Source organism: Acomys minous (genome assembly GCF_964271855.1).
Source record: "Acomys minous genome assembly, chromosome: 12".
Classification (NCBI taxonomy): Eukaryota; Metazoa; Chordata; class Mammalia; order Rodentia; family Muridae; genus Acomys; species Acomys minous.
In genome coordinates this window covers 23,857,768-23,979,663 of record NC_140493.1, presented here as the reverse complement: position 1 = coordinate 23,979,663, position 121,896 = coordinate 23,857,768, and the positions used below count along the sequence as shown (strand labels likewise).

At 53.1% G+C, this 121,896-nt stretch overlaps 5 protein-coding genes across 21 annotated transcripts in view; 1 reads left to right on the top strand and 4 right to left on the bottom strand.

The window, feature by feature from the left end:
* Positions 1-921: 921 nt before the first annotated feature.
* On the top strand, positions 922-12,127 carry KCTD17 (potassium channel tetramerization domain containing 17). Of its 9 annotated transcripts, none has more exons than XM_084750859.1 (9): positions 922-1,431; positions 2,489-2,597; positions 5,480-5,571; positions 6,319-6,414; positions 8,355-8,480; positions 9,658-9,751; positions 9,915-10,070; positions 10,341-10,428; positions 11,299-12,127. In XM_084750859.1, the coding sequence occupies exons 1-9, from the start codon at positions 1,096-1,098 to the stop codon at positions 11,366-11,368; spliced, it is 1,167 nt and encodes a 388-aa protein (XP_084606985.1). In that variant the 5' UTR covers positions 922-1,095; the 3' UTR covers positions 11,369-12,127. The 9 variants fall into 9 exon arrangements, 8 of the variants coding, with proteins under 8 accessions (XP_084606985.1, XP_084606984.1, XP_084606986.1 ...); XM_084750860.1 differs by having other exon boundaries at positions 924-1,431; positions 9,915-9,989; XR_014773283.1 differs by having other exon boundaries at positions 9,915-10,428; positions 11,299-11,359.
* Positions 12,128-13,131: 1,004 nt separating this feature from the next.
* TMPRSS6 (transmembrane serine protease 6) lies at positions 13,132-45,209 on the bottom strand. The gene is made up of 18 exons (XM_084749829.1): positions 45,049-45,209; positions 40,336-40,570; positions 36,806-36,939; positions 36,037-36,104; positions 35,274-35,452; positions 34,973-35,014; positions 29,654-29,858; positions 28,909-29,045; positions 26,735-26,847; positions 26,424-26,533; positions 20,339-20,484; positions 19,895-19,993; positions 18,792-18,905; positions 17,744-17,860; positions 17,317-17,485; positions 16,074-16,345; positions 14,357-14,493; positions 13,132-14,108 (listed from the first exon to the last, which is right to left on the bottom strand). The coding sequence occupies exons 2-18, from the start codon at positions 40,568-40,570 to the stop codon at positions 13,950-13,952; spliced, it is 2,436 nt and encodes an 811-aa protein (XP_084605955.1). The 5' UTR covers positions 45,049-45,209; the 3' UTR covers positions 13,132-13,949.
* Positions 45,210-57,022: 11,813 nt separating this feature from the next.
* On the bottom strand, positions 57,023-100,381 carry IL2RB (interleukin 2 receptor subunit beta). Of its 7 annotated transcripts, XM_084749128.1 has the most exons (12): positions 73,538-73,639; positions 72,737-72,763; positions 72,408-72,500; positions 69,900-70,026; positions 68,390-68,513; positions 67,671-67,749; positions 65,635-65,740; positions 63,599-63,747; positions 62,943-63,108; positions 62,187-62,307; positions 60,891-60,975; positions 57,023-59,764 (listed from the first exon to the last, which is right to left on the bottom strand). In XM_084749128.1, the coding sequence occupies exons 3-12, from the start codon at positions 72,468-72,470 to the stop codon at positions 59,057-59,059; spliced, it is 1,728 nt and encodes a 575-aa protein (XP_084605254.1). In that variant the 5' UTR covers positions 72,471-72,500; positions 72,737-72,763; positions 73,538-73,639; the 3' UTR covers positions 57,023-59,056. The 7 variants fall into 7 exon arrangements, with proteins under 7 accessions (XP_084605254.1, XP_084605256.1, XP_084605257.1 ...); XM_084749130.1 differs by lacking the exon at positions 72,408-72,500 and having other exon boundaries at positions 72,737-72,854; XM_084749131.1 differs by lacking the exon at positions 72,408-72,500.
* A 2,846-nt stretch (positions 100,382-103,227) lies between these two features.
* On the bottom strand, positions 103,228-108,933 carry C1QTNF6 (C1q and TNF related 6). The gene is made up of 3 exons (XM_084803231.1): positions 108,783-108,933; positions 106,402-106,651; positions 103,228-104,768 (listed from the first exon to the last, which is right to left on the bottom strand). The coding sequence occupies exons 1-3, from the start codon at positions 108,786-108,788 to the stop codon at positions 104,221-104,223; spliced, it is 804 nt and encodes a 267-aa protein (XP_084659357.1). The 5' UTR covers positions 108,789-108,933; the 3' UTR covers positions 103,228-104,220.
* An 8,370-nt stretch (positions 108,934-117,303) lies between these two features.
* SSTR3 (somatostatin receptor 3) overlaps positions 117,304-121,896 on the bottom strand; it is a 6,242-nt gene continuing 1,649 nt past the window's right edge. For 2 of the 3 annotated variants that reach the window (XM_084749827.1, XM_084749826.1), the window contains one exon: positions 117,304-119,140. In XM_084749827.1, coding sequence (XP_084605953.1) covers positions 117,812-119,101 — 1,290 coding nt within the window. In that variant the 5' untranslated portion in view covers positions 119,102-119,140 and the 3' untranslated portion in view covers positions 117,304-117,811. Of the gene's footprint in view, positions 119,141-121,531; positions 121,709-121,896 lie in introns of those variants that run through there. The other variant, XM_084749828.1, reaches the window with a different exon arrangement.

Sequence of the window (121,896 nt, the reverse complement as noted above, 5' to 3'; positions counted from 1 at the left end):
TCTAGCTTATTTGTGGAAACAGGAGACATCAGGGAAGCCTGTTACCTGAACTTCATCTTCTGGACAGTCACTCCTTAAGCAGATTCTGTTTAATTCATACTAGCCCAAGTGTAGTGAGTGTCCTGAGCACTTTGACTCCTGTCCCTCCAGACTTCCCTCTCTTCTCGACCCCCATCCGTGCAGACCAGTGGCCCTTGGGACCTGTCCCACAAGCCCTACAGGCCAGGGCTGCCTTCATACCCCCCGTGTCCCCCTAAGCTTTGCTGTCCAGAAGGGACTCCAGCATTAGGAGAGGAGTTGAGGTGTTCCCTTCGGCTTGCTCCTTGGGTGTGGGCAGCTGAGAGATGTGGGGAGCTGGGAGGGGGAGGAGGAGGAGGAGGAGGAGGAGGAGGAGGAGGAAGAGGAAGAGGAGATCTGACCTCACTGTGCAAATCCTGGCCTGATCCTTGACAACCCTGAGAAAAGCACAGGAAATGAACCCTAGTACGGAAATGCACCACTGTCCCTTTACTTCTAGGGCCCCATCTGTGCTGCTGTTTTGGTGGTACACAGCAGGGCTGCAGGAAGCTTAAATGCATAATATGTATGTCCACAGCGCTTCTGGCACACAGAAATGTTCAGCCAGCCCTAAATCCAGCTACATGTCCTCAGAGAATTTAGGAGGACGTAGAGGTGACCCACCCTCATTCCTATGGTCTTCACTAGACACAGGACAGAAAGAAATACTGCTGTGTCTCTCTGTTTTAGCATACCAGAGGCTGTGGGTTCCATCCCTAGCAACACACACACACACACACACACACACACACACACACACACACACACACACACACACACACACTCACTCACTCACTCACTCACAGCCAGTCGCTTGAGCCTATTAAAGAGTAGGTACAGGCTCAAATAGAAATCTCAGGGGGAAGAAAGTTCTTCTCAGGTCAGGCGTTCCTCAGCAGGGTCCCCCGCACAAAGGAGAACAAATGGGAGGAATAGCCGATTGGGGGACCGCTGTTTTCCTAGGGTGCTGACCTTCTGCAAACCAAACAGTGTGGCCAAAAGGAGATACCAAGTAACTGACCCCGGTCAAGAAAGGTAATGAGGGGCGGGACCTGCTGTCCGAGCTGCACCAGGACAAGCACAGCGCGTCCCAGCCCTGGCTCCAGACTACAGCTCCCGGCATGCTCCGTGCCTGGTACCCGCCCGGGGAGCGCGGAGGGAAGGATGCAGACACCGCGGCCGGCGATGAGGATGGAGGCCGGGGAGGCAGCGCCACCGGCGGGGGTGGGCGGCCGCGCCGGGGGCGGCTGGGGCAAGTGGGTGAGGCTGAACGTGGGGGGCACGGTGTTCCTGACCACCCGCCAGACGCTGTGCCGGGAGCAGAAGTCCTTCCTTAGCCGCCTGTGTCAGGGCGAAGAGCTGCAGTCCGACAGGGTGAGCCCGCTGACCGCGGCGTCCCGGCTCCGCGTTCCGGGGCTTTCCCACCAACGCGTCCTCCGGCCTGGGTGGCGTAGCTTTTCTAGGATCCCAAGGCGGGGAGCCCGGGCAGGAGGAAGGGGAGGAAGGGGAGGAAGCGGAACAGAGAGGGATCGCTGTGCCTATTGCCGTGGCAACGGGACAGCACAGGCCGCGGCCTTTTGGAGCCTTGGAGCACTGCCCTGGATCCCGGACGCTTCCTCGCTGTGGAGCCCTGGGGAGGGACCGAGAAGCCGGGCCTGCCTAACTGCCTCGGCTGGCTCCAGCGGCTGCTTCTCCCCGCCCTTGGGGTGTGGGCAGCTGAAGGGTGCAAGGATCTGGGTGAAGGAGGCCTGGGGGTCTTGGAGATGGGATTAATGTGGGGAAGAGCCCTGGCCTTACAGATGCCACTTGTAGGCTCACCCTACTCTCCTGCCAACTCCCAGAATGACCTAGGAGGAGTCCGGGGTAACGGGGTGGGAAAGACTTCCTTGCTCTCTGACTTTGGCCTTCTCATGTGCAAGGCCTCTGGAGTTGGCTTGTCAAAGTCCCCTGGCTCCCATTCTGTGGCCCTCTCACAGTTTGTCCTTGGATGAGTCCCTCGCTTCTTGATGTCTTGCTGGGTTGTACCAGCGCCAGCTCTGCCTCCCTGCAGGCTGCCAATGTCCAATCAGAAAGCAGCTTCTTTGGAAACTTGCAAACATCTGGTGGCTAGTGGAGTTGGTTTGAGGGACAGCCTCTCCAAGAGGGAAACTTTTGCAGGAGGGAACTTCACTGGGTCCTGTGCAGAGGTAGGGTCACACTCTGTGCTCACACTTAGTCCTCTGATTATGGGGGAGAGAAGAGATGCTCCAAGAGGCCAGATGATTGCCTCAAGGTCACACAGCCAGAAAAAGGCAAAGGTGGGGCTCGAACCCAGAGCCTTGCTGCTCTGTCACTCCCCATTTCCAGCCTGTGGTGAGTTGAGCTTATGTGTGGGGGCAGGGCTTGGGGAAGCTTGCATACCTCTCACTGCCTATGGTCATCTCCTCCACAGGATGAGACCGGGGCCTACCTCATTGACCGTGACCCCACCTACTTCGGGCCCATATTGAACTTCCTCAGGCATGGCAAACTGGTGCTGGACAAGGACATGGCTGAGGAGGGTGAGTTTGGTCCATTGTGCTGGTCTGGGGCTCTCTGCAGCCTGTCAGAGCCTTCAGGGGAGGCCTGAAATCATTCCTGTAGCCAGGGGCATGTACTTTCCCCTGTTATTTTCTGCCCATCCTAGAGTGGGCGGGGGTGGGGGGGTCCCATTCACCAGTCTCTGCCAAGCTGAGAGACCCAAGCTGCTACTGGGTGCTATTAGGGGAAGTGATGTGGAAACAGGAAGAGGAAAAAAGCCAGTGAGGCCCCAAGGAGGCTTCTGTTGCCTTTGGGAATGAATGACTTTTCTCCTTGGCCTTTTGGCAAGCCAGGTGTGGTCTGTGAGGCCCTAGGCTGGATGGGGGGAAGGGTTGGGTCTTCTTTCTCTGCCTTATTCTGGGATCCCAAGCAGGGGCTTATCATCAGCCACTGTCCTAAGCTGGTGACTCTCCCCAAAGTGGCCAGCCTCACACTGTGCCTAGTATAAGTTTAGCCCTTCCCAGGCCAATGGAGACTCTTATCTCAGCCCCGCTGACGTGGAAGCCATGTGGAGAATGGATCAGAGTCAGGGACTAACTGAGTCATCCCCAAACCAGCTCTCCTCTGTACCCTTGAGTGTGGCTCTGGACAAGGCCAGGCCACCTTGGACATGCCAGGCTTATTTGAGTCTCCACTGGGGTCTACAGAACAGGCATCATGGCTCACATTCTGAAGAGTGCCTGTTGGGACTGCACATGGGTCCTGTGCACCTGTGGGTGTCTCACCCAGGCCTGGCTGACCCTGATGGGGTCCTGAAGGCTCCCCAAAAGGACAGAGAGAGAAAGGGAGAGCATCATGTTCTGAGCTTACTGTAGGTAGCCGGCGCTGCCCCTGCCTACCGAAGGCTGCCTAGCGGTCCAGAGGGAACAGATCACGTGGATAGGGCCTGGGCTCAGGATCAGGTCCCTCCAGGGAGGCTCATACTCCAGCTGCAGCACAGCCAACACCTGTTTACAGGTTCTGGCTCTTCCAAGCTCTGGTGCGCTCACCTCTTCAGCCGTGGTGGGGGAGCAGCTAGAGAGATGGGATTCAGGAGGAGGCAGTATGGCGGTGGTAGGTGTTAGTTAGCCTCTCTGGGTGTGTGACGTGTAGTAACAATTGCACCCGCCTCAGTCAGCAGTAGGAAGGTAGAAGGAAGCTTTTCCACAGCACGGAGCTGCCTAGCCTGAGATTTCTGTCACTCGGGCAGTGGTCTTTGCTGACTGTCCCTTCAGGCAGGGACTAGTTAAGCAGTAATAGTGATCAGGATGCACCCCCCACCCTCACCCCCACACATGCACCCAGTTCCAGCTGCTGTAAGGAAGTACCAGAGGCCAGGGGACTATAACAACAGCCACTGACCCCTCCCAGCTCCTCAGGCTGTGATTCAGGGTCAGTGTGCTAGCATGGGGGCTTCTGGCCTGACCCTTTCCCCTGTTGCCAGTTGCCCATGCAGCCATGGAGTCATTGGCTAGTCAGCCTCTTCTGTCAGAGCACTTCCTTGGGCTTCTACCTTCATGACTCTTCACCTCCCATTGGCCAGAGTTCCTCCATCACCTGGCAGTTAGGCTGCAAAGGCTACATACAGCACTTCAAAGGTTATGGGTTTGTTGTTGTTGCTTGTTTGTTTGTGTTTTGGTTTTTTGTTTTTGTTTTCTTGTTTTTTCGAGACAGGGTTTCTCTGTGTAGCCCCGACTGTCCTGGATTCGCTTTGTAGACCAGGCTGGCCTCAAACTCAACAGAGATCCACCTGCCTCTGCCTCCTAAGTGCTGGCTCAAAGGTTATGCACTGAGAGGACGGTTATGCTCAGTCTGTGATGGTCCCTGTCCCCAAAGAGCCCAGCAGCCCCATGCCCTGCAGAGACTTCCTGCAGTTCAGGCTCCTGAGAGCTCTTAACATGTCATGTCAGTGAGCGAGAGGAGAGCTGGCTTGATCTCTCAGATCAGTCTATAACACACAGACCTCAGTTAGTTCCTGACCCTGACCCATTCTCCACACCTGCTTCCCCTGCGTCCCAGGACCTCTGATACACCCACGGGAGCTCTACAAACACAGTTTTTTAGCTAGAAGTGTATACATGTTTATTTACTTCCAGGGAAGGGGGGCAGGGGCGGCAGGGCTCTGAAGGTGGAGGTTGCCTTGGCTCTGCGGCTTACAGGCCATGTGACCTTGGACAAGCTGTTTCTCTCTCATAGCCTCAGTTTCCCCAATTGTTCAGTAGACATAATGAAAGTACTCGTTTCTAGTTCTGACGAGTGCCATAAAGAATATGATGTTCCCAGCACAGGCCTGGCACTTAGTGTGAGTTTGATAAACGAGGGCACACAGTGGGTGGCCTAGGCACTCCCTGTAGTATTCTAGGACACAGTCACAATGAGCCTTCTCTCTTGATGCCCCAAACAGCCCCAAGCTGTGAACTAGCAGGAACTCCTGAGTCACAAGCTCATTACAGCTCCAGAGATGGGGCTGGCCTGAGAAGCGACATCTCAGCCTCTTATGTGGGGCCAAGGGGAAAAAAAATTGTTCCCTTTTGTTTGCATTGGACTAGGTCTCATATAGCCCAGGCTGGCCTCAAAACTTGTTATGTAGCCAAGGGTGTCCTTGAACTTTTGATCTTCCTGCCTCTGCCTCCCGAGTGCTAGGATTACAAGTGTTATCACCATTCGCAGTTTGGGCAGTGCTAGGGATCGAACCCAGGGCTTGATGTGTGCTAGTCGGCTACTCTACCAATTGAGCAAATCTCTAGACCTGAAATGTTCCCTCTTTCTTGACTCTTGACTCATGGACCCTATCTAGGATGTGACCAGAGCAGGAAGCGGGTCTGGGGACAAAGAGAATGGGGCATGGAGACAGTAGAGGTGACTGGGCTGTTCTGTGTCCCAGGAGTCCTGGAGGAAGCTGAGTTCTACAACATCGGCCCTCTGATCCGAATCATCAAGGACAGGATGGAGGAGAAAGACTACACAGTGACCCAGGTTTGGAGAGAGAGCAAGCAGGGCCAGTGGAGGGAGAGGGTTAGAAGCCTGGTCAGGGGAGGCCTACCAGGCTGCCCAGCACTGCCCCAGCCTGGATATACACTGATAATGTTCTGCCCCCGCCTGGGCTTCTGCTGTGTGTGACCGAGGGTTATCGTGTCCTTTGTTTTCCTCTGTGGAAAGCAGAGATGCTCAAATGTTGCCTAGCTACCCTCGCTCACAGAGAATGTCAGTAGCAGCCCACTCCCCCACCCGCCAGCCAGGAAGGATGGGTAAATGTCCACTTGATGGAGTCAGGCAGTCCCCAAGTAGGTACACATGAGCCATTGGGACTGGCATTTCAGAGCTTAGATCCCAGGGTGACAGGGTGAGTCATCACCTCCCAGCTATAGAGACTAAAGAGGTAAGGGCTTGACTCTACAGGTGATGCTAACCATCTCCCCAAATCCTGCCTTGCTTTCCTCTTGTATTACCCATATTCTACACATGGCTCTGTCACCCTTGAGCTGGTGGCCCTGGGCAAGTAACTAAAGCTCCCTGAGAGCCTCAGTATAAAAATCCCATAATGTGTAAGGGTCTCAGAAGGGACACAGATGGCACACAGGAGGTATTCAGAGTATGGCTTCCTCCTCCCTCCTCTAGCTTTCCTGCCCCCCCCCCCCCACCTATGGTTACACAGTTGTGGAAGGAGCAGCTAGGTGCCTGGTGCCCTTCGAGGTATCCTCCATGTAAACCTTTTACCCACAGGTGCCACCCAAGCACGTGTACCGAGTGCTACAGTGCCAGGAGGAGGAGCTGACACAGATGGTCTCCACCATGTCTGATGGCTGGCGCTTTGAGCAGGTGGGCTGGGCACAAGGGACACCTTAAACCTGTCCTTTCTAAAGCCTCCAGTCCCCCACTCACCCCTACACCCACCCCCTACGCCCACCCCCAGCCCAAATCCATAGTCGTTGTCTTCTTCTTCTTCTTCTTCTTCTTCTCCTTCTTCTTCTTCTCCTTCTTCTTCTTCTTCTTCTTCTTGTTCAGTTTGGTTTTTCAAGACAAGTTTTCTCTGTGTAGCCTTAGCTAACCTAGACTCACATTGTAGACCAGGCTGGCCTTGAACTCACAGCCATCCGCCTGCCTCTGCCTCCCGAGTGCTGGGCGTAAAGGTGTGTGCCACCACCGCCGGCCCATAGTCTTCTTGAATAGAACAAAGTACAACTAGGAAAGCGCCTGCTGGGTACAGGTGGACTGAGAAGGAGTGAGGCAGGGAACCCTTATCACTGGGCATCCTAGTCCCTGGGGATCTGTATAGCTTCCAGTCTCTGGTCCTCAGCGCTGGCTCAGGTATAGGAGGCCAGAACCACAGAGTTGAGCAGAATCCCTGCCAAGCCCCAGACCTGACCTCTGGGGTCTCATGACAGACAAGCACAGTGAAAAGCAGCCCCCTTTCCTGGAAGTCCCCATATGATGGCTTCCCAGGGTACTAGTGTGTGACCTGCCATGCCTCCAGGCCATATGTGGGTCGCCCCGGGAGACTCCTGTTATCAGCTACACAGCAAGCTGCATAATGCTTCTCAGGTTCCTAGAGACACAGAGTACCAAAATGAACCCAAGGTTGAGTCTTGCCCTAAGAGCAAGAGAGGAGTTAAGCTAGTTCCCTGTGCACCTAGCCCACCAACTATCTCCCACATGGGAATGGGAGGAGAAGGCTTGCCTTCCAGGAGATAGCCGTTATGAAGAAGACCGACCAAGCAGTTGGTACAGGAGGATGCCCTGTCTTCCACCTCTGCCCTATGTGACTCCTCCTACTCGAGCTAGCCAGCTCTTTCTCAGCCTCTGCATGCTGGGATGTGAGCCCATGACACCTCCGTCACAAGGCCTTTGTAAAACCAAGACGAGACATCAGGAAAGATTCTAGTCTGGGGCAGGACTCCATTCATTGGTACCAGTTCATAGCCAGTATCAAAAGAGCCACATCTACACTCGGGGGTGGGGTGGAGGGGGTGGGGTGTAGGCAGGAAGTCAAGGTCACTGTCAACTGCCTAGTGAGTTGGAGGCCCTGTCTAAACAAACAAACAACAACAAAAAAAAAACCAAACAACAACAACATCAAAAAACTCTAGAAATGGTATGAGTAAATCTGTAGGACTCCAAGGAGGACAGGGAGGGCTCCTGGGCTGGTCCTTGGCCTGCAGGCACAGTTCTCTAGTAGCCTACTGTCTGCCTTGCCCTCTGCTGGCCGAGATGGGTGATGGGTTTTTGTTTTTGTTTTTGCCTGCTGTGTGGGTCCCAAGAGCTCAGAGCCCTTCACATATTTTTGTCAGAAGGGCCACCTAGGTGTGGCTCTCAGGACCTCAGAGCAAGGGAGGCCACTCTGAGAACCCAAGAAGACACTGATCAGTTGCCTGAGCTCTCAAAGACTAAAGCCAGCGTGTGGGTCAGGGGTCACCAGCCTGGGCCCTGAAGCCTTAGGAGTTGCTGGCCTCTTCTGGGAATGAAAGGAATATTCCATAGGCTCTGCTCTGCCAACCCTACCCTGCAAACCTAGTCCTGAGGTGAGGTGGACGCCGTTTGCTTCAACCTGGTTGTAGGATGGGGCGAGGGTATCACTATCCTCTCTTTCCGGGTCAGGTCTGGCCATGCTTGGAGAGGGGCTGATGAGGAACAAGTACACTGCCTTCCTATTGGCTGTGCCTCTGGAAGACCAGGAGCTGCCTGCACAGGCTATGGCCTGTGTCTCTCCTGGCCTCCAGCTCCCCCTTCATCACTGTCCTTTTGGTGTCCCACCCTTCCAGCTGGTGAACATCGGTTCCTCCTACAACTATGGCAGTGAGGACCAGGCTGAGTTCCTGTGTGTGGTGTCTAAGGAGCTCCACAGCTCCCCACATGGCGTAAGCTCAGAATCCAGCCGTAAAACCAAGGTGAGCCCCTGCCCTGTGTGAAGACGGCAACCCCTCCCCCCTTCGCTGCTTCCTCCTCCCTCCTGCTGCACCCACATAACACTCATGGTCATCCATCCCATGCCACTACAGTCCAGTCAGCTCACACCCTTGGCCCAGGCTGGGGAGCAGTCAGGAGGACCATTGCAAGGGCACAGACAGGGTGGGCTCCACGAGGCATCGGAAAGGGGCCACATGAGCAGGTACTGAGGGGCAAGGCAGAGCACACTGAAGTAGGGCCCCCCCCCCCCGGGTGTGGCGAGCTGCTCTATGTGACTTTGGGCAAGTCTCTCTTCTCACACCGTTGCTGGGTGAGCTCTGGTGACTGCAGGCTGGAACTCGTGGGTTCCAATCTGCTGATTTAATTCCCAGAAATTAGTGACAACCTGGTGTCAGCCTAGGTCAGGACGGGGAAATCCCAAAGTCTTACCCTTCCCTGGGCCTTTTGGGTTAGTCTGCCTGAAGGGTGTCCGGAGCCCTATGGGCTCTGGGCTAGGCAGCAAGTTCCCAAGAGCACAGTTGACAGCTGGCCTGCAGGGAGGAATGGAGTAAAGTCCTTGGGCCCTTGGGCCCTTGGGTCTGCCATAGGTCCCACACAATAGGCATGATCCACGTGGGGAAGGCAGGAGCTGTGCCCATGTGCTGGAGTCTTAGGAACTCTGGCTTCTTGTGTGTTTGACACCCAGCCCTGCTGTGATCCCCCTGCCAGCCCCTCTCCCACGCCAGTGGCTGGCTCCTCCCTGCAAGAGTGCAGGGTGCCCTGCTGCTCTGATTTCCCTGTGTCACCAACCTGGCCCAGGCTGCCAGACACTGTTGCTGGCATCTAGATCTGGCTGGTGACTGCCCTGGGACAACCTTGGCTTCCTGCTCTGGATCCATCCTCCCAAAGTAAGGCCTTCCCAGGAGCCCAGTGGCTCCTCTTCCAGCCTTCCCCATAGCCCAGCTTTGTAACAGCAGCCTGGCTGGTCTCTGAGCATCCCCTCTGGGCTAGGGAAGACCCACCAGCTGCTTTGGCTGCAGCCCTCCCTTTCCCAGAGGTCCCTTTCATCCCGCCCGCCCCTCTGTCCTGAGGTCGGGGTCCCTGCGGACGTCTGCCCGCAGCCCCGCCCCCTCGTCAGTGTCTCCACTCTCTCTTCCCTGGTCGGCGGCGGGTGCGCAGAGCACGGACGAGCAGCTGGAGGAGCAGCGGCGGCAGGAGGTGGAGGAGGTGGAGGTGGCCCAGGTGCAGGTGGAGGCGGATGCCCAGGAGAAAGGTGCAGCCCGCCCCCAAGAGGACGATTGCTAATGACAGCCCGGGCCTCCCGCCCTCTCCCTGCTGGAGCAGCTGCCGCCGGGAACTGAGGGGGCGGGCCACCAGGGTTAGCTCAGCGCCTGGCGCCTTGCCCATAACCATCCCTCTCTCACTTTCTCTTGCAGCCCTGTCATCTCAGGATCCCGCTAACCTTTTCTCCCTCCCACCACCGCCTCCTCCTCCTCCGCTTCCTGCTGGAGGTCCTGCTTCATCTTCATCCACCTCCTCTTCCTCCTGGATTTCATCTGCACCCTGCCTCTTCCCTCTCTGCCCCTGCCCAGGTTTCCTCTCCGCCTGCTCCCGTCTCCACCCTGGGGCTGCCCTCGTCCCAGTCTCCCGTGCCCTCTCCCCGGGCCCCCTGGCCCTGCATCCTCAAGCATCTTGCCTGCCGCCTCCTTCACCCCTTCCGGCCCCTTCCGCCTCCTGGCCTGGGGAGGATGGGCGCGGCCACATCCGCTCTGTGTCCTCCAACCCAGCAGAGCACCTCTGAGGCTGGCCTTGGCCACAGGTCCCACTCTTCCCGCTTGCCTCCTCACGTTTCCTCCTTGCAGGTCCCTGTTCGCACCCTCCCAGACCCAAGCCTGAGCTTGCCGTGAGAGCTCCTCGGTCCCGCGCCCGCCCCCAGAGCTGCCGCCCCTGGTTTGTAGCCTGGCAGAGCTGGAGGGAGGGGCGGAAGCAAGGAGGGTGCTCATAATCTTGTCCCTGGACTTCAGCTGAGCTTTTGGCTGATTCTCTCCACCTACCAAAGTCTCTCAATTTATCTGGTTCTTGGGGTGAGGCTCTGAGAACTGAATCAGAGGTGGAGACTCCCCTGTCGGCCTGCCTGTAGTCAGTCGGGCACTGGAGCCAGGCTGGGGAGGGGAGGACTAACCGTGTGCCTCTGCCCCATCCCGCATGTTCCGACAAGCTCGTGCAGCACTGCATGTGGGTACTGTGTCCCCTAGTTCTGTGGAGTGGGTGGCCAGGCCATATGTGGTATCCCGTGCCTGATGAGTTGGCAAGGGCCTGCTAAGGATCGGAGTGTGGCAGAAAAAAAAAAAAAACCAACCAAAAACCCAACCTGCTCTCTGACTGGGTGACGTAGCGTCCAGTCAGCCTTATCTCCCTGAATGACCTTGGGCATGTCACTGCCTCTCTGGGCCACAGTTGGGTTCTAAGATGGGGCGGACAGCTGTTTCCACTGGCCCCTTTTTGCCTGGGAAGGCAGTGATCTGCCTCCTCTCGCATCCCTGCCCTACCACCAGGCTGCCACCACCAGCCCATGACGTCAGCTTCTCCCGGTCCTCGGTTCTGACTCCGCCTCCTTTGGGCCTCAGCCCCACCCCTCCTCCAGAGCCAGCCTGGGACTCACTTGCATTTCTCTCTCCCTCTCTCCCTCTCTCCCTCCCTCCCCTGATTGTCCCCGACTTTCCTGTCCTGGCATCACCCTGTCCTCACCTCCCCACCCTGGTTTTCTGACCCCCTTTCCTCTTCCTTCTGTCCCTCCCCGCCCCCTCTCTTATTTTCTAGCTATTACAAGCCAGAGGCACCCGGATGTGAGCCCCCAGATCACCTCCAGGGACTTGGGGTTCCGATCTGAAATCCTTTATTTTTGTACCACGGGGTGGGCCCCTGGCCCGAGGAGGAAGACTTGCCCTGTCCCTTGTCACTGCTGCCTGCATCTGCTGGGCTGAGACTCACTCCTGCCTCCAGGCCCCGGGCCTATGGCCCTCTGGGACCTTGGAAGGCCTGAGGTCGGCCCTGGAGTCTCCAGGCGGAGTCACCTGTCATGGCCAAAGTGTGGCAGTGCCCACCCATATCTCCCAGGCCCCTCTGTCCCCTCGCCTGGGTCCCCTTGCTGCATGGTGGATACACTCCCTCCCAGCCCAGTCCTAGCACCTCCTTGAGCCTCAGTCTCCATGGCACCTTGGGGTCACCCTTCCTCCCACCTACCTCACAGGGTTGTTGTGAGAATCAGGGAAGGATCATGGGGTTCCTGGATGCCCTAAGTGTGTGGGCTGCAATCATTACCTTCTTGGGGGGGGGGGTGAGAACTCTAGCCTATCCTCCAAATGGGACCCTGTGGCCTCAGATGCTGGTGGGGGACAGTGCGAGGACTTAGCCAAGCAGGAAGGAAGATCTTGGCATCACCTTGGCTGCCCTCCCGTCCCCTGTGCCAGCATGTGTTGGGCAGCAGAGTGAACTGTCAATCATCAGGCTGCCCAGGAACTTGTGATGGGGAAGGGGACAGGTGTGACAGGGGCTGAGCTGCGCCTCCTGTGTCTTGACCCCCTGGGGTGGGCACACATCTATCAGGTGTATCCCACCCACCATGAAATAAACCTGAACAAATAGGCTGGCCTGGCTGTCTGTCTGTCTCTCTCTCTCTCTCTCTCTCTCTCTCTCTCTCTCTCTCTCTCTCTCTGGGCCACTTTTGGGGACAGGACTTAAACTCAGGCAAAATAGACTCACTCAAAGGAATGGGGCTTTTCTATGAGTCCTCTCTTTCCCAGGTGTTGGGGGAAGAGGTCAGGCTGTGCCCAAGTCCTGTACCTAGGAGTCAGAGTTGAGGGTACCTGCTCTGCCAGCAGCCCTGCTGTAGCCTAAGTGCTGGGACACCCCTCCACTTCCTGCTGGGACACCTGGCCACCTCACCTTCTTGCTCCCATGCCTCCTACTCCCCTTCTCTGTCAAGTCCCTAAAGGTAAGCTCACATTTCCAGCCAGCTTTTCAGGAGCCAGCTGGAGGCTTGTTAAAAGATGTGGTCTTCTTTCCCCCACCTGTTTTCAGATTAATAGCAAATAGGTGTTATCTCTGTATTTTTTTTAGCAGAACTCTCTAGGGCTAGGAATTCAGGTGGAGACTGCCATATGACATTTTTGGGTCTTACCCACAGGTGCCAGAGGCCCCGATGTCCATGTCCAGCTGGCCCCTCCCCTTCCTAGCAGGATCTAGTGCCTTCTACTGCTTCCTGGTCAGCCTTCCCCCCCTTTTCCCCCTGCCCCCCCCCCTCCTTCCCACCTCTTGTCAGTTCTGGAGCTCAAGGCACTTGACATTTATCACCACTGCCTCCAGGGGGCGCTGTTGTGTGCTAAATCTTCCAGCTCATCCCCATTGCTTGCTCTCAACGGTCTGACCTCTCCTCCCTGGACTTCATCTCCCTTCACCTGCCCCAGGCTCCCCCAACATGGCATGGGTGCTGATTGTAAAATGTGAAAAGCCACTCCATTCTCCAGCCTGCCATGGCTCCCGTCCCCCGATCCCCCACCTCCACCTCTCCAACCCCCCCTCAAATCCTCTGCTCATTCTTGGGTTTCACCTCTCTGCAGCCCCCTGTGTTGCTCCTCTTTTTCCTGTGTTCTGGCTGTACCCCACTTTATGGTTCCTTATGTGCCCTGTCTCTGGAACTATATGCCCTTTGCCCTCTCCTTTCCTCCAGAAAGCCCTTATTTGCCTCTGAGTCCCGGCTCCCACTACCCTCCACACTGGCCTCTGCACATGTCACAAGGGGCTGAACCGGGAGCAGGTCTGTCCAGCGACAAGCTTGAGATGTGTTGGGGCCACTCAGATACCAGCATCAGGGCTTGGTGAAGCAGTTTATTTTTTCAGAACAGACGGCGGGCCTCCAGTGAATGGCAGGGAGGGCCCCGCAGCAGGTAGAGCCGCGAAAGCAGGCACCCGCAGCTGGGGCTACCCCATGTTTTGGCTTACACTGTGGCCCACTTGGCAGTCTTGAGGGGTCTGGAGGTTTCACCTTGATAGAGGCACCTTCTTTCTAGGTACACGGTGGTGGTGTCGGGTGAGAGGTCTCCCAGGCTGGAATGTGCTCTCTGAGCCAGTTCCCCCCAAGAGGCTTTTGCAAGGCAAAGAGATCTACTTTTCTTCAGGGACCTGGGAGCCAGTGCCATTGCCACCAGATCCCACCCCAAGGAGACGGTAGGAGGGGAAAGAGGAAATGACTAGAATGGAAAAGGGTTGGAAGTGAAGCCAAGCTGAGGCTGGCCCCTGAACCTCGGGAGACGTCCTAGCCAGCAGTGACATTCCTTCCCTGTGCTGTCTCTGGGGTAGGCCTGAGGAGACAGGCCTCAGCAGGGCCACTTGCCCCCAAAATACTTGTGCCCTGGCTGGGTGGGCGCCCTGAGCTTGGGCTGGAGGCAGGTCCAGCTCTGTAGAACAGCCACTCAGGTCAGCACCTGCTGGATCCAGCTGATCACGCGTGTGATGCGAGTGTAGACACCAAAGAAATTGGGTCGGCCACAGCCCAGGCCCCAGCTAACCAATCCTGCCAGGAACCAGCGGCCACTGGGCTCCTTGCAAACCAGTGGGCCGCCAGAGTCACCCTAAAAGAGAGACGTGGAGAGATGTATCTGGCTCAGGGGGGAGGGTCTCCTCTCAGTCTCCCCTGTGTGCCTCTAGGCCCAAGGTCTCAGGATAGCAAGGAGCAGAACCAAAGACCTTCCTTGCCAAGGGTCTGCTGTGTGCCTCTGCAGCCGTAAGCAGGCGCCTCAGCGTCTGAAGGCCTCAGACTCCCCATCTGCAAAGTGGGAGCAGTCATCTTTCCTTCATCCCACACCCCACAGGTAGTTACCTGGCAGGCATCCTTCTTGCCCTTGCGGTAGCCAGCACAGAGCATGCGCGGGGTCACCTGGTAGCGATAGGCCTCACTGCATAGGTCCTGAGGGACCAGCTGTACATCCACTTTCTGCAGAGTGCTGCTACCGGGACCTGGACAAGCAAAACTGAGTGTCTAGGAACCTGCTCCCCACTGTGGTCATCCCGACCTCTCAGGAGCCTTTCCTACTTGCCCTGTCACTTGTGACTCCTCTGTACCACTTGTGACAGCAGACCCCCACCCCCACCCCCCGCCTTCATGCCTGGAAAGCCTGTTAGAGCATTCTCTTTCCTCATTCCTCTCAAGGGCTTTCAGGCTCAGGCAGACTCCCCATGTTCTGTTGTGGCCGCTGGAGGATCCCATCAAAGAGTACGGCCCTTCCCTGTCCTTTTAACTCCTTAATGGCCCCTGCTGTTCAGCCCAGATCTTGTCCCAGCTCTTGTGGGATTGTATCCACCAGTCTAGTGCTGGGCCAGACATTGGGGTTTTGAAGCCTCTTTGGTTCTGAGGTGTAGGTGGAAAGGACTCCCCACTCAAGATTCCCTGTGGTGGCCCTCAAGGTTCACCTGTCCTCCGAGGCCTTCCTCTAGCCACACCTGTCCTAGCCCCCCCTCCAGCTGGCTGCTGGTCATATTCTTAGATCTTTCTATGTGACGCCTATGCCTTCACCATGGACACTTGGTTACCAGCCATTTCAGCCTTGATGTAGATCCTTCCTGCCGCCATGCAGGGCAGGTGTCTTCTCTGAGCTGTTTCCTGTGCCTGTCTGTGGTATCTCATACCATTGTCTTCCTGCCCCAAGAGAGTCCTCCTCTTCATGCCCCCTGTAGGCCTCAATGCTTGACACATTGTAGGTGCTCACATGTGTGTGTGTGTTGCTGAGCGAGGGGTCATGCGAGCAACCCTTGCTTTGCCACTGCCATCCTGGCCATGTCACCTTTCTGAGGCTCAGAGTCCCCATCTTTAGGGTATCTCTGTCAAGATCAGGGTGTGGCCGGGTGGCGGAGCATTTGTCTCGGCACTCAAGAGCCCCTTCCTCAACCCCCAGCACCACAACACACCTGCCCTCTACTTCAGGGTGGTCAGTCACCACGGGCCAAAGTCGCAGTCAAGACTGCAGGTAAGCCAGCCGCGCCTACCTTTGCAGAACAGAAAGGAAGCCTCCGGAGAGGGCAGCTCCCATCAATTAAGGCCAGGAAGAAGCTGCAGGAGCAGAAAACACTGGGCCCCAGAAGGAGGTCAGCCCGCAATCCACGTCCCTGTGCAGCTATCTTGACTGGGTGGTTTCAGTAACTAAGGGACTGGGCGTTAGTTTTCTCACCAACAAAATGGGGCCATAGTTCCCACCCCTAAGCCGAGAGTAGCTTATATGACATCTTCCCCTCAGTGCAGGCTACAGTAATGTAGAGCCTCACCTGACCCCGGCCCCCCCCCCCGACTTCCCCCACAAGGTTCACACAGCCAAACTTTGGCATCCCTACCCGTCATTAAGCCCATACGCATGCCCCCTGCTTAAGTTCTTCAGTGCCATACAAGGCAAAAGAGAGCCAGGAGGGTGGTAGGACCCACAGGCCGTGTTACAGACTTTTCTCAAGTCCAGTTCCGTTCAAAGCCGGAGGGCCTGGCCACCCTGACAGCCCTCCTCCAAGCCTGCCCCCTTGTGTCCCAGATCCCGCCACCTGCCCCTGCTCACCACCCTCGCGCAGGGCTCCCCAGCCTGTGATCCAGCAGTGCTGGCCTGGCTCGAAGAAGTGAGAGCTCGCAGGCAGGCAGATGGGGCGCACAGTGGCCGAGTACACCACAGGGTGGTCCAGCTGCAGCAGGGCCACGTCGTAGTCATGGCTGTCCTCCTCGTGATATGGGTGCAGGAACAGGCGGTTCACCTTGAAGGACACCTCGCCTGGCCAACGTGAGTTCTGCCGCATCTTGCCCAGGTACACGGTCCACAGCCTCGGGGAGGCCATGCTGGGTGGGAGGCAGGAGGAGGCGTCACAGCTGAGCTGCTTAATTTCCAGGGGCGGGGTAATAGCCAGCCTTCCCAGTGGGGTGGGAGATCCTGTCTCCCTCTATGGTCTTTCCTCTCTTCTCTCAAGCCCTTGCCTAATGTACAGGGTTGACTGAGCACATGCCTGGCCTCCACCCCCCCCCCACACCCCCTGCAAGCCTCATCTCTAGCTAAGCATGGCCTCTTCTAGGCCTCAGCCGCGTCATCTATGAAATGGGCACATTCTCTACTTCCAATTTTGAAAGAGACTCCAATGAGACAGGGAAGAAGAGCCCAGTGCTAGGCCTGCAGCAGTGTTTCCCTGTTTGTAGCCCATTTTGCAGACTCAGCAAGGTGGGTGGGTGGGGGGCTTAGTGAAGAAATTGTCAGAGAGCTAAGAGCAGGTGGGCAGCGCACCCTGTGCCTGGGGAAGACAAACAGGTGCCCAGAAAAGCCAATAGAGGTCACAGGAGAGCCGGCTTCCATGGGAGGAGCCTGAGGGGTTTGGAGCTCAGATCTGGTTAGGACTGGAAGTGGGGGTTTCATCTCTCCAGGAAAAGAGGTTTGGGGTGCCAGTGAGATGTCCCCTGAGAGCTTCCCTAGGCCACCCCGCACCCTGTCACTGTTCCGATTTTGTTAAGGGTTATGGCATCTGAGCAGCTTGGGCAGTTGCCTCGTGCTCTCTCTCCTGACGCCCAGCATAGCGCCTGGCACGCAGGAGGCGCACAGTTGTTGGATTAATGGACTAAGCGAAAGATAGTTAAACTAAAGCAAGAAGAGGACACAGAACGGTTGAACAACCAGCCGAGTGACACACAGCATGTTTGCATGTCTCGGCAGCCAGCCTGGGGCTCTTCTCTACCCTTTCCTTTGTCTGAGTACAGGCTGCACACACTGTACCTCTCTGTGGCCTTCCCTGTGCCCACCTCCAGGCCCTGTGTTATCCCCTCACCTGTCCTCCTGGAAGCAGTGGGCAGCTGTTATGACCCAGCGGTCAGCGATGAGAGCCCCTCCACAGATGTGTCGGCCCCGAATCTGGAGGCTGGCCTGCCATGGCCATTCACCCTCGGAGGACATGGCCCCGCCCACAATGCGGCTGGAGGGGCCCTGGAGGCCACAGTCTGGGGGTGGGAGAGGGCCAAGGGTGGACAGAGAAGAGGGAAGAGGGGAAGAAAGGCTAGTGAGAAATGGAGACAGAAAACAAAGGAAAGTAGTGGAGAGAGACAGGGAAAAGGAGAGACAGGCCAGGAAAAGGCTGTAAAGACGGACAGGCACAGACCATTCATACCGTGGCACGCCCCCTCCGGCCTCCCCATGAGGGCCCTGCCCCGCTCCCCCAAAGCCTGGTCTTCTTGTACAGCCACAGCTGGCAGGCTCACCGCAGTGTTGCTCATCTGAACCGTCCCTGCAGTCCAACTGCCCGTCACACTCTGGGTTGGGCTTCTTCACACAGCTCCGGTCCTCACACTGGAAGGTGAATGTCCCACAGGGCACTCCTGGGATGGAGGGGACCGGGCAGGCCACCAGAGGTGGGTCTCTGAACCACCAAGGTGGGCCTTCCAAAGTGAGACCCGGAAAAATGGCACCAGGAGAGGCGGGGGTGGGACTAAAGATGGGGGGTTCAGTCATACCAAAGGGTTCCCCAAACTTCCTCTAGGGTCTCCTCCCACCCCACATTTAGCCAGGCCCATTGACAGGGAGGCTGTGTTCCCTCTCAGACTAGATAGAACTGCTGACTTCAAACTCCCATCAGGCTCCTGAGGGTGAAGGCCTCTCCTTATCAGGCTAGAGACCCAAGAGCAAGGCCACCTTCCCCCAGCAGTCAAAGCCCCCACTCTGCTCTTTACTGGAATGGACATCCCACCCACACTGCGCATGCTCTCCTCTCTTCCTTCCCTCCAGTCTGTTTAAACCCAGCTCTCTGAATGGCCCAGCAAAAAGCATACTTCCTCTAAAAAGTCTCCCGTGCTCCCTGCCTTCCCACACCACTGTACATGGTGTCCCAAAGGCTTTTGGCAACCCATCATTTCCTCTGATTACCTTGAGGGCAGGTACCACATCCCTGTTGTCTTATTTCTACCCGCTCACTGCACCTGACTCATCACTGGGTAGCCTACCAGTGTGGGTTGGTTTGTCAGCTGGACCAGTGGGTGGATGACTCGATGGGAGGGAACAATACAGAGAGATGACTGCTAGGTCGGTGGATCGATGGAGGAACAGTGAATGTGTGAAACAGTGGACAGGAAGGGTGGATGATGAGTGGGTGGGTGGGTGGATAGATAGACAGACAGACCTCCAAGCAGACAGCTGAACATGTTGGCATAGGCACAGCGGGTTTGATGGTATTTGGACAGAGACCTTTATAGCAGTAGGTGTTGCTGTGACCCCATTTGATTTGCCCGGAGACCCTGGGCAGGGACCGCCTACCTTCTTGGCACTGCTCTTCGTCGCTGCCATTGAGACAGTCAGGCTGCCGGTCACAGACCCTAGGCAGTGAGATACACGTGCTGTCCTCTTGGCACTGGAACGTGGCCCTGCAGACTGTGGGCACAGAGGACCAGGTTGAGGCTTTACAGTGGCAGCAGATGCTCCCTGTATCAAGTGTTCACCATCACAGACCCTTCTCACTTCTATTTTTTGGTTTGGGTTTTGTTTTTGTTTTTGTTTGTTTGTTTTTCCTTTCTTTCTTTCTTTTTCTTTTTTTTTTTTTTTTTTTTTTTTTAGACAGGGTTTCTCTGTATAGCCTTGGCTGTCCTAGACTCGCTTTGTAGACCAGCCTGGCCTCGAACACACAGGCCTGCCTCTGCCTCCCATGCACTGGAATTAAAGACGTGCACCACCACGCCCGGCCCTTCTCACTTCTGAACAAAGCAGTCCTGGAAAGCCCCAATTCATTGGTGGGAACAGACATGAGTGATGTGTCCAAGGTCCCCAGACATCCAGGGCCAAATATGAAACATCTCCCCCTCTTTCTCTACCCTCAGATTGAGAATCGACAAGGCAGGTGCAGAGCACCACTACCCAGAACCATGATCCTCTGATGCCTGGATGGTGGTTCTAGGGGCCGGAAGCTGGCGTTTGCTCAGAATTGTTCCTGAGAGCCCTAGTCTGGGGACCACCTGCCTCACGCTAGAGGGATGAGGGCCCGCTCCATTCAAGGAGAGAGATTCCTACCCTGGATCCCAGTCACAGACAGTCTCAGCCCAACAGCCATCCCTGCCTGGTTCTGCCCTCCTCTCTTGGTTATCTTTCAGAAGACTGGCCAGGACAGATAACTGGCATATTTGCCTATGATGGAAAGAGAAATCTCAGCTGAGGGTCACAGCTTGTCCCAGCCATTGCCTCAGGTGGTGGTGGGCAAGGGAGGTTGGCTCTGGGGAAGCCACTTTTCCATGCTGACTCCATCTTGTCATTCTGACACAGTACAAGAGCCCTGGGTTCCTCGGTGCTCATAAGGGACCACACGGGGCAGGGGGGAGTAGTCTCAAATCAGTGCAGGGAGAGAGGAGGGAAGATGGCCGGCTGCTCACCACAGTTTCTCTCATCCAGGCCATTGGGGCAGTCCTTGATCCCGTCGCAGGCAGGGACACACAGTCCATTCACAGAGCAGAGGAACTCTCCCGGGCAGGCTGGGGACCCACAGGAGGCCGTGGAAGCAGAAGGGCACCGTTAGGATACATGGCATGAGATGTATGCACCTGTATCCTTACATACGCATCATCAGGTGCCCACGCACCTGCTCCAGTGCCTGTGTCCGTGGCCTGTGCAAAGCCACATCCAGTCAGCACACACACAGGGATACATGTGACAGCCTGCCCAGCGCACTACACACATACATGCACACAGGCACAGCACCCTCACTGTGGCCTAGCCCCATAAATGTCTGTGTACATCTAGGGACAGCAAAGGGATAGGATGAGTGCACACACACACACAGACACACACACACACACACACATACACACTGTACTCACGGTCTGACTGGTTGTACAAACTGTAGTACACTTGCACACCCGGGCCTGTCAGGGAAATCTGGGAAGTGAAGTTGATAGTGACACCAGCGGAAGCCATCATGGGGATCCTCTCAGCATATGGCTGCAGGGTGCGGAAGCCACACAGCCTAGGAGCGACCAGAGATGGCTCAGATGCAGGGACTGGTTTCCCAGCCAAGGGAACAAACAGCCTCGGTCCATAGACACCAATGGGGTAAGGAACAGGCAACCGGAAGCAATGGCGCCGCCCCCCACACTCCCGCCATCTTGATTTCTCCTGTGGGTGGCTGCTCAGTCACCTAGAACGGAGCTTGTTTATGTCTTCTCTCTGCTCAAAAGCCTGCAGTGGCTCCCCATTGCCGGCGGCGGGGAGGTAAAATTCAGTCCAGATTCTAGCCCTAGTCACCCATGGGCTCTGAGATTCTGGCAAGGCAAGAACCTGCTTTGAGTCTTACTTTCCCTCTTTGTTCCGTAAAGGGGCCGGGGGGAATCATTTCTGCCAACTTTGCATCTACAAAAAGCTTCCATGCGTCTGCAGAGGCAGGGGACCTCAGCCTGTCAACCACCTATAGATTGCTGTCCCTCATCCCACACCAAGCACAGGGGCGTGGCTTTCTTGTCTACAGATAGCTGGCCATCGACCAACCAGGCAGGCACACTCAACCCATGGACAGAGACGACTGAAAAGCTGTGCAGGCCCCTCCAACTTAGTTCACTGCAGGGGACACCCTGGAGATCTAGCCGTACCCCAAACCCCTGGGGCTCACCGTCAGGATTCTAGCCAGACTCTGGCTTCAAGTGCAGTTCAGAGAGAGAGACCCCTTGAAGCCTAAAAGTCACCTTTATAGTGATACTTTAATGCCATTTAATCCTCCCTCCTTCCCTCCCTCCCTCACAGCAACAAAGCAGAATTTTCCAGATAGGTGGCTGGTACCCCATTAAGTGATGGCAGATGGAGGTGTGTGAGGGTGCCAGTCCTGGACTATTAAGCCAGTTAATAAAGAGTCTACAAGTGAGCTGGGTATGGTGGGGCACGCCATTAATCCCAGCACTCAGGAGGCAGAGGCTGGTGGATTGCTGTGCCTTTGAGGCCAGCCTGGTCTACAAAGTGAGTCCAGGACAGCCAGGGCTACACAGAGAAACCCTGTCTCGAAAAACAAAACAAAACAACAACAACAACAAAAAGAATCTGCAAACGATTTGAATGGTTGATATTTGTGTCACTAGATGTTGGGGTACTCCATTGTTTCAAGGCAAATTAAGGGGTCCTGAAAAGGAGTTGTTTTTAAGAGCCCCTATATCCCCACAGCCTAGCTGCCTGTCATAGAAAGGATCGCCACCAGGGGGTGGTGCAGAGCAAGCCTGGCCTTTACCCGCACTCCTCCCGCTTCTTTTTTTTTTACAGGTTAAGGAAACACAGGTTCTTGTGGATAAAACGATATAATCCTGGATTGTTATCCTCAGAGGATGGCTCAGGAAGTGGGCAGGGCTATGGGAAAAGCGATGTTTGCTTGTTCGTTCGTTCGTTTGTTTGTTTGTTTCAAGACAGGGTTTCTCTGTGTAACAGCCCTGCTGTCCTGGACACACCTTGTAGACCAGGCTGGCCTTGTACTCACAGAGATCCGCCTGCCTCTGCCTCCCCAGTGCTGGGTCTAAAGGCCTGTGCCACCACACCGGGTGGAAAAAGTGATTTAAAAATATATATATTATTTACATTAAAGCATGCATTTAAAAGAAATCATGGTAGTTTCCCCTGAGACACTCCCAGACACCCCCCTGGACACCAGCAATCCCAAGCAGTGCCACAGACTACCTGTACTGTGCTCTGCCTATACACATATGTCAGTGTTAAGTCTCTTTGTAAATCAGGCTCTAAAAGAGGCCAAGTAGCTAATGAAACAGATTCACTTCTGGAATTTTCCACTTAAGTATTTTTCCGGCCACAGATTACCGCAAGTAACTGAGAGGAACTGATGAAACACACATTTATGAGCTTCTCAGGTTTAACTCCTGACATGGGCATTTAACCTGTGTCAGCAAGGGTAGGAAAGTAAAGAGAGAGGCGGCAGAGCCCAGCCGCTGTTGATAGAGACACGCACCACCAGGGGGCGCCCTGGGGCAAGCACAGCCCTTTTCAAGATAAGGGAAACCCGATTGTTTCATTGAGTGTATATATATATATATACACATACTCATGTTATAGTTACGATAACTTATAGTTATCATGGGCTGCTACCCTAGGAAGGGCCCCAGGAAGCAGACAGGGCAGCCGGGAGCATCCTGGAGCAAATTTAAGATTCACTCATGTGGGCCATGTGTGGTCCTTTGAGCTTCTGGCCTTCCATTCCTCCTCTCCACCAGACCCTCTAACCTCAGAAGCTAAATGCTGGAGTCAGAAGGTGCTGCGGCACCCTGTGGCCTGCCTTGCTCCCGTGAGTTTGGAGAGAATCTTTCCCTCTGGCCTCATCCAGATGCTAAGCGAGTACCCGTCAACCTGACACATCAGCAGCTCCCCACAGAGGAAAGAGATGCTGGGTGGATGGGCAGAAGCACAGCGGGAGAGAAGGAGTGGGGAAGGGCCAGGCCTCACATCCTACATGCCTTTTCCTAAAGGACAAGCTGAAGGGAGGAGGGCAGAAAGACAGCACTGAGGAAGGGACAGTGCCAGAGTATTTGCCTAGTCCTGTAGAGCTGAGTTTATCTTAACGTTGCCACCTGACAAGCTGTGTGACCTTGGGGGCAGGCTTCCGGACCTCAGCAAACTTCAGGCCTCAGTAAGTGTGGTGGCAGCACTGTAGTTAGGTGAGAACCCTCTGCTGCCCCTCACCTCTTCGCAGACATTTCAGAGAGGACCTGGGGAAAGTGGCACCTGACACAAGGTGGCTGCAGGTGGCACTGGCCACAGGGCCTTGGGGAAACAGAGGGACCACCTAGAGCAAGGCCAAGCCACAGAGGGCTGCCATGGGCCACTGAAACCTGTCCTTCCACCTTATCTCAGGGCTGGAAGCTAAGGGAAAGGGTCAGGCCAGTCACAGGAGAGTGACGTCACAGGAGAGGAAATGAGGGCAGGTTCCTGGAACGGGGGAAGCTATCGCTGTGGTAGCGCCCAGTGAGGAGGTTCTGGGAAACCCAGCAGCCAGCAGTCAGATCTTACAAAGACAAGAGTCTCAACTGTTTTGCAGGCCACTGGAGGGCAAGAGGACCCTGCTGGGCCATAAGGACAGCAGGAAGAACCAGAGAGAAAACAAGGAGGGCGGCATAGGGGCTAAGGATGCCCAACCAGTGGAAAGGGCCCCTTGTCATTAGACTGGTACCTGGGGGCAGGGGTTCAGCCACCTCTCCCCTGTACCCCTCAATGGCTGGACCAAAGGACCTTGTCTCTCTCTCTCTCTCCCCCCTCCTCCATCTCTCAAGCCCCAGCAAATTTTCCAATTCACGCTCTTCAGAGAATTTCCCAGCAATGATGTATCTTTATCAGCCCACAGTAACCAGAGACAGGGCCCCAGACTTCTGTTGTGTCGCTCCTTCCCATCATGCCTTGCCTTTCATTAGGCATTGCATGGGACAAGGAAATCGTTCCCACTGGGGACCCTGCATCCCAAATGAAGGGCTGCGATGAGGTGGGACTTAACCAGCTGCTCTCAGAGGAACAGGTGAGAGCCACAGGCAGGTGTCCTGGCTGGGATTAGCTCTACTGAGAAATGACAGCTACTCAGGCTGCTTGGAGCCTTTGAGGGGAAACCACCTAAGTAAGCATTCTTGAATGCATACGTGGACAGACACAGCTGGGCAGTCATGCCCCGGGGCTCCCCCGAGCTCAGTGATGATGTCACAAGCTACAGGGGCTTCTAGCAAATGACTCAGTCCCTGTGCCTCAGCGTCCCCACTGCCATGAGGCTTCCGGCAAGTCCCTGAAATACGTGGTAGCCAGAGCTCCGAAGTCTTATGCTAACAGCGTTTGGAGGAAGGACATTTTCAGGAAGTGATTGAGTCAGGGGCTACACTTGGTAAATGTATTAATCTACCCCAGACTTATCGGAAAAAGGAATAGGAGCATTCAAGGTGGTCTCAACTGGCCGTGTCATGCAAGCCAGTTTGGCCCAGCATCATCACATGACACCTTCTGCCATGTTGTGACTCAGCAGAAAGCCAGAGCCTGGTGCCATGCTCTTAGACCTCCAGCCTTCGTGACCGTGAGCTAAGCAAAACCCTATTCTTTATAAACTACCCTGCCTTGGGGATTTTGTTATAGCCACAGAAACAAGTGGGGACATGATTTGAATATGACTTCCTTGCTAGACTGTGGGAAGCACACACTCCATTTCCATGGCTGCCTGGCACCGAGTGAGAGCCAGTCAGCAATTGCGGTTGGTGCACTCGCCACCCACCACCATGTTTAGTCTTAAGCAGAAGGGAAGGGCCTGGTCTCTTTCATGCTCTTTGTTTTGTTCGTTTGTTTCTGTGGTAGAAAGGCACTTCAGTTTGCCATAGCAGGTCTGTGGAGATCCAAGAATGACTTTTGGGAGTCAGTTCTCTCCTTCCACCATGTTGGTTCCAGGGATTGAACTCAGGTCCTCTGACTTGGCAGCAAGTGCCTTTACCCACTGAGCCATCTTGCAGGCCCATGCACTTTGTTTGTTTCTTTCTTTCTTATGACTGTTACTGGGGTAGAACCCAGGAATTGCTAGGCTATATGCTAGGTGAGCACGTCATCCTCAGGAGCCCATCCAAGCCTCAGTATACTGAGATGAGTTCCCAAGGCTGGGAGAGGTTAAGTCTTGTCCAAGAAGGAAGCAGAGTAGCCAGAGTTTGTGACCATTGGGAGGGGCCTTACTGTGCCCCATCTGGGTTTCCCCAGGGAAGCTGGTGCTTATGCTGGGCATTGAGCTCAGGTGCTCACAGCACTTGGTACAGGGCCAGCCTAAACTAATGGGATAGCCATGGGCACAGGCTGCAAGAAGGTGCCAGACCCAAGGCTGTTCCCACTCCCTCTGGCCTCTCAGAGATAGCGGCTTCACTCAGGGAGGGGTCATGGCTGAAAGCACGGCACCTTCATTCACAGAACCCAGTCACAGGCCAATGCCAGGGTTACCTGGGCTCTGATGTGGAAACAAGAAACCAGCTACTCTCAGTGCAGGCAGGTGGCCAAGGGAGCTCTCTGAAGGAGAAGGGCACCTATGATAGCACCCTTCTCCATGCAGACAGCTTCTGTTCCCTAGATATCACAGGCATATGTCACACAAGTGAGTGGGCCTGTCACCCCAACAGCATGGGCCCATATCACACGATGGTCATTTTAACCCCACCCCCACCCCACCCCCACTTTGTCACTGTCCCTGATGAATTGGAAAAAGTAAGCATTGTCACTCCCTGCCATCCTCTCTCTAGAATAAGATCAACCAATGGGTAAGTGGGGCCTAGCAGTGTCCTCAGTCGCTGGCCCTAGGGGACTGTCCATCCATATCTTCCTGGCCAGCTCCCCAACCCCCTACATGTCTCACTTCACAGCTCCCTCTATCCCCTGCGAACTCATAAGAGGATATGCTTAGCTAGTAACTTTCGTGCAAGGAGGCCAAGTGACCACTGCAGGGAACACACGTGCACAGGGCAACCCTGAGAACTGCAGTCCCTATGGAAGCCAACAGCACCAATATCCTCTAGCTGTAGGGGAGTGAAATAACTGTGAGCAGTGCCTCCATGTGCTCTCAAGTGCCCTGGGCCTTGTCCCCACTGTCCCATCCCTACAGTTGGTAGAGTCATGATGGTGTGTCCTACACCCTACCCCACAACTGGTGAGGTCATCATAAGGTGTCGGATATATGGTTACAGAAGCCAAGGCAGCTCCACTGTTACCCACCTGGGATGGACAGGATGATGAGATGTGCACCTCAGGCCTACTGTGGGGGAGGGGGGGCATCTGGAGAATGGAGGGGGGCTGGAATGGGAGTGGTCAGGACAGTGGGAATAGTCACAGCAGACTTTGCCAGCTTCAGCCTCTACTACCTTCTAGGCTGGGGTAGGAGGGCTTGGGGTCCCTGTGAGGGATTGGGGGGGGCGGGGGAGCTACCTCCTGTTCTGGATCATCCACTGGCCTTGAGTACATAGTAGGTTGTACTTCTGCCTCCTCAGTGCATAGGCATCAAACCAGAGTGCCAAGCCATAGTCCAGAGAGGGTACCTGGGAAGGGAGGACAGGTAAACATGTGTCACATAGGGTACAGTCAAGCTGGGGTACCTACCTCCTCAGAGAAGCAAGCGACAGTCGCCACCCTCCCGCACTGTACTTAGCCTGTTGGATGTTGCCCCCTCCCCTCCCAGGTGCTGAAGCCCTGTGAATTGCTCTGGGCAGAGGACAGGCTGCAGGTGGGGTAGAACTCACAGTGAGATGCCAGGAGCAGTGGGTACTGGGTGAATAGTAACTGGGGTAGTAGGGTGTGCGGAGGAAGCCCTGTGGGTCCAGCCGGCCCTCCAGTGTCAGGTTCACCTGGCAGTCTGAATCCAAGAAAAGCTATCAGGTTAGGTCTGTTGGCCCTCCCCCACTTTGCCTCACTGCACCCCACTACTTCTAACAGCAAAGCTTGGGGCCAAACACGGCTATGTAAATGTGCCCCAGTTTCCTCATCCATAAATTGGGCGGGGGCAGGGCCTGGGAGAGTGCACAGCTCACCCAGTGGTGAGCAGGTGCAATGAATATAGCATGTTCCGTCTGCCGGCCAGGTGACTCGCTGAGGGACCTGAACACTGCACTTAACAGAATGCAAAATATGCTCACAGCAAGCCTCACTGTACAGCTTTGCAGAGAGGTTTGGAGGGGTTCAGGGCATGCCCCCATGCTAGAGCATTTGCTTAACCTTGTGTGAAAGCCCTGGAGTACATCCCACCAACGCCCCCCCCCCCCCACAGACCTCACACACACACAACACATAGCGCGCACGCGCACACACCACTGTAACCAGACTTTTGGCTACTTTGTTGGGTTCTTTTTCCTACCTCCTGACACCATCCCTATCCCTTTCAACCACCCAGTACAAGGTTAGAGGGGAAAGGAGCTGTCAATATCATTAGACTACTTCCTGCTGATTAGGGGCATTGAGTTCCTTGGGGTGGGTTTGATCTCCAACCAGCAATCCAGCAAACAGCGACAAACAGCAACCAGCAGCAGGAGCAAACAACAACCACCACCACCAGCACCAGCAGGGGCCCTTCTCTCGGGCTCTAGCATTTATGTATTATCTGAAGAGTCCCCAGAATTCCAAACACGAACTATCCCCAGCTGGCAAAACTATGCCCCTGCTAGAGCATGAGGCAAATCGTAGTCAGCTGCTGTAGACAATCTGAAGCCACCCATGTCCCACACCTTGGATTAAACAAAAACATATTCCCAACATACCTGTTGTTTTTTTTAAGAAACCAAATTTTCACACACACACACACACACACACACACACACACACACACACACACACTGACGAGTTTTAGATGAGAGAAGAGAGACTTGGCCGAGTTACTCAGGAAGGACTCAGGGCTTGGAAGCAGCAATGTAGTGACCTTGGGTTCCCAAGTCACCTCTTCTTAGAGCCCAGAGCCCCAATCCCTTCCTTGGTTTTTCCTGTAGACTATGGTGCCTGAGAACCCAAGAGAAGGCCAGCTGTAACACCCTGCAGGGCCAGCTGGAGATATGGGCCCCTGGAGGAAAGGCCGGGGAGAATCCAGGAGACTAAGAAGGAACAATCACACAGGCAGGGAAACGCAGCAAGAGTCCCTAACGAGACCCCTAACCCTAGCTTAGGCAGGGTCCTCAAGTTTAGTTCTGACAACCCAGAGGATAGCCAGAGGGGGGAGAGGGGTAGGACAGGAAGTGGGAGGCAGAAAGAGTGTGGGTGAGGCTAGAAAAGAGCCAAGGGAGGTCTCTTGAGGGTGCCCTGCCAGGACCAAGTACCTACAATTTTTTTGAACATTCATTTATTATGTATACAGTGTTCTACCTGCATATACTCCTGCATAACAGAAGAGGGCATCAGATCACATTATAGATGGTTGTGAGCCACCATGTGGTTGCTGGGAATTGAACTCAGGACCTTTGGAAGAGCAGCCAGTGCTCTTAACCTCTGAGCCATCTCTCCAGTCCAAATCTTTCTTTCTTTCTTTCTTTCTTTCTTTCTTTCTTTCTTTCTTTCTTTCTTTCTTTTGAGACAGGGTTTCTCTCTGTAGCCTTGACTGTCCTGGACTCACTTTGTAGACCAGGCTGGCCTTGAACTAACAGAGATCCATCTACCTCTGCCTCCCAAGTGCTGGGATTAAAGGTGTGTGCCATGACCGCCCACTCCCTACAATCTTAAACTTGCTAAAAGCTGGGTTGGTCCTGGGAGGGATGTGAAGGAGAAAAGGGGAGAGAGGTAAGAGAGGAGAGAAGGGGGTGGGTGGGGCAGAAACTACTGCACAGTGGATGACTCCAGACCCATTCCATCACCGATAGGGCGGAGACAACATAGCACATGCCACCAGAGACCAGGGCTCCTGCCCATGTTCCCCTCTGTCCTTGGAGACCCTCACCTTGAAAGGCCACAGACCTCACTGAGAGCAGGAAGGGGTCATAGTAGCTATGCAAACCCTTCTTCCACACCACAGCCATGACAGAGCCTGACGACAGCACCTCCATGACAGGCTCCTGGCGGCTGCACCCGTAGACCCTGATGGAGCAGAGAAGAGTGCAAGATGGCATGACCCAGGAGATGCAGAGATGACACCGCCTTGTCCCCTGGCACAAAGTAAGTTCTCAGCAGACAATGGCACAACTCAGCCCTGCCTACCCCACTTCTTGCAGAACCTTACAGGGCCAGCACCCCTCTGCTCATCCTGGAGGAGATGCCCAGGGCCCTAGAGGCCCCCAGTTACCCAGTATAGGATGAGGACCACAATGGCCACATTTCTTGGCTATTTTCTATGTCACCAGACGGTGAGCAAGAGTAGACACCCATTTTATAGATGAGAAAAACCGAGGTTCAAAAGAGTAAACTCCTTGACTTAAGGCACACACCTAGGATACAGCAGAGTGGTGGTTGAAATACCAGACTGCGGGCCAGATTCTAGAATGTCCTAACAAGCCATGTGCCCTCCCAGAGCAGACCTTAGGGACCCCCCAAAATAACTGGTTAGTTACATCCAGATGGAAAAACTGAGGCTCTGAGAAAGGATTGGGGACCGCGGCTTGCTACATGGGCCTGAGGCTGCAGCACCTGGTTAGTATGTGGAGCATGACCTTTAACCCTGGGTCTCCCCCAGCCCTCCGGGGACTCACGAGGTAATAAGTCTCTTCTCCAGTGGCCCAGCTGCGTCGTACATCGCTACCCTGTCCCTGCAGTCAACCCGGGTCCATTCGAGCTGCACTTTGAGCATGAGGTCCTCAGGGCCCTGCAGGTGCCACAGACAGCTAGTGGCCTGCTGGTCGGGTCCCCTCAATCGGAGGACCTGGCCCGGCTTCACATAGCTGTAACGGTAACAACCTGGAGGTGGAGAGGGACAGAGCCCTTAGCCAGAAAGAGAGACAGGGGAGTGGCCACAAGGCTTTCCTCAGCCATGGTGGAGGGCAGAGAGGAGAGGGCCTGGGGCTGGGGCAGGCTTGGGCACCCACCTAGCTTCCCTGTTCAGCCCCTGACTAATGCACTCATTCGTTCATTCATTCATTTATTCACTCAACAAACTGACTAAGGCCTGAGTGCCAGGAGGAATGCCAGGCACAGCTAGCACGGAAATGGAAGACCTTGGGCCCAAAACAGGGTGCCTGGATAGAAGGAAGGTCACAGGCCTGAAGGGAGCACTTCAGAATCTGATCACAGAGCAGGCATTACAAGAGAACAAGGTAGGACAAGGAGGCAGACCCGGAAATACATAGGACCAGCACGGGAGCCATAGAAGGTGAGGCAAGGCTAGGCTATACAATCTAACATCGATTCCCCTGGAGTGACACTGAGCAGGCTGAAAGACCACTGCCTCATCCTCCCAGGAGAGTTAAATGGCTGATGCCAAACATGCAGGGAAGCTGCCAGGCCCCAGGTGTAGCACCTCACACCCACCACCCTGTTCCCTGCCCCTAGCAGCTCTCTGGGTACTTTCCACACCATGGCTGGCTTTCCCTTCTGTACAGTGAGGCCAGGGGCACATGCGAACGGTGCTGCCACGGGCTGAGGCCAGTACACACCAGGGTACTCAACATGGAGCCAGAAATGCCATAGGCACTAAGGAAAAGCAATGGCTGTTCTTGTGCCTGTGAGGAGAGGGAGAAAGGTCTGTGGCCTGTCGCCCCACAGCTGTTCCCATTGGAGCCTCAGCTCCAGCCAACCTCACGGCCACCTTCACTTCACACCTCCTCCTGCATCTCACCAGACCCCACACCCCAGGATAGCCTCCCCCATTAAATTCAACTTAATTTAGTACACTTAGTTTCCTTATTAAGGACAATAAATTAAATGCAGTTATAAAATTGAATTTGCTGAAAGCTCATTTAATCCATGAGCTTGGATGCCATGCCAGAGCTAGCAAAGCTGTGCCTTCCGGAGTAAACCACTAAGCCTGGCCCTAAGCTTCATGAAACGTGGAGGCCCGGGCACTCTGCCAGCAGGCTCTGGGAATCTAGGACTGAACCCGAGACCCGGGAGGTACCCACTACCATCCTGGCACCAGCATGCCTCACGTGTGTGACCCTGGCCAATAGCTTGGCCACTCTGCTTTCTGGCGTATATAAACATAATCCATGTCCTCTCTTCTGCTTGGTGCTCAGAGCCAGGAAAGGCTGGGGCTACCACCTGTCGTTCAGCTCCCTCTCCTGCCCTGGCCAGCCACACTCCAGTGGGACACAGATCTCCCGGATACAGAGGCTGCCCAGGCATTTGCCTGGGGAATAGAGAGACTGGTTTTTCATAGGGGTCTCTGCTCATTAAGCCTTGCTGCAAGCCCATGCCTTACACTGGCAATAGTAATAACAGCAACAACAACAGTAATAATAATAATGGTATATATATTTGGAAAGTAACTAGACAGGGGTGTGTCCCCCTGTCTACTGTTAACCATAAACATGGCTGAGAGTCTTGCCCCGCTGCTGGCTGGAGGCATTTCCATAAGCATATCTGGATTTGGCCTTTCCTAGGCTTTATTCATGGCCTGAAGGGCCATGTCTCCCCTGGCCAAGGTGCTTTTCCCTCTAGATCCCAGCTTTGGGCCTGATACTCAGCCTGCACCTGAAGCCCAACGTACACCTGACGCAGGGCCCCTAGGAAGGCTTTCGATGCTGAATCAAGAGCTCCTCCGTCCTTTGTGCCTGAACTCCCTCACCTGGCTCCTTCCTCTGCCTTGCAGCCCTGTCCACCTCTGTCTCTTGCACAGAACCATTCTTTCCCTCACAGCCCATCCCTGTCCTAGCATTGGCACCCAGCCTGTGATACTCTGTGTGTGTCTGTCTCTCTATGGGGATCAGAGCTCCTGTGTGTGTGTGTGTGTGTGTGTGTGTGTGTGTGTGTGTGTGTGTGTGTGATCAGTCTCACCCAGTGCACAGTGGCCACAGTGCAAGCAAGCAGGGGCCTGGCATGGGGGGTCTCGGTCTACTGGAAGGGTTCCAGCAGGTTGGGTGTGGTTCTGTGGAGTCTCCTGGCTGGCATGCATGCTCACTGAGTTCGATCCCAGTACTTCAAAAAAAGAGGGTTTGAATGCTCCTCTGTCTTTTGACCTCTGTGTCCTGGGAAGCAGGAGTTCTGGGCACCCACACTAGCAGAAACACAACTCCTCCACCAGGTGTGCAAGGCTTTATATGAGAGCAGATCTGGAATGGAGCAAAGCCTGCATGTGGACAGTGCACGGAGGCTCAGCACTGTCTATCTTGGGGCACTCAAGGTGACCAAGCTGACACTGACACCTTGCTGACCATGACCTTTCAAAGGATCCCCACAAAGCAGATAAGATGAGGGTGGTGGTTTATTTGGGCTGTTATTTTTGTTTTGACAGGGTCTAACTAAGCAGCCCAGGCTAATAATTCTCAGGGTCCTGTGATTCTGCCTCAGCCTCCCGAGGTCTGGGGTCAACATATGTGCCGTGCCACCATACTCAGCTGTGTGATATAAAAGCCATCTTCTGTGATGAAAAAAATAAAACTACCCAAGGTGGAATAAAGCAAAGAGAGGGCTATACAAAGAGCCTTTCTGACCACACACAGAGTTCTCAATGTGACACCCCTGAGCCCTGAGGAGTCAAGGTCAGTTTCTTTTTTCATATTAGCACTAAGACTCTTATGTCTTTGGCCTTCTGGAGAACACAGCAGAGCATGCCAGAGCTCTGTGGCCTGTGATGTTTCAGAAAACCAAATACAGAAACTCACAAGTGCAGCTACCACAGACATCGACAGACAGGTGTCACAATGCCTTTCCTCAAGGCAAATTGGTTTTAGGGAAAACTGCCACTTCATATAAAAATATGTTCTTGATATGAATGGACTTGTTATTTTTAAAATAAAGTCCAGTATGGTGGCCCACACTTGAAATCCTATCACTTGAAAGACTAGGGCAGGAAGATTAAGAGTTTGGGGCCAGCCTGGGCTACACAGGGATTCATTTTCTTAAAAATAAAATTTAAGCCTGCATGATGGTGCACACCTTTAATCACAGCACTCAGGAGGGAAAGGCAGGTAGATCTCTGTGAGTTCAAGGGCAGCTGGTCTACAGAGCAAGTTTCACGACAGCCAGAACTCTATAGAGAGACCCTGTCTTAAAACAAAAACAAAGATTGCATAATAAATATAAAAATTTCAATGTTTTGATGTTCAGTGGGTCGATAAATGTTTTTTCCATGTTGCAGTTCCAATCAGTAAATATGCCTACAGCTCATGACAATGAGCTCTTCAAGGTCCCCAGCAACTACTGGTGTGGTCAAGAAGTCTGTGGCTTGGACAGGAAAGGGCCAGAAAGAAATGTCAAAGGCTTTTCAAGATAAGAGTCAACATCGGGGCTACTATGAGAGAGCTTCTAGAAGGAAAAAAAACCCCTACATTTGCACAAGTAATTTTCCCATCATTTAAAAGTGAAATCACTGCCAGTTGTGGTGGCACACATCTTTAATCCTAGCACTCAGCGGAGGAAGAGGCGGGCAGATTGATGTGAGTTCAAGGCCAGCCTGGTCTACAAAGAGAGTCCAGGACAGCTAGAGATGTTACACAGAGAAACCCTGTCTCTGGGCGGGGGAGGGGGAATCACTGCCATCTCATAGAGCCCCCGAGCTGGCTGGCACTTACAGAGTGGGCTTGCAGGTGCAGCTCGCTCACCTGTCCCCAAGCCACAGATTCATTGTGACTTCTGGGGACAGGCTCTTGAGGTTTCGTTTTAACTAAGAGATCTTGACTCACTAGAAAAGTCACCCCAAGGTCAGCGCCTCACCTCCTGGTTGTGTCTAACACCAGCCAGATTGTGACTAACTTTGCAATGTCATTGTAGATTGACTTGCCACGGATGACAGACAGGTGCAGAGAGAAAATATACATAGGTGACAGGTACACACAAAAAGAGTGAATATACAGATAAAGGTAGGCACATAGATGATAGATAGGTCGATAGATAGATAGATAGATAGATAGATAGGTAGATAGATAGATAGATAGATAGATAGATAGATGGATGAAAATAGGACCTGTGTCATCAAGGCAGTTATATTTGGCCCCGCTCAGCATAACTCTGTATGAGAATTGTGGCTTTAAATTTTAAACTGTGCTTTGAGGTCAGCGCTTCCATCCACCTGGGGCAGGTAGAAACACAATCAGAACAGGTGTAACTAGGATTTTAAGCCACCTTCCCCTCTGAAAGGGGTTGAGGCACTCACCCGTCCTTCAGCTCTGGGTGGAAACTAGCTTGTTTAGGAGGAATCTGAGCTCTAGGATTTGTGTCAGAGTCACAGGGTACACTAGCCCAGATAGCACGTGCACAATCCCAGGAGTCAGCAGTCCACAGACTACAGCATGCACGGTATTCCTAGCCTTGCACAACAGGGGAAGCCAGCTTGCACCTGGCTTCCCGGGACTGAACACCAAGCCAGCGGGGCCTCCAGGAGAAAAGCGAAATGATTCTAGCAGTGTGGTGGTATCAGGCAGAGAGGAGGGCAGGTCAGCCCAGCTGAGGAGGGAAAGGTTAAAGAGAGATTTCTTGAATGTGCCAGAAACATCCCCTCCAACAGAGCAGTTTAAATTGTGAGTGACCCAGGGACCAAGCATGGATTGGCAAGGCAAGACTGTTTCTACCTTCAGAAAGAAAAAGGGTGGGTGGGCAGATCGAGTTGAATGGTGGCCAGCAGGGTAGGTTTCCAGGTAACTGACCTACAGCCCTTCCCCCGCCCCCATAGCGCCTGACTCACACTCACATCCAAGACACACACTTCTACCTGAGGCCCCCACTCTTTAGCCTTGCTCAGAATCCTTACCCGGGCCCTCCCCCACCCCGGGACATCCCCAGTGTCTCTAGGTCGGAGCTCCCTGCCCCCAGAGCAGAAGCCTGAGGCACCCACCCACCCCCGCCTCCCAACAGTGGACCAGACAAGAAGACCTAGGATTCAAAAGGAAAGGGGCCAAAGCAAGGACACAGCAGCGTACCCAGCGTGGAATTCAGTACGACTATGTCGTTCACGCTGGCTTCTGTCAAAAGGAAATGAACAAACAAATAAACAAGGGCAAAGCCAAATAAATAGGACACTGAAAATAAAAACAGGCAAGAGGAGGCGAGCCAGGTTTATCCAAGGTCAGCCGCCCACCACCACCATCCGCCCCTTGCCCCTCTGTCGTCCTGGTTCCAGGGTCACAGGGGGTCACCTGAGCATCCCGCCCCTGAGGACAGGGCAGCCTCCCCCATCCCTGCCGGTCTAACCACCATCACCATTCCCTTCCCAGTACTGACCCAAGATCACCAGGCCTTCAGGGTCCACCTCATATTCGGTCCTATAGGAAGCCAGGGTCGAGCTGTTGGACAGCAGCTCAGCCACCAGGAGCTCGCGCACCATCTCCGGGCTCAGCGTCTGCCGTTGGTACTCAGGGATGTCAAGGACAAACCAGAAGAAGCACATGAGGGATCCCTCCCTATGCAGACAGAAGTGAGAGGAGCCTGAAGTCCCTGCCTGGTCCTCCACTGGGCACCTGCTCTGCTTTCTTCTCATTCTCACCCATAGGAGGAGAGACAGAGTCACGGGGGGGGGGGGGGGGGTCATAGGCAGAACTGGAAGAATCAGATATGATCAGGCAAGCCAAGTCCTGAAGTGGGTCCTGGGTCCTGGGCTTTCAAGCATGTCTTCAATCTGGACACACACACCCCCGCCACACACACACACCCCCGCCACACACACACACCCCCGCCACACACACACACCCCCGCCACACACACACACATACATACCAGGCATCCCCAGTCATGGTGTGGTGTGAACCCTATCACAACACATCACGGTCTGTAGATGACAAGACCAAGCTCAATAAAGGGGAACCACAGATAGGAGAGTAAGTTCCTGCTTCCTGCCTCAGTTGCCCCGTGTTCTTTGCTTTCTTTATATTAGAGTTTTGAGAAAGAGTATGGTTAGGGCATCGTGTCAGACACCTACAGAGCCCGAACCCTCCTGCCCATAGATCTGTGCCTTTCACAGGGGTCCATTCGGGCTGGGACAACTCACCCAAAGGAATAGATGGAACTGGAGTTGTAGTATAAACCCAGGCGGGTGCTGGCAACCAGCTCTTTGAGCTGTGAGAAGGGAGATAAGGTACTGGTTACCCTCCAGGGTGGCAGCGGGGTAGGCTTCCCAAGTCCCCTTCCTGGCCATCAAGTCATCACACCTGTGCTTGCCACCACCACAAACACAAGGTTAAGCCAGGCACAGTCTTCACACCTTGTCTCCCCACCCCCACCCCCACAGGCTCTGGTATAGCCAGTCCACTCTGGGTGGTTTAGCTGGCCTGCTGTCAATGGGCAAGAAACAGCTGAGGGCAATGGAGGCACACCTGGCACAGTATAAAGAGCCCTGAGGGTGTCCCCTAGGAGGCCAAGATGCTGGGGTGCATAATATTCAGCTCTCGTGGCTAAGGGATGCCTCCGGCATTTCTACCTGCCCCCTGAATAACAATCCTGTCCTGGTTAAGTGCGGAAGGGGCTAGCAGCCCACTGTCCCCAGTGCAATGTTCATGAGATGAGCAGGGTCCTGGCAGTCTCAGCTGCACAGTTCCAACTTCCTTGCTGCAAGAGGCAAAATTAAGGTCTCTTTCTAATCACTTGGAGCCTGTGTATAACCCACCGCCTTCAGAACAGCGCCTTCCCATGGTACCCAGGACAGATTCTACTCCAGTGAGCACTCCCAGCAAAGTGGTGGACAAACCTACCAGACTCCCCCACATCTGCCTTTGCCCTCTCACATTTGCCCCTCCTGCCCTCCCACCCCGCCTCCCTACCATCTTCTGGGCTTTGGCAGCTTCACTGCGGAAAAAAATGGACTCCCGTCGGGCCAGGTCCTGGGAGTAATGACGGTTGAGCACCCGGAGGCTGCCAGAGTACACTTGGCTAACAGTCGCTTCTGCCCTGTATCCTGATCAGAAAAGAGTGGGTTACCAAGGGTGCATGTCCAGAAATCTCTTTGCCTCTCTCACCTCCTGTCACTCCAACTTTCAGCACATCCCCAAAGTCTCTGAGACAGCACTGTACACACTACTTTTCTGTATTCCCATCCATCAAGTTAAACAAGGATCCCCAAAGTGCATGCTAAGCATCCGCTGTGTTGGGTAGTTTGGAAATGGGGGTGGGGGGTAGGTATAGGAAGCAGCTGCAAGGCTCAAATGGATGCCTGCAAGCGCGTAAGCAAATTTGGGAGTCTCCATGGATGAAGGACATTGACCACTAAGGATGCCAAAGAAAAATGGGTGGAGACAAAAGCGAGATTCTTCCCTGGCAGAAGGTGCAGAGGAAGTGAGAGCTGAGGTGGAAGGCAGGGGCATGGTCCTGGCAAGGAAGACCGTGTGCTCCTGGCCCAATACAAAAAGGGACACCTGGCCCCAAGATTCAACAATGGCCATGATGAAAGCTAAGGGAGCTGGGGCTGCCAGTGGAGCAGAGCCTGGCCCGACGGGGGTATATAAGAGTAGTTCACTGGAGGCCTCCATGCTACATAACACCTTCTAGGAGTGCTGCAGTAAGAAAAGAGGCTAAGAGGGGTCCTTGGGAGTGCATGAGGGATGAAAGGGGGTCCTCTTGTGTAAGGTGGGAGGGATTGGAATCTAGCTCTAGAGGGTTTGTTGTCAGAGCCCTCATAGTGGGAGGGCTGGTGTCTGGTGTCTTGAGGCCTCTTTTCTGCGAGGCTTTATTTCATGGAGCAGAAGGGCACGGGGCTACTCTGGAGCTGTAGGGAGACTGGAAGAGTGAGGGACTTAGCTACTGGACCCCACAAAGCAGCCAGGAAGCCAGGAACACCTCCCAGATTCATGTCGCTCCTTGCCCAGGCATCAGCCCCACTTGGAGCTGCCCATTTTCCTTCCAAGATGGACTAGGCATGTTTCCCATCCATGGCCTCACTCACTGCCAGCCTGTGTGGGGAGGGATCATCCTAGCTGCTCCCTCAAGGGGCTTCTTCAACCCCGAGTCCTTTTAAGGGGTGGCATTTTCTCGTAAGTTTTAGAGCTCTTGTCCCCCAACCTGGGTCTTCGGCACAGGAGGAAGGGTTAGAAAAATGACTGCCAGTTGAGTGCCTCCCTTGTCAGCCCTGAGGATGAATTAGCTAGCAGCTTAATGAGACCGTCCTCCAGCCTGCACTATCTGGGGCGCTGACTTCCTGCTTGGTGGTGAAGGGTTGCTTTCTGCCTGTGTCACTCAGCTCTGAGAAGAGCTATGAGTCACCATGAGCCAGTCCCCATTTGGACATGGGGACCGTGCTGGTTACTTTTATGTCAACTTGACACAAGCTAACGTCAGTAGGAAGAGGAAACCTCAATTGACAAAATGTTCTCACCAGATTGCCCTTTGGGCAAGCATATAGGACATGTTCTTGCTGTGGGAGGGCCCAGCTTACTGTGGGAGGTGCCACCTCTGCACTAGTGGTCCTGAGTGATATAAGAAAGCAGGCTGGGGGCTAGAGAGATGGTTCAGTGGATAAGAGCACTGTCTGTTCTTCCAAAGGACCTGGTTTCAATTCTCAGCACCCACATGACAGCTCACAATTGTCTGTAACTCCAGTACCAAAGTATCTGACACATTCATACTAATGCATGTAAAAAAAAGAAAGAAAGAAAGAAAGAAAGAAAGAAAGAAAGAAAGAAAAGACAAATAAGAAAGCATGCTGGTCAAGCCATGGGGAACAAGCTGGTAAGTAGTGTTCCTCCCTGGCATTGGCTTCAGCTCCTGCTTCCAGGTCCCTATCCTGGCATGCCCGGTAATAGACTGTTACCTAGAAGTGTAAGGTGAAATAAACCCTTTCTCCCCAAGTTGCTTTTTGTCGTGGTGTTTTATCACAGCCATAGAAACCCTAAGACGGGGATCTTCAACATGTCACCTTTTTCTCCTCTGAGGTGGACTAGGTGGATCTGTCTCCCTAGTGCTGCTCCAACTGAGTTTAGCCTCCCAGGTCCTGTCAGTGGGCCTGAAATTGTTCTGGTGGCTACGGACAGAAAGAATTCTATGCAACTGTTTAATGGAAAGACTCTAATGGTGTAATTAAGTTTAGCTTTCCTTTCTGGGTTCCCAACCCTCTTAGTTTTCATGGTCATGATGGGTATGTTATGATTGCATTCGACACCATGGTGAAATCAGGAGGACAGGAGTCATCACCAGAGTTGAGCACAAAGCCCCGTGTCTGTCCCTGGATGGATGTGTGGATGGATGGATGGATGTTTAGATTATGGATGGATGGATTTATGGATGGATGGATGGATGATTGGCAGATTGATGACAGATGAATAGTTGAATGGTTGGATGGTTGAGTTGTTGATGGATAGATGGATGGGTAGATGATTGATGGGTGGATGAGTGGATAGTGGATAGATGGATGGTTGATGAATGGATGACAGATGATTGGATGGACAATGGATGAGTAGTTGAGCAGATGATAAATGGATAAATGGATGAATGGATGGTCAATGGACAGGTGGATGGATGATAATAGATAGAATGTTGGATAAAATGGATGGCCGAGGTATAGATGGATGAATAGATGTTGGATGGATGCATGGGTAGATGGTAGATATTGGCTGGATGGATAGATGGATGGATGGGTGAATGATGCTTGGATGAATAAACAGGCAAATAAATGAGTCTTCTATACCATATGGGAAATGTTTTCACAGGCACAGACTAATCTTATTAATCCACTTCCTTCTACCACCAAGGGTTGGAGGTGAGCTACCCCCATCCAACACTCTGGGTTCAGAGCATGGGGCTCCATGGGATTGCTTGAGGGCCATGACTTCAGGGCCAAAGGGCCAAAGTCAGATATGAGGAAGAGGTTCCCAAGCTTGGGTGCTCTCTAACGGTCCTCTTGATTCTCCATGCTGAGCACTGGAGATGTAGAGATGACAAGTCTGTGGTCCTCTCTCCAGAGGAGCACCTGGGGCTCAAATGAGCAGAGGCACTAATTGGTATCAGGTCCCATGGGTGCCTATGGGCCTCCTGAAGCAGAGAAGGTTGGCTTTGAGCCCAAGGATAGCTCAGGAGGGCTGTAAACAAAAGATAGCATGCTCACACACCCTGGCTTGTTCAGACCCAAGAATTGGGTGCTGAAGAGTCCTTCCTTCCTGGCTGAAGCAAGCAAGGAGCAGACTAAGCCATGAGACTCAACAGAGGTCCAGCAGTATACGTACCTTGAGGGACATGGATGAGCACCATAGAACCTGGAATCCTGGTTAATCCCACTGTGCCCCCACAGCCATGACAGTCCACTCTACATCCACCCTGAACCATTCCAGGGTGTCACTCCAATTGGACCCTCATTTTCCATTACCTAGGAAATACCAAAGCGTGGCTCCTGCCGAGGCCAACGCGGCCAAGACCAGCAACAGTGGTGTGAAGCGAACGTAGTCCCGGTTTTTTCTTTTGATGTTTTTGGGGCCCTTGAACATCCCCTCTGGCTCGGCAACTTCCTCTCCATCACCTCCATTGCCCTGCCCACCAGCTACTTGAGGAGCCTCAGCGGTGGGCATCCTTGTAGAACAGGAGAGCCGGAAACATCTTGGCATCTGCAAGGGAGCCTTTGCTGAAACCCAGTGGTGCCCAGAAGCAAGGCAGCACCCTGCCCTTTGCATGGAAAGGCAGGGACCCAGGAAGTAGTGACTAAGGGTGGCTGCTGAGCAGCTCACAGAAAGCCTCAGGAGACATCCCAGAAGGCAGGTGGCAGGGCAGAATGGTTTGTCTCCTTGTGGGTCCTGAGGTAGTGCCCACAATCGGGTGGGAATCCACAAACACAAACTTCTGCTACTCTCCCAGTGGCTTCACTTCCATGTGGGGACATGCATTTCCTTCCTTGGGGTGTCCAACACAACCAATATTTGCATCTGAATCTGCAGACACCCCGAGTTACCCCTGTCCTGGACCCAGACCTGTTCTAATAGCCTTTGCTTTCCTCTGTTCTCAAAATCTCCTGGGCCTGAGGAAGGCCACAAAAGTTCATGATCATTTTATGTCCTTAGGAGACATTTTACATATTATCTTATTTAATCCCAGGTGACCCAGGATATGGACTACTGTCCCCATATGTTCTTCCTCATCCCTCTTTATGTGGGTGCTTTGGGTAAGCCTCTCTGGACTTTGCACCCATTAGACAGATGAGCAGACTGGGAACAGCTCAGGCCAGGGTTTGCCTAGTCTCATTATCCTGTGTATTTGAATGCCTGAGGCTTACACAGATGAGAAAAATTGAGGCCCAAAGAGGCTAAGTTCCCTGGTTAAGATCACACAGCAGCAACTGAATGTCTCTTTGACTTTTCCTCTACCCTGACTATCTCCTATAATTGTCCTTGTCAAATAACAGTGGGATGTCACCTTGCCTGGTTCCTTCTGTCACTCTACCTTAGGTACTCCCAAGCAAACTTTGGACACAGAAGAATCCCCCTACACACACGCGCGCGCGTGCATGCACACACACACACACACACCACAGCGAGGAGTCCAGTTCACTGGGATATCACTCTCTCTCCTCTGTGTGACACCTGTAGGTGTCACTGTGACTCCAAACTGTACCCTCAGAACATGTGTTGGTGGGAAGATTCACTTGGGCTCTTGGAGCAGTCTCCAAGATGGGCTTCCTGCCTCCTGTCTCCTCCTCTGTCCCATCCTCCACATTGTCACCAGGAAAGTCTTCTGCCTCCTGTCCTCATCCATCTGCTCTGAACCCTTCCGTGGCTCCCAACTACCACGGCAGGACACCCAAGCCTGCTTACCCTCTCTTGTCACACATTTCATCCTTCATCGAAGCCCATGAGACCTTACCTTAGTGTCACTACACTAGGGTTGGATGGAGGGTGGGGACCTTTCCTGGGCACTGTCTGGCAATGGGATCAAGGGTTCCGGGTCCTTGGTTAGTTAAGGCAATCATTTCCTTGTACCCTGCGTCACTCTTGGTCATAATCAGCACGCCTGGCTTTGGGCCTCATTTCTTCTCGTCTCCCTTTTTAACAAGAAGAGCTGGGGCTGGGGAGGTGGCTTGTAATGTAAAATATCTCACTGGATGAATATGGGGACCCAAGTTCAAATTCCCAGGACTCACGTAATAACAGGATACAATATTGGACATCTGTGATTGCAAGGCTCCTACAGCAAGATGGGACACGGAAGCAGGAGAACCCTCTTACAAGCCAGATGACACAAACAAGACCCTGTTTCAAACAAGGGAGGAGGCGAGGGTCTTTCCTTCAACTGTCACACGCGTGTTGTGGCATATGCGCGCTTTATTTATACACAAAGAACACATACAAGAAAAACAGATTAAAATTTTTTTTTAAATAAATTAAAAAAAAAAAAGCAGAGCCATGAGGTGTGCTTGGTAGGGCACATTTCCAATCCTAGGCCTCAGGAGTCTGAGTCTGAGGCAGGAGGATCACCTGTTCCAGGCTACTCCGGGTTTGCTTATCTCAAACAAGCCAGCCAGCCAGCAAGCAAAAACAGGCCGTCTTTGGTCTTGTTCACCTCTGGGGTTCCTCTGGGAGCCCAGCTCAGGGTGTTTCCTTTAGATGAATAATGGATCCTATGGTGGAGCAATGGGACAGCCAAGACCCCAGGCACAGTGCCCTCTCTGCATCTCATTGCCTATGGGAAGCAGCGCTTGGGTAGCGAAGGTCCAGAAAGGATGCTGAGTCTCCCTCAAACCCCTCAATCCCAGTGAGTGGTTGAGTCACCCCATTTTGTCACAGCTCTCATTTTAGAGTCAAAAATCTATGCTGGACATGGGGGTGGGGCTCAGAGTGAATACAGAGCCGTTGGCTCCATCTTCTGCACCCACAATGAAGATGGCCACATCACTGCTTTTACTATTAGACAATGGCTCCCATTGTTCTGGGGTCCAAACCCCATTTAAAAAAATGTGGCTTAACCTTCCCACTGCACTGAGAACCCACACAGCCTTGCTGCGTGGCCCAGACCAGCCTTGAACTTGAAGTTCCCCTGCCTCATCTCCTGAGCGCTGGGATTGCAGGAGTGCGCCCTCCATCCAGCTTCCCCTGCCATCCTTCCTTCATCCAAGTCACTCTCCCCACCCTACCATCATTGAGGCCATGTTGTCTGCCTCTCCTAGACCCGTTGCCACCGCAGCAGCCAGTCATGAGCCCTGCCATCAGCGAATTCCCACACAGCCACCAGGGTGATGTCATCCCCACTTGCCCAGTTTGCAAGCCGCACAAAGCTCCAGCCACCTAGAGCCCAGTCCTGAAAGAACCCACGTGTCTTCCTCTCTTCTTCTTCCTTTGACTACAGACACTTACTCTGCTGGATTGCTAACACGCACCTCAGGCCCTTTGCACTTGCTGCCTCCCTAGCCATGACCATTTCTCCTTCCGTTTGCCTCATGGGCCATCTATCTCCTTCAGGTCTTTCCTGCTCCTCTCCTTGCTGACATTTTCTCTATGGTATTCCCAGAGACCTACTCCTGAGGTGTACCTATGAGTCTTCTGTCTTCACTATGGCCACACAAACACTAGGTTTTCTCCATCGCCACTGTGTAGCCTGCTCCCATGCAGAGCTTGGTATGGAGTGGGCCTTCACTTTCTGTCCAGTGAATGAATGTAGGATCTCAGGTCCGTCCCGCCCAGCCCAAAGATGCCACCTCACAATGCTTGATCCATCCCTCACCACTTCGCCACTTTCCTGCTTCTTGACATTTTTTGTTTGTTTGTTTGTTTCCTGATTATAACCTTGAGCACCAAGGGCAATAGTAAAGTCTGTGGACCAAATGCCAGTCATCAGCCCTGAGGATGGTGTTGATTGGACTGTAAGCCCCACAGATCCTTGTTCACTGACATGCAAGTGTTCCCTTCCCCAATGTTCCTCTTCTGCTGAGCTCTCTCCTGGCCCACAAGCTCCGATGTGACTTCTACACTCAGTGGAGACAGCAATGTCGTTTTAGAAAACTCTCCCAGAGTGCCTCTGGAGCGGTGGTCCCATCTGTGCAACTGACCAGGCGGGTGTGCTCTCTGACCTATGGTGTGAAACCCCAGGAAGAGGACAGCTTCTTTCCTGACAGACTGGGCACCTGCTCTGCACCCTTTCCCACCCTCCTGACAGTGGAGAGTCCTTGTCCACCCTCAGCAGGCTGAGTTCACTGGGGCGGGGCCGCTAGGTAGCACAACGCACATCTGGGTTCGACCACAGTGTGAGAGTTCCACTCCAACTGTGGAGTGGATGGTGACATATAAGCCCCATTACACCTCCAGCAACCTCCGCTGTCTGCTTTATTGTCTCCTTTTAGTGGTTGATGAATCAAAAATACCAGGAGATGAACTCCCTAAGACTGAGCAGAAGGGCTGAGCCGGGACTCTGACCCAGGGACACAGGAGGTGCATGTTGCCATTTGGAGGAAACCCTGCTGTGAACTACTGACACTAGGGGCCTGAGTATGAGCCACGAGGAGTTGACTGCTGGGAGCTCCTGCCACACACATAAATCCATATACACCCACCCGGAGATGTGTAAAGACTGAGACACATTGAGGAATGCATACCCATTTGTTCATTACAAAAACCCATAGGCACGCACTGTGGCCTTCCATGCACTGGCAAACACACACACACACACACACACACACACACACACACACACACACACACACCAGCTCTAGCCTATGAGCCAAGGGTCCTGAGTGTAGATCACGCATGGATGCAGAGTAGGGCTCTGGGTCTGTCTTGCTCTCCAGAAAGCTCAGGGTGTGAAGCCGTATGTGGAATAAGAAATAAAGCCACCAGCCCCCATAAACTGGGCCTCTCCTGTCTCTGCACACCTAAATCCCAGGCTACCCGGTCCCTGGAAGCCCTCCGGCACCCACATCTTAGGCCCAGCCAGGTTCGCTCCACCCACACTTCCCCAGCTCAGTGCACCCTGTGGCCTCCATGCCAGGTCACTGCTCAAAGCAAAGCAGGCCACTCAAAGCTGCAGGAAGCCATTTCAGAGGAGATGCTGATACCAGGCCATTCGTAGATCCTGGTCCCCTGTCCTGGAAACCCCTGCTTACCTTCAAGAGTGGAAGGTAGGTGCCGGGCCTGTACACAGGCCTGGAAGCCTCTGTTTGCCCAGGCCAAGGTCTCTCCACCCCCCGCTGGCCAGCCTAGGTTGGATCAATGGCCTGAAGCCATAGCTAGGTGCCTGGCCCTTGTCCCCTGTGGCCTGTGGCCCCAAGCTCCATGGGCGTCCTGTCAGGTCCAGGGCCACAATGTAACTGAAGGCAGGTAAACAGGCAGGACGCAGGAGGCAGGAGACAAGCAATGCCCGCCTACCCAGCCCCGCCCTGCCCCCTGGGTACCCAGGGGGCTGACAGGCAGGAGCAGGAGACCTGAGCTCTCCCCTGGGGCCTGTTGCTTGGTGACATTCTTGCCTTGTTACAGCCCCTGGTCCCCCAAGAGCATGAGTGGGAAATTGCAGAGGCCTATTCAGGTGAGAATAGGGGCTCACACAGCTTAAACTGGCCTGAAAGGCCTGGGCCCATGCCTTCTGGAGACAGGAGAGAAGTGTGTGTGTGTGTGTGTGTGTGTGTGTGTGTGTGTGTGTGTGTTGGGGGGGAGGGGGTGGTTGACACCCTCTTCCATTGATCTAGTAATTATCTGTGTTCTATAAAGCCCTGTGTCCAGGGCAGTGGCCGCTAGCCACGTGTGGTCCTTGCACATGAAATAGAGTCAGTAGGAGCTAAGATGGGCTTATAGGTAAGACACACCCCAGGTTTCCCAGCTCTTGAGCAAGCAAAAAAAAAAAAAAAAAAAAAAAAAAAGTCCAATTATCTCATTGATCACTTGGATGCTGGCCGTAGATTAAAATGTTAGCTTGGATGCTCTCTTGGGTTAGATTAGATATGCAAAGATGAATCCTGCCTTGTTTTGTTTTGTTTTGTTTTTGTTGTTTTGCATTTTGCTGCACCAATCTAGGGAGACAGAAGCTACCAGCGAGGCTCATACTAGAATTCTACAATAGAGTGCTGCTACAGAGGGTGTTGGTCTCACCCAAACATTTGCCAGATCACATGATATGAACCTGGGTTTTCTGCAGAGTTGTATATGTGCCTGAAGCCCAGTGTGGCAACGACATGTGCTTTCCTGTGTGTGTGTGTGTGTGTGTGTGTGTGTGTGTGTGTGTGTGTGTGTGTACTAGGCATGTAGGAGATATGTGTGCAATGTAGAATGCATGTGTGAATGGATGATGTATGTAGAGTTGATCATGTGTATAGGGTGCATGTGAAAACTATATGCATGAAGGGCATGTTGTAGGCTGGAGTGGGTATATGTAAAGCAGGCTGTGGAGAAGTGGATCTGTGTGTGAGTGTAAGTGGGTACAAACATGTTCACAGCATGTATGGAGCTGTGAGGCACATGCTCAGAAAGCAATGTACTCGGAGTGTGAGGTGCAGTGTGGGAGGCTGAGGAGTGTGAAGTGAGTGTGAACACACCTCTACTCTGCATGTTCAGTGGACATGGTCCCTTCTGTGCTAGAGGAACAGGTCCAGGGCTCTGAGTCATGATCTCTGTATGATTAATTATAGCCATTAGCCCCCTCTGGGCCAACAGGAAAATGGCACGAGAAAGCCCAGCATTGTGGGGGTGGAAAGGCAAAGCTGTCTCCTGATGCTCAGCTCTGTCTGGGTCCTTGTCCCTGCTTGGGGGCCTGATTCTTGGCCCTATGAGAGAGGACTCCACTCTTGCCTAGACACTCGTTCCTAGCTCGGTTCATCCGCCTTCCTCTCTCTCCACTCTCTAGCTTCCACCATGCAACTCTTCCAAGGGACAGGAACATAGAAAGGAGACAGGGTCCACTGGGACACAGACACCCCGAGTCCCTCTTCTGTGCCCTGTCCTGTCCTCTGGAATGCCAAGCTGCCTGGGCCCCGGCCCAGACATGATAGCAGCTGTGAGATCTCAGAAAGATCTTGCACAATTAGTGGCCTCTGCACCCAATGACCACAGGCATTGATCCACTCAGCCTAGGGGAGGGGCTGGATACAGGAGGACAAGCATCTGAGGGCAAGAGCCTTAGATCCCCAAAATCTCAGAGCCTGAAGCCATGGCCGAGGTGTCTAGCCCTTGTCCTCTGCTTGTCCCCACAGAGACAGTAGGGACATACTTCCACATAGATGCCATGAAGGTCTCACTGTTCCTGAGGATCGGTATGTCACAGTACTACAGGCCCTCAGACTCTCAGGACCCTAGAGTCAGAGAGGTCTGGCTACCGTGGCTTGAAATCTAGGGGCACACAGAAGGGCAGATACAGGCCCTGAAATGTCCGACATATTCAGGTGGCGAAAATCAGCCCAAAGGTCGGAGAGTCAGGCTGGACAAAATCTAAGTCTTCCTGACTGCTGTTGTCAAGATGTGTCACCTACCCAGACTGCCATCTCAGGCCTGACAAAGATGAGTTGTAGAGAGCAGAAAGATGTGAGTGTGAGGTGGCCCCTAATGCAATATGACTGATGTCCTTATGTCAGGTTCATGGACTGTGCCTCCAGAGGAATTGCCATGGGATGGAGATGGAACATGTTCAAACCCCAGAAATCTCACAGTTGAGAATTAAAATCTCACCCTGAGAACGGAAGGCACAGGACAAAGCTCTTCCTTGTTTCTGAGCCTGCCTCTGGAGCACGTGACACGGTCCCCAGGTGGTTACAGGTGGTCAGTCATGTAAGTTGTCACCTGTTATCTTTCTCCATGCTTATAATCCCCAGCTGACCGAACATATCCATCCTCCAAACCCCTCCCCAAGGTTTATAATGTCCCTGTTCACGAAATAAAGCACACCATCTATTCCATCAATGAGGCTCAGACTGGTCATTTATTCTGGGGAATGAAGGGCTCCCCTCCTCCACGAAGAACTCACCACTGGACACACCCCCCCCACCCGGGTTTGACTTCTGGCCAGGAAGCCATAGTGGAACCGCCTTGGTTGCCGCTATAGTTTACCCAGCTGCCAGGAGCCCAGTGCTCATCTTCAGGAGTAAGCTGCTGGCCCCAGCAAAGCAGCTGCTCGATTCAGGTCAGGGCTCTTGGAGCCCCGAGCTTTGGATTAGCCATGGAACCTACGTTCTAGCTGTCACTGGATCAGGCACAGGCGTTTACCTGTACCCTCTGTCGTTAAGATGGTGGTTTAACCAAAGGGCTGTAACACTGCGATTGCTGCTGCCTCAGCTTTGGAACTCTAAATTTGCTGCTTTTCGGTACTAGCAATCTCATTAAAAGAGCTAACTGTAACATGGTGGGAAAACTCTTTTCCACATCCCAGGTGAGATCAGAAACCTTGTCACACTGATCTTGTTCCATGTGCTGGGAACCAGAACCCAGGACTCCCAGCTTCATCTGTTCCTCAGAAGCCTAGTGTGGAAGAAAGGAACAGTGCCCTGGTGTTGCTCAGCTGTGGTGGCAGGAAACTCAGAACCACATTCTTATAAGAAAAGAACTTGGAGACAGTCAGTCAGACAGACAGACAGACAGGCACGCACGCACACACACGCACACTGTTAGTGCAGGCAGAGAGATTAGGTGCTGTATCTACAGGCAAGGACACTACAGGTCAACAACCATTGGATTCTGAGGAAAGGCCTAGAATAGATTCTTCTCAGGCTCCAGGAGGAGACCCCTGAACCCATGGACACCTTGATCCTGAACTTGCAGCCTGAATTACTAGCAAGGCACACTTTTCCAATGCTGAGAACCTATGCGTTCTCTCTCTCTCTCTCTCTCTCTCTCTCTCTCTCTCTCTCTCTCTCTCTCTCTCTCTCTCTCTCTCAACAGCCTCAGGGAATTCACCCAGGTTTAACAAACCAGGGCTGGGCATGTGCTTTGCACTAAACCAAATGGGTAAACAACTTTTCCCAGTGTACACATGCAGTGGGGTGCCGCTTCCTGGGCACATGTACATCATGGTGCCTTCTCCTGTGGCCAGTGTGAAGTAGGATGTCCTCTCCAAGGACCACACACAATAGGGGTTTCCCTCCCAGTTCTGAATGTATCAGTATATCCCCTCTCAAGGGCCACATATGGCAGGGCACATACATAGCAAGTTGCAATCATTATCCATAATCTAAAGAGCTGAGATACCCACCCTCCTCCTCCTCCTCCTCCTCCTCCTCCTCTTCCTTCTCCTCCTCTTCCTCTTCCTCCTCCTTTTTAATTGCGAACCTTCCTGCAATTGGATGATGTAAGCTGGGACAGTCCCTTGGGGACAGTGCAGGAAGTGGGAGAGTTGGTCTTTAGATGGATCAGAGGGGCCCACTTATCCCAGGGGTACTGGGGAGGAGGGAGAACGACGAATAACTGGTGATGATACGATTCTATGGCAAGCACTCCTTTAAGGCTTATTTTTCCTTCAGTAAACTAAGATTTGGGGTACAAGATAATTTAATTCCCCAAAATGGCAGATGTTGGATGCTTCTACGATGTCCCGGCCATCTTGAGTAAAAGATTACCAGTTAAGCAGCCAGATGGACTGTCTTCGTGCCAGCCATTTAAACACTCCCTGTATACCTTGAGGAAGCTAACCTGGCGATCACAGATGCTTGCTAACCAAGGCTCGTGCCAGCTCCCGGAAGACACCGTTTGTTTCAGCTGCATCTGTTTCCAGCACTTTGCACTGGACTTGGTCAACTCTAGAAGAGCATGTAGCCATTTGCACCCAGGCTGGAAGGGTAGCACCTCCCGAAATGGTGCAGCTCAAAGGCCTGTGATCAGTACAAAGACAGCCCTTTGTTTGCAAACACCAGCACCACACTCACTCCTTGTCTATGTAAACAAAGTATTCAGCTCACTTTCCCAGTCAGCCGGGAGACCCCTTCCTGTGTGGCCCCCGGTTTTGTGACTTTAAGTCCAATAAGAAGATTTTCTTGAGCAGGTCTCTCTCTCTCTCTCTCTCTCTCTCTCTCTCTCTCTCTCTCTCTCTCTCTGCCTGTTTTTGATCCTTATCATTAATAGAATTGGCTGATAGCACAAAGAGAGGACAGCGGGACAGCAGCAGCTACAGAGGCAGCAGCTGAGTGACAGCAGCAGCAGCAGCAGGCAGCATCCATGGCAAGAAAAGTCAGAGGACAAGAGTGGCTGGAGCAGATGACGGGGAACGAGGGTGATGGAGCCCGTGAAGGATGTAAAATGGTGGAAGATGAGAAACAGCAAGTCCTGACCCCTGGGCAAGTTCAAGGGAGCTGCCCAGTATGGGTACCACTATTCGCTGTAGGCCAGTCACAGTGACTGAGGAGCCTCCCACTCTGGGCCCTATAATAATGATCATGACAGGACAGAGGGTCCCTGCACCCCAGGCCTATAGAAGAGCTGTAACAGATGATAGTGCCGACTGATGCTTTCCATTGCTTGGTACCGCTGCCATTCAGTGGTGCTGAAGGCGAAGGGTTGCAATAGTTATGCAGGGGTGGCTGAGGCCCAGAGCTTAAGCATCGGGCTTGAGCATCTGATTTCCAAAGCTTAGAGCCATAGGTCCCTTGCACTCAGAGCTGGGAGCTATAAGCCTGTAGGTTCACTATTCTAGTCTGTAAGTCTTGAGCACTCCAGGGCCCAGAACAGCCAACACCGAACTGGGAGCATAGCCAGCTGAGCGGTAACGTCTTCAATTGCATCTACTTCTGTTTCCTATTAGTCTTATCCACACTTAGGCATACGCTGTTGGCAGGCATCCACATACTTTGGGCTGGTAGACATCCCCATACCCTGAAGTGGGCAGGGAGGAGGCTCCCCAATGGGCTGAACCTCTCTAGAATCCTCTGTGGTGAAGGTAGGAAAGGAATCCAGGCCAGACGCTAGTTATATGTCCAGGAGGATGGCGCTAAGACAGAGGACTGTGCACGAATGGTTTAGCATAACAGTAGTATGTTCCATCTCTGTCCTAATGCCCAGAAGTCTCCAATTGGACTGTAGCAGCCCCAAGGTGCAGGTGTGCCCCTCCTGCCTCTCGTGGCTGCTGGCAGAACTTGGCATGTGGGCCTCAGGCAGAGAGTTCAAAATGTCCAAGGGATCTGGGTTTAATGGCCAACATTTTCATTTTGTTGATCTTTTCAGTCTGCAGCCAGAGCTCCACTAGAAACAGAGATCAGCTCTGGGCTTGGCTCCTTCCCCTAGGTGACCCGGCCAAGGTCATCCATCCGCACTCAGTTCTCCAAGGAGACCCCACCCCTCCCCCCCCATTAGCCATAGGCCTTCTCTTCTGTTCCCGCAACTGTCTTTCACAATAACTGGAAGCCTAGTGGTAATGGGAGGACCTGGGAAAGGTGCCAGAACCTTCTAAGTGGCTGTTACACATCACTGTCGTTATTCGGAGCCCCCACGGTTGCTGTCTCCATGAGCATCCAGGTGTGGGAATCCCAGCTGCACAAGCATCATTATCACAGTGAGAGAATTTTCTTGCCAGCTGCCTTGCTCTGTTCCTGGAAGCTCAATCTGCCCCTTGCCAGAGAAGGTGTCAGGATCCATCAGGCAGGGACACCCACCTGATCTCCGGAGTTGACCACCACCAAGAGCATCTCAGGACATTGCCAGCTCCTCTGTAACTCATCCTTTAGTATGAGGGCCACAGCAGGAACCTCAGTAAACCCACTGATAAATAATTGTATGGCAGGCTGGCCTCAGGTGGGCTCCCAAACACGCCCTGTCACTAAGTCCCCTGGACATTGATGTAGAAAAGAGAGCAGTGGCGGGGGAGGGCTCTTTTTAGAAAACTGAGGAGTATGCTAATGAAGGGGGCCCCTTACCTACTTCTGAGACTGTAGACCAGACTTCCGGGCCACCAGAAACCAGAATCTGGGATCTTCTTTTTGGTCCCCTTACTCCACATCACAGACAAGAAAACTGAGGCTCCCAGAGGGCAAATGGGACAGGCCTGGCGGGAACACAGTGACTTGAGTAAGGGTGGTGACAGCTAAGATGGCAGATCTGAGAGGAGGAGGAGGTGGCCCCCAGCTTACCTTCGGTGTATGTCATACCTCCTACAAAGAGCCGTTGGGATTCTCCCTTAGAATGCTTGGGGCAGATACACAAAGGGTTAAGAGCCTAGAAAGGGTGAGGAGGGGCAACAGAGCCCACGTGGTTCCCCCATGAGGGTTGCAAAGCAGACAAGAGCACCAACAGAAAGCAGTGAGTTGGGGGCCAGTGTCCTACCTCCACCATCCCTGGGCCACCTGGTCTCAGTTCTGTCCCCTCCCATGGCTCCATCCAGCACTCTTCTAAATACATCACATGTACTTAATTACTTTATCCTCATGACAGTCCTGGTATCATCAGAATAAAAAAACTGAGGCCCAAGAGAAGCTTTGGCATCCATTTAAGGGCACAGCTGGCAGGAAGTGGAGCCAGAACATTTTATACAGGCTGCCCCACAAGGCTAGGGCCACTGTCTTGCTCGGCCCCAGCCCTCCAAGGGCTGCAAGGGTGGATAGCATCTGCTTTCCTTTCCTCGGCACCCTGCATCTGCCTTGCACATCACCACCCTCTGTAAACAGAGTGTTGACTAAACAAATGAATGGATTTGTTATTCCTCTTTGTCAAGTCTTTGCAAGCCTCACTTAACTTGAGCTGAGCACCCTCAAAGGCCCTTCCAGCATCTTTTCCCCCCAGTTGAGCAGTCTCCGTGTGCTTCCAAACATCCTAACAAGGTCTTGTGCCAGGAATGAGGACAGGCTGGTGAGTGTTGACTACTTGTCTGCACCCTCCATGGTCACTCCTTCAGAATGAGGCTGAGGCCTCTGGGGACACTCCAGCCCCGGGGCCAGCACCTATGGCATGCCTACACCTGTGTGGCTGTGTACATTCCCACTTGAGGCCAGGTGCACAAAGGGGCGGAGAATCTGGCCTCTCCACCAGCTGCTCTCTCCCCCTCCGCACCCTGGTTTCCTGGAATCAAGGGTACCTCCTGGCATCCTGAGCCCCAGGTCTCAAGCAGCCTCACTTCCTGCTTTGCTTTCTCAAGGCCCCCAATGGGTGTGTCACATCCCTGGTGTCGGAAAATGTCAGCAGTGGGGCTGCCCCAGGCCTGCCCCAGGAGTCAGGCTCAGAGCTACCAGTCAGCTTTAAATTTCATCAACACTCCGTCTACACTAAACTTATCATGGCAGGGTATGTGGCAGCATCCTCTTAGGTCCCAGAAGCTGCCATGCTTGCCTCAGTAGGTTCTTGTCACATGGTCTGAGATAACTTGCTGGCACATGCCCTACAGAGTGTTGACAATCTGGACCAGTGGCAGTGTCACAGAACAACATGGTCCACATCCTTTCCCTGCAGTGTTCTAGCTACGTGACCTGGAGCAAGCCATCAAATCATGAGTTCAAGTCTCATCTGTAAAATGGGGTGAAACAAGCAAGCAAGCAGGCAAGCAAAGCACATATATAAGGCTGAAGCAAGGCTGGAGAGATGGCTCAGTGGTTAAGAGCACTGCCTGCTCTTCCAAAGCACCCGGGTTCAATTCCCAGCACCCACCCAGCAGCGCACAACAGTCTGTAACTCCAAGATCTGACACTCCCACACCAATGGACATAAATTAAAATTAAATTTAAAAAAAAAATTTTTGGTTTTTCAAGACAGGGTCTCTCTGTGTAGCCTTGGCTGTCCTGGACCCGCTTTGTAGACCAGGTTGGCCTCGAACTCACAGCGATCCACCTGCCTCTGCTTCCCGAGTGCTGGGATTATAGGCGTGAGCCACCACGCCTGGCTTTAAATAAAATATTTAAAAAAAAATAAGGCTGAAGCACAGTAATAACGCAATGCTTTAAGCAAAGATCCTTCAGAAGAAATGCCTCAACTCAAGAGGGGAAACTAAGAGGGCTGCCCAGAAATGGGAGTTCCTGAGTAGGGTTCTGAGGGATCTTTAGGAGTCTGCGAGTGGACTGCTTGAGGAGAAAGCTGTTTCAACCTCAGAGATCAACAGGTGACAATGGAAATCAGTTATTTCTAGTTTCTGTTTGTAGCCACCTCCAATGCCAGCCTTGAGCTCTGGAGGTGACAGACACATGGTCCCAGCATCACCCAGCTGCCAAGCGATACCTAGAGCTGCAGACTGAGGACTGAGGGCGACTTGGAATCAGCCTAGTCTGCGTTCCTAGTGCACTGATGGGCATGGGGCACAGAGCTGATGAGAGCTCCCCAGGCTCCCCAAGTCAAGGACAGTGACACTGAAGAACCCAGTCTTCTCCTGATTACAATAGGGTGTCTCTGGAGTCAAACCAGGAGGTGGTATGGCGACAGGTGACTCTTAGTGAGACTGTCCAGGGTGGAAGGTTTTGGTCCTAACTTGGCTAAAAGCAGGGCAGCTATGAGTGTCACCCAACACAAAAGTGTTTTAAGTAAAAACACATTATGTGATTTGTCTTTTAAAAACCCCAAAAACTTCAATTGTGTAGGTTTTTTTGGGGGGGGGGGGAAGGGTTGGTTTTGGTTTTTTTGAGATAAGGTTTCTCAGTGTAGCCTTGGCTGTGCTGGATTCGATTTGTAGGCCAGGCTGGCTTGCCTCTGCCTCCCCCTTCCAAAGTGTTGGGATTACAGGTGTGTGCCACCCCACCCAACTAGTTGTGTGATTCTTAAGTGTGGATTTTGTAGATTGCATCATGTTGCAATGTCAAAAAATGCACATTGCCTGGTAGAAAGATGGGCTGTAGAGCTAAGTGAGGCAGCTGCTGCTTGGGCCTGTCCTGTGGGATGCTGGCTGTCTGGTAGGAGGCGGTGAACAGAGGGAGTCTCCAGTCACGAGGAGGAGGGTCCCCTGACTGTCAGCCTCACCCTTAGCCCCATGTCCTGGCCAGTCGTGCTGTGGGAAGGGTTTCTCTCCCTCTTGCAGCGTGGTGGGCATTGCATCTTTTTCTTTCTTTCAGATTGGCTATCAGGTGGCTGGTTTTCCGCCCTTGGTTAGAAGTGTCTCCAGACAGGTTTGCACTCAGAAAGTCCACAGGCCAAGGAGTCCGGAGCACAGAATCTCTACCCAGTAGCAGCCACACTTCTCAACTACCCCCAGCCTCAGTTTCCTCATCTGCAAAGTGGGAAGCAAGTTCTGCCTCTGCTCGAGGGCGTGGAGCTGATATGTTTTTTTTTGTTTGTTTTTGTTTTTGTTTTTTTGTTTTTTTGTTTTTGTTTTTGTTTTTTTTGTGGAGACAGAGGGAGTTGGTTGATTTGTGGGGGCTTTGGGGGGAATTTGTTTGTTGGAACAGAGACTTGTCACATAGTCCAGACTGGCCTGGAACTCACTACATGGACCAGGCTACCTTCAAACCTGAGATCCCCCTGTCTTAGCGGCCCCACTGCTGGGGTTCAGGGATGAGCCACCATCCTGCCTCCAGTGTGCTTTGCTGTTTTGGTTTTACTTTTGATGTCCTGGGGTTTCTTCTGTTGACCCAGCCATCATGATGAGTCAGGCCAGGCTGGATTTCTGTCTTAGACTTGAGCAAACTATTTCTACCATAATTTGCCTGGAAACCTGGGTTCTGGGGGTTGCTTAGAGTGAGGACAAGAGCAGAGATGGGACTTGGGGAAGGAAGAAACATATCAACAAAAAGGAGATGGGAGAGGCCTGAAGCCTCCTTCTCCAGCCCCCTTCCTGTGCTCCCCTCCCCCTCCCCTCCATTGCGCCTGGATGCTTCCTGCTTCCCACTCTGCACCGGAGAATCTCCAGAGACCCAGATGTGCCTGCTCCCCAGATGGTGCTTTTCCCCTGAAATCTGATCCTGGGGGTTCTGGCACACACACACACCCTTTCCCTGGACTACCCTGTCAGCTGCTTCCTCCTGGCCCAGCTCCCAAGATCTCCATCTGATGTGCAGTGATGCTGGCCATCTCCACCTGACATATGGTGGCCCCTTTCTCCATGCACAGCCAGATCAGGTCTCTCACCAGACACAGGGAACAGCTGGGCTTCTGGCTTCCTGGCTTCCTGGGACCCTTGCTCACTGTACTCTCAGCTTTCCAGGCTGCACCATCTAGCTCAGCATCTGCTCTCCCTGCCTGGAGAATCAAACCAGGGAATGTGAAGAGCTCTTTTTGTAGGAGGAAACTGAGAGGCAGCGTGACCCAGACACGTTGCTAGGTGCCAGCTCTCATGACTTGGGGCTGTCCCAGACACAGTACTGCAAACTCTAAAGCTGCATCCACCCTCTGGTGGAAGGAAGGCTGTGATTAAGTATTAATGTCTGCCATGCATAGGTGCAATTGATTAGCAACGTCTGCCAGGTATGAGTGCAATTGATTAGTAGTGTCTGCCATGCGTAAGTATAATCAGTTTAACAATATCTGCCATACGTGCAGCTCCATGAATGCTAGCGATTACTGACTAGTGTTTCTCAAGACACTGCGAAAATTCTGATTGCTGATAGGTGATCATTAGATGGCCTAGACACAGACAGACAGACAGAGAGAAAGGCAAATAGATGGATGATAGATTAATGCATGATCTGTTGGAACACTTGCCCAAGCCAAGATGTGGGGATTTAAGAGATGTTGGAGCAGCCTGTGGTGGCGCTCACCTCTAATCCCAGCACTCAGGAGGCAGAGGCAGGTGGATCTCTGTGAATTCATGGCCAGCCTGGTCTACAGAGAGAGAGAGAGAGTTCTACAACAGCCAAGGCTACACAGAGAAACCCTGCCTGGGAGGGGGGATAATGGGGGGGGGATAATGGGGGGGGGAGGTTGGAGCATATCTGTGCACAGAAACCTAATTCCTATAAATGACAAAGATCTTCTTAACAGCCCTGCTGTCTTCACAGAGGACGTTTCCCTCAATCTCAAGCGGCATCGCCCTTCTAGCCTGAGATGGCCAAGTTCCACTGGCAATGACATGAACATTATCCTGCTTTCATTTCTTTTTTACATGAACATTATCCTGCTTTCCTCTCTCTCTCTCTCTTTTTTTTTTTTTTTACATGAACACTATCCTGTTTTCCTCTCTTTCTTGTAGTCCCAGGATGAAATGGACTGGGCAGCACCCTGCCTCTAGGGTCCACCCTCAGATCAGAGTCACACAAAGTTATATTGTGTCTGCTTTTTACAGTCACCTTTTATTTATAGGAAGATTGGGTTTTCCAGACACAGAAGCGATATGAAGGGGAAAAAAATCTATAAACAAGTATATTTAAACAAACAAAAGTGAAAGTGTTGCAAAACTTTCCAGGAAATAATTACAAAGGCTGCATGCACAGAGCGAGAGAGAGAGGGGGGGGGGGAGGGAGAACCGGATCCTTCCCAGATCTCTTTTGCAGAGAAAATAAGTTGCATTTCTGTTTGGAAGCTAAGGCAAGAGAATGCTGAAGGTTTGCCCGTTTGCCTGGGTGCGGTACACAAGCAAGAGCATGGATGCAGAGCTTGGGGCTGATCCATCGCTGAGACAGAGGGGGCTGGCGACAGACAGCATCCTGTGGCAAGAGGGGATGTGTGGGGTTTCATAGGGAAGGAAACAGGGCTTCTGACCCCTGGCGGGTAGGAGAACACGGGACCTGAACTTCCTTTTAACTGGCCCATCTCTTCTTGCTAAGCCTAGGGGCCTTGCCCCCAAGCACCTGATCCCATGACTCCTGGTTGAGTGATAATCTGATTGGCTAGATCAGGAGGAGCTTCTGCAACAGAGCTTCTCTGTCCAGGCCCCTCACAGGCTGCTTGTCTGCCTGTGGGCCTGTGGTCTGTCCAGGTAGCCAATGAGCAGTGAACAGGAAGCCTGAAATGATCATCATGGTGCAGTCAATTCTGGAACAAGGTGACAGAAAATGAGGTTCTGTACTAGTTGAGCTGTCTTTAGAGCAGAGCTCTTCTCTGAGAGAGATCTGGCTGCTGGGACTCAGGGCTCACTATCCAATGGGCTCACCCATAAATTGATGAGGCAGGTGTGGAAAGACCGACAGCTGACAGCCCCTGCTGTGTAGATGTTTGTGTCCATACTGAGCCTAGCACTGGGAAGCCAGGTGAAAGCCTGGAAGAAGGAAGACGGGTCAGGATCTGACCCCTTTATCTCCTTCAAGAATGGAATGGAGACGTTTGAGTGCCTCAAGCAAGCAGCACCTCCGTCATCACGATGAAGGACATTTGACGTGCAGATGAGGCACAGTGAACAGTGCCTGCAAAGGTGTAAGCCAAGAGCAGGGACCCCAGGAGACCCCAGGGGATCCTTGTGAGGTTTCCACAAAGGATAGTGCTGACACGAGCAAGGCTTGTTGTGTAAGCTTTTTTTGGGGGGCAGGGGCGGGTACATGAACAAATAAGTACTTCTCCCAGATATATGGCATCAAAGGCACTCGAGTCCAGCTCGGTGAGCCTTTGAGTCTACTAGGCTTACTTATAGGGGTATAGGTGACCCCAAAGCAACTGCATCACAGAAAAAATACCCAACCCCAGAATAGACAACAATGTCTCCATAGCTACACAGATGGAGGCCTCACTTCAGCTGACCCTCCCCGCTCTACATAGGCCAGCATCTCCCAAGAACACACGCACCAAGGGCAGAACTATGCATAGCTAGGGATAGGGTGTGGGGAAGTGGTTAGGATCTTGGGGGACAGTCTGATGACCCTTCCCATCCCCTCCTTCTGTGAGGGACCCTCAACAGTCAACAGGCTGCATCTAGTCTTATCAGGATCTCTTTGCTCCGCTAAAGACACTGGCAGCCTCCCTACACCCTGAGGACAGCTGTTTCACAGCAGTGCTGCCAGGGCAAGAGCTGGGACAGGAAATGGCGCAGAAGGCAAGCTCAAGGATAGAAGTGGAGCGGGGTCACATTTGTACTTTGGCAAGCAAGTTCTGGCTGCCCTGTGAAGGTGAGCAGGCGGGAGTGAGGCAGGCACAGGAAGCTAGTGACCTCGTGACTATATAGAAAGGTGGAGCTGACCACCCCACCCCTCCCCACCCCAGATCCTGGCTGGACCAGGAAGCAGTAAGTGGAGGCTCAGAAGTGGATGACTAAGTTTGGGGGTGGGGCTAATCGAGGACAGTCCTCAACAGTGGACGATCCTCAAGAGAACCCTCACCACTCTCCCTCAAGCCTGACCTGCCCCAAGCATCTGGATCCCAATCCTGGCCACCTATCTATCCTAGGTGGCCCGGATCTTGGGCTTGCAGTTCTTGAAGAGACAGGTAGGCATCAGTGTTCAGAGTCAGGGCAGGGCCCTGGCCTCTGTCCTGACCTTGCTCATGAAGGCTGCCTTCAGGGACACTAGCCTGCTCCCCAGAACTATGGGCCAACAGCACCTTTCCATCACCTTCCAGCACCAGCTCCAGAGGGCACTGCAAGCCCATCGGGTCAGGGGGTGCTACAGAGGGAAGTCCCTCCTGCAAGGAGACTGGAGGCCTCTCTTCAGGCACTAGGCTGCTGCCATAAGCAGTGTTGGGGGAGCTCAGAGTCGGGGAGAAGTGCATCAGGTCATCTCTGGGTGGGAAGGCACAGTAGTCCCCCTCTTCTCCAGCCAGAGGCAGCAGAGGTGGGAGGGGAGAGCCCTGGGGGAGCCTTGGCCCATCTTCCTCCACGTCTTCCTCCGTGCAGGGGTCATAGGTGAAGTACACCTGGCAGGACTCGATCTCCAAGGCGTCGGGCAGGTGGAAGAAGAAGTAGCCCTGGTTGGTGAAGCAGCTGCCCTGTGAGTGGCCGCTGGGTGAGGGGGAGCAGGCCTTGTCCTGCTGCAGCGCAAGCAACTGCATGGCCTTGGTGTCTCGGTCAAGCACCTCCAGAGGAGAGATCTCGGGTGCAGGGCCAGCGAGGCCAAAGGAGGACGAGGGCACGGGCGAGGAAAGCCATTTCTGCCAGAGAAAGTGAGGCTAATCAGTGGGTTGCTCTACTTCCTATCCCACCACTGAACTCAACTCCTCCTCCTCTCTCTCTCTGCCCTTCCTCCTGCTCTCCATCCATCAGCAGCATCCAAAACCCCACCCCACCCGAAACCTGGATGTAGCATTGCTGTCTGTTTTGTTTGGTTGGTTGGTTGGCTTTTTTTTTTTTTTTTCGTTTTGGTTTGGTTTGGTTTGGTTTGGTTTTTGTTTTTTTGAGACAAGGCTTCTCTGTGTAGTCCTGGCTGTCCTGGACTCACTTTGTAGACCAGGCTGGCTTCGAACTCACAGAGATCCACCTGCCTCTGCCTCCCTAGTGCTGGGGTTAAAGTCATATGCTGCCGCATCCAGTTCAGAAAAATCATTTTAAGGAGCTACTCACCCTACCACACCCACAGCCATGCATTCAGGAACATGTGCACACAACTCATACTCACCCCACCACACCCACAGCCATGCATTCAGGAACATGTGCACACAACTCATACACACCCCAGTCAGGCTGGAGGTAGTAACGGTAGACTCCCTCTACCTTCCATCCACCCCTTGCCTCTGGAAGTTTCTAGGCTGAAGCAGGTAGACTAGAGATATTATGACTGTATGGGTTTGAAAACGAACCCAGGTTTTGTGATTTCTGAGGACCTGTGTTACTGCGGTGAGTTGGTGGACCTGCTGGGCATCACTCTACTCCCCCAGGGCCAGGAGAAACAGGTAGGAATCCCTGTATCCCCTTACCACCCTTACTATGCCCAGCAACATTCACAGGGCCATACACAAACACACAGTGACACTGGTTTTTTTTTTCCCTCCAGTTGTACAAGTGAGGAAACTGAGGCACTGGGAAGATCTATAACTTACCCAAGTTTACCCAGCCAGGCAGCGGCAGAGCCAGGGTTAGAGGCAAGGCCATGTGGTTTAGATGTAAGGCTCCCTTGGAGAGCAGGGACAGAGCTGTGCCCATGGGACGGGCTGCTCACTTCAGCACCCTGCATCCTCTCACTGAGGGCAAAGCCACTGTCACCTGGTCACCTATCTGCCCTGCAGCCTGCCCTTGGGCTGCCCACCAATTACCCTTCTGTCTTCTACCCCTGGCTCTTACCTGAAGGTCTCCTCCATGCTGGGAGCTCAGCTGGGAGAAGAACTCAGAGGGGTCTGGGACGTGGCATTTGAGAACTGTCTTCAGCCTGGCCAGGGAAAAAGGGGAGAAACGAAGGGTGAGACCAGGTACGGAAGGAGCAGCACGATGCCCTACCACCAGCCCCACCCACGGCCCTGAGAGTAGGGGGTGGGCCCATCCCATGCCTACCCATTTATTCAACAATGTTGACTGAGACGTCACTAAGGGAGAACATAGCACAGGGTGCTGGGGACATAAAAGCAGACAGCAGAGAAGGCTTCTGCTTCCCCAGGAGCTGGAGCGCTGGCAAGAAGACAGACCTGGCCAGGCAGTGGTGGCGCACGCCTTTAATCCCAGCACTTGGGAGGCAGAGGCAGGTGGATCATTGTGAGTTCAAGGCCAGCCTTGTCTACAAAGCGAGTCCAGGACAGCAAGCTACACAGAGAAACCCTGTCTCGAGAAAAAGAAGAAGAAGGAGGAGGAGGAGGAGGAGGAGAAGTGAGTTCAAAGCCAGCCTGGTCTACAAAGTGAGTTCAGGATAGCCAAAGCTACACAGAGAAACCCTGTCTCGAAAAACCAAAAGGAGGAGGAGGAGGAGGAGGAGGAGGAAGAGGAGGAAAAGGAGGAGGAGAAGGAGGAGGAGACAGGTCTGAAGTAAACCATGTAATAGGATTGGTCATTCTGTGGACACAGAACTGAGTGCTAGTCACAGGGTGGCTCAAGAGTGGGAGAAACCGCACAGGCTAGAGATGGAGGCGGAAGAGAGGCCTGCTGGTGAGCACGCCCACAGACGGTGGTGCCTGTCGTGCACTGCACGAAGGCAGCCAGTCTGGGGAGAGAGTGGAAGTTGCATTCCTACCTCATGTTCTAGTCGCTAAGATGCCTAGGACCTGAAGATATCTAATGGAAAATGGGGAGCCACCCAGTGGAAACCCTCAAAGGTTGGGATGTATTACTGGTGTGCTGGGGAATCTCTTAAGGAGGGTTTGACAGGAGTGTGGCAAGGTTGGAACGGATAGGAGGGGACCAAGAGCAATAGAAAAGACACTCAGAGGCCCCTGGGAGCTTCAGGGAGGCCCCAGGGGACTCTTCCTGCCAAAGTCTACCTCCCCTTCCCACACCAGCTGTGCGGATGGGGCACAGGGACAAGTTAGCTGTTGAGGAAGGGAACAGAGGGAGGACAGGTGTGAGGGAGCAGGGTACAGTTCAGTCCAACCTGGGAAAATGTGCATAATAGAGAGGAGGTGGGAAGGAGAGACTGGCCAGGAATTTCCTTACCATGGCCCAAGGTACCGGCACTTGACCAAAACGTAGACGCAGACCAAGAAGCCAAAACTACAACCGAGGCTCAGGAGAAGGTGTCTGAGCCACAGTATGGGAAGAGTCGCCTTCCTGGGATCTGTCCAGGGTATAAAAAGTGGAAGGTGAGAGGTCAGAAAGTCACCTGAATCCCAACACCCCGTCCCCAAGTCACACCCTGCCAGGTACCAGTGTCTAGCCAGGCTTGTTTTTGCTGGGGACTTGGTCCTCAGTCCTGCTTAAGCTCACTTGTCCAGAAAGGCAGGCTGTGCTTAAAAGGGACAGCCCTGAGGCGTTCTCAGCAGAGCCCACAACAGCCCTGACTGGCTCCTACCTCAGTTACTGAGGCTTTTCAGCATCACGCCTAGAGCTTCCATGTCCCTTGAACTCAGCAAGTGACACGGCCAGAGATGGGTCCTCAAGGGTCCCCACCAGGTGTGGCAGCCCCACAGTATCCAGGCTAAGAGGCTACACTCACACTTCTGGCAGAACTGAACTACTGTGCCCCCACATTATCTGTCCTGCAGGGAAAGCTGGGAAAAGCAGCTCCCAGCCATGAATTCTAGGGATTCAGAGTGGACACAGAGTACCACTCGTGGGCCATGGCTGACCCCTCAGTAGCCCTGTCTCTGGTAAGTGAGCCCACAAGAGGGAGATGAGGAGAAGCCAGTGCCACCTCTGCAGCTCCCAGAGCACCTTGGCCCTACCCAGCTCCCTCCAGGCTGCCCACTGTACCTGCCGGCCTTGTCCGAAAGGCCAGGGGCTGGCTCCAGGGGCTCCAGGTCCCGGGGTTATCTTGTTGGGCCCTGACCCGCACCTGGAGCTCATATGACATGTCAGGGGTAAGCGTCTCCAGGAAAATCCACTGCTGCCGCTGCTTGAGGCTTAGCAGGGGCACGTCCTGGGCAGAGATGGGTGTCAGCTCAGCAATGTCTCCCCTGTCCACTTCACCTCCCACAACCAGGCCAGGAGGCTAAGCAAGCAGCCCTTTCCCAGCTTTCCCAAAAGCTCTCTGATTCCCTGGCTGCTGGGACCCTGAGACTTCTTCCCCTCTCTCACAGTCCACAGATAAGTAGAGGAATATGTGTGTGGATGATAAGGCTCGGTCCCTGTCGTCCCCCTGCTACGCCGTCCCCCTGCAACCAGGAAGTATGCTGCATTTGGAATGTGAAAAAATGGCTGCTGAGCCTCACATGCCACCTTACTCTGGGGTCCACATAGATATGGACCCAGATGCATGCTCAAGCTATAAAAGCATAGGCAAAGCAAGTAGTGCCAAACAATATAGGAGGACCAGGGTGAACCAGCTGCACACAGCATGTAGAAATGGACAAGGGCATGCATCAGAACAGGAAAGTGCAGAAGGAACAGGGGCGTGGCTATGCCCTCACCTCCCAGCTATGGCCCAGAGAACGTGTGCGGGCCTCAAATTCCAACGTTTGTCCAACGTAGTGAGAGACCTGGGAGACCTCCCAGCTTATGTTGCATCTCCGGGTTTCAAGGTGCATGACTTTGAGGGAATGAGGGGCCACCAGGCGAACTGCAGACAGAGGAGAGGAAGGAATAGATATCATGGACCAATCAGTATGATACCAGGAACTTTCAGCCCAGTTCCCACCACACAACATTCCCCAGTACCAACTCCTCCTCTGCACTTGCTGCACTTCTTCCTCTGTACCTGTCCCTCCTCCTCTGTACCTGCTTTCTCTCCTCCTCTGCACCTGCTCCTCCTCTGCACCAGCTGTCCCTCCTCCTCTGCACCTGCTCCTCCTCTGCACCAGCTGTTCCTCCTCTTCTGAGCCTACTGTCCCATCCTCAACACCTGCTGCCCCTCTTCTGCATGGGCTTTTTGTCTGCACCTGCTTCTTCTCTCCATCTGCTGCCCTTCCCCCTCTGCACCTGTTTCTCCTTCACTACACCTGCTCATTTTCCTCTGCACCCCCTCTTCCTCCTCCTCTACACGTGCCCCCCCTTCTCTTCTCTTTCTCATGTCCTACTCTGAACCGGTTCCATTTCCTCCTCCACACCTACCTACTTCCTTCTTTCTTCTGAACCCATTCCGGCCCAATTTAAACCTTCTTCCCTCCCTCTTGGTCCTGCCCCTCTTCCTTTGCACCTGCTTCTCCTCAATCCTCTGCTCAAATGGAGCAACCTTCCCTAGGTATGCTTTGCCACCCTGAGGCCGCTGCTCTTGCTATTCTGCCTACACCTAACAGAGTGAATCTATTGGGGATCTTCTTCCTTTTGTGCCTACCATCCCTCCTAGGATGCCCAAGTCAGAGACTGTGATGTCTGCTGAGGCATTCTCCAGGGTGACTCATCAGCTGGTGAGTGATTGGCAAGCAGCCTTGCCCTGCTTGACAACCTATCGGAGAGCTGTACAGGCACCAGCTCATGTACTCTATTTTATCCAGATGTCTTTATCATTGATGTATTTACATGAATATATTTATGCAAGGCATATATTTAAATAATTATAAACATATAACTATAATTACATAGCATTTCATATAAAACTTATATCTGTGTATTCCACTAGTATACTTACTGAATATAAATTATAAACATCTAAGATTCATTTCTCAGTTACACTATTTACACACTCACTCAATATACTTGTTTATTAATATCTGTGAGAGTATGTTGGCACAAGCTTGGCAAGTGTTTTACCACTAGCCACATGCCCAGCCTGTGTGGCTCTTTTATTTATTTTTATTTTATATATGAGTGCATTGCCTGTACACCTGCATGCCAGAAGAGGGCATCAGATCTTATGACAGATGATCGTGAGTCACCATGTGGTTACTGAGAACTGATCTCACACAAGAGCAAGTCAGTGGTGTTAACCATTGAGCCATCTCTCCAGCCTCTACCTTCGTGGATTTTAAGTGTGATGTTTACTTCATTATCCCCACACTAAAGTGCTCTAAGCCTGTAACCCTGAGATTCCGTCCACCCACAAAACATTACGGTTTCCCCCTGCATCCTAGCTCACATTCTTTCCTGTTATGAGGACCTCAGTTATCTCCACTTTACAGAGAAGAAAACCAAAGCCCAAATGTGACCTGCCAGACTGCTGAGCTTGATTTGAATCCTGCCTGGATCTCTCCCCACCCCCCTTCCCTTTGATTCTCTAGAGGTGGCCTTCAAAGTCAAAGAGCACTCAGTCCTTCAACAACACTCAAGCCTTCCACAAGCACTGCCTGCTCAGGCTGGTGTTGAGTGCTCAGGGAAGAGGGGCAGGGTGAGCAGAGACTGCTCTGGGGAGCTCCCAACCCAGCAGGAGACAGACCCACAAATAAGTGAAAGCTGAAGTCTAAATAGGACTCTCCAGGTGGGGTGGGGAGGTTGGAACCAAGACAGGCTTGGGAAAAGCTCAGAGGCGGATAGGCTAGATGGCACCCACAAAACCAGACTCTATACTCACGGTTATCAAAGGGACGGAAGTTGCAGGTCTCCACCATGTGCCAGCCCTTCCCCTCCCAGCACACCATGCTTATGTTGAGGATGTCTACGGAGGTCAGTGATTGTAACTACAAGGGAGAAAGGCAGAGGTGTAGCTGCCAGAAGATACTGAGAAGAAGGGACCAGTCAAATGTCAAGACAAGGACATGCCCTGCCTCTACCCAGCTATGTAAGGCAGGGGACAGCACCTGTTGTCTATAACCAGCCAGGCTGGGAGCACTTTTAGCTAAGTCTGTCACAACTCAAGGGCCACATTCTAATAAAACTTTATTTACAAACACAGGCAGCAGCTGGGTTTGGCACAGAGCATAGTGACTCAGTAATCCCCGATAGAAACTGAAGTAGGCCACCAGGGTTGGGAGAAAGCTCCCCATCACAAGAGGTATGCAAGTAGCTAAGTAGCCTTATCCCCTGATTGTTCTGGAAGAGAATGGCTAGGTCCTACATGTGTCGCAGGCAGCCACTGCTCACATTTTGCTGATGAACACAGCTAGTCCCTCCTGATGCTGCTCGCTGAGACCACTTAGCTTGAGAGCAGGAAGTGGGTTCACATGAGACCACTGCAGCCGCAGCTCCCCAGAATGACCAGAGCACAGAGGATGAGTGACATGGTCCCCCAGTAGGCGGTACCACAGGCCCCCCGCAAGAGGAGGCTCAGAGGCAGGCCACGGTAGGACATATGCTCTGAGACTGGGTGGTAGTTTACAGTACAAGCCTTGAGGCCTGGCCCCTCCAACAGGCATCAGCCTTGAACCGGACCATCAGAGTTCCCTGACCAACTCCAGGCACTGACTACATCATCCCACTTCATGGAGAACACTGCCCTCATCTCTCACAGCTGTTACCAGCTCAGGTGCACACATGCCTAATAATAGCCCAGCTTGGCTATCATTGCTGTGGTTACCCTGAAGGCAATGGCAGTACCAGGCTGCTGGGAACTTCTGTCCCCCTCTTCTTTGCATAAATTACCTCACTGAATTCTCTCAGTACCCTCTGAGACAGACACATACTACCACCATCCCCATCAGGTAGCCCAGGAGACTGAAACACAGAGAGGGTTAGGGACTTGCCTAAGGTCACACAGCTAAGAAATAATGGGACCAGGATGGAAGTCAGTTGCATACATCAAAGCTCACCAGCTGTGCTGGGTGCCATCCTCCCCTCCCTGTTCTCTGATAATATGTAAAACCTGCTAAAGCCAGGATACCACAGTCTGGACTCCCCACGGCAACCCTTTGCCCCTGCCCAGAGGGTCCGAGGACATGTTTAAGCTACATCCACATGGTCTGGGTCTGGGGCCCTGCAAGAGGCAGCTGGACAATATGGAAAAGCCCCCAGGAGCCCCCAGGCCTGGGGTCAATCCTAGCTCAGCTGCCTATGGCTGGGTGATCTTTGGTAGCCAGCAGACCTCTCTCAGCCTTCCATTTTCTTTTCTATTTTATGGTAGGGAAAACTGATGGCTTGAAGCTACACAGAGTCACTAAGTTGTTGTGAGGTAGCACCAAGGCTGGGATGCCGGACTCTAGCATGCCACTGTCCCCTAGATCTGAGGCCTCAGTCAGAGTCTGGTATGGCTGTCATTGTTACTGGGATGTAAAAGAATGGCAAGAGCCACAGTATAGGGTAAGGGGCAACAGTCTACACGGGGGCAGCAAGGGTGCAAGCTCAATACCCCAACTCCTGTTCTTCCTGTTCAGCTCAGGTGGCCTGCTTTGTATTACCAGGTTGAGCCTTGTAGAGGTCCAGGCCTAGCCTGAGGTCTCAGCCCACAGCTGGAGGGACTTTACACACAGACACACCACACACACACACACACACACACACACACACACACACACCATATACACACACACATGCATATACCATATACACACACACCTGCATACACATACACCACATACGCACAAACCTACACACACACACACACACACACACACACACACACACACACACACATACACACACATACACACACCCCGCACTGCCCATGCTACTTACATCTGGAGACCCAAGGATCAGGTCGCAGGCCCAAGATGCCTGCCTCACGAGATAAAACTTACAGGTTTTGTTCAAGGACCTTGTAGAACAGAAAGAATCACCTTAGAAATCAAGACAGTGCTACAGAGCTACCCAGAGACCTTTCTCAGGGACCCCTGTGCTAGAGACAGCAGCACAGTAGACTAGGGGCTAGCGGCTCCCTATGCTCCTAGACCTGCCCCCCCCCCCCAGAATCCCTTTTCATGCCCTTCACCATCTCCATACCACCCTCCCAGCAACCAGAGTCAGCTCAGCCCCCAGGCCCCAAGCTCCACGCACCTAAATTTAGCCTGAAGAAGCCTATGGCTCTCCAGATACTTCCTGTCCCTGTCCCCACAGGACAGCATCACCCCAGGCAAAGTGGCCCCACAGCTGCCCGAGGGCTCTCCCAAAATACCAGATTACTCAAAAACTCAGCAAGCACCAAATATGTACCCCAGTTGTCTCTGACGTGGAGTCTAACTTTGCAGCAAAGGCTCACAGCCACTGTCCCCAAACGACCTAGTGCAGGACCTCGATCGATAGCTCTCAACTAAAGCCTAGATCCCACCCCCTACCAGGGGTCCAAATGACTGAGTGGCCAGTCCTGGTGCTAACTGCTGGGAATCTCAGGCTCAGAATCCCACAGCTCAGGGCTCCCACAGGCCCGAGGTTCTGCTCTGTGAGCGAACCATACTTACCGAACGTTCGATTTTGTATGGATGCTGCAGTTTGTGACCTGGCGGGCAGCATGGGCCCTTTCCTCACCCCACACGCAGGAGACATTGGCTCTTGAGTTATAGAAGCACTTAAGATGGGGGCAGTCTGTGGGCAGAGTGGGGTGTGAGTGGCTGGCTACAGGGCTCACATGGCCTCTGAGCATGGTCACTACCCTACGCCAGGCACCCTGCACCTGCCAGAGGAGGAGGTAGGTAACTCAGAGAGGCAGGATCCAAACTCATTTCAGTGTGTGTGTGTGTGTGTGTGTGTGTGTGTGTGTGTGTGTGTGTACGCACACATGCATGGAAGTGCACATGGCACAGATGCCATGGTATGTGCATAGAGGCCAGAAGACGACTTTTGGAAATTGACTCTCTCCTTCCTACCATAGGATCTGGGGAACTGAATTCAGGCTGTCAGGCTTGTGGGGCAAGCAGTTTGCCCAGTGAGCCACCTTGCCACCCCATTCCTAAACTGTTTTATATGAGTGTTGGGGAACTCAACTTTTCATGCATACACAGCAGCCACTTTGCCCGCTGAGCTACCTCTCACCCCCTATTCAGACCTATTTTCTAAGGGAGGAGACAGAGCTCCTATCCATGGCCAAGCAGGGGTCATCAATAGCCTCTGCATGTGCCTGGGAGAGGCCTGGGCAGGCCTCAAGGAGGTAAATACCTGGCCTCTGGTCCCCTCACACCATCCCCCCTCCCCTGCCTCCTGCTGTAGATGGCCCTCCTCCCCCCTCCCCTGCCTCCTGCTGTAGATGGCCCTCCTCCCCCTCCCCTGCCTCCTGCTGTAGATGGCCCTCCTCCCCCCTCCCCTGCCTCCTGTTGTAGATGGCCCTCCTCCCCCCTCCCCTGCCTCCTGCTGTAGATGGCCCTCCTCCCCCCTCCCCTGCCTCCTGCTGTAGATGGCCCTCCTCCCCCTTCCCCTGCCTCCTGCTGTAGATGGCCCTCCTCCCCCCTCCCCTGCCTCCTGTTGTAGATGGCCCTCCTCCCCCCTCCCCTGCCTCCTGCTGTAGATGGCCCTCCTCCCCCCTCCCCTGCCTCCTGCTGTAGATGGCCCTCCTCCCCCTCCCCTGCCTCCTGCTATAGATGGCCCTCCTCCCCCTCCCCTGCCTCCTGCTATAGATGGCCCTCCTCCCCCCTCCCCTGCCTCCTGCTGTAGATGGCCCTCCTCCCCCCTCCCCTGCCTCCTGCTGTAGATGGCCCTCCTCCCCCTCCCCTGCCTCCTGCTATAGATGGCCCTCCTCCCCCTCCCCTGCCTCCTGCTATAGATGGCCCTCCTCCCCCTCCCCTGCCTCCTGCTGTAGATGGCCCTCCTCCCCCCGCCCCTGCCTCCTGCTGTAGATAGCCGTCCTCCCCCTCCCCTGCCTCCTGCTATAGATGGCCCTCCTCCCCCCTCCCCTGCCTCCTGCTGTAGATGGCAGGAGTCTTGGATGTGACCTCCCATCAAGGACAGCATGGGCATCAAAAAAGGCTGGGTCCTCACCCTTCACCTCCGTCGCTGCCGATTCCCAAGGTATAGCCAAGGCCAGAAGGAGGATGTAGAGGGACAGATGCCGGGACACAGCTATGGAAGCCATCACATCCAAGAGGCAGAGCTGAGGACGTAGGCCCTAAGTGGAAGAAAGCAAAGTGAGAACAAGTCAGGACCCCTCATCCTGCTCAGCTCAGAGCCAGCGCAGCCCCGGCCCCAGGCCCTCTGTCCCACAGGCGCTCACTCCCTTCCTTCCGATCCTAATCAGCTGTCACTTCCGTACCATACTTCACCCCATTTTGCATCGGCATTGTTTGTGCAAAGTAGTAAGTAAATCTGTCCCTCAGAGGATACATTCTAAAACCCCCAGGGATGCCTGAAACACCAGACCAATCCTTACAATCCTATGTTTTTTCTATAAATTACAATCCCATCATGAGACATGGATGACAATGCCAGGGGTACAAGAAGATTCCTAGGGACAGTCCTGAGCACTGTGTGAATGAGGTCTCTCCCAGCAGGTGCCCAACCCACGTAGCCAGGTGACGTGAGATGACAGGGACTCATCATCACAGCACTGTGAGCGCTACAACAGGAGATTGGACAGCCAAGGCCACTAGGTGACTGACAGGTGGGCAGCATCCGCATCATGGATGCTCTGGGCAAAGGAATCACTCAGGTCCCATGCAGATAGTGAAGAACATCTCGAGGCTTTAGCACACAACTTAGAACAGTGTTCAGTTTAAAATTAAACACACGCATGAGGGCGCGCGCGCACACACACACACACACCACACACTCACACCTGCGCCCACAAGTCACAGATGGGCCATAAGGAGGGACAAGGGGCACTTTGGTTTCATTCATTCCTGGATCTCTAATTCCCAAACTAATATCTATCACATACAGACAGTTGCTGTCCAGCCATGAGGTTCCGGGATACCCTCATCTTTCATAGACTGAACTGAAAAAAAAAAAAGATGGGACAAAGGCTGAAAGGTGGGCTCAGAGGAGGAGAATGCACAGGGCCACCAAGGGCTCCAACTTTAGCTCTGAAGAGCCTGCAAGGCAACACGGAGCCCTGCCTTAGGTGGCTCTCACAGGCTCCACAAGCTGGTGGTTCTGGTCTAGTCCTCTAAAGGCCTCTCCAGGGTTGTCCTTTCTCCAGTGCCACCAAGGCTGCTAGCCTCTAAAGGCTCATCTCATATTCCTTTTTCTTCTAGTCCTGTGACACTCACGCTGGTTTCCCCCCATGAAGGAGGATGTCTTGCCTTGAGCTGCCATCTATCCCTCTTGCATGACAGTTGACAGACTGGCAAAGCAGAGTGCCCACTCCAAGTTGCTGAACTTGTCACCCAGGAAGTGCTCAATGTTAACACGCACTGAAGGGCTGTGTTTGGGCATCGACCAGGGCAGTGAGTGTGCAGCGTGGCCCGGTGACAGTGCTTGCCGGGCACGCTCAGTGAGCACTGTTCAGGTCATGTGCTGGGGCCTTCAAGTTTCCAGCCACTCTCTTCTGCCCAGCAGCTCAGCAGCTGCTCAGCATCTTTGCTACCCAGACAAGGAGACCAAGGCTCCCACAGCCGAGTCTACAGAGCTGGGGTTCTACCCAGAGCCTCCCTGGCCTGAAGGTGCTTGGGTCAGGAGGGAGCCCTAACAGGCTGCTGCACCAAGCAAGAGGCCTCCACAGCTGATCTGAAGCACTGTGGGTCTTTGATGAGGCAGCGAGCTGGGTTAGGCCAAGACATCTAAACAGCCTCAAGCTGGAAAGGCCTGTGACGTAACCATAGGGGAGAGGAGAAGGAATAAAAGAGACAAGATCACAGGCAGGTCAGGGCCAGACCACAAGCCCCAGCAAAAGCACAGCAGGCCTGGGAGAAGGCACTCAAGCCTGCTCCCCGACCCTGGCTGAAGAAGCACAGGGTGCCCGCTCATCCTGAGCAGTATTAGATGCAAGAAAATATGGAAGGTTCTGGAAGGGTTTGGCTGGGGTGGAGAGGGGTAGCTCTAAGCAGCGGTGACTGTTCTTCAACAAAAAGGAAATGGAGAAGCCAGTTGCAGTGGCGCATGCCTTTAATCCCAGCACTCAGGAGGCAAAGGCAGGCGGATCTCTGTGAGTTCAAGGCCAGCCTGGTCTACAAAGCTAGTCCAGGACAGCCAAGGCTACACAGAGAGACCCTGTCTAGGAAAAAAGAAAGAAAGAAGGAAATGGGGTCTTTAGGAAACTAAGAAAGGCACTCAAAACCACGCAGCATGAAGCCAGCCTCTGGCAGAGTGAGAACAGCCCAAGACCTCAGAGTTTCAGGCACTGTCTCCCTGAGGCTCACCCACGCATGTCCTTCACAACTACCAGACGTTCCCACTCCTGACTCATTTGTCTCCACTGAGGCCTCTGACAGGATCTGTCATCCCACAGGCTCAGGCCATTCTAACTGGGTCACCTGATTTCCAGCACAATGACGCTTGTGATGGAGGAGGGTCAGCGGTGACTGACAGTCATGCTCCCTGCCTCAGACTGACCCACACATGTCGCAGCACGCTCTCACAGCACAAGAGTAGGTTCCGTGGCTGGTCTTTCCACATGGGAAGATCAAGGCACAGCCAGCCTACTTCCTAGGATAAAAGGACCAAATTCCAGCCCAGGGTAGTCTGAGGTCCCACAGGTCTGTAGGGTCCTGCTAAGGGCAGGGGACAAGCAGGAGCTTGTCTATCAGACCTGTTGACCTTTGAGATCCCCTTTCTGACCACCTCCCCAAAGACACACACACACACACACACACACACACACACACACACACACACACACACACACACACACACACACACACACACACACACACAGAGCTCACCTCTTGCTGTTCAACTGGGCATATCTCCTGGAAGAGTATGTGGAAGTAAACGGACCTTCAAAGGTAGCTCCACCTTCCTCGGGCCACCCACCTTGGCCCTGAAGTGCTACAAACACAGCTGAAGGTGGGAAGTTGTCACCTCAGGCAGCCCAGGGCCTGGCTATGCTCCTGACCTCTCTAGCCACTCAGCAAAGTAAGAAAGAAATCTAAGCTGGAACCCCACCTCTGGCCTCCAGCCTAGGGCCCTCAGACACTTGTCAGTCAGCATAGCCGGCATCATAGCCAGGTCCCGGGGGAGATTCCTTCTCTCTCTCTCTCTCTCTCTCTCTCTCTCTCTCTCTCTCTCTCTCTCTCTCTCTCTCTCTCTCTCTCTCCCTCACTATTCCCCAGGCTAAGACACACTCCACCGGAACCAAGGGTGGGTCCCACCAGACCCACACACACTACAGCCCAAGCACTGACTCTAGCCTTGTCCTCTACCCCTCTGGGCTAAGACATCACCACACAGGGCCCAGAGGAGGCCCTCAATGCAAAATGGCTCACAGATGCCCCATAGTGTGGGCTAGGAAGGAGCCACTGTGGCCTGACATTGGAAGGCCTATTCTTAAAGAAGAAACCACGACATCCAGGCTACCCTATCCCCAGGGACTCCCAGGACAAGATTGGTCATCTAAACCCAGACAGAAACTATAGGGGGAACTGAGTCAGAATGAGTGTCTCCCCAAGTCCCTGTCCCCTGGGATAGCTAGCAAGAAGTGGTGGGGTGCTCTGGGCTCCCAGGGGACCACACAGGGGCATCACCTGGCTGCGACATGGAGTTTTGGCGATATGGTCCCTGCAGTCCTACTGGAGACTGGGTCCACAGCCATCTCCTGCTCCGCACCTTGGGTAGCAGACAGCAGCGAGGCCAGCAACAGACTGAAACCCAGGGCGAGCCCACTTCCTGTATAGAGGATGAGGGGCAAGGCCCAATGGGAGGTGGAAGGGGGGTGTTGATGAGGTAGCCTGAAACTCCACACACCTAGCACTGATAAGATCTCCTCCTACGCTCAGGGGCAGCCACCGCATGTGGCATGTGGCATACTCACACAGTCACTGTGGTGCAGGGACCTAGCTGTACACAGAGCCTGAGGGGGCAGGCCCTTCTTTGCCTACACCACCCCCACTGCATCTCACACATGCTACCCTAACCTCATTATCTTCTGGTCACGCACTCACACACACACACGCACTCACACACACACACCCTAACACCAAAACCACTCGCAGACACATCCCTCTAGGACCTAGAGTCTAGGCATCCTCTTAGCCAATTCACACTCTAGCCTCCGCTACGTGCCTATCTCCCATCCACCCCCCTTCTCCCCAGCTTTCTGAGATGCCCTTTATTCAGGCTAACATTCAGGGGTGACTAGTTTCGGGGCATGGTGAGCAATTTGATAGCCACTGATTGGACCTTCTGGAACTTTCCTCTTCTTTTCAAAGTCATAGGTTCTAATTCTTCCTCTCTCAGTGAGATGGTAGGGGGAGGGGGGGGGTCAGTTCATGGCTTTCATGAATTTCTCTTTAAATGAATGAGTATTTACATGTAGTATCACGGGACCGTGGAGTGGAGGAGTTCACTGCCCAGGGACTCCCACTTTCTTTCTCCCTTCATCCTGGTTTTAATGTCCTGCTTGGGGAAATATGACAAGCTGCTGCCTTCTGTAAATAGAAGGGAAGCAATGCAGAATGCTGCTTTCTCAACCTAACCGCCATTACCAGCTTCATTGGGGCAGCTGTGACCGCCACAAGAGAGCATCATTCATCCCCTCACAGAAAGGAGGGAGACAGCATCAGACTCGCGCCTGAGGTCCAGCCCCGCTCCCCCTATAGGTAACTGGAATCAGGGGTGCTACATGATATAGAGTGTAGGGACCCCATCTATGCAGCTATGATGCAGCTATCCATGCTAGATTGTGACTCAGTCACTTTGGTATCACCCATAACCCCTCACTCCATGAACAGTCAGCTAGTTCACAAAGCTGGACTTCATTGAAATGCTCCCTTTTGTCTGTCATTGGTGCCCCATTTGGGATACGGCGGGGGGGGGGGGCTGGTGGACGGACAGATTTTTGTTTGCATCTCACCAGGAAACGTTTATGTGATGAGGGGGAAGTGGGTAGGAGAATTTAGAAGGGCAGCCCAGTAGACGGTTCCCTAGGCAGATGCCAAAAAGTGAAATCAAAGACCCTCAAAAAGAGAATTGAGAGCTGAGCCAGGGAAGGAGACAGGTAGGGTGGCACTGCTGGGGAGAGTCACCCTGACTGTGTGACCTGCACTCTCTGAGCTTCAGTTCCCAAATGTGTACATTGAGATGCCGCTTTAGTTCCATAGCGGTGACAACATTCCTGAGCAAAGAGTTCTTGTGGCTCTCAGTTCTCGTGGCACCAGGCTCCTGGGGTTTTAGACCCCTCCCAGCGTGTCAACCAGGAAGTAGGGGTAGAGGGGAGCAGAGCCTCTGAGGACGGGATACATCTGCCCAAGGCATGCTCCCATGGACCTGCTCCCTCCTGCCAGTCCCACTTCCTAACAGCCCATCCTGCTACAAACTCATCCATGGACTAAACCCAAAGACTACATCCTCATGCTCCTATCCCTTTCTAAAAGCAACATCAGGGTACCAGGCTTTCTGCACAGGAGTTCTCTGCAGGGCACCTCATATCCAGACTGTAATAGGGTTGTATCAGTTCCTGCCTGGGATGTGGTAAGAGGACCACCACACAGGAAGGTATCCAGGCCCTACATGGAGGCTTGGAGTAAGAGCCAGTGCTCCCTGCTGGGGTATAAACATTCTCTAAAGGCTCATAGATTAGAAATTTAACCCCCAAATTCATATATTGTTTGCCTGAGGAGGCAGAAACTTCAGAGGTCGTTAGGGTGGGATGACGTCATGAAGGTGGCTCCCCACAATGGCATCAGTAGTAGACTTGAGACTTGAAAGAGAGACGAGAGCCAGCACACTGCTCTGTCCATCCATGTGATGCCTCAGACCTGCTATGATGTGGCAGGAAGGCCTTCCCCACTGCCACTGTCACGGCTCTTGAGCTTAGCTGTGAGCCCAACAAGCTTCAATTCTCTGACGTATTGAGTTACAGCCACAGAAAATGGCTGACAGCTCTCTCCCAGCCCACTTCCCTCCCACCCTAGAAGGCTCTTCTGTGACAGAAGAAGGTAAGAAACATAAACACAGTAACAGGGAAATTGACAGGATATTTCTGGAAGCTTCTTAGGAAGTCATGATGACTGGCTCTTGGATGAGCTTGCAAACCTTGAACTTAGCTCCTCTGGCCAGGTAAATAGATCAGTTAAAAAAAAATTTTTTTTAAAGCACGTATAAAGCCAAAAGAAATTCTTTCTCCCTAGGCAAAGTCAGAAACCACAGATAATCCACTTTCGAAAGACCCAGTGTCGTCGGAGCTTTGTCTGTGGGGATGACACGGACCGGCCTGACTGGTGCAGTCCAGGCCTCTTTGTCATCCTCCATCATCTCCTCCATCTCCTTCTTTCCGTCAGCAAAACCGACTAAGCTGCCAGACCAGGGGCTGAGGCAACCACAGTCTTTACTCTCTTCTCAGAGCCTCTGACCTGTGAGACCTAGGAGGGGCACACAGAGGGATGAGGAAAAAGGTGGGTTTATACTCCCTGGCCCCACGGGGCATTCTACCCAGTATGTGACAGACTCCATTTCTCCGCCACTCTTGGGAGGAGGTGGAGTCTAGGACCCAGTATGGCCAGTGGCGTGGGAGGTGAATGGTTTAGTCTACATGCTACAGCCTTAAAAACCCCATTTTTAATCCATCTGTCTCTGTTTTTCTACCCACCCTTTTCCAACTTCTCTTCTCTCTCTCTCTCTCTCTCTCTCTCTCTCTCTCTCTCTCTCTCTCTCTCTCTCTCTCTCTCTCTCCAGTCTTTCATTTTCTTGCTCCCCATCTCCCACCCCACCCCCTTCTTCCTTGCTAGGATTTCTGGTCTGTAAGACAAGTAAGGCATAAATGCCAACTTCACTCTCATTTATGCAGCAGTACTAGACATAGCAGGGTCCAAAGGCCTAGGCCCCATCCAGGTGTAGGGGGGTGTGCCGGCCCTCCTTCCATCCCTGGGACCACAGGAACTTCCTGCCCAGTCATAGTTTCCTTTTCAGCAGCCAGAATGGGCAGCAGTAATGAGCCCTCGTCAACCTCAATCAGATCACTTCACCCCCTTTTCCCCAGGAGTTTTCAGAATACTCATCACACAGCCCCAGCTTGAGAGCTTAGCCCCAAAGCTCATGGGACTCACCAGGCCCCTGGTCTCAAGGAAACTCCCACCCCAATTTCCTCCAGCCCAGGCATTCTTACTGGTCATCAATTGGCCGTCAGTTCATGTTCAGACTTTGGGACTTTCATGTGCAGGGCACAGGCATGCTGTGTCACCAGTGGGACTCTACTGTTCACAGACCACCCTAGCAGAAAATACTGGAGTCCCCTAAGAACCCTGGTCTGCTGTCCTGGAGACACCAGCATTTCCTCTGGGGTGTCGTGAGGAAGAATCTAGAAGCTTCTCAGATGTCAGAGGCCTGACAGTGTTCACCTAGTCACCCCAGGTCTCCTACTGAGGATTGCTGTGTTTGGATAACCCCCTTCACTAAGCTACCTTTCCCCCTCAGCATCCTGACCCCACAGTCCCCACAGATGCTGCTCCTGGGCCCTCTATACCCCTCTTTCCTTCTGCATCCTGATGGGTTTCTGCTGCGAACAAACTTCCCTTCACTCTCTACTTTCACAAACATAGTTCACAGCTCACTCGCTACTGCAAAGACCCCATTTTTACAGGGGTTTCCTAGCCCCAATGTCCCTTCTTAGCTGTGCCTTTGCCCCTTGTCCACCATAGGATTGCTCTTGTTGAAGACAAAGCCATGCTGGATCCCCTCAGATTCCCCTCTCCTTTGCACCCTGGAATCCAGGGGTTTGCCTCTGTACTGGATAGTTTTATGTCTTGACACAAGCTAAAGTCCTCTGAGAGGAGGCAGCCTCAGTTGAGAAAATGCTTCTATAAGACCAGGCTATAGGCAAGTCTGTATGTCATGTTCTTACTTGGTGATTGGTGGAGAAGGGCCCAGCTCATTGTAGGTTGTGCCATCCCTGGGCTGGTGGTCCTGGATTCTAAAGAGAGCACACTGAACAAGCCATGGAAAGCAAGCCAGTAAGCAGCACCCCTCTATGGCCTCTGCATCAGCTCCTGCCTCTGTGTTTCTGCCCTGTTTGAGTTCCTGCCCTGACTTACTTCCACGATAGGGACGTGTAAGCCAAATAAAGCCATTCCTCCCCAATTTGCTTTTTGGTCATGGCATTTCATCACAGGAGTCAAAACCCTAAGACAGGATCCAACCCCTCCTCATCATTCAAGCCTCTGGGAGCCGTCAACGTCTATGCTGCCGTCCCCCAGTTTCTGTACCAGCTCCTCCCCTTCAGTCCCTTGTCCCCCTGCATCAATCAGTATGGCACTTGCTCCTCTGTCTCATCACCACTAACCTGTTCTACCCGACCTTGCAAGCTGCAGACCCCTTCCCACCAACAGCAGCGTCCCAGTTCAGCTGCGTGCATCAACAGGAAAGAAGAAAACGACAGCTTCAGATAAGAGAGGACTGATTCCTCTCACAGATGTAAGAAGTCCAGAAGTGGCAGCCCAGGCCGGCAGGTGGCTCTGTGAGGTCAGGGTCCAGAGCCAACCTGTCTCTTTCCTGGGACATCTTCAACAACCACTCTGCTGCCTCCTCCTCACACATCCGGGAGATGCTCAGGCACCGTCCATCACACCCTCGTTCCTGCAGCTACAGGCAGAGAAAGAGGCTGAGGCCATGTCTCTAGTTGTCTAAAGTTGCCTGGCTATTTCTTTTTTTTTCTTTTGGTATGTGCACATGTGTGGTATACGTGTGTGTATGTGTATGTGTGGGGTGCACCGTGCAAGCATGCAGAGGCCAGAGAAAGATGTCAGGTTCCGGGCTCTAACACTCTCTGATTTGTTCTCTAGAGACAGGGTCTCTCACTGGGCCTGGAGGCAAGTTGGCATGCAGCGAGCCCCGGTGACCCCACTACTGGGGATTATAACAGTGTATGTAGCCACTTCCAGCTTTTTGTGTGGTTTTGGGGGGGGGGGTTAGAACTCAGCCCTCCCTGTGTGTGCAGTAAATGATGTTACTTGTTTAGCCACTGCCCCAGCCCCTCTAACTTTTACATACAGTCTCACTGAACCTAGAGCTTACCAGTTTACTAGACTGGCTAACCAGATCCTCCTGTCTTTGCCAGATCGGGGATCGAACTCAGGTCCTCAGGCTTGCAGAGCAGGCACTCTATCCAGGCTGCCCTAGCTGCTTTAGCATTGCGTTGGCCATTGCTTAGTCACATGACAGCCCAGCAGCAATTAAAGTTCATAGCCATAAACAGAGGGCTGGGTCTATAGACTCTAGTGCACCACTACTCTGCCACAACCCACACTCTACCATTGTGAAGATCCCCGCATCTACTGAGGTACCCTCCCCACTGGCCTCACCCTCCCTGCTCACCCTGGATGACATTATTCATCCAGATGACACGGTGACCCACCTAGAGACCATTTCCTCACTAAAGCTAAGACCTATCTTTTGCTGTTCAGCCAGGGAACTGAAGAAAAAGCCCCAACCCCCATTGCATCAGCCTCACTGGTGACCCAGATTCCAGTCTTGTTCCTTGGTCCTTAACAGGTATCTGACTGCAAGACCAGCCTCACCAGCACAGACAGCTGCCCCTCCCAACTGATGAAGAACACGGGGTAGGAAGAAACCTTAGCGGGACCCAACTGAGATAAGGTCGAGAAACAGTCTTGTGTCTATTTACTGGAGGGCTCTACCAACACCTACTCTTCACTAGGGACACCCCACCTGCCAGGGGCAAAGCTAGAAGGTGCCATCCTCCATGGCTCCTTTCTCACCCCCACTTCCAGACCATCCTCCCCCCCCCCCCCCCCCCCCCGCTCATTGCATCCACATTGCTACAGTCCTCACCTCCTCATTGGAGCCCTGATCTACAGATGTGCATTCTCCCATGATGATCTGGGAGCCACCCACTCCCCCCCTCTGGCTACTGGATTCAGCATCGCCCACAGCGCCAACAGCAACCTACGCAGTTCCACACGGGTCCCATCAGACCTTCTCTGCGACTGGCTCGGCGGAGAGAGTTACCAGCACCTGGGATTTCTCAGGGCTAAGACCAGGACAAATCTGTCCACCTTATCACTACCACGCTCTTCCCCCAGACCACTCAGATCCTGGGCTGAAGCCGCCCCAGCTGTGTCCCAGCTGTGTGGGCTGTGGGAGCCTACTGCAAAACAGGAACTGTGGGATTCATCCAGAGCTTGAAAATGACCCGACTCTCACTAGAGAGCATCTAAAGGGGGTGAGGAGGGAGAGGGGGAAGAGAAGGACAAGTGGCCTAGAACTTCTAAAACCTCTGGCAACTTCAGATATAGTTGTGGACAAGTAAGCACGATAACATCTCCACTGACGATAGGCCATGGATGCCACAGCGATTCCGCAGGGTGCCATGGCATGTCAACCTTGAAGCTGCCTCAGCTTGTTTTTGTACCCTCTAATGGTGACAGCACAGTGATGAGACTTTTCTAACTCGAGATGCATTTCTCAGAGTGAAGGAATCCCCTGCTTATGCAGCACCCGAGAGGGGGGCAAAACACAGACGACGCTGGGAACAAGAAGTTTGCTACCCAAGGTGGTCGTAAATGGAGGTCACATCCTCGTGTGTTTAACATGCCCACTCTGGCAGGCAACCTGACGTCTATTGACATCTCCAGACATGGTCCCAGAAATCACACCTGACATGCCTCCAGCAGAGATCCACACAGGAACTGTGTGAAGGTTAGCAGTGTGGTCACAACACTATGAGGCCAGAGTCTCACCCCGCCCCACCATGGGAAACAAGCAGGGCAAGACTCTCTGTTTGCTCTTTTCTCAAATGTTCTGTTTGCTCTTTTCTCAAACGGGGTTTCGCCAAGATCTCTGATCTTTCTCAGAAGACAGGCTAGGTGTCACCCCAAGGAGAGGACATGTGATGTTTGCAGAGCACCTGTGAGAGGCTCTTCCTAGAAGCCCAGCTTCCCTGGTGTTTTTGTTTCGGTTTTAGTGCTTTTTATTAAAGAATCAACCATTTAGATGTCCATTTGAGAAGGCTTCGCCTAGCTGTCTCCATCGCCTACATGTCTGCTTGGGGAAAGCAGGAACCCAGGGTAGAGATCCAGTCCACCCAGAAAGATAGTTCCCCGCCCCCCAACCCTGTGAGGTCCGGCCTCAGGAACCAGTGACTAGAGACTCCAAAGAACAGGGGACCTTTTGGGCCCTGAACGGCAAAGATGCAATGTGGGGCAATGGGCAGGAACCAGGCTGGGCCTGGCCCTATAACGTACACAGAGAGCCGGGTAGTCCTCCGCTGGCCCTGCCTGTGCTACCCAGTTGTGCCTGTCTCGATACTACTTCAAGAATCTAAATAAGAGCGGACTGAGAGGAGAGAGGCAGAGAGTGTCCTCCCAGCTCTGGCCTCATGCACAACTGGGTACCAGATGTCAAAGGGGCATCCGGATATTGATGGGGGTACCAATATACTCCCCAGAATCACAGGGCTAAGCTGGGCCTATGGGGGCAAGTGCCCTGGGGTGCTACAAAGAAAGTCCCCAGAAGGTGCTGGGCCAATGACCAGGACTCACGGAAAGTGCCCTGGCTGAGCACTGGCCACCTGAAGCTCTCAAACAATGTTTTCAAACTGGGCCCACATAGCAACCACACAGAAGGCTCTTGTCGCTACTACAGGCATGAAGGACCACCCCAGCTGCAGCATAAATACACAATAAACCTGGGAGCATCTGAGGGACAAAAGCAATTAGCTAAAATGTGGCCCCAGCCTCTAAGGGGCCTGCCAATATTAAGGACTCTTTGGGTGCACAGCCAGGGGAAAAGTACCTTCTGCCAATAGAGCTATGAGTCCAGGCACCCCAGTTCCTGGATGGTGGCAATGACAGCTTCAGGACTGAGGGATCCCATTCAAGATGGGAGATACTTGTAGGGGCCACGTGGGCACACGAGAAACAAGCAAAGCCTCAGGCGCAGTCAGAGGGAGGCAGCCTGGTATCTTCTAGGTGGGCTTAGGTAGGGTCCCCAGCTGTAATTGGAGGGGGTAGGACTGAAGTTACCTCAGGTGATGGGGGTGTGGAGATTATGGCATGCTGGCGGGGAATGCTGCTCAATACTGCCAACCAACTCAGAATTTGCAAGAACAGTTGACAGGGAGATGTTTTGTATGTGTTTAACTGGGGGGACGGATGGGTGAGGCAAGGTCTCACTCTGTAGTCTCAGCCTCCCGTGTAATGGGATGGCAGGTCCATTCACCACCCCAGCTTGAGGATCAGGATTTAAAAGGGCTTGAAGTCCTCCCACCTAAAAGAGTAGCCACCGATTCTCACTTAAACACACAGTCGGCCACTGTCATCTCAGCCATCACAGAGAACACACTGCTGGGTGCCACTGTTACGAAGAGGGGGTACATTCTGAGGGAAGGGGGAGATGGCATGGGACCCTCTAGAGAGGGTCTTTCTTCTCAGCTGATGCCATCATACCTGCTGTTCACGTGGCAGCTTTGTAAACCGTTCCTGGATTGGAGGTGTCTCTTGGGTTGGGGATATCTCCTGGGTTGAGGGTGAGCTTCAACCGCCCAGATCAAATTACTTGTGACCACATTTGAGAGGAATTAACTCAATATGGGAAGACCCAGCCTGCTGTTGGTGGCACCATCCCCAGGCTCGTGGGCCTAGGCTGTAAAAGGAAGCTACCTCAGCCCGAGCTTGGGAGTGGACCAGTAAGCAGTCTTCCTCTCTGCTGTCTGCTCTGAGCGCTTGTCCTGACTCCCCCACCCCCACCCCCCCACCCCCCCCCACCCCCCCCACCCCCGTGACAGATTGTAACCTGGCCAAATATGCCAAATAAAGCAGCTTTCTTCCCAAGTTGCTATTGGTCAGAATGTTCTCTTACAGCAACAGAGAGCAAAGCAGAGCAGACCCCGCCCCCAACCCACAAGCCACAGTTTTACTTCCCAGCTTCTCCTGCAGCTAGGTAGAGGCCTGGGGCCAGGCTTCCCAATCCGAAAACGCTCCCTCCCGCCCTGATTTAGAGACAGAACACCTGAGGCTCCTCTCCCAAGGAATTAATACCTCACCTGTTAGGTAGTTGGCACTCAATGATGACATCTAAAAACTGTTGCACAGGTCCCTTCCTGCGCCAGTTTTAGCAGGGGACCATTTCTAAGTGTGAGCCTTGCAGAGCTTCCAGTTTCCCTGAGGCTTGTTAACTACCCCAGCTCTCCCTCCTTTTTTGTTTTGTTTTGTTTTGTTTTGTTTGTTTTTGTTTTGTTTTTCAAGACAGGGTTTCTCTATGTAGCCTTGGCTGTCCTGGACTCATTTTGTAGACCAGGCTGGCCTTGAACTCACAGCCATCTGCCTGCCTCTGCCTCCCGAGTGCTGGTACTAAAGGCGTGCACCACCACCGCCCGGCTTAGCTGTCCATCCTTAAACAACACCCTCTCCTCTGGAATGTCTGTATCTCTTTCATTTAAAAAAAAAAAAAAAGGATTCTACATAGCCTGAGCTGGCCTTGAACTTGCTGTACAACAGAAGATGGTCTTGGGCATGGGATGCTCTTTTTCTCTACCTCTTGCGTGCTGGGACTCTTCCACTAGAGAACCCATGACTTTGGGCATCCTAGGCAAGTACTTTCCCTACCAAGCTACATCTCCAGTCTCCTTTCCTCCACCTTGTTTATTTGTTCGTATTGTGGGGTATGGTGCAGGGTGGGGGGTGCCGGCGGGGTAAGGAAAACTTCATGTATCCCAGGCTGGCCTTAAACTTGATCTGTAGCCTGATGTCTTGCCTCAGCCCACCCAGCTCTAGGATTACAGGTGTGGTCTGTGACACCCCAGCGTTGTCTGCTCCTCTTAATAAAGAATGGCTATCACGTCTTTTTACCCCCTTCATCTGGAAGATTCCACAACAGAAGTATAAGGCACCATGGCCTGTTAGGCCCTGGCGAAAGACATTCTCAAGCAGAGGGAGTGTGGCAGGGAAAAGACGTTGCACAACAACTCCACCATGCACAAGGGCTTACAGTCCCTCCTTGTAGACCTCCTTAAACACATTCTTCAGGTCAGACTTATCCAGATCCAACCCAGAAGCTGCAGCAAACCTCACTATGTTGTTCTCAGGGACAGCAGCCCTCTCTCTGTGTGTGGCCCCAGATTCCCTGGGAATGTACTGGTGATGCAAACTCCCTGGGGCTTGAGAGGTGGCTTGGTGGCTAAGAATGATGGCTGAGTGGTCATTAGGAACAGGGTGTGCACCCCAATAGCTGCTTAGTGAGCTCAGCATCATGAAAACTCCCGGAACTCTGGCACCGAGGAATCTGATGCCCTACTCTGCTCTCTGCAATGTGCACAGACTCGCACAGTCACAAAGGCATAGACAGACAGACAGACAGACAAAGTCTTTTTTTCAAAATACAAATTCACAGACTCTCCCCTCCGCAGCTTGGGTGCCTGGTGCTCTTGCCTTGGGGCCTGGTAGCATCATCTTCATGAAGGCTCCAACAGATGCTGATGCATGCTCATGTTTTAGAGTCCATACTGTAGGAAGCAGCTCCTGCCGCCCCAACCCTGGCTATGGAACCTCTCAGCCCTGCTCTCCAGCATCTTGTCAGCGCATGGGCCTAGTGCTGCCTCCCAAGTCCCTCTTGCTCGTCTGCCCCTTCACTGGCAGCATTTGAACTCAGTCTTCTCAGCATTTCTAACTTGAAATTATGGTTTCCCAAGAGCTCTTCCTGAACCCAGACCTCAGACCTAACCCCTGTCAGCTGCTAGACTGACCCATCCAAAGTACAAGCGTGGGGCTGGAGAGATGGCTCAGAGGTTAGGAGCACTGGCTACTCTTCCAGAGGTCCTGAGTTCAATTCCCAGCAACCACATGGTGGCTCACAACTATCTATAATATGATCTGATGCCCTCTTCTGCAGATAAAGCATTTATATACAATAAATAAATAAATAATATATTTTTTTAAAAAAAACAAAATACACTCTCTCCTGCTGCTATGGAATTTCTCTCCAAAAAGCCCATGGAGAAAATATTTAGTCTCTATCTTGGCCCTGTTGGTCCCTGGGTTACTGGGAATATGCTCTTGGCGGGTACTAAAAAGATCCCTGGACCATTTCTCAAACTCTCCTACTCTTGCTTCCTGGCCATGAGATGAGGTGGAGCCTGGATTAGCTGGACACTGCCACCAGAAAGTGCAGTCAAGGGTCCAAAACACCAGGGCCAGGCTTCATGGACTGGCGCCTTCAAAATTGCGAGCCAAAATAAAATGATCCTCTATATTTTACTACCTTGGTATTTGTTCCAGTAACAGATGGCTGACCAATACAGCTGCTCCCGGAAATGCCTAGAATGTATCTCTCCTGGGTCAGTGTTTCAGGGCCTTGGGGGTGGGGGGGGGAGGGAGGCTCTGCCTGTCTTGCCTTAAACAAATAAGGGGTAAGGAACAAGGCACCTTCTGAAGGAGAACCAGATCCTGAGGGAGACCAGAGCTGACAGCTATCCTGACTGCAGAAGCAAGGAGAGTGATGTAGGAAGGATGCAGCTTTCTCTTGTCACCTGCCTGCCTCAGTCAGGCCGCATGGCCCCAGACCCGCCCCCCTTCCCTCCCACCATTCCCGGCGGTCTGACGTTTCTGTCACATAAAGCCAGTTGAGGCAAGATACACTGGTAAGTAATTAAAATGTTTTCACCAGCCAGCCATTAGCACTGATTGCTTTCAGCCGACTCTAATCTGAGGGCTTAGTGCATGTCATGTCATTTAATCTTCTCAGCGCCCCACATACTTAGTGAGAATTATACTAATTCCTTGCTCTTGCATAAGAGGAAACTGGGCACAGAAACACTTGCCCCATCTCACAAATCCAGAACACTAAAGCTAAGATCCAACTCAGTCACAGAAGAACGCAGGCTTCTTTGAGTGTCTATGCATAATTATCTATTTATTCTGAGAAGGGAACATGTGTGTGTCACCGTACATGTGTAGAGGTCAGAGGACAATTTTTGAGAGTCAGTTCTTTCTTTTCACCACATAGGTCTCTGAGATAAACTCAGGTTGTCCAGTTTGGTGGCAAGCCCTCTTACCCACTGAACCATCTTGACAGGCCAAGCCACCAGATATCCAATCTCAATATCTCTCTCTCTCTCTCTCTCTCTCTCTCTCTCTCTCTCTCTCTCTCTCTCTCTGTGTGTGTGTGTGTGTGTGTGTGTGTGTGTGTGTGTGTGTGTGTGTGTGTGTCTGTCTGTCTGTCTGTCTGTCTGTCTGTCTCTCTGTCTCTCTCTCTCCCCCTTCCCTCCCTCCCTCTTCTGTGTGTGTGTCTGTCTGTCTCTGTCTCTCTCCCTCTGTCTCTCTGTCTCTGGCCCCCCTCTTTATATAGATCTCTCTCTCCCTCTGTCTCTGTCTGTCTGTTTCTCTGTCTCTTTCTCACAGTGTCTCACAGTGTAGCCCTGGTCAGCCTGCTGCAACTCGCTGTGTAGACTAGGATGGCATTGAATTCACAGAGATCCACCTGCTTCTTCCTCCTGAGTACTGGGATTTAAGGTGTGCACCACTGGGCCAGCTTATCAAGTCAGGCTCTTAATCCCTGGGTGATGTTTGCCTCACAAGCTTGTTTGTGACTATGGCTAAGCAATGGAAACAAATCACAATGGCTTAGTTTAAGGGGAATAGGTGTCCCCAGAAAGTTCAAGCCCAAGCCTGGCTCCTCTACTCACAGGCCTTGGCTCCATAACTCTGGAAGTGATGTGGAGAAGGGAAGGAAGGCCCAGAGGCTGGTGAAGGTGGTTGCCTGCCTCAGTCTCCCCCTCATGGCTGTCTCTCTGAGCCTTTAATGCTGAATCCCAGTGCCTTGTAGAGATCCCAGAAACAACCCGATTCTCCTATGCTGATGGCAAAAGCTGGGTTGGCCTCTATGCTTGGCACCTGGGATCCCTGACTCGTGTGAATGCCTCTGCCAACCTGAAGGAGCACCCACTGAGCACAGGTTACAGGATTATGGTGAGAGGGAAGCCAGCATCCTGTGATGGGGCCGCCAGGAGCGTGTGCATGTCCAGCTTTCTCTCTTCTGAGGCCTTATAGTGAGGTTGGCATCATCACGTGGCTTGTCGCCCTGGTGCTCCAGGGGCCTAAAGGTACCAATTTCATTCTGCTTGGCTCCCCGGCAGGGTTGGTGATGGGGAAAGAACGTGCGAGGCCCCTGTGCTCAAGGCTAGTGTCTTCCCAGCAGATTGTCTTGAGTTCCCCCGCACACCCACGGGGGCTAGCAGCCCTCTGAGTGAGTGCTTGCTGCTTTGGGCAGCTAGCTAATGAAGTACAGGCCACAAAATTCTCACAGGGAGCAGGGCCTGTGAGTGGTGGGTGGCTGGTTTCACTTTCAGAGTGAGTAAAGGCAATCGTGAGAGGCCCCTCGTGCAAGGAAGGACACGGCCCTTTCCTTACTGACTGTTTACTCAACCTTCCTTCTCAGAGTTGTCGGGGACACACTCCTCACCCCCATAGCATGCCTCTACTCTATCTAGACTATGCCACAAGCCAGGGTACTAGGAGGAGCTAGGGTCCATGAGGGCCAAGACTCCACAGCTCCAAATAGGCTACCTCCTCCCCACCCTGCCCAGCAATCAAACCACCAACCTCTCTAACCATACACGGGTGGGCTGGAAAGTGGGCTCCCTCCTAGGAGTCCCCTCTGCCTCTTCAGCCCCACCACCAGCATGGGTCAGAGCTGAGTTCCAGCAAGGCAACCAACTCACTAGGCCTAGGCCCAGCTCCCTCATCACACTAGGCCCAGGTCAAGGTTACCAGGCCCTGGTCCCTTGTCTCACGAGGGCCAGGTCAAGCTCACTAGGCCCTGGTCCCTCATCTCACTAGGGCCAGGTCAAGCTCACCAGGCCCTGGACCCTCATCTCACTAAGGCCCGATCCCTTCCCTGGGGCAATCACAGTTGCAAAGCTGCAGACCACAGGGACAGGTAGGTGGTGGCTGGTTTGAGTCAAACAGAACAAACCAGAAGGATGTGATTGGAGTCCACACAAGCTCTGGAGGGCAGAGACCCAGACCTCAGAAGACAGGCTCTTGAGCAGCTGAAAAAGCCCTGAGAGACCCACACCCACACTGGAATCCATTTCCTGCCTTCGATCCTAGAGGCGTACTGACTAAGTGTGTATCACCTGTCACCTCCTGGGGGGAGCAGGAGAACTTCTTCCATCAGCTCTCCTACAAACCCCAAAGTGCAGGAAAGAGTCCCAAAGAGAAATGACCACCGCCAAGAGGCCAGAGCCCAGGAGCCATGAGTCACGCCAGCAAGCAGAAGCCCAAGGTGCTGCCTCTGCCCTTCCCCAGCCCTTACAGGAGGCCAGCTCGGGTTAGATAACCAACTCCGAGTCCTTCCCCAGGAAAGGCGCCCGCGGAATGGCAGAGTCCACCCTGGCCTTCATGCAACCCTCCAGGGAGGCAGGGCTTTCCACAGGTACTGATAGGGGCTCCATGTACATTGTACCCCATTCCCTGAACCACCACCACCACCACTTCGGAAAAAGCCAAGGAGGATCGGGGCTGTGCCGAAACTCACGTCTACTGATACGTGGGGCTTGGCCCCAGTAATCCAAGGCCTTGATCTCAGGAATCTTCGAGAGCTCATGTTTGAATTGACACGGCAAAGGATGCTAGCTAAGCCACAGGCTACTTATGCTCCTCTTGTTTACCAAACTTGCTGCGGCCAGCTCATTCATGGTACTGCGGAAGATCCCGGAAGATCCTGGAGAAATGACCCTCCTCCCTCCTCGCCTCCACTGAGCTCAGGTACCATGAAGCAGTATGAGTCAAGAACCCTGAAACCCCAGACTCACTTTTTTCTTTCAAGGATTCCTGCAACAACCCTGGGTTGTCACAGACAAGGCTGTGAAAGGAGACAGAGCTCACCTGAGTAGAGCCAAAATGTACTACGCCCCACACACAGTGGTACAGGGGGCTCTTTCCACACCTCTAGCCCCCTCTGTCTTATGAAAGTCAGAGGTCAGAAACCAAGCCAGGCCTGGCTCATGCACCCAGGGAAGGATGTGGCCGAGGTGACAGGCCTGTGGTTTCAGCCTGGCAGCCTGGCTGAAGCCACCTGCACCTTTCTTGCAGGAAGCAGGGGGCGGCAGGTGCAAGGGGTAAAGCAGTGGGCAGGGGTGGAGAGGCTTGGAGGTCTGTGGTTTGGCCTGCGAAGGCTAATCAAGGTAGCATGGTCACTTGAGGGGCCGCTCTGTGGGCCCTCACCACCAGGCCCTCTCTCTTCCTGGGTCTCTTTCAGCTCTCTTCTGTCCAGTGCCTGTCCCTCCTCAAGGCCTAGAACATAGGCTAACCCAGGGCCTCAAAACACTCACCTCAGAGACCCAAGAACGAAGCAAAGAACTGTGGTAGACATAAGGGCAGAATGCCCCAGGCAGAATGTTCTAGAAGCCATAGCCTCCTCAGGTAACAGCACCTAACACTCATACCATCCACCCTTGACATGAAACCCTAACTGTGCCAAGTGTTCATACTAGTGCGTGCCAGAGTCTCAGACCCCACCCAGACCTGCTGGGTCAGAATCCATTATTTAATGAGACCCCCCAAGTGATCCACATATACACAGAAATGCAATCATTTAGTGCTGACAACCACCTTGCAGGTAGGGCTTCTCATACTACTCCTTGGATGAGGAAACTGAGGTACAGGGAGACTAAATGACTAGGCCAAAGCCCCAGGGTGGGAAGAGTCAAGTCCAGGATTAGAACCAAGGCTTTCTAGCTCCGGAACACATGTTTTCTTCTGAGCCTCTGTACCCTTGGAACGAGAAAGCCAATGGCTATTTGAGGTACCACTGACCATGTAGGGTCTGGCCAGGCTGTGTGGCCTGACCTTGCACAGCGCCTGTGGCCATACCACTGTTTCTCTGGCCCCTGCCTATCAAGCAAGGGTCCGATTGGATGGATTATATGCATTAGTGATTAGCTGAGTTGCCAATAGTGCATGGCATTAAAGAAGGGAAGAAATGCACTTCCCCTTGGAGTCGCTAAACCAACAGCGAATCAAGATTCGAACTCTCTGCTTTATGCTTCCTGCCCTCCATCCGTCCGTCTGCGTCTGAAGCAACACCTGCCTGAAGGCTGTCTTGTGAATCTGTTTGTTCCTGCATCTGTTCCTGTGTGAACTGTGTCTTCCGTGTGTTCCGTCTCTGTGTCTCTGTGTGTCTGTTGTGTGTCTGTCCCTCGCAAAGGGCTTTGCTTGTGTTTATTGAACAGCACAGAAAGTGTCACGTGGGGAAGAAATGAGACGCTTTACAGAAACCTTTAGCAGTTCTACAAGGGGCCAAGTCTCTGGCTCCAAGTGATCCCAAGGGACCCAGACTACAAACATCACTGATATCCACAAACGGAGGCTTTCAGGCTTTGTGGTAGATTGTAGAATAGAAGGGTGCATAACGTAAAGGTCACAGTTATACATTAGCTTAGGTTATACAAGTTGATTACATGGGAGATCCAAGGCAAGTACGGTTGGTTGTTACTTAGTTCTCCTAGAGGCAGGGTAAGCAGACAGGCTGAGCACACACACATAGGAAGCTAGCAGTCTCAAGTGACCTCAGGGTGTATGGTTAACCCTGGCCATGAGGTCCAGCAGAAATTCCAGGCTCTTAGTATGTAACAGACAGTTTCCTAATATCGCATTGCCATTTGAATTATGGTTTTCCTGGGCACTGAAGGAATACCTGCCTCCAGTCAGCGGGGAAACATTCATTAAGCTACTGGACTGAGAGTAAAGGTGGTCACAGAAGATTCCCAGGCCACCCTACCATCTAGGAGGGACAGACACAGATACATCAGGAAGTAACCACACTTAGAGTTTGCATGTCCCCCAAGGAGGAGGCCTGGAGAGCAGTCTGGGCTGGAAAAGAGACAAAACGACACAGCCGGCAAGGCTGCCTGGCTAAAGTTGATACCTAGGTTTCCTTTTTTCCCCAAGTCCAGCCCTGATCCAGCACCCACGCTCCCTGCTGTAAGGAGGTTATGATGCGTGCATGTATATGCATGCGTGTGTGCATACATGTGTGTGTGTGTGTGTGTGTGTGTGTGTGTGTGTGTGTGTTCTTTGCAGCCACTGTATACAAAAGGCCAAGGTCCTCTTTCCAGCACAAATAAGTCACAGACGTATACCCAGCCTGCAGAGGACTGAAGTAGACAGCAGAGTGTCCCCACACTCTCAGATTTCTGGAGTCCCGGCTTCTTGGAATGTTGCCGCTGCCGCTGAGGGACCCTTCTCTGTACTGAACTGGAAGAGGTCTCTTGACTCCTGACTGCCCTTGCTGGGAAGAAGGCTGTGGTTATCATATGCCCAGGCACAACAGTGTGTCCCGGGCACACGCAGTGAGCCTTGTGTATTATACACAGAGCCTGTGCTTTCTGCCTGCACAGTGAGGCTAACACATGCCCTCTACAGTCTGCTGTCCCTTCTTACCCCAAATGCCCACCTGTATCTGACTGAGCACTTTGTACACTAAAGGCACTGAAACTCCTTTAATAGAAACTGAGAAGCTAGGGCACAGTGGCACACACCTATAATCCCAGCATTTGGGGAGGCGGAGGCAGGAGGATCTCTTGAGTTTGAGGCTAGCCTGGTCTACAAAACTATTCCAGAACAGCCAAGGCTACACAAAGAAACCCTGTCTCAGAAAACAAAACAGAGAGAGAGAGAGAGAGAGAGAGAGAGAGAGAGAGAGAGAGAGAGAGAGAAACAGGCAAGGTGGTACCAGTAGTTGCCACTAGAGGGCAGTGTGGGCCCCATCCTGGTTTCCAATCAACATCCATCTGCAAGAAGGATGTGAGTCAAACACAAACCTCCCTGTCTGCCTCTGGCACCCATTCCCATCCAGTCCCTGAGCTCCTACAACCTTATTGACATCAATAGTTTCCTGTTTGGTTTCACTTGCATTTTGCTCCAACATGTAATTGACCAGGTGCTAGTAGGCGAATCTAATGGTGTCTTCTGGGCACAGGTGAGAACTATGGACCCCACAGCTTTTCAAGTACCTAGAGCAAGGTGTGGCTGAGGGTAAGTGATCAGGCTGTCCCTGCCGAAAGGGAGAAAGGAGGGAAGGAAGGAAGGGAGGACGGAAGGAAGGAAGGAAGGGAGGACGGAAGGAAGGAAGATTAAAAGATAAGAAGAAAAAAGGAAAGGCAGGAGCAGTGGCACACACCTGTGATCCCAGCACTCAGGGAGGCAGAGGCAGGGGGTTTGCTGTGAGTTTGAGGCCAGCCTGGTCTATAAAGTGAGTCCAGGACAGCCAAGGCTACACAGAGAAACCCTGTCTTAAAAAACCAAAAACCAAAACCAAATACATACACACAAGAAGAAGGAGGTGGAAGAGGGGAAGGAAAGATGGCTAAATAGATGAACAGATGGAAAGACGGACAGGCAGACAGATGGATGGACAGATGGATGGATGAACAGGTGGTTGAGTAGGTGGATAAGTAAGTAGGTTGGTGAATAGGTGTTTATGGATGGATGGATGGATGGATGGATGGATGGATGGACAGACAGATGGACAAGTAGGTGAGTGGACAAACAGATGACATCTGTGTGAGCTTTAAAAGCATCTATTGATCCTTCCCTTATCCCATGAGAAATCTGCTGGTCCCTCTGGCAGCTCCATGCTGCATCCTGTGGAACAACCAGAGTGTGAGGGACTTTTCACTCTAACCAAGGAGCTCCCTTAGCACGGGAGGAGAACACATATGGGAATTATAACAAAAACAACATCCCTTGGCCTAGATTTTTGTGGCAGCCCTGGTAGCCAGAAGTATTAAGTCCATATGACTTGACTTTAATCCTTTCAAGACTTTCAATAAGCTAAACTGACGCGGGGAAACATCTTTTTTTTTTGGGGGGGGGGGCCACATATACAAATTTGTCCTTAGAAAATGTGGTTACCACAAGTATACCTATTTTGAAATGTATGCAAAGGCCAAAAAATATATCAGATCCTGATTGAGCCGGGGATAACAGGCCAGGCTTCTGGAGGATGTAACCCTAGTGACTGCAGTGACCCCAGTGTCTTGATTCAGTGTAACAGGCAAAAGCCTCAACCCCAGCTTTGCCACCTCCTTGCTGTGTGATCTTTGGTGAACTCTGATGCCTCTTCTGAGCCTCAGTTTCCATATCTGAAACCTGGAAATAAATCCCTGCCTCCTGGACCTGGTGTGCAGGGGTGGAACATGCCTGTGACCATGCCACTGTATGTATTTATTTATTTATTTATCTTTCGAGACAGGGTTTCTCTGTGTAGCCTTGGCTGTACTAGACTCACTTTGTAGACCAGGCTGGTCTCGAACTCACAGCAATCTGCCTGCCTCTGCCTCCCGAGTGTTGGGATTAAAGGCATGCGCCACCACGCCCAGCTTCTTAGTCTTTCTGGGTAAAATGAAGTACAGTAGGAAATGTCCCCATAGGCTCATGTGATAACTGCTCAGCCCCTAGCTGGGGTTCTAGAAACTGTAGGTAGCAGGACCTACTGGAGGAAAGAAGTCACTGGGTGAATGTTTTGGGGACTATGTCTTGTCCCAGACCCTCCTGTCTGTCTCTCTCCTTCATCCTCACTTCCCTATCCACCATGAGGTGAAGAAGCTCAGTCACACACCGCAGCTGCCATGATGGATTGATCCAAAGAAGCAGGATTGATCCCGGCCCCCTTCCCACCGATAAAACCCAAATGAGCTAAAATAAGTCATTTCTCTCCTTTAAGTGGTTCGGCCAGGTATGTTTTGTCACAGCAATGGACAAGTAACTACCACAGAAAGAGCTGATGCTGTGACCGACCCAAATGAGCTAAAATAAGTCATTTCTCTCCTTTAAGTGGTTTGGCCAGGTATGTTTTGTCACAGCAATGAACAAGTAACTACCACAGAAAGAGCTGATGCTGTGACCAACTTTGGCCCTGTGGTTCTCGAGCCTCTAGAACTGCTTTGCAGGAAGAGATGGGAAGAGTTTGAGGAAGTGCCCCAGGTCCCAAGCCACTGGAGGCAGAATGTCATAGGAAGTCCTGGCGGGAGCTTAGAATGCTGAGCTCTCTTGGGAGAGCTGAACCTAAGACTAGTCGTGTTACACTGAGAAAGACCTTGTCTGTGTTTTCACTGTGTCTTGAGTCTTGAGGTGGAGCTGAATTCAAAAGCAATGGCCTGGTTAATTTGGTGAGAGGAACCAAGACAGATGGCATTTAGATGCAGTGCAGATATTGGTGGCTGGCTTTGGTCAGGTTTACAGCAACAACTGAGGGCAAAGAGCAGACTGGAAAGATTTTTAAAACATGTGAGATAGACTAGGAAGGGGGACATTTAAAGTTCAGACAAAGAAAGCTGGGCGTGGTGGGGTACACCTTTGATCCCAGCACTTGGGAGGCAGAGGCAGGCAGATCACCGTGAGTTCGAGGCCAGCGTGGTTTACAAAGTGAGTCCAGGACAGCCAAGGATACACAGAGAGACCCTGTCTCCAAAAAACAAAAACAAAACAACAACAACAAAAACAGTTCAGACAAAGAATGGGTGCTGGTTAAGAAGATTAGAGCCATTCAAAAGAAAAACAAGTTTTGGGGTTTTTTAAATAACTTATCTTTTGAACTTATAACTTTTCTCTCCTTTTCCTCCCTCCAGCCCCTCTCATGTACCCCAACTTTTGTCTCTCTCAAATTCATGGTCTCTTTTTCTAACTGTTGTCTCCCCCCCCCTTCTAAATACAAATACACTTTGCTTAGTCCATATGCTGTAACCTGTATGTATACAATCTCAGGGCAGACCACTTGATATAGGCTAAGCAAGTAGAGGGAGCCGTCTTCCCTGGGAAAAACCATTTCTCTCACTCTCAGTGTTTCCTAGTTGCCCACAGCTCTTCGTCTGAGGTTCAGGCCCCACAAGTCTTTCCCTTTCTGTGCTGACGTGTCCACTGGTGTCCTCCTTGTTCCGCCATGTTGATGAGACTTCATGGGTGTAGCTACTCTGAGGGCCACATCTGGGGCCTGCTGCTTATCTTCTCTTTCAAGGGGTCAACACTAACATCACGCCTTTCAGGCCCCGCTGCTGGCTGGGCCATGACCCCTGATCCTCTGCAGAGAGGCCTGTGGCTTTCTAGATGTCATTGCTGGCCTCCTTGAAGAGGAAGTGATCACAGGGATGTGCCTGTCACACATCTCAGGAAGTCCTGGAGGGTCTGGAGGCTCTTTCCTGTGGGTCAGAAGCTAAGTACGTGGGCTGGGTGGCTTTTGCCAGTTTTTCCTTATTGTTTTATGTGCGCACACACACACACACACACACACACACACAACATACACACACTCACACACACACACACACACTCCTAAATACATAAATACAATCTGCTTAGCCCATATAATGTAACCTGTATATATGTGAGGCTGGGTTGGATGATGCACACTTCCTCCTCCTCCTCTTCCTCCTCCTCCTCCTCCTCCTCCTCTTCCTCCTCCTTCCCTCCCTGATGTTAGGACTCCTCCTGGGCCATTCAGCAAGTATTTACTATAATGTTAAACAAAAGTAGTTCCCACCTCAAAGGGAAGACAACAAAGTATATTCTGTACCACATATGAGTGGTCACAGCCCCATGACACTGAGTCACTTTGCCCCAACTGACATGTTCCATCTGGGCATATGAACTTTTATAGTCACAGAACAAAGGAAAAATCATAAATTAAGGTGCTTAGAACATGTCCTGATTGGGGGGTATAAGGTTACAGCAAAGGGGTGGGGGTGGGCACTGTAGACTATAGACTTTAAATGTCCTCAGATGACATTCTTAGCTTTGGTGGAAGCCAGCGGTCTTTTAAAGTTAATGCATTCTAAGCCGGGCGGTGGTGGCGCACGCCTTTAATCCCAGCACTCGGGAGGCAGAGGCAGGCGGATCGCTGTGAGTTCGAGGCCAGCCTGGTCTACAAAGTGAGTCCAGGACAGCCAAGGCTACACAGAGAGACCCTGTCTCGAAAAATTTAAAAAAAAAAAATAAAGTTAATGCATTCTAAGCTTTACCTGATAATTACAAGGATGTTAGATTAGCCACAAATATGGCTGACAAGTAGCTACTAAGGGGGAACTAAAGTTATAGAACTAACAAGGCTGGGGTGTATCTCAATGGTAGAGCGCCTGCACAGGGCTCTGATTTCATTTCTGTTGCTGTGATTAAAAGCACCCCGACAAACGGCAACGTAAAGGAGAAAAGGATTTGTCTATCTGCCTTACAATTCCAGGTTGCAGTCCGCAGCCGTCCAGGAGCATCAGGCAAGAACACAGCGTTCCCATGGCATCTCGTTCACAGCCAAGAGCAGAGAGGAGCGGGTGGCACCAGCTGCCTGCTTGCTACTGCGTCTGTTCAGCTCACTTTCTTGTTGTTTGTTTGTTCGAGACAGGGTCTCTCCTGTGCAGCCTTTGGCTGTCCTGGACTCGCTTTGTAGACCAGACTGGCCTCGAACTCACAGCGATCCGCCTGCCTCTGCCTCCCAAGTGCTGGGATTAAAGGCGTATGCACCACACCTGGCTTCAGCTCACTTTCTTTACCCTTACATGGTTCAGGGCTCAGCTCATGAAATGATGCCACCCTCATTCAGGCTGGCTCTTCCCTTAGTTAACAAGGCAGTTAGTTGCCCACAGCCAACCTGATCTAGACAATTCCTCCACGGAGGTGCTTTCTCCGGTGACTGCAGGCTGTTGTCAAGTTGATAGTTAAAAAGCGACATGTACAAGGTCCTGAGTTTGGTTCCCCACCCCACGGAAGAAAAAGAGGAAGAAAGGGGAAAAGAGAGGGAAGGAGGGAAGGGACCACGGGCCAAACAGACACCTGCCTTTGCAAAGCATATGTTCTGGTAGAGATGGGCTGGGGAGGAGATACCAGATGTGAGGCCTGAGTAAATTTTTGAGGGGTGCCAGGAGATGACTGATGCCATGGAGAAAGAATGCTGTCTGGTGAGCAGGAAGCACAAGCCTGAAGAATGGTGGTCTGTGGAGACCCTAATGGGATGGTGTGGGAAGGAGGGAGGGGCCTTGGCTGAACAGGAAGAAGGATGGAGGTGCGGGCTGCTTCTTGAACATACGAGCCCATTTCTAGATCTCTGAATGGTCCTCCTGTCTCTTAGCCCATCCTGCATCCCACACTAGACCATGAGGCCCACAAAGGGGCCCCTCAAAAACATTTACAGGAGCAGGGCGTGATGGCGCATGCCTTTAATCCCAGGATTCGGGAGGCAGAGGCAGGAGGATCGCTGTGAGTTCAAGGCCAACCTGGTCTACAAAGTGAGTCTAGGACAGCCAAGGCTACACAGAGAAACCCTATCTTGAAAAAACAAAAGGAAAAAAAAAAGCATTTACAGGATTTTTAGGATTATACAGAAGAGAATGGCACTTGAACCTGCTTTCTACCCTTCCTTCCAAAAAAATTTCTACTCATCCTTCAAGACCCAAATATACAGGAGAAGGTCGGCTACCCCCATCTTTAGTGACTCGCTCTTGTACTTCACGAAGCTTATTTTACAGTCCCAGTGCCTTCCCCTGGACCTGACACTCTCAGTGGGGTCTGACCTGACCCAGGTATTTTGGGGATACCCAAAAATCTCTTCTGGGAGATTCCTAGCTAATGGTGGCAGAACAGAAATGACCTGTAGTCCTTTCAACAGCCCCTATCAGGTGCCATTACATTTGTGGGGGGAGGGAAGACTGCAGAGTATTAATTAAAGTTATTCCAGCTGTGAGCAAGAGCAGTCAACTCCTGTTAGCTCAAGAGGAGGGGTTTGGGAAAACAACAGTCTTGTTGGAAATGGGGGCCAAAAGGGGCAGCCCCGAGGCCTCTGCACAAGCCGCAGTGCCTAGCTTCTCTTCCTGCCCATGGCTCCATCAGTCCTCACACCCTGCTAGGTGCCCGGAGCAGGATTCCAGCTGGCCCTGTTAGCCCTGAGGTCTCCTTTAGAACCACCAGCCTTTCTCTGTCCCCTGATAGTCACATCATCCAGCTGTCCTCTGAAGATGGACAGCTCAGATCCTGGATGTTTGGCTGAGAGGCCTGGGGAGAGGCTGGGCCATGTGCCTCTTCCAGGTGGCTTATAATTCCTCTAACACTGCTTAGAGAAAGATGTGTGCTCAGATGCTGCTGTCTATGTGCAAGGTTGATGCGATTTAAAGGAAGAAGGGCTTCCTTCAGGTGATGGTTGCAGAGGGCTTTTGTCCATCATGGTAAGGGACCAGCGGTGGAGGGGCTCAGGTTACGGCGGCAAGTGTGTGTGGAAAAGGATGCTCACATCACAGAGAAACAGGAAAGTGGAGAACATGACCAGAAACACCTGTCTTGTATCACCTTCAAAAGGCCCACCCTTAATGACCCACTTCTGCCAGCTTGGCCCCCCTCCTAGAGTTCCCACAGCCTGGAAGAACAACACCACCCTGTGGGGAACGCACTTGTAAAACTTGAGCCTGAGGGGGCTGGCTCAGACATAGACCCTAACAGCTGCCAACCACACCAGGTCCCCTCCAATGCACACTTCAGTGAGCTCTAAATGCCCTGAGACAGGGCAGAGGGGACACACAGCATGTCAGTGGGGGCTCCTGCCAAAGTGATCTTGTCCTCTCTGGCCAGGCTGAGCCTGGAGGGGGTTCATGGAGAACACACACACACACACACACACACACACACACACACACACACACACATTCACAATCATACACACACACTCCCAATCATATACACACTCACACACAATCATACAATCATACATACATACATACATACACAGTCAATAACACTCACACACATACAAACACACACAACCATACACACACAATCATACACACACTTACAATTATACACACACTCACACACACACACACACACACACACACACACATACACACACACATAGGCCTTGTTTCTGAGACTCAAAGGCAGTATCCTTCTTCCTGAATAAGGTCCCAAAAGAGGAGCCAGAAATGTAGGCTGGTGAGGCCTGGTTCACTCTGCCTTCCAAGGACAGGCATATGTGTACAGGGAAGACCTAGGCTGGCCAGAAACCATGGGCAGCTGTACAGTAGGTGGGGGGGAGTGACTGCAGCCTGGAGCAGATATTGGTAGGACACTGAGAAACACAGGACATACCTCACTGATGACACTGGAGCACTAAAGCACTGAGCTGCTTCTTGAAGGGCCAGGAAGAGGCAGTGAGGAAGACAGGGGGCCAACATGGATGGCAGCACCGCGTTCCTCAATTTCAGAGATAAACACCATCCTAAAAATGAACCTTAGTCAGAGAAAGGCAGACTTATCCCATCTATGTGAGACTCTGTATTGTCAATTTTTCCCTCCTAAACTGATTAGTGGTCCCTAGGAAAAGGTCAGCCACCGCAGGCACATGGAGACCTGCATCTGTCTGCACCTCATCTGGCCTCCAAACCTGCATCCGTCCCTCCCTCATCCTGCCTCCAAGCCACCTGAGGGTCACTGCTTTCTCACTGTGACTGTGGTCTTCACCTACGGCCTTCCTGCCGGTCTGCTCAGCTCTATGAACTCTTGACTTGTGTCCTGGAAATCCCTCTTTCCTCTCTGGCTCTCCCTCCGCCTGCCCCACCCATAATGTCCTCCCCATCTGCATCTGTTCCTGGTGAGCATCTCCGGCTCTCCCGGGCCTGCAGCTGTACACGTGGCAGCCTGAGGCCCGAAGTGAGGGGATTCGGCAAAGTCATTCATCCAACAGGCATTTGCTGTTCAGACTCTTCAGTCCGAGTAGTGCGCCCCCCCCCTCCACCCCCACTGTTGTCTGGACACAAGGGACGCCAAGTCTCACAGAGTGGGAAGAACCAGCCGAGGCCCAATGACAGAGAACACTCTCAGAGTGGATGGAAAAGGGAAGCAGGCCCGCTCTGAGCCCCCAGCCTGGCTCTGGAGCCCACAGGAGCTGGGCCCTGTGCTTGCACTTCTAGGGACAGACTCACATGTATTTTCTCAAACAATTAGCCCTCGTTTCATGATTCTGCATGCTGTGGGCCCTCGTAAGTTCTGATGTGGTATTCTACCGCATTCCATGTCTACCTTGGTGAGACAAAGCGCTCAGCTGGGCAAGAAAGAAGGCCTGGGATTGGATGTTAGAAAGACAACGTGGGCTCCAAAAAGGCTAAACAAATTACCCAACATCCTCCACCCATCCAACCAAACAGACTGTCCTTCACAAAGCTAGGACAGAAAGCTACCAGGTTTCTTAGACAAAAGTCTTTAGGAATGGGAGAAGGCCGATGGGCAGGGCCTTTGTCTGGGCTGGGCTGGCTCCCTGCCTGTTTTTCACTCTGTTGCTGAGTCTCCCACCTCCTTCAAAAGTCCAGTGGGAGCTTGCTCTCTTCACGGCATGTGGCATTCTCATCGCCTCCCTGGACCACAGTGCAGGTTTCCTCCCTCTGGTCTGGATCTGTCTGCCCCACCTGGCCCCAATGAGCTGCCTCTAAAAGGCTCCAGCACCAAGGTCAACCGCAGGCCAAGCTTCATGCATGGCTGAATCCCATCCTGCTTGCTGCCTCTCTGCCTCTCTCTCTGCTTCCATTTTATTTTGCTGAGACAGTATCTGTGAAGCCCTGGGTGGCCTTGAACTCTCTATATAGACCAGGCTAGCCTTCAACCACAGAGATTTCCCTGTCTTTGCCAAGTGCTGGGGTAAAGGCATGTGCCACCTCTTCTTACAAACACAGATCTTCTCTCAACAACCCTGGCTTGGCAGCCTCCAATTCTATGAAGCCACCCCCCAAGCCCCACCATGCCTTGCCTGTTTGGAGTCTCTGTCACCAAGGTGTAGGGGCTGGTACAGCCACTGAGACTAGGCTGCTGGGTCAGGAACACTGAGCGTGGACACTGTCAGAGGCTATCTCTTAGCCATCTCTGAATCGAAGCTGGGAGGAAGAGTGTATGATAGTTGGACAGGGGGGTGAGGTGGAGTGCTGGCCTCTGTAACCTGACCTGGCACCACCTGGAAGTGCCTGTAGCTTTGGCTTTAGTGTGAAAATCCTGCAGGTGCCTGGCACGAAGTTTCCAGAGCGTCAGTCAGCCAACCCGCTGACCACAAATCCTGCCAACACACAAGCCAATCTGGACCTTCTCCATGTTAGAGCCTGTTGAACAGACAAGGGCCTAGCCAGAGCATGCTGTGGTGCCATCTCTTTGCAGATCACCGGAAGTCATGCAGGTACAATGAGAGGCCTCCTTTCAGGGGACCCCGAGGACACAGAGCCCACTCTGCCACCGAGTCGGGGTTGGGTCCCGAGCAGGGGCAGATGGTATGTTCTTTGCATTATTATTCATCTTCTACTTGGTGCACAGAGAGGCACCAAATCGTGCTGTCTACACCGAGGAGGGCACAAACTCCTGCTTTTCCACCCACAGCAGAAGGCAAGGAGAGTGGAGGGTGGGGGGGGGGTGTCACTTTAACAGTATAGGCAGGGGACTGTGCTAGTCAATACGGCCACCCCCAGCACACTATGAGTGTTTTCCATTTGTTTCCTTTATAAGCTTGAGACAGAGGTGTGGGACTCTGAGGTCCCTCACCCAAGTGAGGAGCTGTGGTTGGTATGTGGTAGCTATTTGTCCATCTGACAGGACCTAGAATCACCTCAGACTGGCCATGTCTATGAGGTTGCTTTTAGACTAGGTCAGTTAAGGCGCGAGGATGCCCTCTTACTATGCACGGTGCCATATTCTGTGGTCCGGGGGGGCGGGGGTCCAGGACTGCTTAAATGGGCGAAAACAAGCTGGGCAGCCAACTTCACCTCTCTGCTTCCTGACTGCAGATGTCATGTGACCAGCTATTTCACACCCTGGCTGCCATGTCATCCATGCCACGGTAGGCTGTGTCCTGGAGCCAAAATAGACCCTTTCTTCCTGTCACAGTAACGAGACCGTAGCTAACACAGTTGGGGTGGCACTTTGAGGTACCCGGCTGGAACGTGAGTTTCTGGGATGTTCTCTGATGGAAATCACCACCGTGCTTCTGCTGCATGGAGCCAGACTTGCAGACTGACAGCTGTTGCCCAAGAAAGAACATGGCACCTGTCAGGTGCCATGCCATCTAATCCAGAAGCCCCATCCCCCCCGCCCCCGCCCCTGTGAGGTAAACTGTGTCACCTCCACTTCGCAGGCAGTGAAGTTGAGGCTCAGAGATGGGGGGACTTGCCCGGATCCCAGCTGACTCTCAGGGAGACTCCAGGTCTCTGTTGTGTGAGCGACTCGCTAGAGGCGGATTTATTTGCAGGTAGAGAACACAGAGTGACACCTTTAGCAAGACCTTGTTTCTGTGGAACCCTGTATCAGGCCCCGGCAGGCCCAGAGCAGCCAGCTTCCAAGGCGGGAGAAGAGTGTAGGGCAAAAAGTACCAGACCGAATTGCCAAGAGAATCCAATATCTTTATTCACACTGGCCAAGCAGGCAAGGGCAGTCAGGCTGAGGGTGGTTTTGTAGAACCAGCCTTCACAGCGCACGGTGAGCCTTGCGTCTGTCACCCTGCTATGGCTTCCTTGGCTGTAAGCACCAGAGATACCCTTCCAGGGCCAGGCCTGCCCTGGTCCTGCAGAAGCACCAATGGACGGAGGCCAGCTTCCCCTGAGAAGCTTGGGCAGCCTACAGTGGAAGAGAGAAAGGTTAAAGGGCCACCAGACCACTCACCCACCCTGGAAAAGACATGGGGGGGGGCTGTCTTGGTGTCCCTGATTTTTCACAACCTTCCCCAGGGCCTGTCTCGGCGTCATGGCTCAGAGAAGGCCTCCGGGTAACCTGAATGTCACTGGCTTCAGTCCCCAGACCTGCTTTGGGCTGAAGCCTGCCACCTCTGTCCTGCCTGACTTGCCCACAATGTCTTCAAGGGCAATATAGGCGGGAGAGGTTCGGAGGCACCTCTGGGGTTGGGGGGGGAGGGGAGCTTAGCACCTTCATAAGCCCAGGGTGAGCCTGAGCCTTTGAGGGGCTGGGAGGGCCAGAGAGCACCTAGTGCATGTGACCATGGCTAAAGTCCTAGGGTACGGAGACAAAGGCCAGAAGGAATCTTCAAAAGTCAAGGAAGAGGATGCGCTTCAATCCCAGGCCCCAGGTGCCGCCAAACTCCTGGGTCTCCTCCCAGCCAAGACTATACATAGACATATATATATATATATATATATATATATATATATATATATATATATATATATATATATTTGCTTTAATGCTGGGCACTGGGCAAGAAAATGGAGAATGGGAAAGGACATCATCTCCACCTCCAGGACCTGGAGGTACCACCATGGGAGCAGTGAAGAAGGGCCCACTGTGCCTAAGGACCCAGTCTAGAGGAGCACTCGGTATGTGCTCAACTCTTTTGGGTTTTGTTTATTTGTTTGTTTGTTTTTTCCAAGACAGGGTTTCCTCTGTGTAACAGCCTTGGCTGTCCTGGACTCATTTTGTAGACCAGGCTGGCCTCAAACTCACTGAGATCCACCTGTTTCTGCCTCCCAAGTGCTGGGACTAAAGGCCTGTGCCACCACGCCCGGCAGTGCTTATACTCAGCTTCTGGCCTTTCTTAAGGGCCAGGCCCCAAATGAGCATTTGATGAATGCATTAAGTAAAACAGTGGCTGGAAAAAGGGGGAGGGGGAAAGGGTAGAGGAGAGGGGAAGCCCAGGCCTGATAATGTGAAAGTACTAGAGTTGCGAGGAGGGAGGGGGCTTCCAGAATGTTTGGGAAGTCCCTAGAATACTGGGAACATTCTCCCCGCCCCCCCCCCCCCCCCACTTTCTGAGACAGGGTTTCTCTGTGTAGCCTTGGCTATCCTGGACTCACTTTATAGAAGACCAGGCTGGCCTCGAACTCACATTGATCCACCTGCCTCTGCCTCCCGAGTGCTGGGATTAAAGGCGTGCGCCACCATTCTTGAGAGCACAATTCCTCAAGTATGATCTACAGACCAGTAGCATCTGCGTTACTGAGGAAACTGCTAGAAATGCAGAATCCCGGGCCCACCCCAAATGCCAAGCCAAAGTCTACCATATAATAAAGTCCCCAGGGACGAACAGCACGGCGGTGTGTGAGGAGAGCCACTCTGGAGGCTGGCAAAGTCCTGGAATACCTAAGCCCACACATCTCTGAAAATGAGCCAAGACGGGGAGAGGATGGAGACAGGTAGCGATGAAGATAAGCAGTGAAGAGGAAGAGCATCCGACCTAACCCTGGGACCTTCCCTAGCCAGCAGCCCTCCAACAAGCCGCCTAGCTGCGAAGGTGGGCCGGGGGAAGCTCAGTTGTCCTCTGCCTTGATCAGGTGGCCACTGAAGGTAATGTAGGTGTCCACGTCGTCGCTGTAGATAGCGTTCTCTCGCTCCCGCTTGAAGAGCCGCACCCACACGTGGTCACCCGGCGCGAGCGGCAGCATCACGCTCTGGCTCTGCATGATGCTGCGCTCGCTGGGCTGCGTGTACAGAATCACGGCCGCCTGGTTGTTGTGGACTATGTGCACGTAGGTCTCCTTGTAATTCCAGCTGTGCACGTTGAGGCTGAAGAAGTAGAGGCCACGCAGGGGGGCCACGAAGCGGCCAGTGGCCATGTCGAAGTGGCCGTCCGTGTTCACGAAGACCCTGTCGAACCGCAGTGTGACGAAGTCCTCGCTACTGTGCAAGGCTGTCTTGCGGCCCACGGAGAAGGCCGAGTAGCGTAGCTGGCATGGGCTGCCAGGGTTACCTGCCTGGCCCTTGTCACCCTTGACACCCTGAGGGCCACGGTCCCCTCGGGTACCATTCTTGCCTGGTTTCCCTGGTGTTCCTGAAGGACCTCTGGCTCCCTTTTCGCCTGTGAGAACATGAAGGAGAGAAGAAGTCACGACAGGCGCTCAGGTCTATGCTAAGCACTCATCTTTGGAAGCCACTGCCCTTGCCTGGGTCCAGAAAAGGAGCTGGTGTTTATTAGGCACCTTCTATATGCGGGGCATCACCACCCCAAACATCCCTCTCTAGAAGTGAAACTGAGGCCATTTCCAAGACCAAGACTGTGTTCTGTCCAGCTCAGCCTGGATCCCCTTCCTGGCAGCAGGGCATTGCAGGCTTCTGAGGAGCCGCCCTGCCTAGGCCAGCAGTGAGGTCGGACATATTTTACACTTCTGATTAGAGAAGGAAACTGCCTTTGCCATCATCTGGGGTGGAGGGGGTGTCTTGGCTCTCTAGGGTGTATCTTAAAAGGGTACATGTGAGTTCTCACTTGACAGCACATCCACTCAGCATGGCCCAGGCCATCTCCACCCTCCCTGGAAATGGTGACCTCCAACCTAGTCGCTTTCCCAGCCCTGGCTCCAGGATGAATGTGAACACAGACAAGACACCACCCCCTAACAAACACACCTAGTGTGTACTGAAGAGACATGACCCCACATACTCCCCCAGCGAGGCTTTGTACCTCCTCAGGTCTGTCCCCTTGGCCATGGTAGTGGTGGAATCAGTGGAGGGTAGAGAGAGAAAGGGAGGCACAAGTTTTTGAAGACAGACCAAAGGGAAGTGTCCACAGCACTGGGCTGGTTCCATAGGTGCCACCTCCCGGCAGAAAATAGCTCCTTGAGTACAGACAGAGCGCTTGGACACCCACTCTACCCAGCCTAAGGCCAAAGTGGCTGTGAGGAGGGGACTGCTTTCCTTATACACACACAAGCTGGCAGAAGGGTCAGAAAAAGGCCAGCCTGACCCACAAGGCAAGGCATTTAGACCCAGGGTTCCCTGGGCGACAGGGAACCGCCCACTTGTGACAGCCTATTCCAGGACAACACAGGGCTTCTGAGGGACAGCCACAGGGAAGGGCTGGCCACCTGGCCGGGGTCCCTCTACCTCCAGAGTCTCAGGTGTCAGCTGGCTATCAGAGAGACGTGTCCTGCTCTGTCCCTGACATCAAGGTGACTTCAGAAGAGGCCCCTGCTCCATGGTGGCCAGGTCCTCTCTGTGCTCAGCGCCTCTGATTCCACTGAGAGAATCCTATATCCTGATGGTGGCTGGAGACCCTGTGGGCCCACATCTTTCTCCCTGTCATCTCTTTTCACACCCCTGCTGGGAAGTCCCTCACCCTGTAAGCGTAAGCTTGCGCTTCACCTTCCCAGGAGCCCCCGTGTACCTTACGGGCTCCCTCTGTGGACTGAACTCCACACTTCACCCAACACTCTCTGCCCACACTTTGGATCCCAAGGCCTTTCCCACCACCTGTTTCATTAACTTGGGGAATCTGTTTGCCACACATCATCTGCACACCACCTATTCCTTTGCTCTAAGCTCAGAACAGTCCTTGCACATCCTAGGTGGTCTGCATATGCAGACTGAAGGCAGACAGGGCCTAGGCAAGGCCTGTCCTGCTTTCTTCTGCCCCTCCCTCCCTCTCTCCCTCCCTCTCTCCCTCCCTCTCTCCCGATACCAATTCTGCCCTCCACTAGCCCAGTGTAGAAACTCACCCTTCAGGATAGTAATGTTGATGTAAGGCCTGACCTCAGGCATGACATAGGGGAAGGAAGGGGAAACAGAGGCATGGCCAGGGCCAGCAGAGGACGTTGGGTCCTCAGGGTCACAGCATCGTTGACAGCCTTTGGGGCGATTGGAGGCCACAGATTCCTCAAAGGTGGGCTCCTCTGTGGGGATACCAAACACAAGAGGAAGCAGGAGCACTGCCCAGAGGGAACCGAGGCTGGCTATTCCCATGATGACCTGAAAGGAGAGACAGACACACTTGACTCACATCCATGCCCAGGGATAACACTCTCCTATAGCCAGGGCAGACCCCTTGTCAGTAGGGGAGCAGTGTGGGACCTCCTGCTGCAGGCAAGTCTAGGGCCACCGAGGAAGCAAGCCTGAAGGCACTAGACTGGCCACTGAGTCTCCTTGGAAGGAGGATGTCCCTCAGATGACACAAACCAGGCTCCTAGGCACTTGAGCACCAAGGAAGATGCCAGAGGTCCATATGGCTAAGATGGAGAATGCTTCTTTGACCCTCTTGTCTCTAAAGGCTGTTTGCTGACCCTGCCTCCTACCACCTCTTGCACCATAGGTGATAGCAGGAGCTAGGGTCCCTGAGATCAAGGCATTGACCCTGCAGGCCATTTCTATGCAGTAGCAGGGGGTCCCCCTCTTGAAGAACAACCCAGAGGCGCCCCCTTTGGAACAGCACAAGGCTGAGGATGGGCAGCTTAGCCAGGCTCACCCTCCTGGCACCTTTGAGCAATCAACAACCTACTCCCCTGCAGAGAAAGAGCAGAGTTAAGTCATTGGAAGGTGGCTGTGTCAATCATGACAAGCCCACCAATAGGGCACTAAGGTGGTAAATTGAAATTAAGGGGGAGAACCCAAAGCACTGGAAATTCAAAGGGATCAGAATTGGTAAGGTTCCATTTTGGGACTTGAACATAAAGGGGTCCAGAGTGGGGCAGGAAGTAGGCCGGACACTAGAGGAGAGGCCTGGAAGGGTGGGCAGGAAGCCTGCAGTGGGCCTTTGAGGTGGTGACAGGCTCGGGGGCTGGCGCCACACGTTTATCACAGATCAGAAACTGCTATTGAAACCAGACTGGTTTTTACACCTCTGGCGTCTCTTTGTTTATTTCCTCTTTAACATTTAGTACAATTCAAAAATATTTTTCTGTGGTTAATACAGGCTGAGAAGGTAAAACGACTACTTCTAGAAAAGGCTATGAAAAGCAACCGACTAGGTGTTAAAGGGACAGAAGCTCTGGGCCTTCTCTCCAGGGGCCAGAGTGGTGACAGGAGGCATGTTCAGAGACACCCCCTTTTCTAGAATGATCCTGCCTACACTGCTGGGGCTTCCTGGTTCTGCTCCAAGGGCAAGCAAACCCCCCTCAGAGACCAACCCCATGTCTATTTTTCTCAGATCCTGGAGGGCAGCCCTCTCCCCCAAGCCCCAACACACACACACACACACACACACACACACACACACACACACACACACCACTTTATTCCTGCCATGGATGTATCTGACCCTGGAGGTGGGGATGAGGGAATCCAAAAAACTCACAAACATATGACCTAGTACTGTGGCTGAGCCCCTCTGGTCTGCATGTTCATTCACTGTTGATGCCAATATGTCTCCCTTGCCAGGTTCTATGGACGACTTGCACTCTGAGAAACTGCCTACCTTGTCAAAGACGCCAAAGAGTTCATTCCTTCCCTGGACTGTATAGACCTCACTCTGGTGTTTATGGTTTGAAAGCCTCAGAACTCCACCCTGTCCCCCTGCCTCCCCACCCCCCCACCCCCCACAGAGTCAGCATGGTTTGGAGATATTTCTGTTTCCTATTGGTCCCGCCCTTTTGGAGCCAGAGGCTCAGAGACAGAAGCAGGGAGGGGAGAGGGAGAGGGGTGTAGGGGCAGGAAGCAGGAAGCAGGGCTCTCTTCTTGGAAGTGGTGCTAATCACAGCTGGGCTCCCTGGCTGGCTCCTGGGAGAGGGCCAGGCAGGACTAAGTGTTGGGGGGATCACACCAACCCCAAAGTGGTCATGAGGGTCCCCACCACCTCTACTAAAAAGCCAGAGCCTCCTGTGGGTGGCTGGGCTACCATTGTCATCATCTCCTCATCCAGATGGGCAGGACTGAGAGCTAAGTGGTTGGGGGAGATAAAGTCCCTGCTCGGGCAGGTAAAAGCCAGGAAGCCACGCAGGGTGGCCAGAGTTGCAGGGTGGAAGAGAAGAGGAGAATCCTCCATTGGGCTGGCTAGGCCAGAGGGAAGAGCTATGTGCTTGCCAGAAAGAGGGAAACAGAGGAATCTCAGACTCTAACCCCAGCCCCCAGTCCAGACAGAAGCAGAGAGGGGCCTTCAGCCACTCACCCTCATCCTGCAGCCTCAGGCTCAACTCACAGACCCCGGGCGGCCTCTGGTTCCTTGGCCCATGTCTGTGATAATAACTTGTTGCTGGCCCGACCCCCAAGCCTACGACTGAGCCCGGGAGGGCGGAGGGATGGAGGGAGGAAGGAGGGAGCATGCTGAGCTGGCTTCCCATTTCCCCTCCTCCTGCTCCCGCCCCTCCAGCCCGAGGCTCTGCCTCAGATACCGGGACGTTTGGTTCTTTAACTTTCTTGGGCAGTTATGGCCCAGGCCCAGCCACGGGACACTGAGTCAAATACCCTGAGAGTTCGAAAGGATGAGGATCAAGAGCCTGGAAAGATTTGGCCTTGAAATCCGAAGCAGCAAAAGAGGGGGCAGGGCTCTCTATTACTCAGAAAAAGGGAGGCAGCCTTGGGAACTCATACAGGCCAGGTCTAGCCAGAGCCCAAAAGCCGTCTGCCAAGAGCTACAGAGACAGAGAGAGTGGTGTGAGGGCACTGGTACCCGTCTTCCACAGGCATAAACCCTGGTCCTAACACCCAGTAGCCAGCAACAAGGCCAAACACTGCCTATCCTACCCTACGAGATCTAGGACCTGCACACACACACACACACACACACACACACACACACACACACACACACACCCCATAGGTGCTTTATCCTTTCATCTGGAATCCCGCTTTCACTGAGTCAACCTCTGGTCTCAAAAAACCAGCTCCCTCACAGAGGTTACCTCCAAGAAGTTCATGCAGGGTGAAACAGGGCTGGAGGAGGCGGACTATGTGCCCTGGGTCTGGGCAGAGTCCAGCCTTAGTGCCCCACCACCACCCCACCCCTGAGCCTCTCTCCATCCAAGGAGAGCAAGCAAGTAGGCAGCTAGAGGGTCTTAGCTATGGCACTGTCCTCCAGCCCACTGAATCTGGCGTAGATTTAGATCTGAGGCCCCACTAAACAGCTTTAAAACACACACACACACACACACATACACACACACACACACACAGCAGCCCTCACGCTCTGGGTCCTTGAGTCCTTGATAGGGCTGTCTCTGAGCTCGGGCTTCCCATGTTTTAAAGCAGATAATCCAACAGCATTGCTAGGCGTGGAAGGAGCCTCAGAGATGATCTAATCCCATTCCCTTAATCAGGGACATTGTGGCCCAGGAAGATCAAGACTTTGGTACAAGGTCACATAGCAGAGCAGAGTCCAAGTTGGGAGGATGACAGGCTCTCCAAATGACCTTGGAGTCCTGAGGTCTAGTCAGGAGCACCGGGAGTGGGGGTGGGGAGGCAGGAAAAAGCAAACAGAGGAGCAATTGCCATATAGGAACCACCACCAGGCCCACACTGGCATGGCCTCTGTGTGGCCCTGCCTGAGCAGCATTCCTGGGGCACAGAGCCAGGCCTGCAGAAGCTACCCGCTCCAAGCTGGAGCCACCAGAGCAAAGGGCTGAGTCAGCAGCCCTGGGAGTGAAGACAGGACCAAGCAGTCTCAAATCTCTGCTGTAGAAACTCCACCCAGCAGCCCACTTGCAAAGCAAGGCTGCTCACTCCCCCTTAACAGAGCAGGAGGCTCCCAACCAGGTGGGATGTCCCAGGCAGATCAGGCAGGTTTGAGACAGAGGTCCAGCCGAAGACAGATAGACAGACTTGGATTATGGCTCTGTTCCATGTCCTCCGTCTAGCTGTGTGACATTGGATAAGTTTCCTTACTCCTCCAAGTCTTTGTGTGTGTGTGTGTGTGTGTGTGTGTGTGTGTGTGTGTGTGTGTGTGTGTGTGTGTGTTGGGGATGGGGTGGGGTGGGGGTGGGGGGTGGGGATGGGTTCCAGACAGGGTGTCTCTGTGTAGCCCTGGCTATCCTGGAACTCACTCTGTAGATCAGGCTGGCCCTCAAACTCACAGAGATCTTCCTGCCTCTGCCCCTGCCTCTGCTGGGAATAAGGGTGTGTGCTACCACCACCAGTCACTTCTTTGAGTCTTACTGAGCCTTGGGCCAGACAGTCTTGAAGACTCCAGGATTGCTATGAGTGTCTGAGAAGAGCCAACCAAAGGGAGCTGTCTCCTGGCTACTTCGGTTAAGCCCTGTATGCTGAGACATGCAACCCGCCCACCTTTTCTCAGCACACCCGCTGAGGTACCCCAGGGCCCATGACATCCTCCATACTCTTTCATAGGCCTCTATTAGCAAACGTAAACCAAAACACAGAAAGCTCAAACAAGGTCACCAAGGCCAGAGTCCCACAGCGGGAGTGTCTGTTCCTCTGATCACTCCTGCCCATCTCAATTCCGGGAGCCAAGACGGTGACTTAATGACACCAGAAGTCAGCCCTGTAAATCCTGAATGGTAATTCACAGTTGGAGCTCAAGGTCATTGCCAAGCTAAAGTCTGAGCTAATGGAGAGGAGGGAGCCACCTCCTGGAGAGCGCCAGCCAGCAGCCAGGTACCCAGCACGCTGCCAGTCCAAGCCTGGCTGAAGAGCCTAGTTTATTCCTCCAAACCTCAGCAGTCCAGAAAGAGGGCAGAATTCCTCTGCCATATGGTCCTGTAAGGAGAGCTCCAAATTGGCTCTACTGAGTGTCTCTCTCTCTTGAGCGACTCAGGCTAGACCTTTCACGCCTAGTCAAAAGAAACAACCTGGGAGAGAAAGAGGGTTCTACTTCCCTAATGGATGACACCCTGGAACCCTAGTACAGAGAGGGGCCGATCATATCCGAAAAGGGCCAAACCGAGCCGAGTCCAGCCGAGCAAAGCCGAACTTAGTCGAATATGGCCGACTAGAGACGAACAGGTCCGATTTTTTCCGAGCCTAAACAGAGTCGGGTCCCGCCGCCGTGTGGGATCCGACTGTGGCCGAATAAAGCCGAATCTGAGCGAAGACAAGGAGCGGCTGCTCTGAGGTCCAGCGGCGCCCCCTGATGGACACAGAAAAAACTGGGTTGACCTGAGCGGGAGTCATCGAGTCAGGAGGTCGCCTTGCTGTCCTATGACAGTCCTGGAAGATGGGGTTGTGGGATGCACTTTCAGGAATGAGAAAACTGAGGCTCCGCCTGGACCCAAGACTGGCTCACAGGCACTCTGAGCTAGGAAGTGAATAATCTGGGGTTCCCCTGATTATATGTGGCCAAGAACACCCCCTGCCACTGCCCACATGAAAATCGGGTTGTGTTTGCCCATTTATTTTGGCCAGAGCTTCCAGAGACCTCCCTTGTAGAGTAGAGACCTTGCAGAGCTCAGACACAACCATAGCCTCACAGACAGAGAAACCAAGCAGGCTCCTGAGGTGTTGACCGAGGGCGCTGGGGGTGGCAGTTCCCATGAGTAAATATTGACACATTTCCCAGGCCATTAAAGCAGAAAGCCAGACTGAAAGAGGAGATTCTGTCCTTTCTCTGCAAAGCTTTGAAATCTCCTGCCCCGACCCCAGGCCTCAGTTTCCCCATCTGAAACAGAATGCTGGCAGAATATGTGGCCAGGATCCCAGGTGTCTGGGTCCCTAAGGGACACATGAGGCATGGCTGGGCACCTCTTGAAGCCAGGGAGAAAGAGAAGGCATCTGTACCCTGGTTCACCCCCCATACTACATAATCCTGGAGTGCCTGGCCAGGGCCTCAGGGCTTGGGGTGCTGGCCTTCTGGGAAGCCATCAAGGCCACGTGGCCTGAGTTTCTCCTCTGCTACATTTCCCAGGGACATTGTGTGCCATCAGGGAGCTGGCACTGGTGGCCTCAGACCACCCAACTCCCAGCTTCACTCTCTCCACCTAGCACTGGGGAGGCTGAGGCAGGAGGATGGCCCTGGACCAGGGCTGGGAAAGCAGTGCTGTTGGTCTTCTTTCTGGTCTTGATATTGGGTAACAGCTGTAACATCCCAGGCCTCACCAGACGGTCTTGCACATCTGTCCCGTGGACACACTTCTGAAGATGTTTATGCAGTACCTGTGGGCACCAGGCACTGGCTTAAGCTCTGCGAAAGTGAAACTTGTTTAACCACCTAAACACTTCCTTGGTCTGGTGAGGAAGGAACTAAGGAAGGGGAGGTTAATCTACTGGCTCAGTCAGACAGCTAGTGAGTGGGCTAGGACTTAACCTCAGACAGTCCAAGTCCACAATACATACACACTGATACACTCTGCCATCCCTTCCTTGGCTCCTAGACAAACTATCTGGCCTCTGGGCTCAGCCTTGGGCAGTTAGCAGTGCCCACTCACCACATGATTCATGAAGGATGAGCAGGTTGGTTGACAGATCTTCTAGGAACCAGGGAGGGGAGGAAGTCCCCAACACCATATGGCAAATGGTCAGTGGTCTTAATAAATGCCACATCTGGGAGCTAAGGAAACAAAAGATCATTGTGTTGCCAGGAGAGTGTTGCACGCCTATAATCCTGGCACTTGGGAGGCTGAGGTAGGACTGTCATGAGGTCCAGGCCAGCCAGAACTACAGAGTGAGACTTTGTCTTGAAAAAGAGAAAACAGGGGCTGGAGAGATGGCTTATGTGGGTAAAGTGCCCACTTTGCAAGTGTAAGGACCAGAGTTCGGATTCTGAGCACCTTCATTAAAAAGCAGCTCATGGCCACATGTAGCCCTAGATCTGGGTTTATAGAGAGACCTTGTCTCAAAAGATAAACAGGGGTTGGACACACACACACACACACACACACACACACACACACACACACACACACGGGCAGGAGGGGGGGAGAGGAGCCTAAGCATGCACACTAGTTTATTGTGACCCAGTCCTGAAGTCCAAAAGTCCAAGAGCAAGACATCATCCACCTGGTAGCTTTTCTGGGGACCTTGGATCTGTTCCAAGCCTCCACCTGGCTCTTGGGAGTTTGCTGGCACTCTCGGCATCCCTGGGCTTGGAGAAGCATCACCCTGGTCTTTGGGGAGGGAGGGCTGGGTTTTTAAGGCCTGGTCTCACTACATATTACAGAATGGCCTTGAACTTGAAGTAATGCTCAGCACCCCCAAGTGCTGGAGTGTGTGCCACCCCATCACGCTGATCTTTATCTTCACGTTGCTCTTGTTTGTGTCTCTGTCCAAATCTCTTTTCCTGGGGACACACATAGTGCTGAGTCCACCCTACTTGAAAGTGACTTCCCTCCCCCACTTACATCTGCAATGACCTTGTTCCCAAAAGAAAAGAAAACAGATTTCAGTACAGGAACTGGGAGGGACATAGCCGAGCCCCTAACAGGAGTGAACTCTGCAGTGAACTCATCGACTTCACAGCCTCTGCCTCAGTGTGGGACTCCACCCTCCCATGACCTTGCTGGCTGCACTGCCTAACCACAGAGCCCCAGCACACACCAGCCCCTCTGCCTGGCACACTTGGGCTCCGGCACCTGCATCTGTGCACACCCACTATGCTCCCCCAGCCCACGCACATACTCTCCTTTACCACTGTGCCCAAAGAGTAGCAACTCACAAGTGGTCACCTTCTTAACCTCTGGAAGCATCCAGATGCAGGAGCCAGACGTCAGTTTCCCCTGCAGACATACCCAGTCACTTTCCCATGACTTTTAGGGGACACATTCTCCACCCCCTCCACAGCTTTATAGTGGACTTCCTAAGAGCTAGAGGATTGTCAGTGACAAGAAATGTCCTGAGAGGGCTGAGGAGATGGCTCAGAGGTTAAGAGCACTGGCTGTCCTTCCAAAGGTCCTGAGTTCAATTCCCAGCAACCATATGGTGGCTCATAACCATCTGTAATAAGATCTGGTGCCTTCTGTACATGCAGACAGAACACTGTATACATAATAGATAAATAAACCTTTTTTCAAAAAAAGAAGAAGAAGAAGAAGAAGAAGAAGAAGAAGAAGAAGAAGAAGAAGAAGAAGAAGAAGTGTTCTGAGGCTCAGTCAACCAACCTGCTCATCCTACATGCAACATGTGGTGAGTGGGCACTGTTAACTCCCTGGGGTCCCGATATTCAAGACTTTTCTACATGGGGCTCCGTGGAGGCCAGTGTCACCTCCCTTTGGGGCAGTAGCCTACATCATCTTTGTGTAAAGAGGATCCCAGTGGTCCGTAGCCTTGTCCTCCCCAGCGTCACACTCTCCAGACTCCCACCTCTTCTCCCAACATGCTGTCACTGATGCACAAAGTCCCTATCCAGAAGCTGATGGCCATGGGCTGTTGCCTGGCAACCACCTCTGAGCGACAAGATCAAGGTAAATCAGTAACTTCTACTGCTGAAGAGGGGAATGAGGCAGGCTTGACCGTCACTGCCTTCCTGTCTTTGCTAAGGACTAAATCGTAGCTTCTAGTGCCTGGACTCAAAACAAGCTCCTTCAGTCTCCCCTGCCTGCCCAATACACCCTCCCTCGATGTATTCCCAGTCACAGCACCAAAGGAGGCTCCTCACAGCGTGACTATGACCCCAATGGCGCTGTTCATGTATTCATTCCTGAGACTCCGGGGAAGGGCCAGAGCTGCGCTGCCAGGCCCTGGAGACACAGCTGCATCATCCCTGCCCTGCAAGGTCAAGGTTTTCAGATACATGCGCACTCCAGCATGCCCCAGTAGTGGCTCCCAGTGTTGATAAGTTCAGTATCGGAGGAGCAGAAGAGAAACCCCAGCCCATGTGGACACTGCCAGGTCACACACATCTGAACACATCTGTCTCATAGAACACTTTGGCCTGAGCACCTACTACACAACATGCACTGAACAAAGCTACACACACACACACACACACACACACACACACACACACACACACACACACACACGACTTAGTGGTAGCCAATCGTCTTTCTGCTTTTAGAGGTGCTGTTTAGATAATAGTAAGAAGAGATGTTTATTGTTTTGGCACGGAGATTTTCAAGGCTGTAGGCTCAGACTTTTTTTCCCCCCTCCATGTAGCCCTGGCTGCCTGGACTCACTTTGTAGACCAGGCTGGCCTCGAACTCACGAAGATCCACCTTCCTCTGCCTCCCGAGTGCTGGGATCAAAGGTGTGCGCCACTGTGCCCAGTTTAGGCTCAGACTTTTAAGGATATCTGTGCGACCCTCGAAGGACCAGGAAGCCACATAGAAAGAAATCACACAACCGCACACTCAGCGCACGTCAGGACATACAGAGGAAATGGCCTCGGTCACTATCTTTATTGACAAGAGTTAGGGGTCAGAAGCAGCAGAGGATTTCGCAGCTGGCCACCCACCTCCCTTTACAATACACAGCTCCCCTGCCCTTTCCAGGAAGGCTGAACCATCCTAGCTCCTCCTCAGAGGAACCCAGAGCTGGGCCTCAGATCCCACACATGCCTGAGTTTGCAAACTTCCTCTTCCTGGGGTCACTTGCGTTCTCCCAGGCCCTAGGCCTCTGGCCCCCTCACCCCATTTCTCACCAACACCTTTACCCCAGTAGCTGACACAAGGGCCACTCACTGAAGGGGCAGGGTGTGCGCTGTGCCTGCAATGGGGGGGGGGGCACTCCACTTTGTACCCTGCATGTAGAAGCCCCATTGTGGTGAGCAGTGGCTTTCCCAACACGGCTCAGTTCTCTCCTGGATTCCAGCAGACTGGTAAACTGGGGAACCACATCCACACCATGGTGAAGACGAGGAGGCCGGAGAGGGAGGGCCTGGCCAAGCGGTTTGAGGTGAATAGAAGATCCAGGTTTCTTAACTTCTGGATTTGTGGGTTCCCTGAGGACCCTGCCTCTGCAGGGTAGGTAGGGTTTTAGGCAGAAGCTCTAACCTCTCCAGGACTAGCCTTGCTGGGACCAAAAGGGACATCTCTGGGAGGGGGAGGATGGAGTCCTGGCTCAGCCTGAGGAAGTGGCTACTCCCCATGACAACCCTTCAGCCTCTTTACATCTTTTGGAGCCCTGGGAATACAGAGGAATGGGAGGGCTGACCCACACCAGGGCTTTTACCCCTCCTCCCTAGCATCCTGAGGAACCAGGCCCACTACTAGGGTCTTCATCATGACCTGCACCCCTCTCACCAGCCCCACAGACCCTCCAGGGGCCATGTGTGTCATACAGACTTTTCCTGGTGACCATCAACGCTGCAACTGAGCTTAGTCCAAGGAGGGAAGGTAGACTAAAAATCACAGCACACTCCTCTTCTGTTCTCCCTCCCTCCCTCTCCCCATCCTCTTCCTACTGCCTCAGTCTGCTCTCCTCAGCCTCGGCGATCCTCTTCCTACTCTCTTCTCTCAGGCTGATGCATAGCATCTGCCTTGGGAACCAAGTAGCTGACCTGAATAGGGTGAGTCAGGCTGTGGGTGGCCTGAGCCTGGGGTGCTGCCCCTCCCACGGAAAAGGAGTACAAAATTAGAAGCACAAGGCAGATGTAGGCCCCAGAGGGGCCCAAGCAGCGAGAACCCCTGAAGCTTGGCCTCATCTGCCTTCTGGAAAATTCTTCCTCTCCGGTCCAGGAACACAGGAGGCCCAGCGCTGAGATGCTGGCATGAGGGCCTGGAGGACACTGGCCTGTCCAGCAGGAGAGGTAGGAGGCCTGGGTTGGAGTAGAGTGGCCAAGGCCACACAGCAGCATGGAAAGGGGTCACCTGGGTCCTAAGCAGCACTGTCCTGTCCTACCAACTTACACCTCCTTTAGGCTTCAGCCAAGCCCTCAGCTCACCCACATCCCCAATTCCCCAAGCCCTGGTGTATCTCCTTGAGGGCCAAGATACAGACTAACTCCCAAGATATCTTGTTTCTTGGTCAGGTTTCCCAAATCCCCTTCACCTGGGCCCTACTCAGGAGGTTCACCCCTCTTCCGACATGGCCCATGCAGGCTCCTTATACCCATCCCTGAGTCGGAAGAAGAAAGCAAGGCCCAGAGAGGGCAAATGACCTGCCAAAGGACACACAGCAAGTCCTAGCACAGGGAGACAGAACCCAGGCCTATGAATATTCCATCACTGGACCCTAGTACCTCAGTGGCCCAAAGAGGACCAGGACAGCTGTAGCTGTTGCCTCCGCAGACCACTGCAAGTGGCCAGTACTCATGCCTCTAGGTCAAGCACAGCCACTGCCCTTCTCTGGATCACACTGGCTCTCTGAAGGTCCTTACAGATGGCTCAAGGTGCTGGCCTTGTCCCCAGCTGTGGCCTCCTGGGGTAGGAACTGCTGCTCCTTGGCAGTCCCCATGCTGGGCTGTTGCTGCTGTCCGCTGGTGCCAGGCTGTGCGAGCTGACTGACCCTCCCATTCACCTCCTTCCCTCTCTGCACCCTCCGCTCCTCCTCTTCCCTTCTTTCTTCTTCCTCTTCGTCCTCTTCCTCCTCCTCGGTCTTCTCCGGAGGACCAGACCCCGGCTCCTGGTTCCGCACTCGGCGTGATGGTCTCAGCAGGATTCTGCGGAAGCCCTGCTTGAAGCGGTAGGAGAGGAAGCCGTAGAGGATGGGGTTGGCGCAGCTGTTGGCGTAGGGCAGCGCCACTACGAGGAAGTAGAGGCCAAAGAAGGCGGGCTCCTCTGGCAGCGGGCATACCACATTAACGATGTTGAGTAAATAGAAAGGCATCCAGCAGAGGACAAAGAGTGCCACCACAGCCACCACCATTCGTGTGACCCTACGCTCAGAACGCCGCCGCCGCTGGCACGCGGGTGCCTGGACCCACTGGCACGAGGGCGCCCGCACCCGCCGTGTGGTCGACCGCACCTTCACCACGATGAGCAGGTAGCATAAGCAGATGATCAGCAGGGGCCCAAAAAAGCCCAGCACGGCCGTATAGATGATAAAGGCCGTTCGCCAGGCAGCCGCTGGCTCTGGCCACTGCATGTGGCACGTGCTCATGCCCCGGGGCACTCCTGAGAAGACAACCACGGGCAACACCACCACGGCTGAGGCCACCCAGACAGCTGCACTGACTGTGCGAGCCACGGGTGCCGTGCGCCAGCGGGCTGAGCGTGTGGGGTGCACCACAGCCAGGTAGCGGTCCACACTCATTACAGTGAGGCAAAAGATGCTGGTGAACTGGTTGATGCCATCCACGGCCATGACCAGGCGGCACATGAGAGAGCCGAAGGGCCAGTAGGACAAGGCATTCTGGGCAGCCAAGAAGGGCAGCCCTAGCATGAAGAGCTCATCAGCCAACGCCAGATTGAGGATGTAGACACTGGTCACGGATGGACTGGCCGTATGCCGCAGGACCACGTAGATCACCAGCGAGTTGCCCAGCAGACCCACCACGCACACCACCAGGTACACCAGAGAGATCAAGATGCCACTGACAGCCAGGCCTGCCAGGCTAGCGCCAGCGGATACATTCCCCAGGGTGGTGTCCAGGGGCCAGGCTGAGGATGTGTTCCCAGGGTCCAAGGTCGTGGGCACCGATGAAGAGTAGGTAACAGTGGCCATGGCTGAGAAGAAGCCGGTCAGCAACCAACTAGTCCTAGCCTACAGGAGGGAGAACACAGCTCAGTTGTAGCAGAGAACAGCTTCCTTTGTGCCACACCATCACCACCAACAATAACAACAAACACCTTGAACTTAGAGACCTACTATGTGCCAGCTTAGAGCCTAATGAGCATCTGTGTTCTCTGCACAGCCCAGTAAGGTGAAGGGCGGTAATCTGATTTCTCAGATGAGACCCCAGGACTCCTCCCCAAACTCCAGATGAAAGTTGATACAGTTGTCTTCTCTAGCAGAGCCCAGAACGTTCCTCAGGCTTCTAATTGCAAATAGAATGGCAGTGAGCTGATGGCTTCTTCTCTCCTGGGAGTCAGAGCCCTCAGCACCTTCCTAACCCTGGCAGTCACACGGGGTCCCCTACCTACAGCCCTGCCTGGAAGGGTGACTGTGATGTGAGGGTAGGTGCCTGGACCCCCTTTCTCCTCACAGACAAACAATGATAAGAAACCTGCTAGGCACTTGAAAGTTACCACCTCCATTCTCAGGGCGGAGTCAAGGACCCCGCAGTTGACTGCTGGCCTGAGCAGGACGGTGCGGTGGGAATGGACAATCTCTCTCACTCTGTGTGCCTGGGCCCCAGGGACTGTGGTGGGCGGCTCCCATGCTGCACTCAGACCTCCTGCGTCTCTGAGATTCAGCCAATCCTGGACCATTTCTATGGTTCCCCACCTCTCACTTCACTTGACCACATTCTACACCAGTGAGTGAAGCATCAAATGAGTCAGAGGAGACCAGAGTGGGCAGTCTTGTGAAAGAGTGGGATGCGCAGTGGGGACCAGAGGTGATGGAAGCCATCTGGTCCTCCTCCTCAGTAGGTTGCTGCTCCTAGGTCGCCCAGGTACAAGGCTAAGGGCAGCCCTTTCCGTTGGCCTGACCCTCTCTCCGGCCAGTTAACCTCTCTGCTGCTAGCCTCACCGGTTCCCTTGGATCCTGAGTGCTTTTAACTCCACCCAGCAGAGTGAGGTGAAGGGGAGTCTCCAGGCCAAGATGCCATCCTTCTCAGTTCTATGTTGACCCACTGTGGGTCTGGACCCCTCCACTAGAAACTGAGAGTGTTTCTGCTATCCTGATTGAGATTCTGATTGTAGGACGCTCCTGGGAAGGGGAAGCGCTGAGAGCTCCCAGCATGCTCCTGGGTAGGGAACATATGTGACAGCTCTAAGTGCCAGGCTGGCGATGCCAAGCATATCAAAGGACCCCGGCAAGGTGCCGAGGCTCTTCCCTGCTATGCTCCAGATTGGCCAGGTTTCCAGCAGCCTCCAAGCTTCTGGCTCAGGAAGCCCCCAAGTGGTCCTCAACCTGCTGCTTCCCCAGCTCGCTTGTGCTGGGTCTATAACAAATCTGAGCAGTGGCCTGTGGGATCCTGTAGCATCCTCACACAGCTGGCTGCGCCTTGTTGAGCCCTGACCCCAGAAGACTTCAGGAAAAGCTGCTGTCTCAGAACTGAACCTCTGTGCCCAGACTACAAGGTATTCCTTCTGTCCTCACCAACTGGCCAGGAGCTAAGGGGAGTCCCAAGAATCTGGGCCACAACCAGAAAGGGATATGTAAATATCCTATTTTACAGGCTGCTAGACTGAGGCTGGGCCAAGGCAGACCCCTGCCTCAGTAGTGTGCTAGCTCCACTATCTGGCTGGTCTAGGCAGAGCTTGTTTGGCTGGTGTTTGTGCTCTTGAACTCTGGACCGTGGGCCCAAAGCCTCAGACCCACAGGAGCCTAGAGATGAGAATTTGAATTCTTGGAACATAGCCACAGCTTCCAGAGTCAGGTTTTCAGGCCCCGTGACTTTGAATCAGAGAATGTCGCAACTCCAGGCAGCTGGAGTCGAACCATCTTAAGGGGAGGAACTGCAGGATCTAAGACCTTACGGTTCTGCTCCCAGGGTGGAGGTGGGGCACCCTACGTCACCTGGCCACCCTGCCCACTTGTTTTGCGCAGTGCCTGTTTATAGCCTTCCCATGGGGTGGCCAATCAAAGGCACTCAGGACTGCAGGGGAAAGGAGAGTGCCAGGGACAGGAAAGCGCTGAGAGCCAGGCAAACCTCATTTCCAGGCTTCAGGCACAGATGCCCTCGGGGAAGCCCAGAGTGAGCTTCAAGGATAGCCCCTCTAGGCCTGCACAGGGACGTTCATGAGCCTGCAGAAGCACTCATGTGCATGCATCACACACACACACACACACACACACACACACACACACACACACACACACACACAGGAACACAGCTACCCAGCCAGACCCTCCTCAGACTCGGAGATGGAGCATCCCTCCTGGTACCCTGGCCCCCCTCCAAGACAACCCCCTTGCTGTCAAGGCTGACAGGCCAGGCAGGTGCCAGAATACAGAAATCACAGCTTTTCACCCAGGAAGACAGACCTGCAATTTCAATGCCGTCCTTTCTTTACGGATCTGGGATCCAATGCCTGATCTAATTCCTCCTTGGGAAGGGAGGAGGGAGCGGGACTTTGCCTCCTGTCTGGTTTATCTTTGGCACAAGCTTGCCTGAAAACTGGGGGTGGAATCTCCTCAGGGGGGACTGTTCAGAAGGGGAGAGACACACAGAGAGGGTGAGCAAGTGCTCCCAAGCCCCACAGCAATTAAGGATGGCCCCTCAGGCAAGCCAGACACCCCTGGTTGCTCTTAATCTTCCTCTCACTCAACTCCTACCCCCTTCTAAAGTGCTTTTGATCAGCACTTAGCCTATCAGAACTCAGTAAGTACTAACAGAACTAGCTTGCTAG

What these genes read in the sequence shown, in the direction of transcription:
- C1QTNF6 (XM_084803231.1), bottom strand. An exon ending in CAACATTACTATCCTGAAGG is followed by an intron (nt 104,769 to 106,401) that starts GTGAGTTTCTAC and finishes ATGTTCTCACAG; the next exon opens with GCGAAAAGGGAGCCAGAGGT.
- TMPRSS6 (XM_084749829.1), bottom strand. Translation starts at nt 40,570, where the DNA reads ATGCCAAGATGTTTCCGGCTCTCCTGTTCTACAAGGATGCCCACCGCT. An exon ending in CTGCCAAAGCCCAGAAGATG is followed by an intron (nt 36,105 to 36,805) that starts GTAGGGAGGCGG and finishes CCCTTCTCACAG; the next exon opens with CTCAAAGAGCTGGTTGCCAG. An exon ending in TGGATGATCCAGAACAGGAG is followed by an intron (nt 20,485 to 26,423) that starts GTAGCTCCCCCG and finishes GGTCGCTCCTAG; the next exon opens with GCTGTGTGGCTTCCGCACCC.
- IL2RB (XM_084749127.1), bottom strand. Translation starts at nt 88,565, where the DNA reads ATGAGCTCTCGAAGATTCCTGAGATCAAGGCCTTGGATTACTGGGGCC. An exon ending in AGCCCCACGTATCAGTAGAC is followed by an intron (nt 70,027 to 88,496) that starts GTGAGTTTCGGC and finishes TCTTCCACTTAG; the next exon opens with GGCCTACGTCCTCAGCTCTG. An exon ending in CTTTCGGACAAGGCCGGCAG is followed by an intron (nt 62,308 to 62,942) that starts GTACAGTGGGCA and finishes TACCCTGGACAG; the next exon opens with ATCCCAGGAAGGCGACTCTT.
- KCTD17 (XM_084750858.1), top strand. Translation starts at nt 1,096, where the DNA reads ATGAGGGGCGGGACCTGCTGTCCGAGCTGCACCAGGACAAGCACAGCG. An exon ending in AATCCAGCCGTAAAACCAAG is followed by an intron (nt 8,481 to 9,657) that starts GTGAGCCCCTGC and finishes GCGGGTGCGCAG; the next exon opens with AGCACGGACGAGCAGCTGGA. An exon ending in GGCGGATGCCCAGGAGAAAG is followed by an intron (nt 9,752 to 9,914) that starts GTGCAGCCCGCC and finishes TTTCTCTTGCAG; the next exon opens with CCCTGTCATCTCAGGATCCC.